Below are 144179 nucleotides of genomic sequence, written 5' to 3'. Positions count from 1 at the left end.
AGGTTAAAAAATAAATACAAAATAATAATAATTAAAATAAATAAATAAATAAATGATTAAATGAATACAGAGAGCAGTTATAAATGGAAAGGAGGGATCAGCCTTTGTCCCTCATTTGATGGCAGGAGGACACATACTGCGCTGCCAGGTGGATACACTTTTCCTTTTCTCCCAGAATATAACAGAGTTTGTCTAAGTTGCTTTTATGGTTAAATTCAGGTGAAACTAGAACTATTTGTTTGAAATAGGCATCTCTGATGTGTTTATATTTGCTGCACTCCGTGAGGAAGTGCAGCTCATCCTCTACGAGTCCCTCAGTGCAGTGAGAACACAGTCGCAGCTCTCTGGCTCTCCAGCTCTGCTTGTGTCGGCCCGTCTCCACACACACACACACACACACACACACACACTCTCTCAGTGCAGTGAGAACACAGTCGCAGCTCTCTGGCTCTCCAGCTCTGCTTGTGTCGGCCCGTCTCCACACACACACACACACACACACACACACACACAGACACGTCTCCACACACAGACTGTGTTCACTCACACACACACACACACACACACACACTCTCTCAGTGCAGTGAGAACACAGTCGCAGCTCTCTGGCTCTCCAGCTCTGCTTGTGTCGGCCCGTCTCCACACACAGACTGTGTTCACTCAGACGATACTTCGTCAGCAGCTTTCTCTGACCATACTCTTTAATACTGCTCAGGTATGGCGCTAATTTATAATCAGATTTTATTCTGTGGAAGTAAGTTAATTTCTTTACTTGAGTTACTTTTCGCTGCCAATCATGAATGTATTCTTCCTGGGTTATTTTTTCAGTTTCTTTAATTTTTGAATTCTTTAACTGAATTGTTGAATTGAGTTGATGTTTTTCCACTAAATAGTGAAAGGGGTCAGTCTCTGGGTGTTTCTGCCGATAAGTGAAAGCACTGTGGTGGCAGCTATCTGTCGGCGCGTCTGAAAGATGGATCCAGAACTTCGCTGCTCTCTTCTGGATCTCAGAGAGCAGAGGGAATCTGCCCAGTTCTGCCCTGCAGCCGAGATTCGGGGCGTTTCTGTGAATTCCCAGGATGTTTTGCAGAATTCAAGGTGGAAAATTTCAACAGGGTTTTGTCCCATGATTCATAGTTTAGTTTAAATTTGGGGCGCCAGATTTCACAGCCATAGAGAAGAATGGGTTTGATGATGCTATCGAAGATTTTCAGCCACAGTTTAATGGGTGGGTTGAACTTGAACAGGGGTCGTCTTATACTGTAAAAAGCCCTGCGTGCCTTATCCGTCAGATCTTTGATTGCAGTATTGAGCTGTCCAGAGGCTGAGATCGTCAGACCCAAATAATTATAACAGGTGACATGATTAAGAATTGTTCCACCGATTGTGAACTCATATTTTTGTCAGCAAGGCGAGGCTTTTCTGAAAGATCATGATTTTGACTTCTCCATGTTTATCGGTAAGGCCCAATCGTTACTGTACTTTTCCAGAATGGAGAGGCTTTGGTGCAGCTCCTCTTCATGAGGAGACAAGAGCAGAAGATCGTCTGCATACAGGAGGCATTTGATTTCTCTGCCCTCGAGGGTCAGACCAGGACCAGAGGACTCATCAAGTGCTGATGCCAGTTCATTAATATAGATATTAAATAGAGTCGGGCTGAGGCTGCAGCCTTGACGGACTCCTTTCGTCTGACTGAAATTATCGGTTCGTTTGTCGTTGATTTTGACACAGCATTTGTTCCCGTTGTATATGTCCTTTATGATGTCATATGTCCTTCCTCCTATTCCACTCTGGATAAGTTTTAGGAAAAGTCCATCGTGCCACACCGAATCGAAGGCTTTTTGGAAATCAATGAAGCAACCAAATATTTTTCGTTGTTTTGTCTGCTGAACGTATTTTTGTATGAGTGTGTGGAGTGTGTAAATGTGATCTGATGTTCTTTGTTTAGGCATAAATCCAATTTGACAGTTGTTTATAATTGTGTGTTCTTGAATGAACTGAACTAATCTGTCATTAATAATCGAGCAGAATAGTTTTCCGAGGTTACTGCTGACTGTGATGCCTCTATAATTGTTTGGGTCGTACTTCTCACCTTGTTTAAATATTGGAGTTATTAGATTTTCTTTCCAGATTTCGGGAAAGTGTCCTGATTTTAGTAGATTGAATAATTTCAGAATAGCATCTTTCAATTTGGAGCTGCTGTGTTTCAGCATCTCTTTAGGTATTCCATCCAAGCCACAGGACTTTTTATTTTTAGGATTTCATTTTGTCTATTAGTTCATTTAATGCTATGGGTTTGTCTAGATGGTTTAGCTGCTCTTTAATGGTGAATTCTAGGTCATTTAGTTCAGAGGTCAGATGTTTTTGGGTAAGGGTCGGTTCATTTTGTGAAAAGAGTTTTCCGAAATGTTCAGTCCAGATGTTTGGGTCGTGGATGGGAATGTGTTTAGCTTCTCTGGATTTATCTAAATTATTCCATAATTCCCAAAAGAATTTTGATCGACTGCCTCCTCGATCTTGTTGAGCTTTATCTTCATGTGATCAGCTTTTTCTGTATTAGCAGTGACTTGTATATCTTAAGGGTTTGTTGATATGTGGCTCGTGTTTGTTGGTTTGCAGGGTCTCTGTGTTTTTATTTGATAATGATCATAATTCTTTTCTTAGTTTTTGGCATTCTTTATCAAACCAACCAGCTTTAGCGATTTCCTTTTACATCTGTAATGTTTTCTTTTCTCAGGGCTTTTCTGACCACTGCAGAGAAAATTGAAGTTAATTGTTCTGTTGCTAAATTGATCATTTTCTTCTCTTCACCAAATGAAGTCAGTAGAAATGAGTCCATCATGTTCTCCACGTGAGTGCTGTGGAGCTCGGCTTCGTACTGGGCAGGACTGTCTTTACTCCATATAAATGTGGAGGAGGGTACAGTTTGACCTTCTGCTCTGAAGATGGCAGAAGATTCACTGGCGTGTTCAGACTGAGGACTATGTGGCTGTGGTCTGATAACGGTAGCTGTGGCATCACTGTGAAATAGTTGATTTTGCTTTGGTGTAGATCTGTAATGGCGTAGTCTACTGTGCTGCTGCCCAGACAGGAGCAGTAGGTGAGTCGACCCAGAGAATCACCCTTTATTCTGCCGTTAACTATGTATAGACCCAGGCTTTTGCAGAGCTGCAGGACCTGTTTTCCATGTCTGTTTACTGTGTTGTCATAATTCTGTCGTGCTTTAGTAAAACGTTTTTGTTGGTACGTATGTGAACTGTTAATATATTTATCTCCATCTGAACTAATGTAGTCCGCTTCTCTCCCTGTTCTAGCGTTCAGATCCTCCATTAACAGAACTGGGCCTAGAGACTGAAAGTATATGATCTCTGACTGTAGAGTTGAGAAGGTGTCTTCATTATAATAAGGCGACTCACGTGGGGGGGATATATGTGGCACATAGGTACAGGTCCTCATCTAAACACAAAATCTCTTTTTTAAGTTTTATCCAAATATGTGTTTTTCCTTTTTTCACAGGCTGAATATACTGCCACAGATGGTCTTTGAACCAAACTATGATTCCTCCTGAATCTCTTCCGTTTTTAACATTAGGCTGTTTGATTGAGGGGATACGCAGCTCTCTGTAGTTTGGAGGGGTGTAGGATTTGGAGTCTAAACGACTCCACGTCTCAAGTAATATAATTATATCTGAACTATATACAATATTAACAAAATCAGAGTTAGTAATTTTCTCCCAAAAGCTGAAGAGAACATCCCTTGAATATTGTAACATGTGATTTTAAACGATGACATTGAGTATTATTGTAATTACCAGAATAATGTATGAGTTCATGACACAATCATATAAATATATAGATTAGTCAATTAAAAAGATAATATAGAGAATATAGAGAAATACAGTGAGTGGATCCATTTTACAAATGTTACATTTAAAAATAAACAAGTAAATAAGCAAAAAAAAATAAAATTAATAAAAATTAATAAATAAATAAGTCATTAAGAAATAATGATCATTCTTGACTATAGACCCATCGTGTGCTTAAGTTAATAGATTATCACATATAATTTTCAGCATGTTTTTGATCTGGATGAGGTCAGTGGAGTCTGATGTACCTCGTCGTGCCGGTACAGCGGCGTAGCTGCCGGGAAGCTGCCCAGCTCTCTCCTCCCGGTCCGGATGTGTCTTCTGAGGGCTGTTCAGGGTCGATGCCTTGATGGTTTTTGCAAACAGTCTCATGCCCTCTCGGTGGATGTGGATATGGTCGTAGAGATGCTGATGTGTGATTTGCTGATGGTTGGCTATGTGGACATTCGGTATTGGGGCACAGATGTTAGCTATCTCCACGTTGATGTTGTTGATGATCCTTTGTGGCACGTCTCTGCGAGGTAGAAGACTCGAGATGATGACTTTGGCTCTGGGGTAGATCCTGCTAGCTGTTCTCACCACGCTGGTCAGGGCTTTTGTGACGTCCACCCTTCTGGTGCTGAGGTCGTTTGTTCCGGTGTGAATAATAATGTGTGACGGGGCACCCAATGCACCCTCTTGCAGCAGTCTTAAAGCAGAGTGTGAGGTGGGACACCAGAACTTCTTCACGGATCTCCCCGGAAACAGTCGTCTGGGGTCAAGATGGTGGCCGTTGGAGTCGCAGAGGATGACGATGTTGTCTTTTCTCTCCTGTTCTCTGCCGTTGCTCGTGAATGATGATGATGTTGTAGTCGGTGGATGAATCTGAGTGCTGCTGAGGTTCTGATGGGCTTGAGGAGACTGACGGGTGGCAGGGGTGAAGGAGCTCCGAGACTGTGTGCTGACACGCTGCTGTTGAGCTGAGTTTGTGGAGGTGCTGTGGGGTCGTGTGCTGACGCACTGCTGCTGTTGAATTGTGTGCAGCTGGGTTCTGGTCTCCTACAGCAGTCTCTCCAGAGTGTGGCCGTGTTGTTCTCTTCTGGTCAGTTCCTCTCTCACCCTCCTCAGCTCCTGCCGCAGCTCTTGATTGTCCTCCTCCAGGTGTCTTACAGCAGAGCAGAGTTGTTGAAGTTGTTGCACACTGGTCAGGTTCAGGAGCTGATGAAGGTTGTTTTTTGTTTCCTCTTTAAACAGGAAGAAGTCCTGTTCCAGCTCAGCAATGTTATCTCTCAAAGCCTTTATCTTGGGAGACGCAGGAGTGCTGGTGTGCCCATGTGTTCTTGAGCTGGGGTCAGTGATGGTAACTGAGGTTGTGCCGGCCTCATCTTCTGCTTGGCTCTTTACTTCAGGATCTTTCTTAATTTTCTGAACCTCCCTTTAAGATTTCTGAAGTTCCTCTGGAATTCATTGAGGCTGGTTTCTAGTCCCTGGACCATGACTGTGCCATTGTGATAAAGGTTCACAGTCAGCTTTGTGTCGTCTCCTTCCAGGGTGAGTTGTCTACCTTTGCTGATGCCTCCTTTCCTCATACATGTCATGGCGGAGCAGAGGACGGTGTGCCAGGATGATGGGTGTTCGGTATAGAAGAGCAGGTTACATCGGACTCTGTTGTTTTCTGGTCCACTGTAGTCAGATAACAGTGTCTCTGGGTTCTCTCTCAGTTTTCAGTTGATATCAATAAAAAAATTACTTTTTTTAGAGGTCTTACCTTAATAATCTTCTGCCTCTATTGTTTACAGTTAGGTATCCAATTATTTAATCAAGATTTGAGTCATTAAAAACATACATTCTCTGGTAAAAATATTGTTAAATCAGGAGCTGATTATTTTGTTGCCAACTCCCATCGTAACCATGGTAACTCTCCCTCTCCCTCTCCCTCTCTCCCTCCCCCTCCCCTGGGATTTGACTCGAAGACTTGCTTGTGACTTGAAAGGAATGACTTGGTTCCTCCTCTGGTGAAATCAGCTGCTGAGTTCATGGGTGGAACAAAAATATGGCAGAACTTTTACTCTTTGGCCCCAGGACTACCCACCTCTGCATATCACTGCAGTTTCCAAAATAAATGAACATTTTCACACAAATTTACAGAGTTGCGATTAATAAAGCGTAATTTTGGCACAATTACTTGAAGAATATGATGGTATGACTTCAAAACAATATTAATATGCTGGGAGATTTGAAAAGTGATGCTTTCGAATGTTAACATCGCACACATCCTGTTTTATATCTATGCTATGGGTTTTCATCGCTGATGAGTTTGTTCGGTAGCTCACGGGGTATGGAGACGAACTTAGGCAACGAGAAGCACTGGTTCGAATCCCGTGAAACTACGGTACCACAAAGCAGTTAAAATCTGCGTAAAAGGAAGTTCAAATGGCACAGTTGCATCAGTTAATATGTTTTCATATCAGTTTTGCATTTGTTAATACTATCGGGTAGGTTTAGGGCTGGATTTGGTGTAGGGCGTGTTGAAAATATTCCCTACACCAAATCCAGCCCTAAGCCTACCCAATAGTCCCCGGATATTTGAATTCTGAACCGCCACAATACGTATCTGAAGCAACATAATAAAAAAACAGCAATACGTACCAATATCTACGTAATAAAAACGTGCCAGTGTTCACATATTGAACCTGTGTTTTAGCGCCACTCAGTGGACATTTCTATTTCAAACTGCGGCGAAACGTGCAGCAAGGTACGTAAAACGGTGTCGCACAAAAAGTGCGCAGAGGTACGTATTTCTATGAGACCAGGTTGTTTATAACTGAGGCACAAGACATGTTCAAACATTCAGAAATGTTTTTTTTTTTTAATGTTTGTTTTTTTAAATGCATTATTATTTTCTGCTCCAGCTTCACCAGATGTTTACGTCTTTGCAAGGAAAGCTTCTGATGATCACAGTAAGCAGGTTCTGAGCTGTCTGGTCACTGGTTTCTACTCCAGAGATATTGAGATGAACATCAGATTGGACAGAATTACCATTGAAAACCAAATATCATCTGGAATCAGACCAAATGGTGATGGATCCTTTCAGATGAGAATCAGTGTGGAGATAGATACTAACCACAAAGGATCTTATGAATGTTTTGTCATTCACAGCAGCCTGACAGAACCAGCTTCAGTAGAATGGGGTAAATATCACCAGAAATACAGTCACTCACATATTTGTAACACAGGAACATGATAATACTAAAATAGATTAATGTTTCTGCATCACAAACAGTTTAAGTGTCACAACTAAGTTTAACAGTTTATGATGTAGATATAAAACATTTATTTTAAAATGTGTGTGTGTGTGTGTGTGTGTGTGTGTGTGTGTGTGTGTGAGAGAGAGAGAGAGAAATCTCAGAAAATTAGAATATCGTTTTTTTGGAAACTTGGAAATTTCAGAAAGTGAAACTTTCATATATTCTAGATTCATTACATGCAAAGTAAAACATTTCAAAAGATTTGTTGTATTAATTTTGATGATTAGAGCTTACAGCTCATGAAAGTCAAAAATCAATATCTCAGAATATTACCCAATGGGCAAAGTTATGTCCAAAAGACGTCTTTTTGTAGTGTGTAGTGTGTGTGTGTGTATATATATATATATATATATATATTTCTGTTGTGCAAATCCTTTTTTTGATTGATCTTAGGAAATATTCTATCCCACTGGGCAAAGTTACGTCCAGTGGACGTCTTTTTATGTCTTTGCAGACTTTGAAAAGACGTCCACTGAGGAGCCAGAATGAACGTTTTTATGACGTCTTTTTTTGACGTGTTCTGAGCGTCCGATATAGACGTTCATGAACCTCCATACAAGGTTAAAAACTAGTTCAAATGTGGTTAGTGGACATATTTTTAACATCATTTAAGGTTCATTTAGACACCATTTATACTGTTTCTGGACCAAATAAACACTCTCAGGATGCATTAGATTTAAACTCATGCTATTTCAATGTAATTTACATTTATAATTGCAAAGCAATTCACAGACATTGTGTTTGTCCAAAAATCAACTTCAATGAAACTGTGTTTAACTAATAACTAATAACTTAATAACTAATGATTAAGCATTTGGTAAAATCAACTGCAAATCAAAGACAATAAATCTCGGAAGATCTCAGCAGAGGAGTTTTAAGTTTTAACACCAGTTTACATTTCCAAACATTCATTTTGCCATTAATTGTAATAATCCAGTGAGATTTTTGTCTGACAGCAGCCAGTGCTGCACACAGAGATCTGATCTGATCATCATCAGTCTGTCTGTAATGACATGAAGAAACAGAACAAACTGAGACAGACTGGATGATGATGAGATCAGATCTCTGTGTGGAGCACTGGCTGTTGTCAGACAGCAAAAGTTAGAAATAACTGACTTTAAATGTTTTTGTGTGTGTGTGTGTGTGTGTGTGTGTGTGTGTGTGTGTGAAAGGTTTGGCCTAATACTAAGTTTGCATTATTTATTTTTTATTCTGCAGATGTAAAATGTTTTAACTGTGAAACAAGAACTCAATGGCCAATACTAGTGGCAATACTAGTAGCAGCTGTAGCTCTAGCTCTCGCTGTGTACATTAACGAAAAGAAAGAGTCAAATGGTGAGTTATAAATGTTCAGCATGATCATTGCAGCTTTAAAGCTCTTTTTAAACACCTTTGTTGTTTAGAGACATTTTAAAATGCATGAACAGTTTGGCAGTATATGATGGTAGAAATAAGTGAACATGATAGAGAATTGTTATGGTTAGATTGTTTTCATTATTTGAGTTTCATTTGACAACACAGACAACAAGGAATGATTATCCATAATATTTATCAAACAAATGTGGTGTAAATAAATATATGTAAATTTAACATTCTAACATTAACAATATAGATATATTTAACATCATATCTGTTTAATATTGTATAATCTTTCCTAGATCTGATGAGAAATCATCGTTGTGGTTATGGTGCAGTGAGTGAGCAGATATCGATGACCGGTGCAGCGTGTGCTGATACGTCTGATGAAGAGCTCAGTGCTGATGGATTTACAGACTATAGGTCACTTAATTATGACCCTGTTTATTATGTTCCTTTATGCTAAGCTGAAATATGACTGCATCAAACTTCACGTTTGAAAGTTTCTTGCAACATTTTGAAGGATCAAGAACACATAGTATTTGTTATTTATGTAACAGTATTGTTCTCTGGCGTTGTTTCGGGGAAATGGAAATGTTGAAAAAGAAATCTGCAAATTATTGTGAAATTTCAGAGGGTTAAAATCTTCTGGCCAAACTGAGTACTGCATAAGTTTATATAAAGTATTTTTCATTTTACATCATTAATGGACCATTTTTACATTTCACTTTTGTATTCTTATTTGCTCCAGTAGCAAAAGTAATAATCCAAGACAGCATTTCATGACTTTCCTAATTAGAACAAAAAGTGGAGAGATTGATTAAAGCCATCAGATAAAAGAAAGATGTCGGACTCTCTCAGTCAATGCATTAGATAAACCCATAGAAACCTGTACTAGTTCTTGTAATGTGGATAATATGACACAAAGCCAAAGCACAAATGTGTAAGGAATAATTGACGACGGGCCGTTGGATTATTAGAAAAATAATGCACACCCGAGCGGAGTGGCCGTTACACCTCGGGTGTGCATTATTTTTCTAATAATCCAACGGACCGAAGTCAATTATTCCGCTTATACTACAGTTGCCACACCTCAAGACATCGATCAGATGATATATTTCAAGGCAGAGTAGCGCTAACAACATTAATGCGATGTATGCTAGTGTGTGTTAACTGTAACTGTTATGTGTGCGGCTGTGAGGGAGAGAGAGCAGGAGAGATAGAGTATGTGCTTTCCGTACATAATAAAAGCAAAATTTTGTGGCAAAAACATGGACATGATCTGTCGTTTTTATCATATTGATTACTATATTTATTTGTTTGGCCAGTGTCGTTGTGGTTCTTGGTTATTTTGCTGTTGTAAGACCTTTGAAATAACAGAAATCATTTGGTGAAGTGATATGGTCATGTGATGCGGTCAAGAGCTGCCTGGAACTACTTTCTCCGTGAGTTTCCCTGAAAATAATTGCACGCCTCAGAACGTTCATCAGCCAATCAGATTCAAGCATTCAACGGCCCCGTAGTATAAAGCACTATAATTGCACATTGGATTTTTAAAAATTTATATTTAAAAAAAACTTGAAGTTTATTGACGTTTACAGTGTTACTGACTGTGTGAAACAAATCCTGACAGTTTGTGCTGGAGCTGTGAAAACAACCGTTACTGTATTTTGTGTTGCTGCTCATGTTCATAAATGAAGTGTGATTTCACCAAAGAAATGTTAAAACCCAGCCAGCACACTTATGTGGGGCCCAGATGGGTGGCACCTAGGCTGTCTAACTGGGCCCCAGCCAGTTTTGTCCTCGGTTTCCATGAGGGCCCCACATGGGTCAGCCCAGATGAAACAATGAAATGAACTCTGCTCAGTATGCATACTACAGAGTGCTAAAAATAAGACTGAAGCAGCACTGCAGTTCATTAATGCTCAATCAGTACTAGATTAATCACTTAATTATCTAGTGACGAACACCTGCTAAAGAAAAAAGAGACGCGCAGAAACACAACAACTACTATTGACTTCCAGCCACAGCCTGCAAAAGAACTGCAAATAAAAGACATTAAATCTCTGAAGATCTCAGCAGAGGAGGATTAAACAACTCCACAAACAGCATTACTAGCATCATTATTACTAACCAGACTGACCTTATTTCTGTCAGATTGTCTGGAGAAGCTCTTATTGAGAAATACCGAGGTTCAGATGTTGGTTTTATTGAAAGTAAGAGTTTGGTTTGAAGTCACCATTATGGTGAATAACGTTTGCTTCAATAGAGCTCTTGACTCTTATGTTACTCTGTATGCTTGTTTTCTTTGCCACAATGTGTTTAGAAAGATGTGTGCAAAGACAGTTAGACTCAAAGGTTATCAGCTGAGAATGATTGTTCATTGATGGTAGTACAGATTTTAACGTTATACAGCAGTCTTTCTCATAGAGCTCATCACTGTTTGGAAGTGGCTTGTTATAATCAAATTAAGTTTTCACATTACTAACCCTGATGAAAAAAAAAAACTGATTTGAAATTCTGAATTTGGGTTTTTAACTGTCAGCTCTTTCAGACACACAGACATCAAGAATCAGTGTACGAATCTCAACAACGGTGACGCAATTCATGCTGTAATGCATGCTGGGAGCCATGGTTGACTTTTGTGTGCTGCACCCAGAATGCATTGCAGCATGAATCATGTCACCGTTGTTGAGATTCATACACTGATTCTGGATGTCTGTGTGTTTGTGAGGCAGGAGCTCAAAACATTTTGTGAAAGATATATTTTAATATTCTTCTGCACTGTTGAATGTATACAGCCACATGTCAAGTGTTATTAATGTGGCGTTATTATCACATCATCCGTGCCATTAGAAATCAGACCATTATTTGATGATTACATTTTCATCATCACAGTTTTTTCTTGCTTGTCTTGCCATAACACACAAAAGCAGCCAGAGAAAAACTAAAGTGAAAACTCTAAGGGCCAACCACCCAACTAAAACAAACGCTATTCTCCATAATGGTGACAAATATACTTTTCAATAAAACCAACATCTGAACCTCTGTATTTCTCAATAAGAGCTTCTCCAGACAATCTGACAGAAATAAAGTCAGTCTGGTTAGTAATAATGATGCTAGTAATGCTGTTTGTGGAGTTGTTTAATCCTCCTCTGCTGAGATCTTCAGAGATTTAATGTCTTTTATTTGCAGTTGTTTTGCAGGCTGTGGCTGGAAGTCAATAGTAGTTGTTGTGTTTCTGCTCGTCTCTTTTTTCTTCAGCAGGTGTTCATCACTAATGCTCAATCAGTACTAGTTTAATCACTTAATTATCTAATGAACTGCAGTGCTGCTTCAGTCTTATTTTTAGCACTCTGTAGAATGCATACTGAGCAGTGTTCATTTCATTGTTTCATCTGGGCTGACCCATGTGGGGCCCTCATGGAAACCGAGGACAAAACTGGCTGGGGCCCAGTTAGATAGCCCAGGAGCCACCCATCTGGGCCCCACATAAGTGTGCTGGCTGGGAAGTTTTTTTTTTTGATGATGATGATCTGGAGAGTTGACGTATTAATTATGCTGCATTTCATACTTTCAGGTGAAGCGGTTTATTAATGTGAAAATACTATCTGAAGATATTGAGCAAAGACTGATATAGGGTCTCGTTGATTCATAGATGAATGTTGATATCATTATTTGTTCACGTGGATGTAATTCTTCAGAATATTAAATATCAGTATCCATGTTCAGCATCTCATTTTGTACATTTTCTTATCATAAACCTGTCATAAAATGATTGTTCTTAAATGTTGTATTTTCATAGACTGCTTACACAATGAATATGGTGTGTAATTCAGTCAACATAAATCAAGTTCACTCAACTTCAATGTGTTGGGTTACTAAATCATACATTGCTATGTTGTTGCTTTTGCTAGGGCTGAAGACAGATTTAGCATGCAGAGTAAACTGTTGCTAGCTAGTAGTTAGCCAGCCCATAGAAACCAATGAGATCACAAAATTAGGAAATTAATCATGGTGGGGATGTGATTTCTCTCCCTCATTTTACACAAGTCTGTAAAAACGATGTTTATTTGAATTTGCAGTATCTGAGCAATTTTTAAATGCAGACAATCACACAATTTCAAAACACTTGGACCAGCAGGAATTAAATGCAATGTGCAATTTCAGACAGGTATAGTTTTAATCTGTAAAAAGAGAATGCTTTTACAAATTTAGTTGTTGTGTCGATCAAAAATAATAATAATGACTTAACAACAGTGAAAGACAACAAACAACATAGCATATTATACAATGTGCAGTTTTTATACATACTGAAGCAGCATTGTTATTGCAAACATTTTAGTGAAAAAAATAACACAAATAACTGCAAATAATAGCAAACATGCATTCCCTGAAATAATTATAAGGTGCATTTAGTTACAAGGAACAACCAAGGAAAAGCCAAATAAATTGCATAGCATATTTTACAGACACGTATAGCTGCAAATGGATAGGAAACAATTACATTAAATACATTTAACACATTACATAATTTATATTATGGGGGGGGGGGGGGTCACAATGGCTGTACATTCTTTTCTAATTTAATTATTTAATTAATTTTAGTGCAGAAGTGCTGAAATATTAAATGGCACAATGTTTTTGGCTACAGAAAATACGCATTAATGCTTTTCACATACAGTATTTGTCGAGATGAGGTGACCCCTCCTGGTTGTGTGATTTATATAGTTTCATTTCTAATCACCCAGACACTGACGCTTTTACTCTGAGAACTGGCAACATGTCAGAAGTGCATGAAATGCACCAAAAAAAGTGCCGATATGCTAAAGACTAAAATATAAAGTGCAGGTACGTACCGGCCCACTTCAAGCACTGTTGTGATTCCCATTTCATTATAATGGCAAGTAGGGTTGCAGAGGGGCAGAAATTTTCTACAGAAAATCTACATATTTTATCCAAAACTGTCAAAAAAAATAAAAATCCAGAAATTTTCCAAAATTCTCGAAACTTTCAGACAATTTACAGGAAATCTTCCACCCCTTTGTAACCCTAATGGCAAGCCATCTGCCAACGTAGCAGACACTAAAACCATTCCATGTCTGATATTTATGGAATTTACATGCATGTCTGATAGATTTCGATTCACTGGGAATCATCTTGTCAGTTTCGATCAACGAGCCATGTGCATTTAGTTGTGTAAATGTTAGACAATTGCACTTATTCATTTGCATATGTGCCAAAACATATGCAATTTGCTTAAATTAATAAGAAATTCAAATCTGATGTGAACAAGAAACTAATTGTTTAGACATCTGAACTTCTTAATTTGAGAGAAAAAATACTAATTTGAGAACTGAGCCAAAGCGATTGAGAAAAATTGTAAGTAGCCTGAGATAATAGAGCTTTGCTGTGTTTTCTGGAAAGGGAACATTTAGTAATTGAGTTATGTGATGACATTTGCAATGAAATTTAAGGATCTGTATATGTATTACTGTTATAATTTCTTGTCGGGCTGTAATTCTAATGAAAAAGCTAATACTGCAAAAAAAAAATAAAAATAAAGTTTTTAATGGTAAAAATGAATGAGCATAATAAACTGTTTTTTTTTTTGTTTTTTCCTGTAGTTCGTGCAGATTGAGTGAGTGACATACTGTGTCGTTAAAACAACGGACATGATGGTATCATAGACGACACATCCAGGATCCTGCCTTTCACTGAAGAACTTGAATATCCATGGATCATCTGCACCAGAGTGTATCTGAATCAGTTGTAGTCAGGGGATAGTGTGGTTCATCTGGCCTAGAGATGATACAATATATTATTAGAAAACTTTAGCATTAGCATTAGCTCATACCTATTCAGATAAACCCCATTCATGAGCATATTAAAAGTTTAATATGATTATTTATATTTAATAAATAAGTTTAATACTATATTTTACAGTATGGTCTCCATATTTAAATGCTGAATAAATATTTCATTAAATAATTAATCTCAGGTTAAAGACAAACCTGAAAAAAAAAGACCACAAAACCAGTCTTAAGTGTCATTTTTTTCAAAATTGAGATTTATACATCTGAAAGCTGGATAAATAAGCTTTCCATTGATGTATGGGTTGTTATGATCGGACAATATTTGGCTGAGATACAACTACTTGAAAATCTAGAATCTGAGGGTGCAAAAAATCGAAATATTGGGAAAATCTCCTTTAAAGTTGTCCAAATGAAGTTCTTAGCAATGCATATTACTAATCAAAAATGAAGTTTTGATACATTTATGGTAAGAAATTTACAAAATATCTTCATGGAACATGATCTTTACTTAATATCCTAACGATTTTTGGCATAAAAGAAAAATCTATAATTTTGACCAACCTGGTCTCATAGAAATACGTACCTCTGCGCACTTTTTGTGCGACACCGTTTTACGTACCTTGCTGCACGTTTCGCCGCAGTTTGAAATAGAAATGTCCACTGAGTGGCGCTAAAACACAGGTTCAATATGTGAACACTGGCACGTTTTTATTACGTAGATATTGGTACGTATTGCTGTTTTTTTATTATGTTGCTTTAGATACGTATTGTGGCGGTTCAGAATTCAAATATCCGGGGACTATCGGGTAGGTTTAGGGCTGGATTTGGTGTAGGGAGTATTTTCAACACGCCCTACACCAAATCCAGCCCTAAACCTACCCGATAGTATTAACAAATGCAAAACTGATATAAAAACAGATTAATTGATACAACTGTGCCAACTTCCTTTTACGCAGATTTTAACTGCTTTGTCGAACCGTAGTTTCACGGGATTTGAACTAGTGCTTCTCGTCTCCTAAGTCCGTCTCCGTACTCCGTGAGCTACCGAACAAACTTGTCAGGTATTAAAACCCATAGATATGAAGCTGGATGTGTGCCATGCTAACGTTCGAAAGCATCACTTTTCAAATCTCCCAGCATATTAATATTGTTTTGAAGTCATAGCATCATATTCTTCAAGTAATTGTGCCAAAATTACACTTTATTAATCGCAACTCTGTAAATTTGTGTGAAAATGTTCACTTATTTTGGAAACTGCAGTGATATGTACTTATTGGTACGTATTTCATGGCACGCTAAAAAGTGCACCCAGGTACGTAAATGCCATGAGACCAGGTTGATTTTGACCCATACACTGTATTTTTGGCTTTTGCTACAAATATACCCCAGCAACTTAAGACTGGTTTTGTGGTCCAGGGTCACAAATGATAATGAGAAAAATGACATTTGAAGCATGCTGTGATAATCTTTATCCTGTTTGCAGTTGTGACTATTCATCAAAAATGTCTATTTTTCTGTATAATTTGAATAATATGGAATAATATGAGGGCGAGTAAATAATGAACATTTTCAGTTCTGGGTCAATTATTCCTTTAATTAATATAAACTCACCACTGAACCTTCTGTTTTTGTAGATTAAAGGCATAATGCATAGAACTGCAATCGCAAAAGCACCTGCAGCTACTGCGGCCCAATCATGACTTCTAGATTCCAGACTTCCATCTGCAGGAAAAAAAATTAAACGTGTAATGATCTATATATTCTACAAATTCATGCAACAAGTAAATACTATAAATACAAATTCTGAGCTGCCAGCTGGAGTAGGAAGCTACTGTACAACAATTTTGCACAAAATATTAACTTCAGACTGTTAATATGGTAATATTTACCCCATGATGTTGTAAATGTCTGGCCGCTGTGAAGGACATGACACTCATAACTCTGTTTCTCATCTCTGTGTATCTTCACGCTGGTTCTCTTCTGAAAGGTTTGGTTATCGCTGGGTCTGACTCCAGTAGAGCTGAAGGGTTGGAGTGTAATGTTGTTTAGTGTGATGTTCATCTCTATGTGTTTGGGGTAGAAGCCAGTGGCCAGACAGCTCAGAATCAGCTCACTTTGGTCTTGAGGAGCTGCAGATGTAAACATGTGAAGAGCTGGAGGAGCTGAAATAAGAAGCACATCACGAATAAAGCATTGATTCTGAACAAAAAGACATAAATGATTGAGTTCAAAACACTGAAGTCATTAGAGCAACACATACTGATTATCGAAGCATTATATATTGAGATACAGTCCATGCAGCTGTTGAGGTACGACTGGAGATGCTGATTGTGAAATCTGTCAGCGTCCCATTTCATTTTGGTTTCTTTTGCCTTTGGATTTTTATCAACCCACTGCATTGTGGAATAATTAAAGGCAATAAAGTCCTCTCCTTCATATCCATACTCGTCAAATGCATTCACATTCATATCCACCTCACAGCCGACTCTCCTCTGTAGTGTATGGAGGCCTAAACATGTAAATTAATAAAACAAACAACAACATAAATTTAAAATATAGGTTGTAAATTAAAAAATACAGCAGCCCATAAAAGCATTTGGACACTTAACACTGTAAAAAATTGTGCCGTAAAATAACAGTAATGTACTGGCAGCAGAGTTGCCAGTAATGTACTGTTATTTTACAGCCCTCTACCATTAATTTACAGCTTTTCATTTTTACAGCCTGTTACTGTTTTTCTACCATGGAAATTAACTCTGCTCCAATTGGTTCAAACAGTTCGAGTTTAAAATATTGGTATTCATATGGCATTAGTAATGTGAACTTATATCATTTGAGTCCAATGAGAAAATATATTTCTTACTATAAAACTGCAAACACTTTAAATAACTAAAAACATGTCTTTAACTCAAATTGTTTCAGTTCATCATCAGCTACAGCACATGCACCGGAGCACTTAACAAAAAGATCATCGCTGCTTAAGCAACTGCAGTTTTTTTAAGTTTTAAAAAAACAACAAAAAAAAAAACAGTAGAACCTCAGTGTTTGTGGCTCATCATTGACTGAAGCACAGGCTCTACTCTCCACCACAACGGTGACCCACAAAACTACATTAAACTAACAGATCTCTCTTGTACAAAAACACATTAATACAGTTCAGATTAATATTTACTCTCCTGATCAGTTCATGACATTGCATTACTGTTTTCTGTGGACCTTCACTAATATTTCAGCAAAAATAACATTTTTAGTTTGGTTAATCTGACTGTTACGTTTTACAGTAAATTGCTGTTTTTCTTTGAATTAACGGTAATCTACTGGCAGCACGGTTGCCAGTAAATTACTGTTTTTCTACAGTTTGTTGCCGTAAATTAATTACAGTTTATTGCTGTTAAATTACATTTCATGCAAGTCCACAACAAAATCCTCAGTTTTAAATGAACACTTGTAATGTGTGCACACCACAGAGTGTTAGAGTAACAATGAATCAGTGAAGTTAATGAGATAATTCTGTGATTACATAAGTGATGATTGAGCATTAGTGATGCACAGCTGCTGTTAACAAGCAGAATCACTGAAGAAAGAGAAACACAACTACAAATAACTTCATCCACAGCCTTAGATCAAATCAACTGAAATAAAGAAGACATTAAATCTCTCAATATCTGATTAAACAACTCCTAAAACAGCGTTACTTCACACATTACTAACCAGACTGATGCTATTTCTGTCAGAAGTTCACAGAAATGCAAGTTGTTTTTTTAACTACCATGATGGAGATCAGTGTTAGCTTTAGTTGGGCTCTTGAACCTTGACTTTTTTAGCATTAATTTGTCTTTGGTTGTTGTAAACATGTTTTAAAACACATGTGTTATGGCAAAAAGAACCAAAGCAAAATCTGTAATATTGTTAGTTATGTTATACTAATGACATAACCGTCATTAAACATTATATTCACTGATTTTTTTTTCTCCAGCGTTTCTTCTGTTACCAGAGTGATGATGTAATTATTTACATGATGATTTTGCTCTAGTTTATGTAAGGTTGTCAAAAACATTACTGACTTTTAAAAAAAAAAAAAAAAGCTCCAAAGTGGTATGAAACACACACCTCAAGAATCAGCGTATGAATCTCAACAGTGGTGACAATCAACCAAAATAAATAAACAGATCAACTCTGAACATCACAAAATGCTACTAAAACTCAACACAAAAACAAAAGCAATAATAAAAGCAAATAGAAAGAATTGGAGAAAATAAGAGGACAATTCAGTGGCATAATTTCTTCATGTCGCAATGCATGCTGGGAGTCATGGGTGAGTTTTGTACTGTGCTGGTACCCAGCATGCATTGCAGCATGAAGATTTTGACTCACCATTGTTGAGATTCATATGCTGATTCTTGATGTCTGTATTTGTCTTAGTTATGCCGTTGTACTGAAGGTGTTGTGCATAGAATATTTTACAGTTCTTCATAATAGATTGCTTTGTTGAATCATAGCACACATCAGAACATGAAACTAATTTAAAAAATCCACACCATTTCATTAAAGACAGAATAAGATCAGAGAGGCAGGCCGCTTCATGATGATTACAATCCAAAACATTTACTTACAGTTTTTATTTTTATTTTTGGTTTTGTTGTTATAATATATGCTTTTTACTAACACAATTATAACCCCCAAAAAAAATCTAACTTTGAAAAGTCAAGGGTCAAGAGCCCAACTAAAGCAAACGCTGATCGCCATAATCTTGAGGTCACATAAAATATTTTCAATAAAGTATCTAAATGTCTATTAATTCTCAAATAATTTTTGTAGATATACGGCAGAAATAAAGTCAGACTGTAATGCGTGAAGCTGGTGATGCTGTTTGTGGAGTTGTTTAATCATCCTCTGCTGTTTTATTTCAGTTGATTTCATCTAAGGCTGTGTCTGAAGTCAGTTTTCTCCAGTGATTCTGCTTGTTCACAGCAGCTGTTCATCATTGGCTGAATTCACTTATTAGTGTTCATTCTCTCTGTCAGGTGGGCTATATTAGTAAACTCATAGGGAATAGTGAATGAGGGTGTAGGGTGTGATTTGAAACACAGCCTCTGAGTGTCGACTCTGGGGCTGTTACTTCACCGGACTGCAGAAGGATACTTTCTCGAAAACAACAAATGTTACCCAGAATTCATTATTTTTCTACGGAATTTTACTGTTGCAATGAAAAAACAGGATGTTACTGTCAGAATATGGCGTTTTTTTTTACAGCAATTTTTTACAGTGTATGTATCATCCCAGACAGCAAGCAGTGTCGGCCCAGATCCGGCCCACATCTGGCCCGCATGGATTTCACACGGGCCAGAAGTGGGCTGGATCTGGGTCAAAACTATGTTGCTGTCTGGGATGTCATTCTAATAAAACCCAAAGGATTCACCGTCACATCTGGAGCTCGTGCAGTTTGCGAGAGTGTTAACCAAATGTAGAAGCCAGTCTCTAGAATCATGAGGTTCTTCGGTGTCTCTCCAGATTTCTGCATCCAAACAGTCTCTTTTCCAGGTTCCTTCTTCATTGCTGTAGGAAGAGATCTGTCTGTCATTACACAGACCCACTGCACTGAACACAGGACCGGAGAACCCATCAGGTTTGGTGAGGATGGTGTAAACAAACTGGAGATAGTGTCTCTCTGAGGAAAGAGATATGCAAGACAATAAAGGTGTTACAGACATGTCAACATTACAGTCAAACTGCCTGAGAGTGATCCAAATAATATATCTATCTGTCTCTTAGATAATTCAAATGCCTCTCTAGATTGTATCAGCTTTGACTTTTCTTCAGTTTTTTTGTGTTGTCCCAATGCAAAAAAAATAATAAATAAAATAAATAAACATGTGAGTACCAAAACATTTGCAATTGCAACAATTTTCTGAGAGAAGGGTTGCATTTTCTGACAGAATTGCAAAGGTGCCGATATTTCTGGTCATGACTGTATGTCACCACAGGCCAGTTCTTCCACCCTAATGTGGTAGTCTTGCAGTTCTACACAAGAATACATTGAAATGACCAATAGGCTATACAATGTATTAAAAAAATCTCTTCCTCTCTTCTTTTGAACTTTCCAACTGAATACAATGGCCACATAGAATCTGCTCAAATTAGGCTGAACTCTTTGTCCTGCCTCTGTCTTTCAATGACAACATGGTCTATCATACACTGTAAAAAAATCTGTTAAATTTACGGAAAAATACCAGCAGCTGTGGTTGCCAGAATTTTACCGTGAAAAATACGGTAGCTAAATTTTAGGATTTACAGAACTGTTTAAATTTACAGTGAAAAACCGTATCTCATTAACTGATACAATGTTAATACACAAACCTTTTAGTTAACTCATTTTATTTGCAGAAACCGACTATGCTTAAATTATCCAACTGCCATTTGTTTATAGACTAATATTTATAATGTTTATGTAATGTGAGTATGAGAGTATTGAGAACTATTTTGTTTAAGTCCATGTAGAAAATCTTACTGATTTATGCAAAGTCATCAATTCAAATCTCTTGCAAATAACAGCAGCACACATACATGATCAAAACTAGCAAAACGTTCTCATTACATCAGTAACTACACAGTTACTGCCTTTAAATAAAGCAACATGCAGCATAACATCAGTGTCTCTCTGTCCGTCCTTGACTTAAGCACAGGCTCTACTCTCCAGCACAATGGTGACCCACAAAACACAACAGGAAGTTGACTGTTAGGTTTTACAGTATTTTGCTGTTTTTGTCTTGATTTTACGGTGAAATACCGGCAGCTGTGGTTGCCAGTAATCTACTGTTTTTCAGTTTGCTTCCGTAAATTAAATTCATGGTATATTTCTGTTAAAATTACGTTTCACAGTATGTTTTGTCATCTCACACATTTAACCCCTTTAATCCCACAGCAAAATCCTCAGTTTTAAAGAGCACTTCTATGTGTCCACACTACAGAGTGTTGAAGTAACACTGAAGCAGTGATGAATTAATGAGAGAATTAAGTGACTAATTAAATTAGGATTGAGTTTATTGATGAACACCTGCTGTTAACAAGTAGAATCATTGAAGGAATGAGAAACAAGAGCAGAGAAACAAAACTTACAGCTAAAGCCAAGATGAAATCAACTGAAATAAAACACATGAAATCTCTCAAGATTTCAGAAGAGGGTGATTAAACAACTCCACACCAGCATCTCCAGCTTCTTATTACTAACCACTTTTACTTTATTTATGTCATATGTGTACAAAAGCTCTTATTGAGATTTTAGTTGTTGTACTTTCATTTGAAGTCACCATATTGGCGATCAGTGGTTGCTTTAGTTGGGATCTTGAATCGTGACTCTTTAACATTGGTTTTGTTTGCTTGCTTTTAATTAGCTGTGTTTATTAAGCACAGTTTTTAAAGCAAACACCAAACAAATCTATCATCATCTGGAGACTGATTTTTGTGATGTCAACACCAACATGATCTAGTTTAATTAATTGATTATCCCGTGTTAAGTCTCTTATTAAACATGTAATATGTTAATTGCTCCACTGATACTACAGCAATCAAATGTTGTGAAACAGCTCTAACCAGAATATGCACAAATGAATGTACTGAACTATGGCAGAACTTAAACACACACAGACATCAACAATCAGCATATGAATCTCAAAATTGGTGACAATCAAAATGATATAAAAATTTTTAAAAACGGTTCAACTCTGAACATCACAAAACAGTCTACTGAAAAGTAACAACAAAAACAACACCAAAATAAAAGCAAATAAAGAAAATATTAAGAACATTCAGCTGCATAATTTATTCATGCTGCAGTGCATGCTGGGAGTTTTGTACTGGCACCCAGCATGCTTTGCTGCATGAATTGTTTTATTATTAATAGTCACCATTGTTGAGGTTCATGTGCTGATTCCTGATGTCTGTGTTTCTAAATGGTGCTGTAACTCTGAAGGTTTTGTGAATAAAAGGTTTTTAAATTTTTTTCATGGTTTGTCAGCTTAATTTGTAGAGTAATATTACTACCATAAACAATGTCAAAATAATTACAAATCACCCATATTGCTTGACACTAACTGACGATGACCACCGCGTTTAAGTTTTAACCAAAACTACTTAACTACAATTTCTCTTGGCTTTTCTTGTCATAATAAATGTGCTCTACAAACACAGTTACAACAGCCAAAAAAAAACTAATTTTAAAGAGTCAAGGGTCAAGAGCATAACTAAAGCAAACACCGATCACCAAGATGGTGAGGTCAAACAAAACATTTGAAATAAAATATAAACCTCTGTTAATTCATAGATATATGACAGAAATGAAGTCAAACTGGTTAGTAATAAGTGGAGCTGGGGATGCTGTTTGTGGAGTTGTTTAATCATCCTCTGCTGTTTTATTTCAGTTTATTTCATTTAAGGCTGTGGCTGTATGTCAGTCGTAGTTTTGTTTCTTGTTCTTTCCTTCAGTGATTGTGTTTTTAACAGCAGGTGTTCATCAGTGTCTGAATTCACTCATATGTTCTCAATCACTCTGTCTAGTGGACTATATAGTGCAGTAATGTAGGACTAGTGATGAGGGTGTAGAGAGTGGTTTCAGACACAGTCTATGAGTGTCGACTCTGAGGCTACTTTCTCGAAAACAAAGGTTAGATCTATTACAGTTATTCACTGTATATAGTAAGGAAACTTACTCTTAATCATTTAACAGGTTATTACTGTGGTATTTTACAGTTTTTTACTGTTAAAATCACAATCATTTTTTACAGTGTAGTATAGCTCTGGGCCTGTATTCACAAAACATCTTAAGGCTAAAAGTAGCACCTAACTCGCCGATTTAGGAGAAATTCTTAAAATAGTGGGCGTTAGTCCTAAATTTAGGACTCCTGAATTTTTGCTCTAAGAGTGCTTCACAAAGTTTTTTAGCGCTAAAACTAGCTCCTAAATCTGTGAAAGGTTAGGAGCAGTGAAGAGGACTCAAAGTCACTAAGACCAAGCCACAAACTATCCTAAAATAGCTGTTGCCTGCAATCTGCCTCGGAATATAAACATTTTAGAAATATTTGACAATAATAAGCTTTTATAAAGGTATCACTTTTAGGGTTTGGAGGTTATCCCAACTCCAAATTTCCCTTTAATTATATCCTTGTTTTTATTAACCAGCTGGGCAAGAAGTAACAAACTATAGCTGTTCTTGCATCCAGTTTGGTTTTCTTTTATGTTTGCATTTCTTACAGTTTTTCTCGATTGCTAAGACACATTTCTTGAAAGCTGCTCTCCTTTTCTCTAAACTGTGAACACAAAACCCAATTTTAAAGCTACATTCACAAAACCTCAGACTCTTCTTGCAAAACCAAACTTTCACCTCAAAACAGTTCAATCTGTGCTCAAAACTGAACCATGTTTTCAAATCGTGCCCCGAGTCAATCAAAATTAAAAACACTACGGAACAGTCACTAAACACTACGTAGAAAAATAGAAAACACAATGCTCAGCACATGAAGCTGGAGAAATAAATGTTTATTGTTCACTGTAGGCTAAATGCATGTTGCAAAACAAACAAAAAAAACCTGTGCATTTAGCACTTGTACAAAAAGACAAAACAGAAATCTTGTGCATTTACACGTAGCACTTGTAAAAACAAACAGAAATCTTATGCGTTTGCCACTTGTGTACAGTACAGTAAGCCCATGTAAAAATATAGTACAAAAATATACATGGAATACTAGGCCTACAAACAGTTAGACCAACCCTCCATTACAATACTACAGTACATTGGTACAGTGATGTACTGAAACATATATTTACTTACAGTATACTGTGGTACAGTATATAGTATGTCATACAGTAATTGCTGTCAACATTTACATACTGTACTATAATGTCAAAAAAAGGTAATTACCTGTTCTCTTCTCTAAATCTTCGGATTATGGTGGACACAGTGAATCTACTGATGTTTGGTTGTACCCTTTGTCCAGCCTCCCTCATGCTCATACCATGGACAAGAACATGGTCAATCACAGTAGCTCTGATTTCATCAGATATTACTGTTCTTTATCTTCGCTGACCACCTCGACCTCCTCTCACACGAACTCTTCCTCTCAGATTTCTATCCATTGTAGGGCCTCACAAACCAGTGCTCTCTGAAGTGGCTTACTGTATATGTTCCCTCACATCATTAGCCACAAGTGTGATCAACTTTGAGTTGTTGTGTTCAAGTGGTGACATCTGTGCTTTAACTGTGTTTGACTTTTGTCACCTGTGCTCACCATTATGCAGCACGGGTGCATCACAATGAAAATGTGTTGGCAAGTTGTGTCTAAACAGGTGAAAAGTGCTTATGGTTTTGCCAAAAGAGTGATTGATTCAATCAGTGGGTTCAGGCAACTGAGCATTTGGTTCAGACAATAGGGTTTAGTGTTTTAGCAATTGAGAAAAACTGTAATATCAGCCATGATTATTCTACTCTGTTAATTAAAAGGCTGCATATTCGCGAATTATGAGAAGCATACATGTAAGAGGCTGACAATTAGCTGAACATATACTTGTTTAATTAGTCACACTTAGTCTGCATTTTAAAATCTTTATTTGAATGTAGCAATTAACATTATTTTTAAACCTTTATTTGGATGTGGCAACATAATATCATGCTCTACAATATTTCTATGAATAAATCTCTGACAGACTATCAGCCAATCACTGTGAGCATAGTTACTAAGCATGCTGACATCATCCAGAGCAACGAGGTAAACCCCGCCCCCTTCCTCTGAGTTTAAGACTTCTCTCTATTCCTTAGTAAAGTTCGTCTCAGCAAAGGTTTTAAGAGAAAACTCTTAGCTAAAAACTTTTACTGCTATTTAGGAGAACTCTTAGCGGTAAGATACAATGTTTTGTGAGTACGGCCCTGATTTAATCTGAAATGACTGTTCTTGGTCTTGCTCTTTCTCTACCTCATATGAACTCTTTCTCTACCTCTCAGATTGTTATCCATTGTTGAAGGATGTACCCGTACAATCTGTTCACTTTGATCTGGCTTATATTTGTACTGTAACATATTTAGAAACAAGTTTGAACAATTTTGAATGATTGTGTGTAATCGATGACAGTTGTGTTGCAGTTGTGCTTAACTTTTGATTTCTTGTGTCTAGGGTTTTGCATCACAAGTTCATCACAGTGCAAATTGTGTTTTAGCGAGTGAGAAAGTGTTTAGAGTTTAGCATAAAAGAGTGCATTAGATCTGCAAACGGTGTCTAAACTGCCTGAACTTGTTTAAGGTTTTGCTATTGAGAATTTGATTCAGAGAGTAGGGTTTGTGTCTTAGCAAATGTGAAAAACTGTAAAAGTCGTTTGCTGCCACCTACTGGTGGTTTGATATCACATTTAAAAGTATCATTACATTTTTCACAACATTTCTTATTTGCAAGTTTTAAAAAAAAACATTTAAAACAGTAATCTTATAACATTATTTATGCATTTGAAATTTTGCAGCTTCTGTGTTTGCTGCAGTGGGAAAGATGGAGTTTGTTGATACTGATTTCATCTGAATGGTAACAACTCTACAGTTTCTTATTACTCTAACTGAATTAATTGAATTGACACAATGTAAGATTTTGATGTGAAAGATGACATTTAATAAGGTTAGGGGGAAAAAACTACCATTTATGGGAAATGAGGGAAATAACATCTGTTTTGTTATACAGTACAGCAACTCATTTTCAGTTAATTGTTATTTCTACCTCTTTGTAGTCAGAGCACTATATTTTGAGAGTCGTTTGAGAGAACATCTGTAACTTAGTCCAGATTTTGGGAATTGTAATGTTTAATAATTTCAATTATGTATATATATATATATGGAAAACCAAATGTATATTTACTGCATTAAACATAACATCAAATAACAAAACATTCATTAAACTACGAAGCCACAGAGTAGCTACGATTACAAACTAAATTTGCTATGACTTATTTCTCAAGTTTTTTCTTATTAGCTTATTTATTACTTATAAGCTAAGCATATTTCTCCCGAGCGCATGCACTACGCACGGGTGTGGTAACGTTACGCCTTCATGTTCACTTTGCAGCAGCGCAGGGTTCGTGCCATCCAGGAAATGAGTTTGAAACGTGTTGCCACTTGCTTACACATGTTAATATATACATTTGTACAGGTGTATATATTCATTTAATATTTTTTTTTTGCGTTGGGATTATATGACAATGTTTGGATTTGAAATCAAAATAATGGTGGTAAACAGCCACGGGTCATCGAGCACTACAAACGCGTCTTATGTGAAAGCACATTGAGCACATGCTGCCTCTGCACCGCATACGAACAGCACTGCAAACGAATCCTCGTTTAATTTCGATCAATCTTATCTGATATACTGCACTCGACTGCCGTGAATTATATACCGATTTGAGAATCAGTGAAGACATCCGCGATTCGGAATTTTCGACTCCGACTGTAGAGCTGTTCAGAACCGAGGAGTCGAGTCCCCATCACTACTTTTAGCCAGTTTATTCATTCTCATACTCAAATCACAGTGGCACCAGTGACCTCTAACAACAACCGCAGTGGAGAGAAAAAAAAAGAATTCACAAAATCTAGTCCACCCGCCAGAGAAAAAAATAAAATAAAATCATACATTAATACATATCCTATTGAATGACTTACCGCAATAAACGCAGCTTATGTATGCAAACTGTACGATGAGAGAGAACTTCAGCTTCATTTCGTGTTTAGAGAGAACTGCGATGAACACGCATAAAAAAAAAAAAAAAAACATGAATAAAAAACCCCACATGAACATCAAAAACTTCAAACAACGCCAGAAAAAGAGAGAAAACGGGGTTCGGAGCCAGCTCCGGTGGGCTGTACAAACCCCCCAGAGGCTTGTGATTGGTTTATTTAATGTTATGGCGGCAATGCACGCTGTGAGAAAGAAATGAGTTGAAGGAGGAGCTGGAGAATAAGGGTGAACAGTTAACATTTAAGATTTTATTAAATCCGGAAAGAAATACTAAATCATTGTTCGAGGAGAAACTGGTTTGAACAAGCGAGTATAAGTGTTTATACATATATTATATATATATATATAATCATTATTATTTCTTTGTTTTGTTTCTTTTCTTTTCTCCTTCAAATCCTGCTTGAGAGGATGCGGGTGGAAGGAGCTGAACATTCAGCGCCGAATGAAGCTCTATGAAGACTCTGAATATTTCTGCAATCCATTTCTAGAATCTAAGCTGCAGATGATGGACACTGAAGACCATAAGCAGGTATTGTGACTATGTAAAATATGTATGTATTATAACTGTACTGATATTTAAACGATAAGTTCAAACTATTTATTAATAGATTTGGTACAGTTTTCCCCAAGAATGAAGTCAATTTTCTAAAGTCTTAGTTAAAACTCTTAACTGATTATGCTTGACTGTAACAAAGCTGGTCATTGTTTCAAAACCTGCTCTTATATTTTAAAAATGTTATCCATTTTTATTTTTTTATGCGTAATCCAAATAATGTAATGCAATTGAAACATTTGGTTTAATTACCAAATTATTTTTTTTATTTAATAATCATAACAATCAGTAAAGGAAGGCTTGGTTTCACAGACAGGGCTTAGACGAAATAGTTCTTGAAACTTTTGTATGTGTTTAACATGAGAAATAAAGTCATGTACATCTAGGATGGAATGAGGGAAGTAAATGAAGAGACAATTAAATTTTCTGGGTCAGCTATTACTGTAACGGCAGAAGTACAGATATACTTAATGTGCATCTTGTGTATCTACCAGGTAATGCTGGGAAGGGCAGACGAGGCAAGCTACGTGGCATTTACTCAGAAGCCTTCTATCCAGGATTTTACAGTGTCTCATGCATGCATGCAAGCCAAATGTGCTAATGAGTAGTTAAAATATACATAGAGAACACATTGCACCATTCATCAGTATGGACTACAGAAATGTTGAATAATTTTTTTCCTGAGTGACTTGTACATGATTTAATTATTGCGTGCGGCGTAGAGTGTTACCTGTGATTGAGTTGGAGATAAAAACAAAGGAGATGGAGAAAGGAGTGTCTGAGTTGGACCGTGGTACCATTAATCTTTCCCTCTTCAGTCTTGGATTTTTTTTTTTTTGAATGCTTGTATTACTATTTGGATTTATTTCTGATTAAATGTTTATTTGTTAAATTTACTTCCATGTGTGTCCTCCCCTTTGTTACAACCACCTGGCTCTAGGTGAAGCAACATTACAATCTAAACATAAAATAATCCACTCTCAGATTTCAAACTTGCATTAATTTGTGTAACATGTAAGGAAGAATGTTTATTCTGTCATTCACCTTCATTAAAAGACTATGCAAAGGGCGAAAAAATATACAATAAAGGTGGGTGGTGATTACATTTATTTTTACATTACAGCAAACATTTTATTGATCTAATTACACATTCCTTTTCTTGATACTGATTTAATTATAAAAGTAATATCTAGTAATATGCTTGAGTGTTAACAGTTGTCACAAAATTATATTACAACCTCTTGGTAATAAAAGAAATTGAAACTACAATGAAAAACATTAAATCTGTGTTTTGAGAATTCAGCTTAAGCCCCGCCCATTTGTGAAGTCCAGCCCACTTGGAGGTGAGGTCCTCCCACTTGGAGGTCCCCAGGCTGCAGCGATACCTACTTAGAAAAAGAGGCGCTCAGAGACACGTGGTTACGGGTAGATGGGGGTTATGAAGGGATACAGCTGCGGCTACTGGGCATGCGCACATCAATATAGCGTCATTTTTGTGTAGATGTTAATAAAACACAATCTAATAGGTAGAAAATTCAATTTCATTGATCGCTTCCGGTCAGAGCTGTATCCCTTCTTGCCACAATACAGCTACAGTCACCTATTGCTTTCAGATAATTTATAATTGCATAGAATACGTTAAACTGTGCTGAGGCATTCTTTAGTACTGTCTTAAGTGTCACATTTTCTTTTCAAAAGAATTTCTGTATTATTTGAATTCGTTCTTTCATATGCTACACAACTGAATAGCACATGTCCCACAGTCTCTGGTTAATTCCAATGACCTGAGCACTGAATGATTACGAGCTTTATGACCAATAGAAAGACTGGATATTCCTGCTTCCAAAGCTTTTCCTTCCATTTCCAACATGTTTTTGAATGTTGTACAGATGATGACCTTTAACCTCCCCATCCCACATCTCTTGTCATTTCCTAATAATAATACCTGAACATGCTTTGTAGAATATCATATAATATGTCTTGTCTGGATGTAGTTTATTACCACTTAATAAACTTGTTAAAACAGAATATGAGTCTGAGCAAATGACTGTTCTTAATGGCTGAATTTCCTCCATCTGATGAAGAGCCATTAGGATGGCTATCATTCCTGCTGAGTAAACAGAAACGTGGTTGCTTGTCTTTTAGCAGTTCTAGTTTTAAAAAGGGGAAATGCAAACGGAAGCTGCTGTGTCCTGAATCAGGGCGAGGTGCTTTGCGTCGGTCGGTTGTGAAACACTTTGCGACGCAGCACTTTCCCTCACTTTCACCAGAAGTATCCATATCAGATTGAAAAGAAAATAAGTGGTAGGCCTATATCACCTATCCCTATTTGCTGTGACCTTTTTCACAGTCACATCTGGCTTCGATCAATAATGTCAAAGAATTTCTGCCTGCATTATTATCAATGGGCTGTAGCAGGGCTGCACTGGGCCCTTTTTATGGAGGCTTCAATAGATTAAACATAAACATGTAAGAAGCATGTAATGTTACATAAATCTTTTATTGACATTTGCTTTTGAACATTATTGTAAAAATGCAGGTTATAGAAAAGACGTGTGTGGTTTCTATAGCAAAGACTGTAAATATATTGCTTTGAATCTCTGTCTTTTTTTAACATTAAGTCTTATATTCAGAGCATATCTATATTTACATTTGCAGATTACAACAACACCCCAAAACATCAGTCTTCTTCTCAGTGGCTTTCTGTGCTCCTGATGACAACGGCAGGTCAGATCAGCTTCATCCATAAAGAAAATAATCTGTTCACGTTTACAGCACAAGACCAGCCGAAACCCACCAGGACCCTCTGTGAGCAAGCCTCAAAATAACTCACTGAACTCAGTGAATCTCACAAAAACTGTCCAAAAAGGTATATATTCACATAAATATAATTCAGACTACATTTTCACATAAAATATTTTGTCACATTATGACATCACTTTCATGACAGTTAATCACATAAAAAACCCTCCTAAATTGCAAAAAATAATAATTTTTAGAATTGTGAAACATGTCATGTAATTTTGATAATAATAATAATAATTAAAGAAAAAATATAAAATTTATATACATAAATTTAAAAATGTCTAGCTCATATTTCACCCCAAATAAATAAATTAAAAATAATAATAAAATTAATAATAATAATACAATTAATAAAAATATTTAAATTGTGATCCTTACATTTGCTGTACTGAATTTAATTTTACAAAAAAAAAAATCAAGATCAAACTTATTAAAAAGTATTTAAACTGTAAACCATATACGTAGTAGTACTGAATTAAATTTGATTAAATAGAATTAAAAAATTAAAGAAATAAACATTTTGTGGATGGACATTTTTCATTACTTATTTGCTTCTCACTCTTTGGGGTAAAATGTGTGACCCAAACATTTGTTGTGCTGAATTTAATTTTTATAAAATAAAATAACAATAAAAGATAAAAAAATAAATTTCCTAAAATATAATAATAATAAAAAAAAAAATAAAAAAAAAATGTGTTGGGACAGAATGTTTCTCATTATTTATTTACTTATTACTCTTTGAGGTGAAATGTGTGACTAAACATATTTTTTGTGAGATTCACCAAAGCATCAGACAGCTAAACTTTGATCCCCATCTCTATCAGTGAACGGCACACAGTCTGTCACAAAATAACACAAGTGCCATAGATATATATATATATATAAGAAAAGCAGTGTGTGTTCAGTCACAGCACATTCTGTGTCTGTGAATGAAGGTGGCAGTGAAGAAACTGATGAAGTTCAGTATTTCACAAATACTGTCAAATCCTGCGGCCTAAAACTCACGCTTTCCTGAGCTGATCGTTTACAAACCCACAATTCCCATTAAATCAGGTATCAGAACGGATGTAATCAACTCAGATCCCATGGGTTCATAGCTGCAGCTAAAGGCTTTTACAAAACATTGGACAATATTAAAATCTCCTCGTATTGCATTGCTCTCCCAGAATAGTGCTTGGCACAGAAACCCACGTTTCTTTACAGATATAAACGTATCTATATTCTACAACAGAGATGTAAGTGCAAATACAGATGCATGCATGAGCTTCAGCGCTGCGAGCGAGTGAAGGGCAAAAACTCCACGAAACGAATATCTTCAAGAGCCTCGGCTCCGAGGAAATAATACTGTCAGCTCACAGGAACGATCACGCCACTGCATGTCACTGGCTGGAGGAGCTCCAATATCAAACATCAAAGAAAATCACGCAGCGTGATCTCAGAGGAACAGGATTCAGTGGCTCTATATGACGACATCATGACCTTTGACACCGGTGTGTTTGTTCCTTCACTCTCAGTTCATACTGTAGGGCCAGGCGATATATATATATATTCTGTTAAGAAAATTTCATACATTTATAAAATGAAGCAATGTTATTTTACCTTTAAGTCTGTAATTTTAACAAACACGTAAGTTTGATTCATTTCCATCAGTTCAAACTTTCAGTTTCAGTGAATTGATTCAAATGATTCAATGATTTGTTTGCACGTTATATTTGTTTATGCGTTTGCAATATATCATATATTCATAAACTGAAGCAAAACTGCGATGGTTTTATTTGGCCGTTAAGTTTATTTGAACCTCAATAGCAGCGAAAAGCAAATAAGTTTGATTCATTCCCATGAATCAGTTCAAACTGTCCATATCAATGAATCGATTCAGATGATTCAGATTTGTTTGTGTGTGTTATATTTGCTCTTGTGTTTACAAAATATTGTATATTTAAAGACTGAAGGAATGTTGGCCACTATGTTTCTGATTTGAACTTTGGTTGTTCAAGTCAAGTTAAGTCACCTTTATTTATATAGCGCTTTTACAATACAGATTGTGTCAAAGCACTTAACAGTATCAAATTGGAGGATAGAGTGTCAGTAATGTATAATAAGATTAAACACTCAATTTTCAGTTAAAGGCATTTCATTATTGAATTCAGAGATGTCATTGTCTAGCTCAGTTTAGTTTAAATAGTATCTGTGCAATCAAATCGGCGATAATCGCTAGAAATTAAGTGTCCCCAACTGAGCAAGCCAGAGGCGACAGCGGCAAGGAACCAAAACTCCTCCGAGACAGAATGGAGAAAAACCTTGGGAGAAACCAGGCTCAGTCGGGGGCCAGTTCTCCTCTGACCAGACGAAACCAGCAGTTCAAAAGTTTATATTTCTATTTTAATTTTGTTGCAATTTCTAACAATAGTAGTATTATGTAGTTAGGTATTTTATTATATTTTAGTTATTTTGTTATTTTGGTTGATATATCTGGGGATATATCTCTGGGGTCATCCGGGCGTCCTGGTCTCCGCCGACGATCAGGGCCGCGAGACATCACCTCCCGGCGCCGACCCACCATCTGATCGGACACGGACCGAGAAACAGACTAGGAAAGAAACAGACAAACATTAGCGCAGATGCCATTCAACTTACGATGTAACGGTACATCGTGTGTTATGGGGAGTGTTCCCGGTTCCGGTTGATCTAATTAATGCAGCCTAACAATCCTTTAACGGATTTGAATAATAGAAGCGTATTAATGTGTTATGTGTAAGCCAGGCTAAAGAGATGGGTCTTTAATCTAGATTTAAACTGACAGAGTGTGTCTGCCTCCCGAACAGTGTTAGGTAGACTGTTCCAGAGTTTGGGTGCTAAATAGGAAAAGGATCTGCCGCCCGCAGTCGATTTTGATATTCTAGGTATTATCAAACGGCCAGAGTTTTGAGAACGCAGCGGACGTGGAGGACTATAATGCGATAAGAGCTCGCTCAAGTACTGAGGAGCTAAACCATTCAGGGCTTTATAAGTAATTAACAAGATTTTAAAATCTATCCGATGCTTGATAGGGAGCCAGTGCAGTGTTGACAGAACCGGCTAATATGGTCATATTTCCTGGTTCTAGTAAGAACTCTAGCTGCTGCATTTTGGACTAACTGTAGTTTGTTGATCAAGCGTGCAGAACAACCACCCAATAAAGCATTACAATAGTCTAACCTTGAGGTCATAAACGCATGAATTAACATTTCTGCACTTAGATATGCTTTTGAGATGAAAAATGCAGTTTTACAGATGCTAGAAACATGGCTTTCAAATGACAGATTGCTATCGAACAGCACACCTAGGTTCCTGACTGATGAAGAAGAATTGACAGAGCAGCCGTCAAGTGTTAGATAATGTTCTAGGTTATTACATGTGGGGTTTTAGGTCCGATAATTAACACCTCTGTTTTTCAGAATTTAGCAGTAAAAATTACTCGTCATCCAGTTTTTATATCGACTATGCATTCCGTTAGTTTCTCAATTTGGTGTGTTTCACCGGGCCGCAAGAAATATAGAGCTGAGTATCATCAGCATAACAGTGAAAGCTAACACCATGTCTCCTGATAATATCTCCCAAGGGTAACATATAGAGCGTGAAAAGTAACGGCCCTAGTACTGAGCCTTGAGGTACTCCATACTGCACTTGTGATCGATATGATACCTCTTCATTCACTGCTACGAACTGATGGCGGTCAGATAAGTACGATTTGAACCATGCTAAGGCACTTCCACTAATGCCAACAAAGTTTTCTAGTCTATTCAAAAGAATGTTGTGGTCGATAGTGTCGAACGCAGCGCTAAGATCCAGTAGAACTAATAAAGAGATACAACCACGATCAGATGATAGAAGCAGGTCATTTGTAACTCTAATGAGAGCAGCCTCAGTACTATGATACGATCTAAATCCTGACTGGAATTCCTCACAGATATCATTTTTCTCTAGGAAGGAATATAATTGTGAGGATACTACCTTTTCTAGTATCTTTGACAGAAAAGGGAGATTTGAGATCGGTCTGTAATTAACTAGATCTTTTGGGTCAAGTTGTGTTTTTTTAATGAGAGGCTTAATAACAGCCAATTTGAAGGTTTTAGGGACATATCCTAATGACAATGATGAATTAATAATAGCCAAAAGAGGATCTATGACTTCTGGAAGCAGCTCTTTTAGTAGTTTAGATGGAATAAGGTCTAACATACATGTTGTTGGTTTAGATGATTTAACAAGTTTATACAATTCTTCCTCTCCTACAGTAGAGAATGAATGGAATTGTTCCTCAGGGGGTCTATAGTGCGCTATCTGATGCGATACTGTAGCTGAAGGCTGCAGGGATACAATTTTATCTCTGATAGTATCGATCTTGTTCAGACAATCTGTTACAATGAATCGATTCAAGGATTTGTTTGCGTGTTATATTTGTTTTTGTGTTTACAAAATAGCATATATTCATAAACTGAAACAACAGTGTGATGATATTATTTGGCCAGTAAGTTTCTGATTTGAACTTCAGACCTCAAAAAGCAAGATTGAAATGAATCAGTTCAAATGATTAAATGTGTTTTTGTTTTTTGTATGTTAATATTGCTGTTTATGTTTTGTTATATCAGTTCTTGTGTTCACATGATTTTTACTGTATTTTCAATGGAGGTCTTGTAAAAGAAAGGGTCAAATAATTTTGAGTCTTTGCATAAACATGTAATTGTCAATAAAAGCCTTTGACACTTATGAAATACATAATTATACTTCAGTATACCATAGTAACATCTGACATAAATATAAAAGATAAAATATTTGTGTCATTCTCAAAACTTCTGGCCACGGCAGTACAGGCCTGACAGAAATATGAGCTAGTAGAGATTTGATTATGATTTTGTTGTTTGAAATTGATTTGTATTTTATTTGATGCACTATAACTAAGATTATAACAATTATACATAACAAATGAATGAGGAGTGTGAAAGCTTGACAAACATATTTACATGATACTGGTATGTACTTCCCTAGTAAAAAAAAAAGTAATATATTTAAAATACATTTATTTCGTATTAAGTACTGTTCAAATCTATTAACATATTTACTGACAGATAACTCAAGACTTACTGATATAAAAATTATAATTAAACTTTATTTGGAGTACTGCTTGTGCACAATACACATTTCTTAATATTAAGTCTAAAATGTGTTTTAGTGTCACTATTGATGAGGATTGTACAATCTTTTAATAATATCGATCTTTAAATGCAAAATGTTTAAAGTGTACCTGAATTATACTTGTAATAATTCCACTTTAGCACAATTAAATATACTAAGTATATCTTTAATTGGACTTCAGCACTACTTCCGCACACTTAAAATGCATTAAGTACTAAATTAGTTCCAATTTAGCAGATTATGTATACCAGTTTAGTGTATTAAAATTACAATTGCAGTGTATTTTATCAAGTACATAAATATTAAAATTGATTTTTTAGTATACAGTGGGTACGGAAAGTATTCAGACCCCCTTTAATTTTTCACTCTTTGTTATATTGCAGCCATTTTCTGAAATCATTTAAGTTCATTTTTTTTCCCTCATTAATATACACACACAGCACCCCATATTGACAGAAAAACACAGAATTGTTGACATTTTTGCAGATTTATTAAAAAAGAAAAACTGAAATATCACATGGTCCTAAGTATTCAGACCCTTTGCTCAGTATTTAGTAGAAGCACCCTTTTGATCTAATACAGCCATGAGTCTTTTTGGGAAAGATGCAACAAGTTTTTCACACCTGGATTTGGGGATCCTCTGCCATTCCTCCTTGCAGATCCTCTCCAGTTCTGTCAGGTTGGATGGTAAACGTTGGTGGACAGCCATTTTTAGGTCTCTCCAGAGATGCTCAATTGGGTTTAAGTCAGGGCTCTGGCTGGGCCATTCAAGAACAGTCACGGAGTTGTTGTGAATCCACTCCTTCGTTATTTTAGCTGTGTGCTTAGGGTCATTGTCTTGTTGGAAGGTAAACCTTCAGCCCAGTCTGAGGTCCTGAGCACTCTGGAGAAGGTTTTCGTCCAGGATATCCCTGTACTTGGCCGCATCCATCTTTCCCTCGATTGCAACCAGTCGTCCTGTCCCTGCAGCTGAAAAACACCCCCACAGCATGATGCTGCCACCACCATGCTTCACTGTTGGGACTGTATTGGACAGGTGACGAGCAGTGCCTGGTTTTCTCCACACATACCGCTATGTCCCAAACGTCTTCCATTTAAGGATTATGGAGGCCACTGTGCTCTTAGGAACCTTAAGTGCAGCATAATTTTTTTGTAACCTTGGCCAGATCTGTGCCTTGCCACAATTCTGTCTCTGAGCTCTTCAGGCAGTTCCTTTGACCTCATGATTCTCATTTGCTCTGACATGCACTGTGAGCTGTAAGGTCTTATATAGACAGGTGTGTGGCTTTCCTAATCAAGTCCAATCAGTATAATCAAACACAGCTGGACTGAATGAAGGTGTAGAACCATCTCAAGGATGATCAGAAGAAATGGACAGCACCTGAGTTAAATATATGAGTGTCACAGCAAAGGGTCTGAATACTTAGGACCATGTGATATTTCAATTTTTCTTTTTTAATAAATCTTCAAAAATGTCAACAATTCTGTGTTTTTCTGTCAATATGGGGTGCTGTGTGTACATTAATGAGGACAAAAACTGAACTTAAATGATTTTAGCAAATGGCTGCAATATAACAAAGAGTGAAAAATTTAAGGGGGTCTGAATACTTTCCGTTCCCACTGTACTTAGTATGAAATAAATGTATTTCAAATACATTTAAGTATATTTATTTTTCACTTTAGGGTTGACAAGACATTTTATATTATCTGCTTTTTTTATGGTTGGATGATGAATGTGAAGTGAAAATCAGCGATGACTGTAATAGTGGAGAATGGTATTATAAGAATATAAATCATTGTCTCCACACACTGTATCTGTCCGTATCACAGTCATGTTCTGTACAGGTTTAGTCCAGTATCTGAAGATGTGTTTTGATCAGGAGTTCAGTGCTGATGGATTTACAGCCTGGATTGAGATGCGAACGGTTTGTGGTTTATAGGTACTGATTAGAAATGCCATTTATTTTCTTGGACAGTATACTGAATAACATTGCTGGACACCTTGAGCAGCAGGTGCTCTGGTTTTACGCTTCTGTAACTGTAGCATGTGATGCAGTTAAGCTTTTTTATTCACATTTCTCACGTAAATGTTTGTCATTTTGGATCATTTTAACAAAATGAACTCCATTCTTCAGTTGCGCTCCATTCTGCAGAGAATTAAGGCTTTTTTTTTCATTCAGTCATCAGTGATATCTGCTTCAGTGTTTCTTGCCCTCAGCTGTTTCTAATGTGTGTTTATAGGTCACTTAATTATGACCCTATTTATTATGTTCCTTTATGCTAAGCTGAAATATGACTGCATTAAACTTCAAGTTTGAAAGTTTCTTGCAACATTTTGAAGGATCAAGAACACATAGTATTTGTTATTTATGTAACAGTATTGTTCTCTGTTGTTGTTTCGGGGAAATGGAAATGTTGAAAAAGAAATCTGCAAATTATTGTGAAATTTCAGAGGGTTAAAATCTTCAGGCCAAACTGAGTACTGCATAAGTTTATATGAAGTATTTTTCATTTTACATCATTAATGGACCATTTTTACATTTCACTTTTGTATTCTTATTTGCTCCAGTAAAAATATTTCATTAAATAATTAATCTCAGGTTAAAGACAAATGATAATGAGAAAAATTACATTTGAAACATGCTGTTATAATGTTTGTCCTGTTTGCAGTTGTGACTGTTCATCAAAAATATCTATTTTTGTGTATAATATGAATAATATGGAATAATATGAGGGCGAGTAAATAATGACAATTTTCAGTTCTGGGTCAATTATTCCTTTAATTAATATAAACTCACCACTGAACCTTCTGTTTTTGTAGATTAAAGGCATAATGCATAGAACTGCAATCGCAAAAGCACCTGCAGCTACAGCGGCCCAATCATGACTTCTAGATTCCAGACTTCCATCTGCAGGAAAAAAAATAAAAAAATTAAACGTGTAATGTTCTATAAATTCATGCAACAAAGTAAATACTATAAATACAAATTCTGAGCTGCCAGCTGGAGTAGGAAGCTACAGTACAACAATTTTGCACAAAATATTAACTTCAGACTGTTAATATGGTAATATTTACCCCATGATGTTGTAAATGTCTGGCCGCTGTGAAGGACACGACACTCATAACTCTGTTTCTCATCTCTGTGTATCTTCACGCTGGTTCTCTTCTGAAAGGTTTGGTTATCGCTGGGTCTGACTCCAGTAGAGCTGAAGGGTTGGAGTGTAATGTTGTTTAGTGTGATGTTCATCTCTATGTGTTTGGGGTAGAAGCCAGTGGCCAGACAGCTCAGAATCAGCTCGCTTTGGTCTTGAGGAGCTGCAGATGTAAACATGTGAAGAACTGGAGGAGCTGCAATAAGAAGCACATCATGAATAAAGGATATTGGAACCACTCAACTGATTCTGAACAAAAAGACATAAATGATTGAGTTTAAAACACTGAAGTCATTAGAGCAACACATACTGCTTATCGAAGCATTATATATTGAGATCCAGTCCATGCAGCTGTTGAGGTACGACTGGAGATGCTGATTGTGAAATCTGTCAGCGACCCATTTCATTTTGGTTTCTTTTGCCTTTGGACTTTTATCAACCCACTGCAATGTGGAATAATTAAAGGCAATAAAGTCCTCTCCTTCATATCCATACTCGTCAAATGCATTCACATTCATATCCACCTCACAGCCGACTCTCCTCTGGAGTGTATGGAGGCCTAAACATGTAAATTAATAAAACAAACAACAACAAATTACTACAAGTTAAAATATTGTAATTTAAAAAATACAGCGGCCCATAAAAGCATTTGGACACTTAAATATGTATCGTGTTATTCCAATAAAACCCAAAGGATTCACCATCACATCTGGAGCTTGTGCAGTTTGTCAGAGTGTTAACCAGATTCATGAACCAGTCTCTAGAATCATGAGGTTCTTCGGTGTCTCTCCAGATTTCTGCATCCAAACAGTCTCTTTTCCAGGTTCCTTCTTCATTGCTGTAGGAAGAGATCTGTCTGTCATCATACAGACCCACTGCACTGAACACAGGACCGGAGAACCCATCAGGTTTGGTGAGGATGGTGTAAACAAACTGGAGATAGTGTCTCTCTGAGGAAAGAGATATGCAAGACAATAAAGGTGTTACAGACATGTCAACATTACAGTCAAACTGCCTGAGAGTGATCCAAATACCAAACCAAACCTAAGTTTGGTGAATATACCAAAAACAAAAATGGTTACTCTCAAAAAGAAAGAAAGAAAAAAAAAAAAACATTTTTGTGTGTGCGCATTTTTGTAACAAATTAGGATTTTGTATAATGACAAGGGTATGACAGGTATTACAAGGAGAAGGTGACTTTTCAGGACATTACTCCATGTCCCCACTTTTCAAAACGCTTATAAATCACACAGAATGGAGTGTATTGAAAATCTGAAATAGCAGAAAGTCTCCTGTAAGGGGTAGGTTTAGGTGTAGGGTTGGTGTAGGACAATAGCACATACAGTAAGTACAGTATAAAACCATTACGCCTATGGGATGTCACAAAAACAAACGTGTGTGTGTGTAAAAAAAATAAATAAAAAAGAATTAGGAGGAATCTACGTCACAGGCAGGCAACAGGAAAAAAAAAAAAGAAAAGAAAACCCAGCGGATCCAGCCTTGACAAGACAGCACATCTATGTCACCACAGGCCAGTTCTTCCACCCTAATGTGGTAGTCTTGCAGTTCTACACAAGAATACACTGAAATGACCAATAGGCTATACAGTGTATATATATATATATATATATATATATATATATATATATATATCTCTTCCTCTCTTCTTTTGAACTTTCCAACTGATTATGGAGGCCACAGATAATCTGCTCAAATTAGGCTGAACTCTTTGTCCTGCCTCTGTCTTTGAATGACAACATTGTAAGGATCCACCCGGTCAAAGGTTTAATGTGCATTCGGGCCTTTACATGCGCTTCTGAATTTATCAGGATTTAGTTTCAATTTTAGTCTAGCTCTGTGTTCAATCTGACTCCAATTTCAAGTGATCATTAAATTTAGACTGTACTTCTAATTAAAAACTGATCACAAATATCTATTAATTGAGATATTTGATTATCCTAGACATCTCATACGTTCAATTATCCGTTCACTGGGGACCTAATGTTACATAGAGTCTCACGCCCGGGTTTTGCGTAGATCTCACGGACACAAACTCGCCAATCCAATGTTAGTCAGAGGATGTAGGTAGACTGCTTGCTTAGCACCAGTGACAGACAGAAAGCTTTGTGAATAGATTTTAAGAGAAAACTCTTAGCTAAAAACTTTTACTGCTATTTAGGAGAACTCTTAGCGGTAAGATACAATGTTTTGTGAGTACGGCCCTGATTATCATCTGAAATGACTGTTCTTGGTCTTGCTCTTCCTGTACCTCAAAAAAACAAACAAAAAAAACACATGAACATCCAAAAGCTACAAACAATACCAGAAAAAGAGGCGCTCATGCACGTGGTTACGGGTAGATGGGGGTTATGAAGGGATACAGCTGCGGCTACTGGGCATGCGCACATCAGTATAGCGTATATATCTCTTTCATATGCTACACAGTTTAATAGCAAATGTCCCACAGTCTCTTGTTAATTCTAATGACCTGAGTACTGAATGATTAAGAGCCTTATGACCAATAGGAAGACTAGATATTCCTACTTCCAAATCTTTTCTTTACATTTCCAACATGTTTTTGAATGTTGTATAGATGATGACCTTTAACCTCCCCATCCCACATCTCTTGTCATTTACTAATCATAATGAAAAATCATAATATCTGAACATGCTTTGTAGAATATAATGTCTTGTCTAGATGTAGTGTATTACCACTTAATATTTTTATTTATTCGTTTTATTATTATGATTTCATTTACATTTTAGATACCATACAAGTAATATGAAGAATTAAAATTATTTCAGAAAATATTTAAATTAAACATTTGTCATATGCAATTCATTAGTCTTTTATTACATCATACGGATATTTGTACTGGTATTAAATTGGACATTTTAATGGGTAAGTAATTAATTTATCAGAAACAGAAATGCAGCAAACACAAACACTTGTTAGGCTTTTATTTGTGCACGTAACTTGAATCTATGGAATGTGTGGTAGATGCTTCGTCCTACGGAGTATCTTTCATAGGCTTTTGGCTGCTATATTTTTTATTAACCACCAGATGGCGCTGTTTTCGACACACCCGAAACTTTGAATATTTTTCCGAAACAGTCAGAAGAAAGCCTCAGTGCTTCATGAGGCTTCATTTGCCCCTCACTGGCCGGTTCACTAATGCAAAGCTCACACGGTATCTTACACCAGTGATCAATACAAAACATGCAATGACCAAAATGCATTTCATAACACACGTTTAGTAGATATATATTAGATATAACATACAATGAATCATTTTACATTTACTTAAACATAATTAATACGTATTTGGTTGCTTACCGCACTGAACATGGAGTATATACTCCAAGAAAATCAAAATGAGTGTACAAAAAAAGTCCATTTCGACGTTTTTACGGGCCGCGCCCGCACGTGTGCTACAGCGCCATTACAACACATCTGGCGAAAGGTGAGAATCTTCTTCTTTGGGATTGGCAAACCAGCTCGGTGCACTACCGCCTCTAACTGGATTGGAGTGTGAAGCGGTTAATGGACGAAGGAGAGTGGATATAGCATAATAATAACAACAACAACAACAACAACAATTCCTTATCAATCATTTCGATATCAATCAGTATACTTTTGTCTGTCCAGAATCACTTTTTCAAGAACGTTAATCTGTCTATTCCTAACTGTAACTTTTTTTCTTTTTTTTTTTTAAATGATTAATTTCTTGCTGTTTGAAACAAACACTTTAGTGATTAGGCAACACTGCCCTATACAAAGATGGTGGTATACTAATTTCTATTCATAGCCCTTACACCAAACTGCTTTTGAATGGTGTGTAGCTGTCTCCCTCTTAATCTCTTCGTCACATATCTCTTGAAATGTAATATTTATGAATTCCTTTGCTTTTCCTTGGAATTGTTTTTTCCTCATGCTTATCCACCAGGACTGTCTACCCCAACTTGATGTTTAAGTTTTAGGATCATCATCAATCATAGGTGAGATGTTTGCAGTTGTGTCCAGGAATAAAATGTGGAACAGATGAAGTTCAGAGGGCACAGCCAGATTACACCTAACCATCTGTTAACAAATTAGAAAATCTTGGTACCTGTATATCTGTATCCTAGAAACTGAAGCTTAGAGAGAAAACTTTGTTTAGAGAGAGAAAAAAAAAACTAACAAATTCATAAAATTCAAATGATGAAATTGCCAGTTTTTCTGACATCAAATATAAAATGCAATGTATTTGAATACAATGCATTTTTTTTCTTCTGAAAATATGACCATTATCTAGGGGTGTGCGATATTGAAAAAAAAATTGATATCTCGATTAATCTTTTCATATAATTTTAAATTGATTTTTACCTTTTATGGGCAGTTTTACCTTTAATAAAGCCTTTCTTTTTTTTAAAAAAAAGTGTGCATCTTTTGAGTCAAATCATTACATTTAATCAGTCAATTAGAATAATAAGACATTTATGCTGTTACCAAACAACTGAAACCAGTATCAACAAAATTCATCTTTGCAGAAGTTGCATCTGAATGGCATTTAGATGTATTTCCACACTGTTTAGGACATGGAGTGCTTTAACCTGCAGTTACAAATGGTGTCTAAAATGTAAGTCTCTTAATATCAATTTATTGTTATCCCAACTCCAAATTTCCCTTTAATTATATCCTTGTTTTTATTAACCAGCTGGGCAAGAAGTAACAAACTATAGCTGTTCTTGCATCCAGTTTGGTTTTCTTTTATGTTTACATGTCTTAATATCAGCCATGATTATTCTACTCTGTTAATGAAAAGGAGGTTTATATGCATATCCGCTACGAGAAGCATACATGTAAGAGGCTGACAATTAGCTGAACATATACTTGTTTAATTAGTCACACTTAGTCTGCATTTTAAAATCTTTATTTGAACGTGGCAATTAATATTATTTTTAAACCTTTATTTGGATGTGGCAACATAATATCACGCTCTACAATATTTCTTTGAATAAATCTCTGACAGACTATCAGCCAATCACTGTGAGCATAGTTACTAAGCATGCTGACATCGTCCATAGCAACCAGGTAAACCCCGCCCCCTTCCTCTGAGTTTAAGGCTTCTCTCTATTCCTTAGTAAATTTTGTCTCAGCAGCTTTGTGAATAGGTTTTAAGAGAAAACTCTTAGCTAAAAACTTGTAGTGCTATTTAGGATAACTCTTAGCGGTAAAATACAATGTTTTGTGAGTACGGCCCTGATTATCATCTGAAATGACTGTTCTTGGTCTTGCTCTTCCTCTACCTCTCAGATTGTTATCCATTGTTGAAGGATGTACCCGTACAATCTGTTCACTTTGAACTGGCTTATGCATATTTAGAAACAAGTTTGAACAATTTTGAATGATTGTGTGTAATCGATGACAGTTGTGTTGCAGTTGTGCTTAACTTTTGATTTCTTGTGTCTAGGGTTTTGCATCACAAGTTCATCACAGTGCAAATTGTGTTTTAGCGAGTAAGAAAGTGTTTAGAGTTTTACTAAAAAGAGTGCATGACATCCGCAAACGGTGTCTAAACTGCCTGAACTTGTTTAAGGTTTTGCTATTGAGAATTTGATTCAGAGAGTAGGGTTTGTGTCTTAGCAAATGTGAAAAACTGTAAAAGTCATTTGCCGCCACCTACTGGTGGTTTGATATCACATTTAAAAGTATCATTACATTTTTCACAACATTTCTTATTTGCAAGTTTAAAAAAAATATTTAAAACAGTAATCTTATAACATTATTTATGCATTTGAAATTTTGCAGAGTAAATGCACTTATGGCACCTCAGCTTCATCAAACAGTCTGTAAATACATCTAATGCCACTTCAGATGCAGCTTCTGTGTTTGCTGCAGTGGAAAAGATGGAGTTTGTTGATACTGATTTCATCTGAATGGTAACAACTCTACAGTTTCTTATTACTCTGAATTAATTGACACAATGTAAGATTTTGATGCGAAAGATGACATTTAATAAGGTTAGAGGAAAAAAAACAACCATTTATAAAAAGAGGGAAATTACATCTGTTTTGTTATACAGTACAGCAACTCATTTTCAGTTAATTGTTATTTCCACCTCTTTGTAGTCAGAGCACTATATTTTGAGAGTCGTTTGAGAGAACATCTGTAACTTAGTCCAGATTTTGGGAATTGTAATGTCTAATAATTTCTTTAATGTTTTTATTAAAAAAAAAAAAAAAAAGTATAGATTTGTGTTTGTATATGCTGTCAATTATAGTTCTTGGAAAGAAAATTGGAATCGGCACGAATGGGTATCTGCAGGTCACACTTACAAAAAAAAATCGGAATCGGCCAAGAAAATTGCAATCGTTGCATCTCTAGTTAAAACATGGAAAACCAAATGTAGCCTATTACTGCATTAAACATAACAAATAACAAAACATCCATTAAACTACGAAACCACAAAGTAAGATTACAAACTATTCACTATGACTTATTTCTCAAGTTTTTTCTTATTAGCTTATTATTTATTACTTAGGCCTATTTCTCATGAGGGCATGCACCGTGACCATACACACATCACATCACTTCAGAACAAAACAGACCAGGGTTTGCAGTGTAGCTGCAATATTAAAAGCGGGAGGGGGGTGGGGGGATGGGGGTGTTACACATGTAATGTGACATAAATCTTTTATTGACTTTTTTGAACATATGAATATGAAAGCATATTTGCTTTTGAACATTAGTGTAAAAATCCAGGTTATAGAAAAGACGTGTGTGGTTTCTATAGCAACAGACTGTAACTCATTACTTCACATTGTAGCAAAGTGTCATTTCTTCAGTGTTGTCACATGAAAAGATATGATAAAATATTTACAAAAATGTGAGGGGTGTACTCACTTCTGTGAGATACCGTATTTTCACGTAAATATAATTCAGACTACATTTTCACATAAATTAAATATTTTGTCACATTAAGACATCACTTTCATGACAGTTAATCACATAAAAAACCTCCTAATTTGCAAATAATAATGCAAAATATTATTATTAAAATTGTGAACCATACGTCATGATACTATATGTGGTATGTAATTTTGTAAAAAAAAAAAAAAGAAAGAAAGAAAAAAGAAAATATAACTATTTAAATATAAAAGGTCCAGCTCGTATTTCACCCCAAATATATTTTTAAATAAATAAATAATGAAAACAAAATAATAATATTTAAATTGTGAACTTTACATCTTGATAGTATTTGCTGTACTGAATTTAATTTTACAAAATCAAATCAAAATCAAAATGAAAAAATACAAATAAAATCAAAATTATTAAAAAATTATTTAAATTGTAAACCATACATGTAGTAGTACTTAATTAAATGTTATAAAATAGAATAACAAAAATTAAATAAAAAATATGATGAATGAAAATTAAATTAAATTAAATAAAGAAATATTTTGTGTCTGGATGGACATTTCTCATTATTTATTTACATATTACTCTTTGGGGCAAAATGTGTGACCCAAACATTTGTTGTATTGAATTTAATTTTATCAAATAAAATAACAAAAAAAAGGATTTTGTTTTTTTAGAAAAGAAAAAAATTATTGTATCAGGAACAGGATGTTTTTCATTATTTATTTACTTATGATGACTCAGAAAATTGTTGTACTGAGCCTAATTTCCTAAAATATAATAATAATAAAAAGAAAAGAAAAAAGATATTGTGTTGGGACAGGATGTTTTTCATAATTTTTTGTGATATTCACATCAGCTAACTTTGATCCCCATCTCGGTCTGTGAACGGCACACAGTCTGTCACAAAATAACACAAGTGCAATAGATATATATATAAGAAAAGCTGTGTGTGTTCAGTCACAGCACATTCAGGCGAGCCGCTCGCTCTTCTGTGTCTGTGAATGAATGTGGCAGTGAAGAAACTGATCCTGCGGCCTAAAACTCACGCATTCCTGAGCTGATCGTTTACAAACCCACAATTCCCATTAAATCAGGTATCAGAACGGATGTAATCAACTCAGATCCCATGGGTTCATAGCTGCAGCTAAAGGCTTTTACAAAACAGTTTATAAGTATTTTTCATTTTACATCATTAATGGACCATTTTTACATTTCACTTTTGTATTCTTATTTGCTCCAGTAAAAAAAGTAATAATCCAAGATAGCATTTCATGACTTTCCTAATTAGAACAAAAAAGTGGAGAGATTGATTAAAGCCATCAGATAAAAGAAAGATGTTGAATGTATAACTCTCTCAGTCGATGCATTAGATAAACCCATACAAACCTGTACTAGTTCTTGTAATGTAGATAATATGACACAAAGCCAAAGCACCAATATAGCACTATAATTGTACATTGGATTTTTTTAAATGTATATTTTAAAAAAACTTAAAAGTTTATTGACGTTTACAGTGTTACTGACTGTGAAACAAATCCTGACAGTATGTGCTGGAGCTGTGAAAACAACCGTTACTGTATTTTGTGTTGCTGCTCATGTTCATCAAAGACGTCGTTATTTCACCAAAAAAAAAGTTAATGTTTTTTTTTTGGTTTTTTTGATTATCTGAAGAGTTGACGTATTAATTATGCTGCATTTCATACTTTCAGGTGAAGCGGTTTATTAATGTGAAAATACTATCTGAAGATATTGAGCAAAGACTGCAGGGTTTCATTGATTCATAGATGAATGTTGATATCATTATTTGTTCATGTGGATGTAATTCTTCAGAACATTAAATATCAATATCTATGTTCAGCATCTCATTTTGTAAATACTCTTATTATAAACCTGTCATAAAATGTATTTCCATAGACTGCTTACACAATGAATATGGTGTGTAATTCAGTCAACATGAATCAAGTTCACTCAACTTCGATGCACTCAAAAAAATGATTCGGTCTAAATTGACATTTTATGTAATTCAATTGCATTACAATTTTCCATCCATTTAGATTACATAGTTTTAACATAAACAAATCAATAAACTTAATGCGATTCATATGCATCAGTCATACGTGAATGAAACAGGTAAGATTTATGTAATAATTCACAGTAAAGTCTCCACACTGCTCAGTGTTCATGTGTTCCCACACTACAGAGTGTTCAAGTAGAATTGAAGCAGTGCTGGAGTTAAGAAGATAATTATGTGATGATTGATCATTAATGATGAACAGCTGCTGTTATCAAGAAGAATCACCGAAGGAAAGAGAAACACAAGAACTACAACTGACTTCAGCCACAGACGAAGATGAAATCAACTGAAAAAAAAGACATTAAATCTCTCAAGATCTGATTAAACAGCTTCACAAACAGCATCAGACTGACCAGATTGACTTTATTTCTGTCAGACTTCTAGAGAAGCTCTTATTGAGAATTAACAGAGGTTTAGATGCTTTATTGTTTTGTTTGAAATCACCATCAAAGAGACCAGTGTTTCCTTTTGTTGGGCTCTGGGCTCTTGACCCCTTGACACTTTGGTGTTGCTATTACACTGGTTGCTTTAATTGTGTGTTTATATAAAACACACTTAGTTTAGCCAGTGAAACTAAGAAAAAAGAAAAAATGGAGTTGGGGACAGATGGTCTACCGATCTAGTTTCAAGTCCAATGTCTTACGAATATGTGTGGATTTGTTTTATAGCTTCAGGTCTAGTAGCACTGTAAAAGATCATTTGAATAATTTACAAATCACTTTGTGCACAAAAAGTTTTCATCTGCAGCAGTACAAAGACCACAGACATCAAGAATCAGCGTATGAATCTCAACAATGGTGACAGTCAAGAAAATGCTTCATGTTGCAATGCATGCTGGGCAACACCATAGTACAAGACTCTCCCATGTATCCCAGCATGCATTGCAGCATGAATAAACAATGCAGCTGAATTGTCTGATTATTTTCTTTTATTCTTACTATTTTATTTTACGTTTGCTGTTTTAGTTGTGACTTTTAGTAGCTTGTTTTGTGATGTTCAGAGTTTTATCTGAATATTTAGTTGACTGTCACCATTGTTGAGATTCATACACTGATTCTTGATGTCTGTGGTCTTTGAATTGTTAGAGATGAAAACATTGTGTGCACAAAGTGATTTTTAAATTATTCAAATGATCTGATATTTACAATACTGCAAGATCTAAAGCTACAAAAAAAAAACTAATCAGAAATTGGACTTGAAATGAGATCGGTGGATCATCTACCCACAACTCTTTTTTTCCTTGGCTTTGCTGGCTAAGCTAAGTGTGTCTTATAGAAACACAGTTAAAGCAACCAACACAATAGTAACACCAAAGTATCAAGGGTCAAGAGCCCAACAAAAGGAAACACTGGTCTCTTTGATGGTGATTTCAAACAAAACAATAAAGCATCTAAACCTCTGTTAATTCTCAATAAGAGCTTCTCTAGAAGTCTGACAGAAATAAAGTCAATCTGGTCAGTCTGATGCTGTTTAATCAGATCTTGAGAGATTTAATGTCTTCTTTTTTTTCAGTTGATTTCATCTTCGTCTGTGGCTGAAGTCAGTTGTAGTTCTTGTGTTTCTCTTTCCTTCGGTGATTCTTCTTGATAACAGCAGCTGTTCATCATTAAAGATCAATCATCACATAATTATCTTCTTAACTCAACACTGCTTCAATGTTACTTGAACACTCTGTAGTGTGGAAGCACATGAACACTGAGCAGTGTGGGGACTTTGCTGTGAATTATTACATAAATCTTACCTGTTTCATTCACGTATGACTGATGCATATGAATCACATTAAGTTTATTGATTTGTTTATGTTAAAACTATGTAATTTAAATGAATGGAAAATTGTAATGCAATTGAATTACATAAAATGTCAATTTAGACCGAATCATTTTTTTGAGTGTGTGTTGGGTTACTAAATCACACATTGTTATGTTGTTGCTTTTGTTTGGGTTGAAGACAGATTTAGCATGCAAAGTAAACTGTTGTAGCTAGTAGTTAACCAGCCAACCTGTTCTCATCAATCTACGTATAAATAACATGGCTTTACACTTTCCAATTGCGTATAATGCGGGGTTGCTACATCAGATGAAGACTCTGTCAAACTGTGCATACTCAGAGTGTTCTGGTGAGTTTAATGGTTTATCTTGTTAATTAATTCACACACGTTATGAAACTGTATATATTCATCTACAATGGAGAGAGTTAAGTTGTTCATACTAGAAATTCCCATTTATTCATATCTAAGTTTCTCATAAATGTTGTTCTGTGATTGTAGAGCTTCATGTTCTTCAGAGACTAATTGGTTGTGAGCTGGAGAAATTTAATGGAACAGTGACTAATCTGACTGCCTTTGATGAATATGGATTTGATGGAGAGGATATTATTGCCTTTAATTCTGACACTCTGCAGTGGATTGATAAAAACCCCAAAGCTAAAGAAACCAAAATGAAATGGGATCAGCAAACAGAACGAAACCAATTCCTGCAGCATCACCTCAAGACCTGCACGAACTGGATCTCCACATTTAATAACACAAAAAAAGAGTATGTTCTAATTGCATAATTTTAATTAAAGCACTCTTATTATGCTCATTTACAGGTTCATAATCTTGTTTAGGTCTAATAGAACACGTTTACCTCATTTAATGTTCAAGAATCTACATAATGCCAGTCAAGAAGAACAAACTGATTGACTTGAACCACCTTCACAAGCACGACTTGTGCAGGACGTTTTTCAGTAGTAATTCTTTATTTTATACCTCAGTTACATTTCAGATGATGTTATAACTGTGTCATTTATAACTTCTGACCTGCATATAACTTCTGGTTCAGTAAGCAGTCGTTAGAAAAATGCTGAAAGGGACAACAAAACCTTGTGGTTACAAACACATTCTTATGTGAGTGTGTTGTGCCTGTGGATGCTGTGTGTCTGTTTTTCTTCTCCATGTGCAGTCTAGTCTAGTCATCTTTTATTCATCTTTATTTTGGTAACTTTATTTCTTCTGTGCAACATGAAGATAAATAGTATGTTTTTCACAGAACACAGAACCAAATTATTTTGAAATATTTGTTTTTTTCATTATGATTTTATGCTTTCTTTTCCAGCTCCACCAGATGTTCATGTCTTTGCAGTGGAATCCTCCTGATGATCACAGTAGGCTGAATCTGAGCTGTCTGGCCACTGGTTTCTACCCCAGAGATATTGAGATGAACATTAGGTTGAATAGAATTAACATTGTGAACCAAATATCATCTGGAATCAGACCAAATGCTGATGGATCCTTTCAGATGAGAACCAGTGTGGAGATCGACAGAAACCATAAAGGATCTTATGACTGTCTGGTCAATCACAGCAGTCTGACAGAACCAGCTTCAGTAGAATGGGGTAAAATCCCATTTCAGTCTTGACTGAATGTGTGCAGGGCATAATGTGTTTGAAACGACGTAAGAGTGAGTAATTAATGACAGAATTTTCATTTTTGGGTGAACTATCCCTTTAATGCATTAACATGTATTGAATTCTACATTTACTAAAACAGGCTACCTGTGTGTACTCAAGCTGAAGTGTTTATAAACTTCTGCTGTATCTTCTGTTTTTTAGGTTATAGGTACTGCTATTGCAGTATCATCAACTAGGTTTACTTGTCCATAACCATTTCGATGAACAAAATGAACTGTGATTGATCTGTGAAACAGTGATAGAGGAGTCACACTTCTGAGTGTTTGAGCAAAGTGAGAGGAGCAATAGCAGTTTCTACTCCCCTTTCATATGTTTTGTAGCCCCCTGATCTTTACAGTGTTTACAGTTGGCTACCAGTAGTACCAACAACAACTGAAATATTTTACTTCCAACTAATGTATTATGAGATTGAGTTTTGTAAAAGAGAGGGACCTTTGTGTTCATGATTACTAGAGATGTTCAATTTGAAATTGTGTATAACACAGTCTCAGTAACTGTAAAATGTATATTTTAGGTATGAATTTGGCATATGTTGAGTTTTGATATTTGGAAAGGGTCTTTAGGCTTGTTTTGTGCTATGATTTGGCCTTTGGGCTGGTTTTCTTACACGGACCTGGCAACCCTGTCCAGGCATGAGTTTTGGGCCATATTTAATTTTTAGTGGTCTTAACATTCCACGAATAGAAGGCAACAAATTGTGGTGTAAATTATTATATGCGACCCTGGACGAAAAAAACAGTCTTAAGTGTCAATTTTTCGAAAATTGAGATTTATACATCATCTGAAAGCTGAATAAATAAGCTGTCCATTGATGTATGGTTTGTTAGGATCGGACAATATTTGGCTGAGATACAACTATATGAAAATCTCAAATCTGAGGGTGCAAAAAAATCTAAATATTGAGAAAATCACCTTTAAAGTTGCCTAAATGAAGTTCTTAGCAATGCATATTACTAATCAAAAATTAAGTTTTGATACATTTGCGGTAAGAAATTCACAAAATATCTTCATGGAACATGATCTTTACTTAATATCCTAATGATTTTTGGCATAAAAGAAAATATGGATAATTTTGACCCATACAATGTATTGTTGGCTATTGCTACAAATATACCCCAGCGACTTAAGACTGGTTTTGTGGTCCAGGGTCACATATGTAAATGTAATTTGTTACTGTACTTTCTGATTACTTTATTCATTTTACTGCATATCAAAGATATTAGCAAATTTTACACTCTACTCCAAAATATTTGTGATGAGCAATGCAGTTACTCCTTACATTTTGCATGGCACCCAACTTTTTCTGCCACACACAAAGTTATATCATCATCTACAGGGCATTAAATGTACTATATGTTGTACTTTTGCCCTGTCTCGCCAAAACCTGACAATCTGGATACTTTACACAAATGCGAGTGCATTAGCTGGTAGTTGTGAATCACAGGTGTTTTATATATGAGATGAAGACATGGGTGCATGAGGCTGAAACCAGCACATCCAATGCAAGTATGACTATTTCATTTTGCTTTATATTTTATTTATTCGTTACATTGAAGAGACATTTTTGGATATTCGTTCATCAATTTAAATTAATGTATTTAAAGGCATTACAAAGAGAGTGGTAATGGAGGCTTGTGATTGTTTTTGTTGAGAAGATATTATGTAGTAATATTGTTCTATTGTTCTATTAAAATATCTTACTGCTACCTTGGCTTAATAGAGATTTTAATCTCAATGAGACGTCCTGGTAAAATAAAGGTAAATAAATAAAAATTGATGAGTGTTTGTAGATGTTTAATAGGTTGTTGTGACAACCTTGATTTACTGTAATTTTGAGGTGTTCAGTTTTATTTTGATTTTAGAAAATAAATGTTATTGCTCTCCTCTCATGTCAACTCTTTATTTTGGGCGGACCAGACGGGACTTGAGCCCACCAGGGCGGACCAGACGGGACTTGAGCCCACCAGGGCGGACCAGACGGGACTTGAGCCCACCAGGGCGGACCAGACGGGACTTGAGCCCACCAGGGCGGACCAGACGGGACTTGAGCCCACCAGAGCCAGATAGTGGACCACCACAGCGGAGCAGACGAAACAAGGGGAGCAGAAGACCACCACGGTGGAGCAGATAGAGCAGGAGCCCACAACGACGGATCAGGAACCCACAGCAGAGCCTGGGACCTAGGGAGAATGGAGACAAAGAGGAGAGAGAACATGCACGGACCCAAGGGCCGAGGCAGGGAACACAGAAAGTTCATTGACGGCCTCCATAGATGTGACAGGACAGAACGGGAGTTCATTGACGGTCTCCATAGCAGTGACAGGACAGCACGAGAGTTCATTGACGGCCTCCATAGCCGTGACAGGACAGAACGAGAGTTCAGGGACAGCCCTTCTGGCTGCGACAGGACGAGGAGTTGTAGACGGCCTCCATAGCTGTGACAGGACAGGATGAGAGTTCATTGACGGCCTCCATAGCCGTGACAGGACAGAACGTGAGTTCAGGGACAGCCCTTCTGGCTGCGACAGGACAGGACGAGGAATCAAGGATGGCCTCTGTGGACGTGGCAGAGCAAGACAAGAGTTGGTGAGTGGATACCACCGACACCTCCGGAGGTTCTGCAGCGGTTGCCGCCACCTCTGGAGGTTCTACAGCGGTGGTGTACGCAGCCCAAACGCAACAAAGCGATTCCCATCAGGGGAAGTGCCTCGGACAGGGGAATATGCATAAGAACAGGAGGGTTAGTGTGAGTTGGTTTGGGGATACCAGCAGTCCGTGCAGACACCAGCGGTACATCCCTCAAACTAGATATCAAATTGGGATAGTGGAAGACTGACCTTGATGATCTGGGTGTGTCAGCCCGGACGTGACGTGACTCTGGACGAACAGCTGAGACGTGAACAGCCGTGACGTGCTGCTGTGCCTCTGGACGAGCAGCCGTGACGTGCTGCTGTGCCTCTGGACGAGCAGCCGTGACGTGTTGCTGTGCCTCTGGACGAGCAGCCGTGACGCGTGCTGCTGTGCCTCTGGACGAGCAGCCGTGACGCGTTGCTGTGCCTCTGGACGAGCAGCCGTGACGTGCTGCTGTGCCTCTGGACGAGCAGCCGTGACGTGCTGCTGTGACTCTGGACGAGCAGCCGTGACGTGCTGCTGTGACTCTGGACGAGCAGCCGTGACGTGCTGCTGTGACTCTGGACGAGCAGCCGTGACGTGCTGCTGTGCCTCTGGACGAGCAGCTGAGACATGACTCGATTGATGACGACCAACTGTGACTTGATTTGATTCTCTGACATCAACTTTGACCTGACTTGGCTCATGAATAGCAGCAATGACATGACGGGGTGTTGTTGTGACAATATTGGTAAGCTTTAATATATATAAAATCATAATTTATTTCATCATTCCCTAAATTCATGATAAGATTTTTTGTATTTTAGTATGTTTTAGTATGCAAGTTTTGTAAATTCTGTAATGTGACCAAAGCATTACCAAAGTATTACTGTCATTACCGAAAATGTGCAGTCACGACCGAAACATGGGATGTTTTGACAAAAATAAAGTATACTGAATTATCAACTAAGATGTTATGATAGTTTTGGCTTCAGTGTATATTCAAACTAATGAATCCTTAACTTTGAAATCAGTATGATACATTTTTTTGCCTTTTACAAAGAAAAATCGGATTCAAAGTACAACAAATTTCATAAATTACACTTAAAATATTGTTAAAAATGTAATTGTTATTGATTTACCTCTGAAAAGATTTTAATAAAATAGCAACACACACAAAAAAATTATATTGTAGATGTTAGCAAAATATTAAAAGGTTAATATAACCCTTCTAATTAAATTATCATTACTGTGTTTTGGTATAGTGATCAGTTTGGGGAGAGGACAAATATTCCAAATTTTACAATATCACAATTACTAGAAATGTGTACCTTACCTTGGATATTATACAATTTGCATACATTCCATTTTTTTTAAAAATATATATATATATATAATATTTCATATATGTACATTGATTTCTATTTACAGAACAAAGCAGGATATCTGTATGTACTCAAGGTCAGGAGGAGAACGCTATTATGATGACAGAAACATGTAATTATTTTCTCCAAACACAGGTATCATCACATTTATTGTGTCTTTCTTTGTGCTGAGAATCACAATCAAATCCAAAGCAGCACACAGTAAACTCTGCAGATGCCAGTCCATACACTGTAAAAAAACAAACAAATAAAAAAACTCAAAAATCTGCTGAAGATAGTTGCCTTAAAATTAAAAAAAAATAAAATAAATTTACAGTGTAGATATGTGATAGATACATGATGACATTTATAAAAGTGTGATTTCTAGACCTGGAAAAATCATGGAAATTAAAATGGAAAAAGTTATGGAAAAAGTGTAGACCTTAAAGAACATTCAGTTATTGAAGCTGGATTAATTATATCATGGAATTATTTTAATTATTTGATTTTAATATATTACCACGCTTAGGTTCTGTACTGTACACAAAAAGTGCTTCAAATATAAAAACATTAAAGAGAAACAGCATTCCTTGGTTTTGACTGTTTTCAGGTTGTTGTTTTTTCCCCCAGCTGTTTCTAATGTCTATTTATGGTTCACTTCTAATTTGATAAGAATATTTTCTCATGACAGACCCTGTCTATTTTCTTCATGCTCAGTTGAAATATGACTGCTTTAAACTTTACATATTTGACAGATTCTTCTTTGAACATTTCAAAGGATCAAGAGCACTTAAAATTTGTTATATATGTAACAATATTGTTCTCTTCTTTCAGGCAAATGGAAATGAATTAGGAAATGGCCAATTATTGCAGTGAAACATCAGGTTTATGTGCTTCTGGCCAAACTGACTACTGTAAAATCACACACTGAAAGGAAAAATAATTATCCACAGCAGCATTTATGACTTTCTAAATGAGAAAAAAATATCTAGAGATTGAAAACAGCCGTCAGAAGAGAGAAAGATTTCAAATTTTCCGTCACTTACTCACTTCCTGTTCTTAAAAGTGTCATAAATTACCAAACTGGATATTTCTAGAGATTTGCTCATGAATTGATATTCATATTTAGAGGTTTTTAAAAACTCATTCTCATATAATGTATGAAAGAAAAAAAAAAAAATTGTGTAAAACATGAACTGTGTAAAAATGGCTGTAATGTTTATAGGAATGTGTTTGAGGAAAATGAACATTGTTATTTTACTCCATAAACTACTGACAACATTTCTCCCAAATTACAATAAAAAAGTGATTTAGAGCATTTATATGCCGAAAAAAGACATCTAAAAAAAAAAAAGAGTAATGCACAGAAAAGGTAATGCAAAGACAAGTTCATGTTTATTTGAATTTTGAACAAAGATCAACAAAATTAATGTTTGTAGTTTACAGAATAGAGCTGTAGGTCATGAGAGGATCAGTAAATTAATTCTATACGATAGTGAATCATACCTCAACTCTGCCGTTTTTCCCGGGATTCTCCCGTATTTTACCATTCTATCCTGCTATCGTTTAAATATGTTCCCGTGTTTCTCCCATATTTTTAATCTTTCTATAAAAAAGATTCCACTGGGCAATGACTGCAGTTACAGTGATAATTGTGATGGAGAATGGGGAAGGCAGCTACATTAGTTAGTGCTCCTCCACACACATCTCTACATCACATTGTGCAGAAAGAGTTTAAAAATTCAACCCAAAGCAATATACAGTAAACCCTGCAGAATCAGATACAGACAATGTGTGTTATGATGTTTAATGCTCAGTTGAAGTATGACACCGCTTCAAATGTTTCACATTTGACGATTTAAATGTTTCAAAAGACCAAGAACACAGTATGTTACATGTAATGCAGTTCTCATGTCGTTTAAGGCAAATGGTAATTGGTCATTTTTGAAATGGTGTCTAATAAAAGTAAAACAAAGTTTCTTACTACTTACTAAATGCTGAACTTTACACTAAAATCATTAATGCATGTTCTTTCCAGAAGAAATGATGAAAAAAAAAATGTGTTCCCGCCTCTTGTTTCCTTATTTGGTTTGCTTCCTGTCCTTGTTGAGTGTGATTGTCTGTTATTCAGTTCAGGTGTCTAATTATCAGTGATTGTCAGGTGTATTTAGTTCCTGCCTGTTTAGTTAGTTTTCGTCTGGTCTACTCGTTGTTCCTGTGAGTCTGCGCTGCCTTGGTGTGCCCTGTCTGTTTTGGATTCATTAAAGACTGTATTTTGAGTTATCCTTGTTCCTCCCTGCTGTGTGCACTGTGACAAGGGTTAGTCACTTCAGTTTTTTTTTTTTTTTTTGTCTTAACACTTGACGTGCATTTCCTGATAAATTTCCTGTTTAAGGTCTTCAGGAAGGGGGAAAAAAATACACTTTTGATTAAGTTTGAAAATGCTTTAGTGTTTCATCATCTGGGATGTTTGTATGAACCTGCATCAAACAAATATAGAAAAAGTACAATCAAAATATGGGAAAAAAAAAAATCTAATATTCAAAAAAGCAAAAGATAAAACACACAATTACTATTTTTTTTGTATTTTTTTTATTAAAGGTATTTGTTTTTTATTCAAGGCACACACATTTTTAGAATGCGTATCTTGGTGTTTCCATCCAGCAGTTTTTATGTGCCACTCCAAAATGCACATATGCGGAATAGATGTGGAAACATAGATTACCAAGCAGTCCATGTTAATCACATATGTGACCTTGGAGCACAAGAACAGTCATAAGTAGTGGGTATATTATAGCCAAAAATTGTATGGGTCAAAATTATTGATTTCTTTTATGCCAAAAATCATTAGGATATTAAGTAAATATCATGTTCCATGATTTTTTTTTTTTATTAGTAATATGTATTGCTAAGGACTTCATTTGAACAACTTTAAAGACGATTTTCTCAATATTTAAATTTTTTCACCCTCAGATTGCAGACTTTAGTTGTATCTCGAATCAAAAATTGGCCCTTATGACTGGTTTTGTGGTCCAGACTCCAGGGTCACATATATTAGTGTAAAGCAGGACATTAACTCTAATACTCTGTTTACAGGCTGTCAAAGTCAAGAAAAGACAGTAAAAGTACAGTTGAAAGTGCAGGATAGATTAGCTCCAATCCTGCTCCTGGATAGCTACAGTCCTGCAGATTTCAGCTCCAACCCCAATCAAACACAGCTAATTAAGGCGTTCAGGGCTACTTGATAATTACAGACAAGTGTGTTTGGGGTTGGAACTGAAATCTACAGGACAGTAGCTATCCAGGAGCAGGGTTGGAGATCCCTGGGATTGACAGATAGCTTTAATCAAGTCTGGTCCTGAAGTACCCATAAATACAAATGTGCAATGATGATCCTCCAGGACTAGAGTTAAAGTGCATGGTACAGATCAAGATAGGGTTGCACCAGCTGTTCATATATTTTGTGTCAAACTCAATCTTACTTGTTTGCATGTAATCAAATCTCCATTAAAGCGTACTGTAATGTAATGTACAGTCACTCATACTATGTGCAATTATTACACGGCTTAAGTAGTTCCAGGCAGGTCTCAACCTCATTACATGTCCATATCACTTCACCAAATGATTGTTATTTCAAAGGTCCTTACAGCCTACAACAGCAAAACAACCAAAACCCACAAAACACTGACCAAGCAAATAAATATCATAAACAATATAATTTAAAAAAAATGACAAATGCACAGTAATTCACAAACGCTTAAGGTCTCTCATAATTTAATTAATAACTGCATTAAATGATGTTTTGGTATTAGCAACAGTGAGACGAGATGGGAGGAGTATGAAATTAGTCCTATACACAAGAACATTTTAGGGACAAAAACCTGCCTAAAGTCTTAAAATACATCATCTGAACAATGTCTTGAGGTGTGTTAACTGCAGTATAAGCGTCTTGGCTGCATCACCACCTTGGGTGTGCATTATTCTCTAATACATTTACATTTACATTTATGCATTTGGCAGACGCTTTTATCCAAAGCGACTTACATTGCATTCAAGTTACAGTTTCAAGGAAACGGAGTCAGTTATTGCACTGTTATAGCATTGGTTCTCAACTCTGGCCCGTAAGATCTATATTCCTGTAGAGTTCAGCTCCATCCCTAATCAAACACACCTGACCAAGCCAATCAAGGTCTTTAGGATCACTAGAAAGTTACAGGCAGGTGAGTTGGAGCTAAACACTGCAGGGAAATGGATCTCGCGGACCAGAGTTGAGAACCCAAGTTTTAAATAATCCAGTGTTTACCTTTATTGATCTAATAAGCAGCCTTCAAATATGTAAACAGTAGTAGCTTTGAGTCAAGTCGAGTCGAGCTTTATTCTCATTCTGCTACATGTGTGGTCACACAGGGGTGGGTAGTCCAGGGGCCAAAGAGTAAAAGTCCTGCCATATTTGTGTTCCACCCATGAACTCAGCAGCTGATTTCACCAGAGGAGGAACCAAGACATTCCTTTCAAGTCACAAGCAAGTCTCAAGTCAAATCCCAAGTCCTCAAAGAGTTAAAGTTAATGAGATAATTAAAGTGACTAATTAAATGATGATTGAGCATTAGTGATGAACACCTGATGTTAACAATCAACATCACTGAAGAAAAGAGAAACACAAGAACTACAACTGACTTCAGCCACAGCTTTGGATGAAATTAACTGGAGGAAAAAAGCAAAAAAAATTGCCACCATAATTGCATAACAAAAATATGGCAGGACTTTTACTCTTTGGCCCCTAGACTACCCACCTCTACAGAGTGTTCAAGCAGCATTGAAGCAGTGCTGGAGTTAAGAAGATAATTATGTGATGATTGATCATTAATGATGAACAGCTGCTGTTATCAAGAAGAATCACCGAAGGAAAGAGAAACACAAGCTGGTGATGCTGTTTGTGGAGTTGTTTAATCAGATTTTGAGAGATTTAATGTATTTTATTTCAGTTGATTTCATCTAAGGCTGTGGCTGAAGTCAGTTGTAGTTCTTGTGTTTCTCTTTTCTTCAGTGATCATGTTTGTTAACAGCAGGTGTTCATCACTGATGCTCAATCAGCACTTAATTAATCACTTAATTACTTTACACTTAAAGCCAAGGGGAATTGTTTTACTCAAACGGTTTGAGTTACCCTAACTTGTTGGGTTTTACAGTGTAGGTTGCATTAGTGGCATAAGGTATTGTATGTATACAACAATGCGACAATAAAACAATGCATTTACTTTTAATTAAGTAAATATCTGTCTTTACAACTTTCACTTGTAGTGGAGTAGTATTTGAACAGTGGTATCTGTACTTTCACTCAAGTAAGGAAGTTGTGTACTTTGTCCGCCTCTGCCCGCTTCATGCATTCTGCCTTCTTGTTTCATATTTTGGTTTAATGAATCAATCCATGTGATCAGTCACCTGTTAAAAGTGACATCAGGAACAAAATAAAAGTTATCTAATTTAAAAAATAATAATAATAATGTTGTACTATCTAATGACCAAAGATGAATTTTGAAATATCAGAAGATATATTTCTGATGTATTTTATGACATGTTCATGTTTTGTTTTTAGTTTTTTTTATGAATGCAGATATCTTTGAGTTTAATACGCAACAGTAAAGGGTTGTTTTTTTTTTAAGTATATGGCGCTCCCCAGTGTTTATCACAGAAATAACATTTCAGAAGTGTTTGTGGCTGTGATGGAATAAGAACATGATTAATATTGTCCATTTATTTTGGAGGATATTTGTCAGACGGATGAAATATGCTTTTTATTTCAGTATTCAAATGTCAGTCTTTGAACTGTGACATTATCTTGACAGATTTTGATGGAAAGTTGAATTTCAGATTTTTATTTTTATTTTTTAAACTGAACTGATCAAAGAGTAGTGCTTTCTGCTTCAAAAGGAGCAAGAAAAATAATCAGACACCTGGAGTCTGTTATCTGCTTCAGTACTGGCTTAATCAGAAAAAAAAAAAAAGAATTACTTTTTTCAAATATATATATATATATTTTTATTTTTGGGGGATCTTGTGCATTTTAATTTGATGTGATTTGATAAGTAAGTAACAGCTAAAATTGTTGCACTCATTTAAATTCCCATTCTTAATTCCTGATCAAACAGGTTTTATTTGAATCTGTTGTTCGTTCGTTCATTCATTCAATCATTCAGTAAATGACAGCACTCTGAATAGGGCAGTGAGTTGGAGTTAATTTTATTAGTGTTATACTGAGTAAAGCTGCTCAAAATGAAGGTTTTAGAAGCATAATGCAAACACTCTACTCCTTTAGAGTCATTTTCAGTCTATTAAAACGACCGTGACATTCAAATCGACTGACTATGTTAAAGAAAAATAAGAAAATATAATTGACAGTACATTTAGGCACACCGCTGACAGATACTATACACCAATATGCACAGTTCATGTTCATAGATTCATACGTACGGGGATTCAGAAAACAAAATCAAATCAGAAACATCTGTATGGAACATTTGGTGGATCTAAAGGGGAAGTTGCTCCTGTTTGACTCGACCAATCACAGCAGAGTTTAGCTTCTCAGTGCCAGCCAATCACAGTAGAGAAAGACCACGAACAGGCAAATCACACGAGTAACACTGCTGGTCAATCACAGCAAACAGCCACAAAACAAGAGCAACTCAAAGAATCTTCAAAACCCTTCAATCAAGAGTTCAAGTGCTATTTTTATTTTTATTAAAACACAAAATGAGTTCTCATCTATTTCTGCTGATCTGAACCAGGTCAAGCATCAATCTCATGAAACCTGAGACCAAAGAACATTTACAGGTCATATTTTGCTCCAAAATCAAAATAAATCAATTATATGTTTGCATAGACAATTAAATGAAAACACTTTCTTTCCCATGATTTTTCTTCCCAATTCTCATTACTAAAATCAAAGAACCTAATTATTACATAGCAAGCATCATTTATTTGTATTTCAGTTTACATTATAATAATGATTAAATGATTTGTAATCATTTAAATTACATTATTTTTATGCATAAAAATAAAAAAATAATATAATCATATAAAATATTAAATACATTTTTATAATTATAATAATTTTTTATTTTATAATTTATTATATAATAATTTATTTAAATTGTTATATATATTTGAGATTTGTTTTCCACATTACAGTAATTTAAAAAAAAAAGGTTCTTAATCATTTTTAAAAAGCATGTAAATGCAACAAACAAAAAAAAAGACCTTTGGGGTGAAATATGACCCGTGCATGTTCTTGTGAAGTGTAGATATATCACAAATGTGACTGGAGAGTGTTTAACAGTAATAAAGAGTGTTTAAGATCTGTGCTCAAACGCCAGACGACCTCTGACCTCGGCAGCATCTTTCGTGTCTTCACTTACAATGTGCTTTCACTCGTTTCCTAAAAGCAAAACGCGCCAAAATCCATCAAGAAAGCAGCAGGAGCGACGAAACATTAAAAACAAACAAAAAAAACATCCCCAACACAAGTGTTAAAAAGCCAGACTTATAAAACAAGTCCTTTAAAATAAGCCATTTACAACAACGGAATGTTTCGGTGGTTTTGAAGAGTTTCCTGTGGTTTTGGATTGGCTTCTGAAATTCTTCACTCTAATATACTTGAAAACTATCCCATATACGATTATTATATAACATGCATTAAAGAAATATATTGCACAAAAACGAATGACATATTCTCTGATTGAAAACGGGATTGGGACAGTCGATGTCTCCTTAGAGTGTGTGCGTACGAGGGTGCGTCCGTGTGAAAGCTACGTCTAAACACACGTCTCTTGGTCTTGTGTTTAAGGCTGAATCTATATCTCACGCTGAAACAGTCTTCGGCATCAGACAGTTGCAGTTTAGTGCTACACTTGCTATTCTAAAATAAAGTCATTAAAAAAAAAAAAAAAAACACAAACACGACCCTCCACTGGATTGAGTTATAAAAACAGGACACACACAAACATCGACACGTACATTCGTTAAAGCATATCTCCGTATGCAATGAGCTCCACGTAGCCGTCTGAGACGGTCATGCAAATATACCCTTAAATTCCATCATCTCTGTCCACTTTGATATGTTCGAGGGCTTTAGATAATCATTAAAGGAATAGTTCAACCAAAAATGAAAATTTGCTGAAAATCCACTCATCCTCAGGCCGTCTATGAGTTTGTATCATCACAAATTTGTAGAAATGTAGCATCGCATCACTTGCTCACCAGTGGATGCTCTGCAGTGAATGGGTGCCGTCAGAACTAGAGTCCAAACAGCTGAGAAAAACATCACAATAATCCACAAGTAACCCACACCACTCCAGTCCTTCAGTTAATGTCTTAAGAAGAGAAAAGCTGCATGTTTATATTAAACAGATCTATCATTTTAAGACGTTTTCAACTTCAAACCATAGCTTCCGACTAAAACACGAGTCCATAGACCAGACCACTTTTTCACTGAAGGAAGCGTTATAATGGATTGAATCAGCAGAGCAATATGCACAGATCAAGGACCGTTTAACAACACAATCCAAAGCAAATCATGAGCTCTAAACAAATATGTGGGTGAATTTTGATGTGAGAGACAACAGGAGATGAACTTTTTCACTGGAGGAAGTGTTATTATGGACGTAAGCAATGGTTTGAAGTTAAAAACGTCTTGATGGATTTGTTTCTTACAAACAAGACATTAACTGATGGACTGGAGTGGTGAGGATTATTGTGATGTTTTTATCAGCTGTTTGGAATCTCATTCTGACGGCACCCATTCACTGCAGAGGATCCATTGCTGAGCAAGAGATGCAATGCTACATTTCTCCAAATCTGATGAAGAAACTCATCTACATCATGGATGGCCTGAGGTCGAGGACATCTTCAGCAAATTTTCATTTTTGCATTAACTATTCCTTTAAGTCATTTTTAGATCAGCTTAATTGTTACATATAAGCAAAAGGCAGGGGGGCGTGTCCTGTTTTAATCCCCACTCACTTCATGCAACCGATTGGTTGGCAGGAAACATTACGCCTATTTCAGTTTCAGTGCCACAAAACGATCATGACCCTCCTCATATGGTTCTCCTTGTAATGAGTGTTAAGGTGCATAGGTTGCTTCGGTCGGATTTCCTTCACCATACAGTACTGACGATGAGGCGACCAATGCCAAATACAAAACAAACCCAAATAAACCAAACAAATCGTATATATCTACACAGTGTCATTCAAAACATCAGATCAGAAATGCACGGCAAACGGAAAGAGCGATGGCTCGGTGCTCGGGATCTGCAGTCTTTCGTAGTGGTTCAGACGTGACCGAACGCTTCACGGTGATAAGATGCGTCCTCTATGCTACGGCCGTGTCAATACAGTGCTTTAAACGAGAACAGCCACGAGGCACTAAGAGGGAGGTGTGTGTTCGAGCGTTTGCCGCCGGGATGTGCGCCACCGTCGGGGCGGCTCTGTCGCGGCGAGCGGCCACTGGCTCCTCCTCCCCCTCTGCGTCGGCGGGAGAAGCGTCCGTCTGTCACCTCTTGTGCAAGCTACGCAATTTCTGTGAATATCTGAGCACGCGCGGCGAGCGTGAGTGGAGCTTGACGAACAGCTCGGGGAACTTGTACTGAGGAAACAAGGTCTCCAGGAAGCCCTCCAGAAAGACGCAGGCCAGCCGGCGGTTCAGGGGTTGGTGCTGGAACATGTCAAAGACGCGCAGGATGCCCTTGCGTGTGGTTTCCGCCCCGATGATGTGCTTCAACTCATCTGATGGGAGTCAAAATTTCAAGTCATGTTAAATTTATTTGTATAGCGCTCTTCAGAATAGATTCAAAGCAGCTTCAAAGTAAATCATGATGTTAATATTTATGTCCATGTAGTTATTTTAGTACATCGAGTTAAACTAAATAAATCAGAAATGTTTCCTTGGCCATTAGCTGTAATAAATTAAATTTAAATATTTTTATTATTTTATTTAATTTAACGTTTATTTCAACTAAAAATATATATTTTTCGGTTTTAGTTAACAATAACCGTGGTACTATATATATATATATATATATATATATATATATATATATATATATATATATATATATATATATATATATATATGTATATATATATATATATATATATGTATATATGTATATATATATATATATATATATATATATATATATATATAGACACACAATATCATTAAAAAGTTTGGGGTCTTTAGGCTTTTTTTTTACATAAATTAAGACCTTTATTCTACAAGGACACATTAAATTGGTCAAAAGTGATAGCAAAGACATTTATAATGTTACATAAGACAATACTTTCTATTTATCAAAGAAAATGAAAATAAAACATTTGAAAGTTTCCATAAAAATATTTGGGAGTACAACTGTTTTCAACATTGATAATAATTAGAAATGTTGAAATTCTTGATCAGCGCATATTAATGAAGAGTGGAGTAATGATGCTGAAAATACAGCTGCACATCACAGGAATAAATTACATTTTAAAATATATTCACATAGAAAACTGCTACTTTAAATTGTAATAATATTTCACAATGTTTTTTTTACTGTATTTTTATTCAAATAAATGCAGCTTTGGCGGGCAGAGGAGATTTTTCAAAAGCATTTAAAAATGTTATCGACATTTTGACTTATTTGATAATACATATAGCTAACAATAAGAGTGCCATCTGCAGAATAACTACAGATTTTCCACTGTAGTCTGTGCTGTGAGTGCACATAAATGTCTGTATATTCAGTGTTATAAGATTCAGGCTGTAATGTGTGTGTACCTGGCATGATGCCCAGGAGTGTGGTCTTGGCGGCGACTCGCGTCCTCATGCGCAAGCTTTTGTCTCTGCGGGGCGGCGTCTCGGCGAGGATCCCGTTTGGCCAGTAAGAGTCTCTGCAAGGGTCAAAACATCCAGTCAGAAGACAAACCAGAATCACATACATGCAAAAAACAGTCAGTAAGCATAAAATCATCACCTGAATCTCTTCACATAATCAGACACTTGCTCAGGCGAGGTCATGTAGTCGACGTGATCCACAATTTTCCTGCAATGAAGCAAAAACATAAGTTCAGCTTTGAACAGACAGCAGAAATGCAACCGCATGCGTGCGTGTCTGTCGCACCTGTTAATGGTGTCTCCATACGTGGCTTTGATGAGCTGCTGTAGGAGGTTTTTGATGTTTCTGCGCAGCCACTGATTTCTCTCCTTCAGATCAAACACCTCGTCCATCAGCAGCAACATCACCCTCAGTGGAATATTATCATCCACCTGTTCATCGACACAACATTATTAAACTGACAGCTCCAGCTCTAAAATCGCATTGAATTATCACTCAGAACCACTGAAAAAAAAAAGCAAGTTAATTAGATAAATTATTTCAAGCAAATTATTATATATTATAATATAATATAATTATTATTTTCTTAAATTATACAAAACTAAAATGAATAAAGAAATAAATTAGGGTAAAATACTATTTTACTGTAAAAAAATCTGTATTTCATAATAATGATGAAAATAAATATTATTTTTATAAAATTATTAAATGAAAATCAATAAAAAATTACTATGGTAATAACACTATTACAATAAATATTAAATAAATTGTATAATTTTATTAAAGTATAATTTTTTAATAATAATAATAATAATAATAATAATAATAATAAATATTATTTTATTAAATTATAAAATGAAAACAAAAAGAAATACATTGGTATTTTATAATACTGTACTGTAAAATAAACAAAAACAATAATAATAATTTGCAGAGTAAAAGAAAAATTACAACACTAATACTTATGCATGTTTTTAAACATTATACCATAAAGCTTGTACTAGAATTGCTTATTACAATTATTAAAATAACATTATTTATCAGCACCTTTACACATACTAAAAGCAACAAGCCGCTGTGTTAGAGCGATTTGGCCAAGTTTGATTTGATGTTGACTCACATTGTCGTCCAGCTGGGCCGAGACGCGGCAGTGTTCGGGATCGATGTCAGACTTTGCGATTAAAGGAGGCACCTGTGGATCAGACATGCATTAATAAAAATCGGCATTTGAGTGCAAATATTTCACCTACATGTCTGCACATGCATGTGAAATGATTGACAAACGGCACAGACTAAGATTCCTAGTTACATAAAAAGAGGCAACACAAACAGCCAACATGCAAAGAGTCCAGGTCTGTGGTCTGTTGCGCATTTCTCTCTGTGCTCTGAGATTCTCCAGACGTGCTCTACCTTAAATATGGACTGTTTAATATCCTGGCCAAGTTTCTCAGACATGCGGCCCATGTCCGCCGAGACTTTGGACACTCCCTCGGCCAGGCTGTCCGGCAGTGACTTCACGGCATTGGACACATTCCGCATGGAGCTCCGGAGAGGATTCACAAACGTGTCCATCTGTCCGAGTCCAGAGAACAGGACAAGTTTACAAAAACGGCGATTCCAAGCAGACAACAACTCTACGCCGCTGCCCCTCTGGAGTAATACATGGAGGTGCGTTCACGCTCACAGCGATTCATTTTTTTGCACCACCGGTGGTTTCTATTCCTCAGGTTGTCCTGAAATGCCAACTCTCGTTGAAAATGAATAACTTTCACTGACTTCGCCACTGCAAATCGCTGTTTGTGTGAACGCCCCTTCAGTCTGTCGGTCTCTCTATCTATCCATCTGTCTACCTAAAGGGTGTCCCGCAGTTGCACAGTTTGTTAGATAATATCAATGGGGTTTCATATAATTTTATTAGTGATTTTTGTTTCAGTGCATAGATTTAATGATTAGATTGCATTATTGCTTTAAAAAAAAAAAAAAAAAAAAAAAGTTTAGAGAAGTCTCCATGTTTTATTTTACAAGTATTAAAAAAGTTTTGCAAAAATATACACTGTTTCAGAAGTTTGGGGTCAATATGATTTTTTGAAGGATGCATTAAACTGATCAAAAACAACAGAAAGACATTCATAAAGTTACAAAAGATTCTATTCCAAATAAAAGCTGTTCTATTGAAGTTTCTATTCATCAAAGAATACAGAAAAAAATTATCACAGTTTCTACAAAAATATTGGGCAGCACAATTGTTTTCAACATTGATAATAATCAGAAATGTTTCTTGAGCAGCAAATCAGCATATTAGAATGATTTCTGAAGGATCATGTGACACTGAAGGCTGAGTAATGATGCTGAAAATTCAGCTTTGATCACAGAAATAAATTACATTTTAACAGATTCACATATAAAACAGCTATTTGAAACTAATATTTCACAATTTTACTGTTTTTACTGTATTTCTGCTCAAATAAATACAGAAGAGACTTCTTTTAAACATTAATCTTTATTTGTATTTTTTTTAATGTTTACAGCATATAAATAAAAATGATTAAATGTCATTTATTGAAAATTTAGTGAATGCCTTGATTGTTTTATACCAAGATAACATTTTATTAGCTGAATCTCCCACCCTGCTGTACATTAAACACACTGATCATTTGAAGCATTTTCTGTATGCTGTGCTTCTCACCTTGCGTGCAAAGTCTCCTTTGCCCTTGCTGTAGGCTTTGTTCTCCAGGAAGTCATAGACGTAGGGGATCAGCACGGGACAGGCCTTCACCATCTCAGGATTCAACAGCAGCTGTAAGACAAATTCAGCTCTCAGCACACCTGAGCCAGCAGAACCCAAAATAAACACCCGTCCTGATCTGACCCACCTGCAAATAAGCGTTCAGGTCCTTCTTCCTCTTCTCCAAAAACTCCCTGTCCATGTTGTTAAAGGTCTTTTTGCCAGGAAGCTTGAGAATCGGACCAAGGCTCTCAAACTAAAGATGGGACATATGGGTTAGAAAACATCACATCTATCAAACCCAATTAGATCAGAGTATGTTCAGCCAAAATATTTAGGCACATCCAGGACTCGGTTCACATCCAGGACAAGTTCAACAAGTCTCTTTGCATGTTTGCTTAATAAAAATGTTATACTAATTTGGCTAATAATTAATGGTGATTCAACTACCAATAATGCTGAACACCCAGAAATTAAATAATACTACTAATGTCACGGTTATGTTTAGTTAGTTTCATCATCATGGACTATCAGTTTTGTTTTCATGGACTTGTCATTGGTTTTCTTCAGTCACATGTTTTCCCGCCACTCTTTAGTTGTCATGGTAATTAATTTAATCATCTCAGGTGTTAATCATGTCATTCGTTTGGTTTGTACTAAAGTTCCTGTCTGCATACAATTGGGTTGTCTGGTATTGTTTGTGTGCAACCACACTGTTTCGCTATTTTGAATAGTTTGGAGTTCTTCAATAAACCCCGTTTGATTTTTTTTTTTTTTTAATTCATCATTGTCTTCATCTTGGACTACACGTGACAACTAATGATAATTAAAATACCTATTTTGCTTATAGAAACGAAGACACTGAAATTTCTCATAACCATAATATTAAAAAAGCATTTAACCTATATATATATTAGGGGTGTTACAGTACACTAATATGATGGTTCGGTATGATTTCCGTACAGCAGGGGGAAAAACTAAATTTTTTTTTTTTTTTTTTTAATAAACAGCGGTTTACTGAACAAGTTGCTCTTTCTTTAAATACATTCAGTTATAGTTTAAATTCTCTTAGTGATAAAAATCTACCTCAGCTTATGCTTAAAACTATAGGGAGCCCTTTTACATCATGAAGTTACAACAACTTAACCCAAACTGAAATTTAATTACTATTTATTTTTAAATAGATAATCAATACTCAACTTTAAAAAAATAAAAAATAAAATAAAAAAATTGTATGCAAACATGTAAATTGCCCATAATGCAGTTTTTAAATTAACTTATAAATAATAAAACTTCTAGGCTATTTGTTAAAACATATTCAATTACACACTGGCTGTCATAGCATGCTTCATAACATTAATTTAAACATGCATTAAATAATTATGACTAACAGGTTTGGTAAAGTATAATGAGTAGGCCTATATAGTGTAATATTTGGCGAAATGCTCCTTCATTTCTCTAGTGAACTAACGAGCTATGGACACTGATGACTTGCTGAGGTAAATTAAATGCTGCTTGACATTTTATTTCCACGCTGTTTTGTTGATGTCTTTCCGTGGTTGAAACACTGATTGAGCAATTACATAAGGCATGAGATGCTCAGTCATGTTTATTCGCGTTAAAACTCGTAGTACAGAGTAGAGGTCGACCGATAGTGGATTGTACCGATAGCTAGGTTGGACCACACTGGCCGATACCGATTAATCAACCGATAGTTTTCAAAATAGATACTGAAAGAGAGCTAGTGCTTTACTATTTAAAAAAAAAAAAAAAAGCAGCAACAGTACTGAACCATACTTTGTAAATGAATAAAAAAATATTAATATTATTTACTATATTGATCATTAAAGTTATTTCATAGTTTGCTAATGTTAAAAGAAGAAACTTTAACATTTAAAAATGTAGCCTATTAGTAGCTAATAGTGAATGTTGAAATGAACACACTCTAACAAGGAACAATACTTCTACAGTTTTCATTAATGCTACGAATGGACTCTTATTGTTAAGTGTTACCATTTAATTTGGCCATCTTTAAATATCTACACAAGGCCATAGCATTAAAATTACATACATATGGATATTGTATGTGTACTCACACACTTTATTTGCTTTTATTTTTTAACACTTGATAATTATCTAATAAAATTTTTTTTTTTTAAAGTTAGTCATACCGGGCAAAAGCGCAGCGCTGTGTCTAGGAGAACTCAGACGTAACACACACACACAAACACCAGACGCTTTGCGTTCAAATCAAGTAGCGGTCTAAAACAATTTATTTAATCACCAAACGGACATCGGTTGCTTCAAGAATGAACAATGTGGCATAAATGAGTTTGAAGTTCGGTGTTTAAAAAAACAGAGCAAGCGGAAAGAGAGAGCGCGATCTAATACAGCTCTCTATATGAAGCATACCGACTGTATTAGAGCCACAGAAAGACAAACGTTTTGCTGAAAAATGCACAATACATAATTTATAGCCTAGGGTGAAGTTATTATGTACATTCACAACGATTTGAGACAAATATAATGTAATTTAATAGAAAACTATGTGAATGGCGTTCTGTTCCGTGGCAGGCATTTCTGTCGGCTGTATTTAAATGCGAGTCTGGAGTTTCCCGCTCTGTGCAGCGCGCAGTGTCACGTGTCAAAATAAACAACACGTGCTGTCAGTGATTTCCGCCTCTAGAGGCCGCTCTCGTACTGTATAATGGCAGCGGACCCTTCTCAGCCACTCCAGCAACGGTTGCAAACCGGAAAACTATCGGCATGGATTTTTGCCGATAACCGATAGTTGTGGCAATCAACTATGAATGAATCGGTCGACCTCTAGTACAGAGGAAGGAATGATCGCGTTCAGTCGCGCTCCGCTCTGCACAAGTTTGCGGCGCGTCACGGCTCAGACATGGGAACCGGAGCTGATCGCGGCCGCTCGAGTCAATGCTTGTGTTGGGTTTATACCAGCACGTCTCTGAACCGTCCCAGAAGCGGCTCTCCAATGGATGTGGTATATATATATATATATATATATACATATATACAACAAACTGATCTGATGGTTGACGTGTGATGTTCTTTAAAGGGTAAATCTGTCTCACCTGCTCTGTAATGCGCATGTGGAAGTCGTGGAAATCGCTGTAGCGGCGGTACGTCTTCCAGATGTCCTCGCTGCCGTCCGAGTTCTTGCGTATGACGGTGATGGTATAGAGAGCATACGTCTTCCCGTGATCATTACACACGCCTGCCACAGGAAGTTGGTTTAGAAAAGCATCAGCTACAGCACACCGGGAGAGAGGCGGGAGCGATGGAAACGATGGCGGGGGAAAGAGAACGAGAACCACACGAAAGACACACAGCAGAGAGAGGACAACAAGACAAAGCAACAGAGGGACAGAGGGAAAAAAAGATGAACGTAAGAAAATAGAGAAATAAAGCTGATGAAATGATAGTATCACAATAAGAACAAACACAAAGTGGCAGGAAAAGTGTTGCTCCTTCAAATAAATGAAGCTTGAAAATGAGAAGAAGTGATGACAAGGAAGAGAGGAAGGTTCACCAGCACACACACTGAACAGCTCTTTAATTCACACTCAGACTATTACCATTTACACGAGTCATTGCTAACATTCAATTAAACAGCTCAACATTTGAAAGAATCTAAATGAATAAAATAGAACTTAGGCACTTTTTAGTTTGTAACTGACGGTTTTATTTATATTTATATATGAAGAGTTTATTTGCAAAAAAAAGATAACTCGGTTTCTATCAATTTTCATAAATCATGTTTTTATCGTGTTTTATTGTTAGTTACCTGTATTTTTTTAGTTATTATTATTATTTCATCAAAACAACCCAACTGCAGTTTGATTGATATTAATTGGAATGCAGGATAAAATTAAAAAAAAAAAACATGATTTTTGAACATTTTAGAGTGTTATCTGTTTTTGCAAATGAACTCTTCATATATATATATATAAAATCTCATGTAGTATTTGATGTACTTTAATTTATTATATATTTTTTTTAAATATATGTCTTTGCATAACAGTATATGTGTGTATCTAAAATTGGCTTAAAGGGGTCATCGGATGCAAAATTCACTTTTACATGTTTGAACATGAATGTGTGTTGGCAGTGTGTGTACACAACCACCCTATAATGATAAAAATCCACCCAGTGTTTTTTTTTTTTTTAACTCCCAATAAATCATGAGCACTCTCTCAGACCTGGCTGTTCTGAGATTCTTGGCAGAGTGACGTAGATCTGCACAGGCCCCTCCCACGATTGTTGATTGACAGTGGTGTTTTATCACAGCCCTGAGTGAGCCGTCATCAGTTTCGACGCCAGAGCGGTTGTAGATAAGAATGTCTCCTAAGCGATTGAAGTATTTTGTTGTTGGATGCAATAATGAACACAGCATCTGAGCCACTGAAGACACAGTGGATTACATTTGTTTTTGAAGGGAATGCGCCCCAAATCTGCCTAAATGCGTCTATGCTCGTGCAAATCATTCGTGACCCAGCTTCACCTCCAGAAGTAGTGAGTATAAGATTTGTTTTATCTTTAATCTTTGCAAATCGCCTTTCCTAATAACGTGATAGTTAGCAAGTTCCACGGCTAAAGTAAACAGCATCATGAGAATGGCTCGTCACCCCACGGAAGAGAGGGGCGGGGTGAGAAGAGCTCATTAACATATAAAGCAACATGCACTAAAACGGGTAGCTGAAAACAGAGCTGATTTTGACAGGGTAAAAAGGGTGTTTTTTCACACTACCATTGAGAAAATTTAACCCAAGTATGTTATAGACTTCTCATTAAGACCCTAAAGAATCATATTAACTTGTTAATTTTGTTTCTTCTTTTGATATTAAGGTGAAATGTTTTTTTGGGGGGGGTTTTTTAGATATTATTACACCATGTTATAACCAGGTATAATGCAATAAAGACACAAGCAATTAACCACATTTCTACCATGTTGATCTAATCTATTGTCTAATCATTATAAGCAGGTCATTTTCATTGAGGACAGAAAATACTGTGCCTAGTAAGGACACAGTGCTGGACTTTAAAACTGTACAGTATTTATCTGCTGAAATGGTTAACAGCAGGTAAAACTCTCACCCGTATCAGAGATAAAGGCATGAAGCTGAGCAGACTCATCCACGCTCCCGCTGCTGAGATCATCTAATGACTACAAAACACAATCATTAGAAACAATCATACACACTCAAACACGCCTGATGTGTGTCAATATTACATATGAACAGCTTTATTTGACATACTAAATTAATGCTTCCTGTTGGAGACCCGTTGAACGACTCTGGAGAAAGAGAAATATTAATGAATTTTAGGAGATAATGTGTAAACAGGCTCACTGATGGCAGATCTGGTAGTGTGTGTGTGTGTGTGTTTGTCACCTCCATCCCCGTCCTCTGACCCCCTGAAACTGGGCTCTTTCAGCATGTCCAGCTCGGCCAGCATCCGCACGTACAGCGGGTGCTGCTTAAACGACGGGTAAAACCTCTCATCCCGCAACATCATATCATACACCTGAGGAACACAGAGAGCTTTTTAATGGTTATATTGGTCAAAACAGGCCTGCACGATAAACCATCAAAAATCTCAAATTACACTTCTATACACTACTGTTCAAAAGCTTTAGATTGGTCTCTTTTGCTCACCAAGGCTGCATTTATTTGATCAAAAATATTTTACCATTTAAAATAACTGTTTTCTATGTGAATGTGTGTTAAATTGTAATTTATTGCCGTGATCAAATCTGAATTTTCAGCATCATTGCTCCAGTCTTCAGCTGCTCAAGAAACATTTCTGATTATTATCAGTGTTAAAGTGACTTGAGGAAATTTACAGTCCATGAATATTTTTACTGGCCATTAAACTCTATGTGAATTATTTCATTAAAAAAAAACAGGCAGAACAAATTGGGGAAACACATCTAATTGTAATTTTTATTTTGTATTGATATTATTATTTGTATTTAATTACTATTATTATTATTTAATCAAACCATAAAAATAATCTGATGTACTTAATAATCTTTTCTTTATAATACTACTGATCTGCAAAGAAGTTAATAATAATAGTAATTGAATAAAAATTATAATAATAATTATTATTATTATTATTGCTGTTATTGTAATTAATATTATTATTTTATATAACAACAGTAAAATTACAATACTAATATTTATTGTTGCTTTTTTCGTTACTTTCAAATATTAAACCACTGAGCTTTTATTTTAGCGGAAAACCGCAGGGAAACTTCTCTGTTTTGAAATGCTTCACTTTTGTTGACAACAGATTTATAAACGCTTCTCATCACAAACTTGGGAAGATGTTTGGCGCATGTTGCATTTTCAAATGCTCGTTATAAACGATTCAAACTCACAGCACTTGCAGAGATGGAGTTTGACTCTGAAAACACTGCTAGCATGAGCGGCTCACGTGAAAAGATCACAGCACTTCACTCTGATATATAATTACAATGCAGTCTTTGCGATTTGATAATTGCGCTAAACCATATCACATTCAAATGTGACCATGGAGCACAAAACCAGTCATAAGTAGCCCAGGTATATTTGTAGCAATAGCCAACAATACATTGTATGGGTAAAAATTATAAATTTTTCCTTTTATGCCAAAAATCATTAGGATATTAAATAAAGATCATGTTCCATGAAGATATTTCATAAATTTCCTACCGTAAATATAACAAAACGTACTTTTTCATTAGTAATATGAATTGCCAAGAACTTCATTTGGACAATTTTAAAAGTGATTTTCTCAATAATTTGGCTTCTTTGCACCCTCAGATTCTAGATTTTCAAATAGTTGTATCTCAGCTAAATATTGTCCTATCCTAACAAAAAAAAAAAAAACAGCTTTCAGATGATGTATAAATCGCAATATCCAAAAATTGACCCTTATGACTGGTTTTGTGGTCCAGGGTTACATATATGCTTAATGAAACATCAGTCATTACCTTTTTCTGGATTTCATCAAATATCTCAGGTGTGGGATCCTCTTTGTTGAGTTTCTGAGCCAGTCTGGTTACAGACCCTTCGTCCACCTCCACCCTAGGAGAGGCCTGAGTGGAAATAAACCTGTCAAACATCACTTCATGGACCCTTTACTCATTCTTACCAGTAAGTCTCAATCCTCTCACCTTCTCGGACAGGTACTGGTCGTAGATGCCGAGCGCGGCGGCTCTCAGCAGGCCTTTGGTGGTCTGGCTGCTCTGCCTCTTCCCGTCTCTCTGGCTGCTCTGTAAGACCTCCAGCTGCTGCTGGGCCGTGACCCGATAGCCCTCCACCGTCAGCCAGAAGAACAGGATCGCCTGACCGCCCATGGGCTGCATGTAGTCTAGAGACAGAGAGAGATTAAAGGTATTGAGGAAAGATATCTAAAGAGAGGACAGTTTGTGTGCATCCGCCTCGACTCACCCATGAAGAACTGCAGCGCGATGTTGTGCACTAATATATGTTCCAACGGAATCACACACAGCTTCCCAAAATTAGCTGCAAGTTTCAATGCGTCAACTTCCTGTTCAGAAAAAATAAAAATTAAAAAAAAACAACCCAAGCGTGTTAAAAAGACATATTGGCAGGTGAAATGTTAATTGTTAGACAACTGATTAATTGCTGTTAAAACCTGAAATTATTTTATTAAAAGTACAATAAGTAAATTTTTTTTAAATGTATTTTATAATGTTTTCTTTCTGTATTTCTGTAACAAAAATCATTATTAATAACAGTAATTAATTATATTGGAACATACAGAAATAACTGTTTGCAATACTATAATACTGTTATTAATAATAATTTTGGAAAATAGTAATTTCTGTATCTTTAAAAATATTCTTATTAATAATAGTAAGTAATTAATTATATTAATTGTCTGTATAATTGTCTGTAATAATTAACTGATAATTAATATAATACAATTAATATTTTATTTCTATTAATTACTACTATATATTTATAATTTAATTATAAATTTGTTATACATTCTTATTTAGACACTATTACAGCTTTTATTAATATTTTGAATTACTTTTTATTTTTTAAACTTTCCATTTTCCTTTTAATTTTAAAGTGTTAGTAATTTTTGTTGTGCATTTTGTTCATTTTATTAGATTATAAAAAAAATAATAATTAGATACTGTATTGCTTTTATTTAGATTTCAGTTTTAGTTATTAAAGTTCATCAAGTCAAATAAAATTAAAATGAGAAATGCTGCCTCGGCAACCAGCTAAAATATAGTTGTTGTTTTTTTCAGTTCAGTTTTATTTCAAGAAATGAAAATGTTTATAATGGTTTTAGTTTCAGTTAACTATAATAATCTTGATTAAGAGGAATTATTTCATGTTTAATTTACACTACTGTTAATGCTAAATTGATCATTATTGAAAAGAAAGTTAAATTCCTAGCAATATAAATGTTTTTAATGAATATCCATGTATTATAATAAAGCAAATGTGAACGAAACAGGAGAGATTTGTTTACCTTCCCTGATTGTAGCCGTTGTATCCGTGTTTCACAGACTTTCTTCACAAAGAGCAAACTATTGATTTGATTCTTTATGAAGTTGATATCTGTGAGTATGGAGAGACAGAAAATGAAGAGTAAACAGTGTTTGTTATTATAAAGCCCTGAACTTGCTCTCAAATTTTCCAAAACAAACCCAGAATTCATTGTTTATTTTCCAACCAAATGAAAAAACAACACTTAAGCGTATGTGTGTAAACATGAGTGAGCACGTGTACCGTCTGCTCCCGTGTCCAGAGATCGGAGGTACTGAAGCTCCTCCAGGACTTTGTCTTTGACGGCCTCCAGCTCGGCCACTTTGTCTGTCAGCTTCAAGATGTTCAAGAAGGCCTCGTAGTTACAGCTGGAGTCACGAATCTAAACACACAGACGAAACGTCTTAGGTAAAAGGAAATTTACGACACGCTCTTGGACTGTAAGAACCGAGCAGGTCTCACCATCCAGATGATGAACTGGTTGATGTAATCAGGGTCACTCAGCTGGTTAATTAAGGGCAGCAGAACTCCTCTGGCCAAAACTTCCTGCAGGACATCAAAGAGTCAATCAGTTAATCAACATCAAGTTTGTTCTTGTGCAAGACACCGAGACTGGAGCTCTAATCTTGTAGTCTCAACATCAAGACCTGTCAGAACCACATAAACCAAAAGTCCTGATCTTAGAACAAAACCCACTTGTCTGCTTTTCGTAAATCCCAGATCAAGTGTCTTAAAGGACTGTCCTGTATTACATACAACTTAAGCTCTATCAACATCTTTTGTGGAATAATGTCAATATCCACAGAGAATAATTTTGACATTCTCCAAATTGCATTTTATAAAATTATGTTGCAGTAGTTTAAATTATAATATATATATATATATATATATATATAAAAAAATAATAGTATTAATTCATATTTTACTTTTCCATTTTTTAAAATTATTTTATTTTATTGATTATTGTATTTATTTTTATTAATATTATTTTGTTTTAGTAATTTTGCTGTGTTTGTCATTTTTTTTTTTTTTTCTATTTAGCTTTATTTTTTTATTTTAGTATGAGTATTTAGTATTTTAGTACTTGAACTTTTTTTATTTAAATTAGTTGCCAAGGCAAAATTTCCTTTTTTTAAGTTCCTTAAGTTTTTCATCTTATTTTTTCTTTTAGCTTTAGAAGGCATTAAAATTCTGCAGAATGTATTGAATTATAGTTTTTATTAATATTTTGAATCAGTGTTATTTTTATATTTTCCATTTTCATTTCAATTTCAGTTTTTCATCTTATATTTTATTTTAGCTTTGTTTCAAATAACAAAAACTATTTTTTAACAGTTTTAATTTTGCTCTCACTACAAGAGAAGGCAGAGAAGAAGTTTATAGGTCTTTAAAAATCAGACTTAAAAATGTATGGTTTTCTCCACAAATTGTGCTTTACAGTTTTCATCCCTTTTTTAGTTGACCAAAGATAAAATGTTATTTGAATGAATTTGGGACTGATTTAGCATGTGTGAGTGTCTCACCCTGAGGAAGTATCTCATATTCTTGTTGTGGAAATCTCCAGGAGGTAGTAACAGGTACAGCAGCACTTCACAGAGATCCCGCAGGTAACCTGCACCAAAAACACACGGCAGTCAAACAAACATACAGCACAAAGACAACATACACATACAAATACACATGAAATCTGTTTGCGTACCAACATATAAATACATATGAATGCAGCCCAAACAAAAGCTACAAGAGTGTACTTTGAAATAAATGCCAGATGCAGTTTACTGTACCAGTAATAACCAGAAAGAAAAAAAAAAGACACTATGCATGATGTGGCACTTTTAATTATAAACAAACCTGAAATACATCAGGACTTTTATTTTGAAATGTCTATGATTATGACCATGTCTATGATTACTTCCAGCTGCTCATTCAAAAAGCTTAGATCCATCTACAACATATTACAATATAAACACCATGAAGTAAAAATTGTCATAATTTATCAACAAAGGATCATTAATAATCTCCTGGCATAAATGTGCGATATTAAACACAAGGCTGTAAAACACAGCGTTTTGTCTTTGAAATGTGCAGCGCTCACATTCATTTAATTCAATCAGCGCCTTTTGAAGTTTATCAATCACATTTGGCCTGACTCGGGCTTTTCCATACAAATTTCAAAATTTAAGACATCTAAAATTGATAATTAATTTTTTTTATACCATTTTTACACCTTAAATTTCATAAGACTTTTTAAAGGATTCGCAGAAACCATTTTACGGTGTTTTTTGTGTATTTTTGAAACTCAACAGCTACTGTTCCACTGTACTGTGTGGAAAACAGCAGCGTAAACATTCATCAAAACATCCGCAGAAGAAAGAAAGCTGGTTTTGGAAAGACATGAGGGTGAGTAAATGATTTGTGATCAATCATCAGATGATAGAACAAAGATGTGATCACATGACAACTTTTATATTCACAGGGCACATTTATACACACTCCTCCACCCAAAAATCTTGTTTGAAAGATTTCTCAAAGCTCAAAGCATTTCCCTGCATTCATGACTGGGTGTGTGTTTATATGTGTTATATCTTGCAGCTGGTCTGGCAAATAAGATCTGCCCTAGAGAAGCATGTTCAACTTATTCATGACTATTGTTGACACAAACCCACACCACGCCTTGAATCACTGGGCTGGAGTGTCTGAACTGTCTATAGACACAAATCCTACGTGTTTGTCTTACCTTCTTCATCCTTGCGTGACGTGCAAACGACATCTCTACAAATCTTCCTCTCCATTTCCACCTCCGCCTCAAAAAACGAGTCCAGCAACTCGTCCGGCGCGTCACCTGCCACAAACACACCGGTGGCGTCATGCACAAGCTCACACTATGAGTCAATACAATCAAGTTTCCATTAAAGATGCTCTGTACTCAGTAAACGGGAAGTGGCATTAGTAAATCAACTGGTTTTTTACACGCTACAGGTTTTGTCCTGATATTGAGAACTTTGCATCACCTCCTAATCAGCTGTGATGCAATAAAAAGCCCTAGGTTGCTCTACTCACTCACCTGACTCTATTTTACGAGGTTAGTTAACCCAAAAATAAAATGGCACCATTCTCATTCCTCAAAACACTCCTGCATTCCTCAGAAGAAATAAAGTTAAATGGGTTCGAAAAGACATGAGAGTGAGCAAATGACGACATTTTAACTTTTTGCTTCATTACAGTAAAACTTTACAATCTGGTTTCATTTAGTCATTTCATCAGTCAACATGAACTAACAATCAGGGTTATTTCAGTATAATTGAGATACTGTTATAGTAATGTATATTACTATTTTGATTTAGCTTTTATTTTAATATTTTACAGTTTTGATTTTAATGGTAATTCATTTTTAATTAAATAATTTTAGTTCAAATTAGTACTTAATTGTGTGTTTGTCATTTTTATTATTAATTTATTCATTTTTGTACATATAGTTATTTATTTATTTTTATTGCAGTTTTAGTTTAGTTATATTAATTCACCAAGATTGGCAACCAGTTGAAATAAAATAAGTTTTTATATTTTATTTCAGGTTTTTTTTTTGGTTTTAGTTTTAGTTATAAAAAGCAACCCTGCAAACAAAGAAAAATATTTCTGAAGCATTTATTAATCTTAGTTAAACTTATTTTAACATTTAAAAATACATTATTAAAATAAAAAACTGTTCATGTTATTTAATGAGCTAACAATGAGTTAATATGAACAGTGAAATGAACAGTTAAATAAAGATGGATACATTTTATAAATCATGTATACTCATTGTTCAAGTTAATTAATGCATTAGCTAACATTAACTAATGGGACCTTAGTGTGAAGTGTTACCAGTGTTGCAGTCTTGCCACTGATAAACTGTTTGATTTGGTTTTGCTGAGAGAAGAGAAGAGAACAATCCTTACGTTGTTTTGGATCTTCTCTCTCGTTCAGCCTCTCCTGAGCTTTCCTGAAAACACGCAGATGAGTCGCAAAGTCATCCACTAGTCTGGTGGTGAAATACGGCTGCCAGTCCACCTCTTTAGACCTGAGGAAAGGAAAGATTGAGCACTTAATGAATCACAGGATAAACGGTCTCCATTTCAACACTGCGTTTAGCAGGGAAAATGTGTCAGAACATTTGAATGCAGTGTTTGGGTTTGTGGTCAGGTGTTGCATCATCCCTGCGTCACTCACATGCTGATACAGCAGTGATTTTAAAGCAGATCTGTGTCAAGACAGGTGTCTTACCTGGTGGAGAACTCAACGAGTGCGTTCTGGACCGTCTGACGGATCTCCAAGAGGAACGTTTCATCATCACTTAGTGTGTAATACCAATACTGGATATAGTCCCTCAAGGCGAACTGGATGACCTGATGAATGACATGAGAAGAGGATCAGATAGATGATCATTTCCTGAAACAAACAGGACACCATTTGTAGGGTCCTATGAAATCCCATTTATTTTTTCCCAAATTCCATTTTATTTTTTTTCCCAAATTCCGTTCTTTTGGTTGTTGCTGTTGTTGTTTTTTTCAATTTATCTGAATTTTTCTTGGTAACACTTTATTTTAAGGTCTCTTAACTAATTAAACTAAAGTGTTCCCTATTATAAAGTGTTACCTTTTTCTTTTTGTCCATTTTATTTTTTAGACTCAATTTTAATGGTTAAATTCAAAACAAATCTCATTTAAATCATTAGTCTATTAAGTTTTTTTTAATTCACTTTTGAAATAGGCATTTAGAAATGCTTTTTATTTTTTTCTCATATTCCAATTTATTTTTACCAAATTCAGTGTTCTTCGTTTTAATTTTTCTGGATTCCATTTCAATAGTAATCAAATTTGAATAATCAATTTTAGTATTACTACTTTTATTATTATTAAACTGAGATATACTTTTTTCTGTGCAATAGTAATTTATTTCTGTCACAATTTCTTCAAGTTAAACTGAATTTTTATTTCCCATGAAGACCTTTGAGTTTCTGTATGTATATTATATGATAATAGTTTTTCTCAAATGAAATTGCAAAATGCTCATGAAGACTCTCAGAAATCTAAGAAAAAAATTACACAATTTCCAAAAAATAAACCATTTTATATGGCCTTACTACTGTAAAAATTGTTTAAGTTTTATTTGTTAAATTAATTAATTCAACCATTAAAAGGGAAAGTAGAAAAACATGAATTGAAACCACAGAATTTAGGAAAAACAAAAAATAATTTTGGAAACAAAAAATAATCCGGATTTCATAGCCTCACAAGGAAATGTATTTTTCTGGATCATGTGGTCTTGGTTCCTTTTGGCACAGACACAATGACCCATCACTGCTACTGCAAAGGACTCTGGGTAGACATTCCAGAGCAGATGTGAAGCTCAGCAGAACAAACAGAGCTGAAGCTGCTGACACACTCTCATAACTGTCTTTAACTTAACGCAATTTCCTCAAAACCTCAGATTTACATAGGATGAGTTACACAACGATTTCACTCACAAAGAGGTCTTATACTATGGGACTTTTTTATGAGATTTTAATGCGGTCACATCATGGAAAAACCGGATACTTATCTGTCTTTTCTCACATCTACAAGTCTCTCCAGTCCACCCAGACCAGTTACTGAAACTAAACCACAAAAAACAGGAACCGTTTTTGAACACGTCAGCCTTGTTCCAAAAACCTAGACTGCTGCCTACCAAGACAACATTTTTAGGCAACACTCCCCACTTGGAGGCTGTTCTCCAAGTAGGTAAAACCATGCTGTCTTTTTCCAAGGCAGCACCAAATGCATTCTTGCAGATTATGCTATTACAAAATGCACTGCAAAGGTTTCAACGGAAATGAATGAATTATGAATTTGTTAAATTTAAATGGAAATTAACAACAAATTATACAACTACTACAAGTATATCCAAGTTTACCCAGATATGCTCTTTATCTGCCTGCTCTTTATGTAAAGTAGGATATATAAGTATGTCCAAATTTATCCGCATACATACAGTGCACTTGGCTGTCGTTCAACACTTTGATCCACAATTTTCAAAAATTGTTAGGAAATTGTTAAATTAATATTTGATTACATTGTAAAAGATTAATTCAATTGTTAGTGATTTATGCCTTATTTGATTACCACCGCTACATATAACTGAGAATTCTGAAAAATATTTATATAAAATATTTCATAGGGCTCCAATATTTGTAAAAATGTTAATAAATTATTATTAATTATAAATTAATTAAATGTAATTATTAAATAATTTAATGTAATTATTAAATTATGAAATTGAATTAAAACATGCATTACATTAAACATTTATTAATCATTAAATTATTAAATTCAATTATTAAGTTTAATGCAAGATGTAGGGGTGTGCGATATGACTGTTTTTGATCGTGGATGATAAAAATGTCTCCACGATCTGCTTTTGAAGAAATATCGTAGTATGGTGCTACAGCGCACATTCTATCAGCTGCGGTTCTTATTCCTCCGTCTCAATATACTGTACATTATTCGGATCTGCTTTAAAGCTTTGCCGGTTAAATGTTTTATTCACGCGTTGGTCTGACGTGCGCTTTTTCTGAGCCTGTACACCCAAAGCGTGCTAAAGCCTGTCAAAAAGCGTCTGATTACTGAACTAAGTTATCTTGTGCACTAATACTGTCAAAACACACAGGGTTTATGTATAGACTCCGTTGCTTACGTCTAAAATGAGTAAGTAAACAGCTGAGAGAAAACGGATGCGTGCCTCTGTATATTAGATGCGTGCATGTCTTAAAGGGGCAGTACTGAACATGCAGCCAACTGTCATTAAAGGGATAGTTCACCTTAAAATTTAATTTCTGTCATTATTTACTAACTCGCATGTTGTCCCAAACCTGTATTAATTTCTTTCTTGTGCTGAACACAAAAGAAGATATTTTGAAGAATGTGGGTAACCAAATAGTATCTGGTCCACATTGACTTTTCATAGAAGGAAAAAAAAATACTATGGAATAAGTCACTGGGGACCAGCAACTGTTTGGTTTTCCACGTTCCTCAAAATAGCATTTATGTTTAGCAGAAGAAACTCATTGAGATTTAAAGAAACTTTTGAGTGAGTAAATGATGGTATAAATATAAAACACTTTTTATTTTGGGGTTAATTATTCCTTCAATGTTAATAAAACACAAAGAGAAAAATCACTCACTACTCTTGACTGAAAAACGTTAATACAGTTGATTTAATAGGAATCAATCTATATAGTGTTTTATTTTTATATTTGTTGATTCAATTTCTCGAATGCTCCTGCTAAATACACTTATTGTAGCTGAAAATAAAACACTGTTTTATTTGTATAGTATGTGTATCTTTGTTCTCATTTTTTAATAACAAAGATAAAATAATGACAAAGATTTTTATCTTTGTCCACTTTGGCCTAAATATAATATTATTTTGTGTACGGTACATTTTTATGCTTCTTAGACTAACAAATCATTAATTTAGACAGGCCTCTCGTATATTTAGTGGTATGTGTGCATAATGACAGCATAGGTCACTGTCTAGATAGCCAGTAACATAAAACAAACATATATTTACATCATAATACCTATTCAATATCCTGCAACTTGAACAACAGTTTGAATGACACTGGTATGTCATTTACATATCTAAGGTACAACAGTAAAACAACCTGTTTTCTAAATGTCACAGAGAGGGTGTAAATGGTTGTGCAACATCAATATGGTGGTTTTATAGTGCAAGAAACCTCTCTGACTAACAATAAACGCAAATAAAAGCTAAAGTGTAGGATTAAAAATGTGACCCCAGCAGAAAATATGCACTGTAAGCAGACTTAAAGCCGATTCAGTACAGCATGTGAGGACACTGACTGAAAATGAGTGTCATGTGCTCATCTGCTTTATCAAAACAGCAGTTGAGCCTAAACTCTCAAACGAGCTGATCCAGCATCTGACGCATGTCATGGGTGGAAACAAACGGCATTTGTGAAGTGAAAGCTTGACAGTCTGAGAGAAGCTCATCATTGGAGAAACCACAGGTTCCTCAAACGCATGAATGTGCGCTTTAAGCTGGCGCATTCATCCGTCCGTTTGGTTTTGTTGATGGTACCTGCTGCAGTGGCTCATCTATGATACTGGATCCTGTCAGACGGCGATCGATCTTTATGGGTTTGGACTCTGATTTCATCTCCTCCAAAACCTGACGAAGAAACAAAGAATTTAAACTCAATTGAACACGAGCACAATCCAAAGTCATTATAAAATAAAAAACAGCAATTTACTTTCTTAATAAATGTTTCTGGTATTAATGGGCATGATTTATCAGTAAATGTTATTGTAAATAAAAATGCAGAAAACACCTGTTCACTTGTTTAATTATAAACCTTAGTTTACATGTCAGTGACTATATATATTCTATCTAGCAGAAGAATGTTTCTTATTGAATTAGATTAATAAAACCAATTTTAATTTGATTAAAAAAAAAAAAAAAAAAAACACAGAACCTCAAAGGTCTTCACAAAAGCTATCAAAATAAAAGTTTGGTTTAACTTCTAGAAACTTGACAGAAATATATTACTTTTTTACAGTGAAATCTACATCTCAAAGTAAAAATAACAACAAAAATAAAATTATTAAAACTTATCACAAATGTTTTTTTCCATATTTTAATATTATCAAAAAAAAATAAAAATAAAAAAACTGTTGTGCAGCACTTTGGTTGAAAATTTCCCCCAAAATCTTTGTTTGATTACATTTTAAAAGATTAATTAAATTGTTAATGGTTTATGCCTTTATTTGATTACCACCACTTTTGATAATGAATTTGTATTAAATCAGAACAAAATTCAGAACAACTAAAACAGATAACACAGAATAAATAATAAAAAACAAATAAATAAACAATTTCATTAAATATAATTCAAACGTTTTAAGAAAAAAAAGCAGAAAGCTGCATTTCATACTTTTAGTATTAGTATTTTTTATTAAAAATATATTTTTTAAATGTTTATTATTAATTATTAATATTACAATTATTATTAAATTATTTTCACTTATTAAAATATTTAACTTCATCATTCAATTTAATGCAAATGTTTTTAAAACATCAAAGTCGTACTTTATTGACCAAATGCATTACAAATGCTTGTATACGTTTTGGTAAATATAATAAATAAGTCGCTTTGGATAAAAGCGTCTGCAAATGTAACTGTAAATGTAAATAAAAGGGAAGACAGACATGCAAGAGTTTGCACACCTTCAGTATGGCCGGCTGTGTTGATGGCAGGTAGGAGTGTTCACACCTTTCCAGGTGTTTCTCTGAGTTTATCTTTCCAAATAAAAGAAGCACTACAAAACCCCTAGAAAGAGAGAAGAGAGAGACTGCATCATCATACAGGAGCATCGACAGGTCTCACAGAGCTTAAAGCGCACTGATGCAGCCTGAAATGAGACGTATGTGTGATCCACTTACCCGCCAATGAAACAGAGGATGTAGAAGGCCAGATAAAAGATGGCAAAGGGTCCAAATGTGATGAGGAAGAGGACGACTCCTAGACCCCCCCATCCCCAGATGGACAGACTGGCCTGAAACACACAAACACAGATAAGAGAGAGTTAATGACATTATTTCTTATCCTTGGCTGACTGAGTGCTCATGCTAAAGAGCATTAATTGATCGGAATGAAAGCAGCATGAATATAGTGTAGTTGAACATACAGAAGAAAACCATGAGATGATTGCAGCAACTGAACAACTGAAACCGAACATCATCAGGGTCGAAAATGTTCAAAACAGTGTGTGAATTGAGGAAATTTACAGCCATGAAAATATATTTTCCACTATTTCGTTAAAATAATGTTTTATCTCTAAGACAAAGGCATTGCTTTGCTATTAGCATCATCATTTCAGCAGCATCAGCCACTGCTTTAATGTTCACATAGGTAAAAGTCCTTGAGATTTCTGCTCTTTGATTTGATTCTCACTCATGTCAGATATAATCAGTAAGAGTCAGACTATCGTTCTTGCATTGCAATTAAAGTAGTGAAATTAATTTCACCAAGCTGCATTTTGCCCCAGATCATCATCATCATAACAGAGACCCAGAAGAACTGAAAGCACAATGCAGGAGCTTTCAGCAGACAGGTAAAGGATTTCAAAAGAACTGAAAGGAGGAAATAAACTAGAGATGACACAGATGAGAGGAGCGAGTGTGACTGTGAATGCGTCCAATGGCCAGGTTTCCTGTTTTTGCCAGGACAGGAAACTCAGTGACCCAATCTGTGCCCTTCCCTTCCTTCTCCTGAGCCGATCACACACACACACACGGGTCTGAAGGGTCGGACCTGGAGTGTGTTCTGCTCAGCTGAAGTGTGTTAAATAAACATCAGCCAAAAATATGTTGAAAGGAAGAAAGAAAGAAAAAGAAAGAAAGAATGACCAAAGTGCAAGACTGCAAAAGAGTAAAAGAAAGAAATTAAGATATTTTAGAGAGCTATTATTCCACATAAACTTACCCTAAACATAGGGCCCTATGATTTCTGCAATGCAGAAAATGAGGACGGAATCGAAGGATCCATTAATAAAAATGGAATTTACTGTATAACGTGGAATATCATGGAATTTGCCAAATTTAGAATGAGTAAAATAAAAATAGGTCAGTACATTTAAATAAAATTGCAATATGGATTAGTGTCTGTGAATATGAAACCGCAAAAAGACTATTTAAATATGAAACCTGCATGTTCTGTGTGTCTCTGTGTGAATAATGGAAATAATGGAAAACAAAGATTTTGGTTAAAAATAAAACACATTTTATAGGGCCTAGGGGTGTGCGATATTAACTGAAAAAGATATCTAGATATTTTATTTTAATTTTATTTTTTTTATTAAACCTTTATTCAACCAGGAATTAAAAACTCTTACAAGAGGGTCCTGGCCAAGATAGGCAGCACATTTAGTTACGCATAAAACAAAATACATTAGTTTACATACACAGAAACATACACAAATCACTTTGGGATTTTATTGATAACTATAATTAGACGATATTTTGCTGAATGTGTTATTATACCTTAAGGACTACCATGGACAGCTGACTCCTAAAGTTTTGATATTCTTCATATTCTGTGTGGCCAGTTCACATCAGTGATAGAAATTAATCTTTTCCAATAAGTTTAAATTGGATTTTTACCTTTATAAAGCCATTTGTTTTCTAAAAGTGTGCATCTTTTGAGTCAAATTCTTGCATTTAATCAGTCAACCAGAATAATAAGACATTTAGGCTGTTACCAAACAAATGAAATCAGTATCAAAGTCTTTGCAGAAGCTGCATCTGAAGTGGCATTTAGATGTGTTTACACACTGTTTAATGCTTTAACCTGCAGTTACAAATGCATAAATATTGTTTTGATATTTTAAACATAAAACATTGAATACTGATATTTGAAATTATTTTTAAAAAGAAAAGACCACGAGTAGGTGGCAGCAATTCACTGTTAATAAGTGAGTCATTGCGATTGAACCGAATCATTTAAACGATTGATTCATTCAGGAACGTAACACCGTCATGTTGCTCAGAGATGCAAAACAGTGCTGTGGCTTTGTTTGGAATTTTTTTTTTTTTTTTTGGCGAAAGAGAGCAAAAACATCCAATATGGTGTCTAAAACGTAAGTCTCTTAATATTAACTTACTGTTTATTGAACTGTTGTATAAAATCAATATCACATTTGTAATCATGCTGATTTTTGGAGAAATAAAAAAAGTCACTCTTTGTGTGATACTGATTAACTATATGAAATTATACATTTTGGTCTGGCTACATGAGACCTTTAGAGCACATGAAAGCACTGATTTCACCTCTGTGATTCATTTCAGGACGACAAACCCTAGTCCTGACCCTCTGACCTCTGTAACCTGTTGAGTCCTCTGCCTACAGCAGGCCATTCAAGACTCGTGCTGCTGACATCCTGTGGATTTGGTGAAACAGCGTAACAAACCCGCTGCTGTAGCTTTCTATAGATTGTTTTATGCCACACAATGCATGTATGTGTTATTAGAAGGCTGAACAAACAGGCTTTCACACGGGTGGAGCGTCACCGGACCACAAAGCAGCTGTCGGCAAACTATTCGAGCAGAAACATCAGCAAACAACACAACACTATTAGAGCAAAACAAATGACATTTTTATGTTTTCTTTCTGCGTGTTCTGGATCAGTTTTAACATCATCATCATCAGGGTGTAAAACAATTTGCTACACCTTCCAATGGCAGGTGAATTGAGAAAATTTGCCACCCATTAAACCACAGTATTTCTTTAAAATAATGTCATTAAATTTGTCTTTAAGACTCAGTCTCTGTGATTAAGTGTAAGTCTGTGGGATTTTATCACCCGTTTTATTGTCCAGCATGTGAAAATTATGGCTATTTATCTCAAATAAAGGAATAATTCACCTGAAAATGAAACTTCTGTGATAGTTTATTCACCCTCATGTCATCCTAAACCTGTACAAGCTTTTTATTTCATTGGAACACGAATTAATTTCTTAAGAATATCCTGGCATAAAATGACAAAAAAATAAATAAAAACACCATAAACTGTGCCAAGTTAATCTGAAGTTGTTTTGATCTGTGTGATGAACAGGCATAAATTTAAGTTACTATCAATAATCTGTTTACTACACGAGGGGAGGATAATCAGTGAATAATGACTTAAATTTGGACCGGTTTGTCACACAAAACTACCGTACGAAAACAAAAAAAACTGGTTATACGTCACTTTTGTTCTTGTTGATGCATGAAAGTTAGCAAGCAGCACGCGATTCAAAATTTCTCCTGTGGAATAAAGTCAATCACAGAAATATGAAAGTAAATACTAAATATTGACAATCTTAATTTATTAAATAGCCAGTTTAACTTCTGATTTTTGTTCACACTTGTTAGAGGAGGACAGAAATACTGACATTCCATATAATGATGAACAAGGTCACTGCAAATGAGAAATATCTGAGATGAATGAACTGAGAGATGAGTCCTCAGAATGATAAAGTGCAATGAGCTTGTCTGATTTGCATTGGTCTGACTGTGTGCGAGTAAACGTCATCAAAACGTTATCAAGTACAAGGGAAAGCAAACATAAAGTTAACCACTACATCAATCCAAAAAAAAAAAAAAAAAAAGTAGGGAAGAAAAAGCTGTTTTGAATCAAACGGTCTCCTTTAGTCATAAAAAGGCTACTTATGCAGTAGTTAATATTGTATTAGCAGTTTGTGCATCGTGTTTATTAGATAAAGAGACTTGCTCAAATGCACATACAATCTAACTGATTGAAAAATGTCCTTGTCTGTGGGAAGTTTTCCGTGTGCTCTGAAAAACATGTTTCCGCCCTTATCACCACCAAACTAACCTCTAAAGAAGATAAACGCAGATTACTAGAAGACTAAAGCTGCTCTCTTTGTCATCAAGCACACAATAATCCAACAGCTGTTTTACCTTTACCATGTTTTCACATCAGTACACATCACATGAGGTGGCATAATCTCCATCCAGTAAGTAGACAGACGAGCTGTGCGCTTTCGAGGACAGACAGGAGGGGACGTTAATACAATCTAATAGATAAACCAATGAATCATCCATTTGTCAATGGAAAGGTGTAAAGCTGTAGAGTTAATAGGTCTCTTAACAGCGATGATCTCATTCTGTCCTGCTGCGTCCTCACAGGACGGGTCAGCAAAGACTTTAGCAAGGTTAAGATTATTATCCACCGACTGCCATTCAATCACCTGCTGCAAACAAGCTCCTCCTTCTTAAACTGCAAAATTCATTAACATTACGCTGCACGTCGGCCTGAATATCCTCAGCTGAGACGAGGCCTTTATACACAGCCTGACCTGATAAAGTTAGACGGTGAATCTGCACTGAGAAGAGCTCATTAAATAAAATGATCATTGTAAGTGCCAAAAAGTTCCCAAAGGTTTTAAGTGTGATCTTGCACAAAACTCATCAGGCTTCGCCATTAATTCAGGATGGTCACCGAGGTCTATTTTAAGAGCGGTGTAAATACCCAAGGCTCGAGTGCCGCTATCCTGAGATCAAACGCTGTGTATATAATCCAGATATAAGCTTTCAGCACTAACAGAGAAAAGAGTACAAGCTCTCTACAGACCACATTATACTTACACTTTTCATTAAAGTGAAATAAAATAATGCTCTTAAAAATGTAACACTTTTTAGTCTCTAAGAAAACAAGTTGTGTTTGCTCATGGAGTATTATTACTCTTCTATTTTTAGCATTTAGATTTTTGCCTGGCAGAAAAAAAATAAATAAATCTTATATCTAATTATATATAACTATAACAAAACTACGACGGCGTTTTAGTGCAACGTTAAAAAATAAAAAAAAATCTAAAATTACGAGATTAAAGTCGAAATCCTACGAGAATAAAGTCGAAATGTTGCGAGAATAAAGTCAAAATGTTTCGAGAATAAAGTCAAAATGTTTCGAGAATAAAGTCAAAATGTTTCGAGAATAAAGTCGAAATCCTACGAGAATAAAGTCGAAATCCTACGAGAATAAAGTCGAAATGTTATGAGAATAAAGTCGAAATGTTATGAGAATAAAGTCGAAATGTTATGAAAATAAAGTCGAAATGTTTCGAGCATTGAGAGCACCGGGAGAAGTTGCCAGGCCACCGGAATTGATTTGAATATTGTTGCGACCGCATCATCTTGCTGGGATGTCAATTTTAAGGACTCGCAGAAACAGCTTAATATCAAGAATATGATATTTATTAACAGACTGAACAGGAACAACTGTTTATCTTAACATCAGCTCACACACTCAATGGACATTCCTTTGGGGGGCGCTGTAGTTTTCTTATTTAACCCTTTTTTAATACACTACAAATATAGCTATGTGGGATTATTAGCAGAAATCATACCATGTGTCATACTCGGGGGGACAGTATGCTTGGAAATAATATTTCATATCTTCCATTGCATTCGTTATTTGTAGTGCGCCAGCCACACAATAGCAATAGCTTAAGCTTTGTGCTTTTAATATAAAACAAAGTCTCAGCTTTCAAAATCAGTTTTATAATGAAACACAATTATGTGTCTTACAATAATGTGATTTTCAAGTTCTTTAATGTGGCGTGACAGATCGCTGTATTTATGTGAATCAATTCATTAAATTATTGTGAAAAGTTTTAATGAAATATTTTTGATGAAATCCGAGATCTCTCAGACCCTCCCATACCACGATAAAGGTCCAGAAACATAGCAAGGGCATTGGTAAAATAGTCCATGTGACATCAGGGATACAAACGTAATTTTTAAAAACTACAAGAATACTTTTTGTGTGTAAAGAAAACAAAAATAATGACTTTATATGAAGCAGAAGCAAGTGTATGCATCGTGATACTCTCCACAATGGCAGCACACCATAGCATACGGAATGAGGAGGAGAAGAATTGTTGAATGAAGTCGTTATTTTTGTTTTCTTTGTGCATAAAAAGTATTCTTGTAGCTTCATAAAATTAAGGCTAAACCCCTAATTAATGACAGAATTTTCTTTTTTGGTGAACTATTCCTTACTAAAATACTAAAATAACTAAAACAAAATAAACACGTTTTTAAAAATATTAATAATAATAAAACAAAAATACTGTATAAATATTCATAAAATAAAATAAAATAAAATGTACAATTTCTAATTGTGGCACCATTTCTAATTTTCATTTAGTTTAAGTTAAAGTACTAAACTAAAAACTATATAGACATATTTGAAAAACAAGACAATTTATTTATTTTTTTCTAAAACTTAAATAAAATAAAATGAATTATAATATAAAAGTCATAAAAACAATAATATTATAATATTACTGATATTAAAATAACACTGGTTCTCTTCCACCTTGTTCTACAAAAGTTAATTCATTATTACATTTGATGAAATATATAAACTAAATACAAATTTATATTGGTGAAAAATTGAAACCTCTATCCATCTTGAAGGCTTTGTAAAATAATTTTTTTTTTTTTTTAAAAACACTTCCTTCATTTCACAGGTTACATGGTGTAACTGTGAAATAACAGCCTGTCAGTATTAGATAATACCAGCTAATTAACACCCCATAACCAAGAGCTTCCCAAAGCTTTGATAATGAGCGGATGATAAGATTTACATGAGCATATATCTGACAAATCTGATGGGTATAAACAAGGCACATGCAGAGAGCACATAGAGTACGCTGGAACAGATTCAGCGCACAGGTGAACTGAGCTACTCATGTGGTAATACGAGCCTGACTCTTAGTCAAGTGCTGCCCATTTACAGTTTTGCATTCCTCTGTTGACACACAACCCAGCAGTGTACCGTGCAAGCATGCATACTTCTTAATATTTACTCGTGGAGCGCTGAGGAAACAACAGAAACAAACATGATAAGACCCTGTTATGCATGACATTGCTATAGATCTATATGTTCTTCTTTACTGCAAAAAAAAAATCAAATATAACGTCACATGAATCACAGCAGGCTGGCCTGAAATGCTTTGGTTCAGTGAAACATTTGCAGTAATGCATTAACTTCGAGGTCCAGCCCTAAAATGCAAAGACAGAGCGACTGCACTCAAGTCCTGATACGCCAGCAGAGACACGTGTGGACGCTTTTACAGCAGGTCATGTAACTAAAGAGGATTCACTTCATCCACCTGTCATCAGGTGACGAAATACAGACACAGATTTCAATGCACTGAAACTTCTGACAAATGCATGAGTTTCAGTGATGAAACATGGCATGCAACCAACTGTCAGGCTTGTCTTCATAACAAAACAAGTGGTTAACCTGTAGATTATTTTATCTTTAGATCATTAACCTGAAATAACCCCAACACAGAACAAGTATAACAGACACTATTCAGGTATGTCATCATAACTATACTACAATATTTGCATGAGTTTCAACAATGCCTTACAGCTAAAACAAAAGGTAACACACCCATTCACAAAATCATCAGGTTCCCACACTTCTCACTAATTTATTTCTATGACTTTTCCTGTTCATGATTACTGGATCAGATGCTGAAATACTAAGATACAGTATCCACCAATATGCAACTGAAAAAAATAAAAAAATAAAAAAACTTGAACAACAGCATTTGCATGGTCTTAAAGGAGTAGTTCACCAAAAGTGAAAATTTTCTGAAAATGTACTCACATGCACTGCAAACGCTTGCTCACCAATGGATGATCTGCAGTGAATGGGTGCCATCAGTCCAAAACAGCTCTAAACAAATATGTGGGTGGATTTTGATGTGAGAGACAACAGGGGATGGACTTTATCACTGGAGGAAGCGTTATTATGGATTATTGACCATTGCAATGGTTTGAAGACAAAAATGTCTTGCTTATGGATTTGTTTCTTACAAACATGCAGCTTTTGGCTTCTCAAGACATTAGTTGATGGACTGGAGTGGTGTGGATTATTGTGGTGTTTTTATCAGCTGTTTGGACTCTCATTCTGACGGCACCCATTCATTGCAGAGGATCCATTGCTGAGCAAGTGATGCAATGCTGCATTTCTCCAAATCTGATGAAGAAACAAACTCATCTACATCTCGGATGGCATGAGGAGTAGTACATTTTCAGCAAATTTTCATTTTTAGGGTGAACTATTCCTTTAAATGTCACTTACAGCCAAAACAGGAGCTTACTTTAAAACTAGAATTAGAGGCTGAAATTAAGTGCCATGCAACCAGACTGTTATCTTGCCATCATAACCAACTATATCACAACATTTGCATAGGTTTAAACACTGCATAGAGCCCAAACAAGTTTGTCACTTTAAAATTACATTCTCAGAAACTGCAATAACATTCACACACAAGACCAGTCTCATAAAGCCAGGCTTATCTTGACCAACTTCATCATCTAACTGGAATGGAAAGATTTCTGGCTTCTTTGACAAAAAAATAAAGAAAGAAAGAAAGAAAGAAAGAAAGAAAGATAACAAGTGCAACACAAACAAATCCAGGCTTCTCATCATATAAACAAATCCATGATCTGAACTACAAAATATACAGCTAAAACAAGCGTTTTTACTTTTGTAAACGCTAAGTTTTTAATATAAACATATGATCAGATACTGAAACAACGTAGTGACAGACACACAAAACAAGTGTTTGTTATCGGGTATGCCATAATAAACAACTTCGTGACCTGGACTACAACACTTTTATTGTCCCATACACACATAACTGACATTTTCCTTCAGTGTTTGTGTAAATACATGATCAGAGGCTCGAATGACACAAACACACATACATGACAGTAGCAAGAGTTTCACACACATGCCACGACGCATCTGTCATTTTCCACCAATTCTCAACATCAACAAGCCGAAGCACGCAGAAAACACACAAAAGCCCCTCATCTCCACCCGCGACCGCTATACACACAGCTGTCACACACACATTGCTCATGTAAGCACACATATATGATGAAAATACACACAGACAGCTGATGTTAGCTGAGCTAGCTGCAGACTTACTGTCAGCGCTCAGAAACATCTAATCTCATCGCATTAATACGTGTAATCCAGCACACAAGTCGTGTGTGCGTTCAAGTGTGTAGCCGTGTGTGTACTTCAACGTGTGTGTGTGTTTATTTACCTGTTCAGGTAACCCACGGCTAAGCTAACAGCAGCGGGAAATACAGCGAAAACAGCACACTGACCAAGCAGTGAGAGAAAAGCGTGACTTACCTCTGCAAACATTATTTAAAATGCAAAACCGGAGGTCGTTCAGTTTATCCCCGCCACATTTTTAACGTTTTCCTTTCTTCTCACGTTCATAAACTGAAGCGCTTCAGGACTGCGCGCGCCCTGCCTGCAGCCGCCATGAGCGCGAGCTCGACAAGCCAACGAGTCTCAACGTAAAAACTAGAGCGCACACTCCGGCTCGCTTCTGAGGGAAGGTCACGTGATGGGAAACGCAGGCTCCGATTGGTTCGCGGGATTCTATCACCCCATGAAGCTAGCGATTATTATGACTATAATTTATGGATAAAAGTGCATCTTGTGAAGTCAGCCTAAATTAAACTTCATTATCAAATAATGTGAGAATGTATGAGTACATATTTTTTTAATATAGTGCCTCATATAAACATATATTTATCATATTAGCCGCCGAGCCCTATGGTATTCTATTCCCTAGCATTTACTATTAGGAATCCGCCTACGCTGTTGCTGTAGAGTGGGCACACTAGTCAAAAAGTTTACCTGTAGCGTAACCCGTGATTGGTCAGCGTGTGACGACACACCTTTATCTTTAGTTATCTTTGGTAAATTTAAATAGCACAGACCCCGTTAAGCATCGACGATCTAAACATAGTAACGTGCCTCTGCTTGTGGAAAAAATATTTCACATCGAAGTAGTTCACAAACCGTGCGTCATTTGAACGCGTTATGCTGACCCAGCACTGATCCAGCAGTTTTGACCTCCTCTCAGTACACTACTCTCAACACGTGACACAACGAAACACTGAACGTGTTCTAGCGCACAGCTGGAATAAATGCATTTATTTTCTTTTCTTTCCTTTTTGTCTCATAACGTCTAAAGTAGGCTATTCCACAACATGTCACACAGTGTAATCAGTGTAAAAGCTTCATTTTTAATTCTAATGCATCATGAATTTGCATTTACCTGTTTCCAGTTGCGCAAAGCCTTGGTCGGGTCACACTGCATATTTCCAGTCCATTTCAAAATCCAGGTGAGCTTATTCATCATAAGACTTGATCTTATCAGTCCAAGGCAGAAATAAGTATCATGTACTGTATTTCCTCCATGCCAGTCCCACAGCAGGATAAAGACAGGTTGACGCCATGACGTCACACTGAATGATCCCAAACAAACTTTGGACCTTATATAGGTTTATGACCGTAAGTGAGTAAAAACAGATCAGGATGATCAAAATACCATAAGTAATGCACATTTAATTGTTTTTGTTTTTTCTTGATGAAAGTGATACTGATAAAAGGCTGTTCTGTGGATATGAGCCTACAGACTTGTTTTATAACTTAAACGGTATAAATGATTTAACGAAAACGGAATGCATTAGAATGGTAAAATGTAGCCTACATAAATGCTTTGAGACTAGAGACTAAGTTTGTGAACTGTACAAAATATTTATTTTATATTTTTATACCCGCTTTATTGCTTTCCTTTCCTTGATTTATGGATTAGGCTACACTTTTTTACCAGCTTCAGCAGATTTTTGAGTTTGCTCAATTTATTTTTGTGGGAGATTCTCACATTTTTGTTGTATTAACTTAAAACGACAAGTTGAGAAAACTCAAAAATCTGCTGAAGCTGGTTGCTTTAAAATTTTAAGTTGGCTCAACTTTGTTTGTTTTTTACAGTGTATACAAGCTAACTTGTGTATTGTTTTTGCATTTGAATGAATATGATAACGATAAAGTTCCTGTATAATAATAAAAAAAAAAAAAAAACATTTTTACCCTGACAGCAATATTTTATAACATTTATGTTAATATTTATAAAAGTCATAATTTCTTTAACATTCTAATTCAATATTAATATTTATTTTTAAATGCATGTTTTAAAAAATGTAATTTCAAAACAAAACAAAACAAAACAAAAATCTACAGGCCTATCTACCTATCTCTATATTTTCCCCAACAATTAAACTTTAGGTGATCCTGATAGTCTTAATGAAATTACAATAAAGCCAAATAAAATGTGATATGTATTTTATATATAGTAGGCTATCTGTATCAGAATGCTGGATATGATGTATAAGATCATGTCATAGTCATTGCGTTATGTTCTTTACCCTGTCAGCATGTCTTGAGTAATATAAGGCAGTATAGTGATGTGAAGAACAGTCAGTGTGGGTTATTCTGCTGCATCTCTTCTGTCGCGCTATTTTTAGATCTCGAGTCTGGCTGCTGTGCTCGCGAGCGCGCGCGCGCGCGCGCGCTGAAGATCCGCGGTGCGTTTTTATGAATGAGTGTGTGATCGCCGTCCTTTCTATCGCAGCATCCTACAAACGAAGAGGAACAGAGAGACAATCCTTCAGGTGAGTGCATGTCTCATTTTAGCATCCTCAAAGATAGATAGATAGATAGATAGATAGATAGATAGATAGAGAGAGAGAGAGAGAGCAAGTGAGCGAGTGCACTGTTAAATAATTATTAAATATAATAATTATTGCACTGACTTGAATCAGAGAATTGCTTTTGTGTAAAATAAGGGTCATGTATTTTATGTGACATTGCACTGCACTATGGTATTAATTAGAACAGTTCTTGATTTTTTTATCTGTTTTTTTTTTTCTTTTCATTTTAGCCTATATAATGGCTTGTAATACAGGTTAGTCAGTTATAATAGTAAAACCTAACACTATTTATAATGCAAGCCTACATTAGAATATTTTTTGTGGTTTTCTTCCTTAAATAAAGGGGGCTTGGAGCTCTTGGTAACAGGTAGAGAATATATCCAGCATCGTTTGCTCATAGGACGCATGGGGGACACATCACTGAGCTATAAATAGACCTGACAGCAGCTACACACACACACACACACACACACACACACACACACCACAGAACCTGTTTCTCCAGTGCATCTCAATTGATTGCTGTGCATATAACATATATCGCATGCATTTCTGAACTGCATGGCAACGGGAATCAACAGGTTACATCAACAGGTCTGCTATAAATAAGGGTGTGAATGTGCCACTGTCTGGCGCTATTACTGAACTGCCATTAAACAGCATATTATAGATTTTTTAGTAAAATATAAAGTGTAAAACAATTATAAAAATAACTGCTAAAATATCAAAATATCAGTAAGAATTGCAAACATTTTTGTTTTTCTGAAATGTCAGGTATAAGTATGAAAATTATGCATAATCTAATTAAATATGCACAAATTTGCATACATTTCTAGAACAGAAATCTGAACATTGGATCAAAATTCTTGTTTCATTTTGTTTCATTTAAAGGTTTTTACAGAGGGGATTTTGTATATCTCCTTTTATCACTCTGTAAATCAGAAAATACTGTCAAAAAAATGTTTTTAGAAATAAAATGTTTTATAAAATCAGGTGAATGAATCCCTCTGTAAAAACCTTTAGTATTTTGGAGTATGTAACAGCTGCTGAAAAGGATATTTGAACATTACATAACATTAGTAAATAACGTTAAATAAATATAACATTATTACATAAATAAATGATATTAAATTGTTAAATCTACAGGCGCAAATAAATAGTGTAATAAAATAAACATTTAAATGAGTATTTTGGAAGTCTTTCCACCAGCCTGAAACAACATTATAAAAAGCCAAATAGCCCAAAAGATGTTTTTGCCTGTAGTGTCTTGTCTTAAAGGAGTAGTTCACCCAAAAATTTTAATTTGCTGAAACTCACTCTCAGACCGTTCAAGATATAAAAGAGTTTGTTTCTTCATCAGATTTGGAGAAATGTAGCATTCCATCACTTGCTCACCAATGGATGCTCTGCAGTGAATGGGTGCCGTCAGAATGAGAGTCCAAACAGCTGATAAAAACATCTCAATAATCCACACCACTCCAGTCCATCAGTTAACGTCTTGTGAAGTGAAAAGCTGTGTGTTTGTGAGAAACAAATCCATCATTAACACGTTTTGACAAAATTGGCTGTATCAGGAGCGAAATCTGCACAGATCACGCACCGTTTACAAGCCAAAACAGCTCTAAACACATATGTGGGAGGATTTTGATGTGAGAGACAACAGGAGATGGACTTTTTCACTGGAGGAAGTGTACAAGATGTTAATTACTGGATTGGAGTGGTGTGGATACTTATGGATTATTGTGATGTTTTTAATCAGCTGTTTGGACTCTGTAGTTTATTGTGCATCTCTAAGTGATTATAACAGTCAGTGTGTTTTGTGCTTATGTCGCTGTTAAGGATGCTGTACACTCTTCATCATCGGCTGGCTTCATGACGAGCTCACCGCTGGATGCAGGTACTGACCTTTTGACCTCTCACACACAAACCTGGTCTGAAGGTAGATGCCTCAATGATAGCTTCTTGGCTCACTTTAGACATGCTTTGGCTGCTTCAGGGAGACCCAAACTGACAGATTCTCTCTGACATGGTGGACATCTGATCATATAATGATAAATTAGATTAAAGCTGATTAACAACTGATTAAAGTTGTTATTTCATCTTTTTAACTACTTTTTAAAATGTATTATTATTCTACAATGTGAGAAACATAAAGAATGCAATGTGAATCAGTGTAGCTGATATTGTAGTCAGTGTTTTGTGTGACAGTCTCGTCTGAGAGGTTCTGAAACGAGTTCAAGAGTGTGTGTTGAGTGACGCAGATGGTGTGATTGTTTGAGTGATGTCAGCACTGAAAACTTCAGCTTCATATTGGCTCATCCATCCTCGACGCTCTGAGGGTGGAGACCAGCAACATTCCTCACACACTGACATATGTATTTAGTTCCCCTTACAATCTATTACACAGTGAAGCACACAGACACACACACACACACATAAACAAGCAAACTTCACATTCTAATACATATACAGTATGTACACACTACAGTTTAAAAGTTTGTGGCTGGCAAGATTTGTGTCTCCTTCTGCTAATTGAAAATACAGTAAAATCAGAGATACTGTGAAATATTATTACAATTTAATATAATTGTTTTCTATATGAATATATGTTAAAATATAATTTATTCTTATCTCATAAAGCTGAATTTTCAGCATCATTACTCCAGTCTTCAGTGTCACATGATCCTTCAGAAATCATTCTAATGTGCTGATTTGCTGCTCAAGAAACATTTCTGATTATTATCAATGTTGAAAACAGTTGTGCTGCACAATATTTTTGTGGAAACCGTGATGCATTTTATTTTTCAGGATTCTTTGACGAATAGAAAGTTCAAAAGAACAGCATTTATTTGAAATAGATTTTTTGTAACATAATAAATGTCACTTTTGATCAATTTAATGCATTCCTGATGAACAAAAGTATTAATTATTTTTTTTAAAATGACCCCTTTTGAGTAGTAGCTCAAACACACATCTGGTTTGCATCATGTCTTCACCTGCTCTATATAAAAGTCGCATGCACTTGTGTATTTTAGCCTCAAGGAGGCGCTGTTGCAAATGAACCAGCATGTGTTTATGAGCATGTGTGTATTTTTTGTGTGTAATGCCTGTCTTGTCTGATTCCTTGTATGTGTGTCACGAGGCGTGATATGTAGATGGACTGCATCCAGTGTGTCTGAATTGGTTAGACTGCCAAAATGTAATAATAAAAAGGCATTTTTTTTTTTTTTTTATATTCGAGATAGTTATGTGCTACCAATCCTTGGATTAAACAAGTAATCCAGTAACATCATGTGACAACAATGTAGCTGCTGTTTGACATGTTTATCATTACATAATGCATAGTTCCATATATTTTAGGTCTGAAATATACTCATATCTACACAAATAGAATAGATAATGCCAAAGTAACACATCAAGCATCCAAACTGATTATAGTGCATACTGTACATAATGCAGTTTTCAGTACACTTGTATTCTGCTCCAAACACACTCTGGTCTTTATAGATAGGACAGGCTGTTTTGCTGGCTTGGTTATTTTTATCTGTCCCCTTTTACCTTGGGAGTGTCTGTTTCTCTGTCACCGACCTGTTCAGATGACCTATTTTACAACACTGCCATTGTTTTGTCTGGAGAGGAAGAGCAGGAAAGCTATAGGTCTGTGTGTGTGTGTGTGTGTGTGTTCAAGAGTTAAGCAATCAGTACAAGTAACAATGACGTACTCTATTTTTAAGAGCATGCACTTATTAACTAGAAAGTCAATAAATGCATTTATTTTAACAAGAAAGCAGTGTTTGCCCGTGCAAAATTCACAGGCGCAATGCTAAAGTGTTGCATGTTTTGACATGCGGTTGCTAGGGTGTGCTGGTTGGTTGCTAAGGTGCCGGGTGATGCATGCTTTAGCAAACTGCACTAAAACTGCTTGGGAAAACAGAGCTGCGATGGCATTTGCGGCCACAGAGGAACTTCATCTCTGTCACACATTAGGAATGTCTCGCTCCTGGGAATTGGGCTTTTTCTGGATTACAAAAAGATTTCCTCCGTTTCCTAATTCATTCGGCAGGCCTGAGGGTATTCCACGTCATTAACCGGTGTTTTACGTGCTATTTTTCTTCTGGACTGGCTGATTGTCAGGTGTTTTCCCCACAGGGTGCTTTAACGGTGTTTTCATGATGTTGTTTAAAGAATCCATGAAATCAGATTTGGAGTTTTATGAAGAGGGAGAAACTGAAGGGTCATCAGGAGAGGAAAAAAATATAAAAATAATATATATATACATATACACACACACACACACACACACACACACACACACACACATATATACTGTGGAACATATTGCATGTTACACCACAATTTCATGTTTTAATAGGAAATACATCAAATACATCAGATTTTAATCTGACTGTCCTGTTGCAGATGGAAAATCAAAGAGTTGTTTGTTTGTTTACCGAGGAAGCTTTGGGAAACAGGAAGTGCACTGCTTAATGTCAACAGATCGTGTCCAAATCTGCCTTTGAAACGGGTCTGTGTGCTGCTAATGCTTTTACTGAGATTAAACCGCCCAGAGAAACAGGTGAAGATGAGACGAGACAGAGCGTCTGAAAGCAGATAACAGCAAAGATCAAACAGAAGAAAAACACACAGCGACAGAAAGACTGTCCACACCAACAACACAGAGAAACTCAGAGACAGATAGAGAGAGAGATTCAAAGGGGCAGACGAGAAACACGTCTGGATTGTATTTTACCCAAAGATCAAAGGAAAGAAATTAATATATTTGAAAAAATGTCATTTACAAAAAAAAAGAAAGAACTATATTTTAAGACCCAATTTATATTAGAAAAAAAAAAATGTAATTTTACTGTTTGCATTGCAATTTTATTTCATTAAATTAAAATTATACTTTAAATCGAAGCAGTATATGTATATATTTTGCTTTGCAGCAATGACAAATCTCTTTCACTTAATGGTAATTTATTTTAAAATGACAAAAAAAAAAAAAAAAAAATGAAAATTTGAATAAATGTAAAATATCAATAAATAAATGTAACTATACTTTTTGTTTATTGACATTACTGTCGCAATGCAAAATGCACCACACACACACATTTCTTCACAAATTATCATTTTCATTAATTCATTGCGATAAACTTTGATATATTGCTAACAATTTAATTCACTTTGATTTTTTTTAATTACAATTAAATTAAATACAATGCAAAAAGTAAAATTATATTAATATTTATATTGTAATTTGAGTAATTTTACAATAATGAAAATAATCACAATAATGAGATTTTATTCTTGTTGAAGTAAATGAAAATGCTATTTTTAGCATTAAAATTACATTCGTATTTTTCATTAAAAAATTTAATTTAATGTAGTTTAAGTAATTGTACAATAATGTTAAAAATACGATTTTTTTTCTTTTTGAATAGAATTAAAATATTTTCAGCACTAAAGTTGCATTAATATTTTTGATTTTAAAATGATTTTAATTTCATTTCATTTGAGTAAGTTTAAAATAAACTACAATAATGAGAATGAGAATTTGCTGCAATGTGAAAGATGTTGATATATCACTTTAATTATCACTTCAAAAAATTTAACTCAATTTATTTAATTTTGATAAAGTAAATGATAAAAATCGTCAATTGTTAAAACTGTTAATTAAACATTACAAAAAGTAAAATTACTTTAATATTTTCATTTTAATTTTCAATAATTTTACAATAATGATTTAATGAGGAGGTTTTTTGTTGTTGTTTTGTGCAACAGAAATGAAACAATAAGAATGATTCTTTTGTGTCACAGTCTTGAGAATTTAGTGTTAAATGTGCTTAATTGTCATGAAAACAATATCCCAACGCCTTTCAGGCTTCATTTTCTTTCCCTATAAGACCTAGATTGGTATTTCTTTCCTCTGGTTTTGTGGTGAAACTGGAGCTGGTGGTTTGTTCGGGCGATTCACCCATGCAGAGATAAATGAAAGGAGAAAGAGAGAGCGCAGGGAAGAGATGAAGGCAGACAGCTGTGTTTTTGTGTTGCTATTTTGAGCGTCTGGCCACTGCTCTACTCCCCTGGTCTGGCCCGGCCTATTTCTGTCCTGGGCTGGTCCTGCTGCTATTCTTGGCACCTGAGAGAGAGAGAGAGAGAGAGAGAGAGAGAGAAAGAGACAGCGCGGTTAGGAAGAGTAACACAGAGAGAAAGCGTGAGACAGAGCTGCTTCAGTTTCCTGTGCAGAGGTTGAGAGGCAGGAACAGAGAGTTGTGACGTCTCCTCGTTCATCTACCTGATGAAACCCAGCAGGGACGGCTAGAGGAACAGACAGAGAAACCCCAAGGACTCGGCACAGGACAGGACCGGAGCAGAGGACGCTGGGCCGCTGAAGCTCCAGTTATGCTGCAGACCATTTATGAATCTGACTCCAGCATCAGTGCAGAGTGGAGGAGGAGACGCCTGGACTCTCACAGCGCGGCCATCGCTTCAGGTACAGCGGCAGAACTCCACACAGTCTGTCAGGTGCTCCGAGAGAAACTTCTGATTCAGTGCTGCAGTGTTTAACAAACCAGTTGTTGATGATCAGTATAGAGTCTCCATTTGCTCTCAACTACAAACTGCAAAAAATGAAGTATTTTTGTATTGTAATCAATGTATCAACATTCTTAAATCAAGATACATTTACTTGAGAAGCAAAGTTTAGCTTAAAAAACGGCAATGGGGTAAGAAAGATAAAACTGATTTTCCCTTTGAATCAAGTTAAACATTCTTACCCCATTGGCACATTTTTTGTCTTGTTTTAAGTATAAACTTTTTTGTTTTTAGGAGAAACATCAAGGCTAATTTGTAACTGAAACAAATGTTTAAATGATAAAAATTAATGTCATTTTATGTTTTGTATGGTATTTTATTTTATTATTGTAACTAAAATACAAATCAAAATAAATTGAATTCATTACACATTTTTGTATTTTATAATTTAAGTGCTGAATTATGAAAGTATGAAGTGATGAAAATTCTCATTTTTGTGATTTATCAAAGAAAGTCAATCACATACAGTGTAAGACAAACAACTGAGCCATCGAGGAGGTCTCCTTCATACGGGCAGGTGTCACATGTGAGGAAGAGCTCAAAAGTTGCTCAGGAGACTAAACTGAGTTTCATTTACATCTCAGTCTCTTCTCAGATGTATCTTTTAAAAATGTAAAAAAGATTCAAATAAATGTTATAGCAAGAGTATGAGAGTTATAAAATGAACACGGAGCAGCTCACGTCATTTGATGAGAAAGTTCAGTTATAAAGTACAAAAAGTTGCATCAAATTTAATACGATAATAAAATAAGATAAAGTACAATACAAAAAGTGCATTTAGTTCAAAAATATGATTTTTCACTTTAAAATGACTCAAATGCAATTACAAGTAATGAGAATGACAATGGTGATTATTGCAATGTAAAAAAACTTTGATATACTGCAATATAAAAGTCAAATTATATTAATATTAATCATTTTAAAATGAATTTTATCTGCATCATTTACAAATCAGCCTCGTCTCGGATGTTTCTCCCAAAATTCCCTAGGAGAAATGAAAAAAGGACAAATAGTCGTCATGTAGTAAGAGAACAGAGCTATAAAACGAGTGTGGACGTGATGAGAAGAGTTTGAGTTGGTATGGAGAGCTCTGCTGTATTTGTGATGTGAGTTATGGGGAACGTGTGTGGATGATTCAACAGCTCTTAACCAGGTCAAATCTATATCCGGACGTCACAGAGAGTTTCATCATTTGTTTCATCTCACATTCATTGTTTGCGTTTACAAAAGCAAGTGACTCACATCAGATGAATGGCGGCAGGTGTTTTCATCAGCTCAACCTCTCTAACATCCAGCTGCAGGTTTCTGATCTCAGATCAACATATCCTCGTAAAGCGTGATTCATTTAATGAAGCTGGACTCAAAACAAACTCCCTTTTGCAATGTTTTGGCATGTTAGCTCACTTACTGAATACTCCGAAGTACTGCATACTAACTATTAAAAACGCATATAGTAGTCTGAATTGTGCAGTGATAATCAGTAGCTTGCCAAATTGTCACATTACCTCAATAGTTTGTGAATTTCATTAAAAGAGCGCCTGCTATTTTTTAATGCAAAACCATCTTAACTTTTGGCGGTCTGGTTAAAAGTGAGTCAAGCAGGAGATATTAATAGGCTGGTGTTACTTTTGGTTCATTCATCACACTGGAAACGGAAGGTCAAGCTGAGCGCATTGCATTGTGGGATACTGTACCTTTGTGCTCTGTTGTATACTACAGGTTTTTGCAAACGTTTATGCTTAAAACAAGAAAAAATATCTGCCAATGAGGTCAGAAAAATAAACTGAATTCAAAGGGAAAACAAGATTATTACTTTTCTTTTCTAAGCATAAACTCACTTCATTTAGATATTTTTTAAAGGAGAAAAAAAAAAGTCTTGATGCCATTTTCCTTGTCAAAAAAATGTATATCTTGATTTAAGAATTTTAGATACTTGTAAAGGAAAACAAGACAAAAATACTTCTTGCGCTGCAGTAAGAGTAATACGGTATTATGCTTCCAAAAATAGCTATTGATTATTGAGTCTAGCAGCTTGTCACTCATCTGATAACAGTGCAGTGATGTGATCTTTACTCTGTTTTTAGCATGTGTTGTCTACGAGGAGTTGTTTCTCTCGAGACGTTCCTCTAAGTGTGTGTCTGTGTCCCATTTAGCATATTTCTACTATGCACTGAAAGTATGGCTGCTGATGCGATGCAAGTAAGGTAAAAAAAGACCTCTTTGTCACAATCAATTAGCCTACTTTTTAACCAGTTGTCTTCAACTAAAAAGGTCAAAAGTGATGAAAAGTGATCTGGAGGCACAAATTCTTGCACACTATTTAGCATGGATAGTATGCAAATTGGGACACAACCAATAAATTAAGCACAATAAATGATTTTTACCTTTCTTTGAAAGAAGTCTCTTCTGCTCACCAAGGCTGTACAGTAAAAACAGCAAAACTGTGAAATAATATTGCAATTGAAAATAGCTTGTTCAAATGTAATTTATTGTTGTGATTTTCAGCATCATTGCTCCAGTCTTCAGTGTCACATGATCTTCAGAAATCATTCTAATATGCTGATTTGCTGCTCAAGAAACATTTCTGATTATTATCAATGTTGAAAACAGTTGTGCTGCTGAATATTTTTGTGGAAACTGTGATGCATTTTATTTTTCAGGATTCTTTGATGAACAGAAAGTAAAAAAAACAGCATTTATTTGAAATAGAAATCATTTGTAATGTTCTAAATGTCTCAACTGTCACTTTTAATGAATAAAAGCATTCATTTTGAACCTCTGAATGGTAGTGTATTGTCAGGTCTAATCAGCGTTTAGCGGGTGGATGTGTGTTTACTTCATACTTGATTTGTCGTTTCTAAGAAAGCTCTTTTGACAAGTGCTGTGTTGTGCTCAGGTGTGCTTGTGCGCGGCGTCCCGCTTTAGGAATGGCGTGAGAGGGCAGTTATTTACCCCTCTGTGCCTCTGCGCTCCGTTACTGCCCGCGGCTGCATGTTGAACGTTCTGGCCTCTTGACTTCAAGCTCGACTATTCTTAGCCGCCGTATTTTAGGCTTAAGGCATTAGGATGCTAAGATTAGCCCCGGTTATCATTCCGTCTGAGTTAACTCCTCACATAACTACATACCGGAAGGCTTTATTTATAATGCACACTCTTTTCTCTGTTTTTGAATAACAGCAGGAGAAAAAAACACGAGCTTTTGAAAGTATTATTGCGTTCAGAGCACAGGCTGCAGTATTTTTGGTGTCGATTGACACCTTTGGCCAGTGTTGTGGTTCTGTTTTGGTGGTCTGTGCTTTTTGCGGCCTGTGTATTCTGGGCTGGGGGCCCGATGGAGTCTCTGCGGCGAGAGATGGTTTCACAACGCCACGGTTTTTATTTCAACGCCTGAACGTGGACGTGATGCCGATATTCTGAGTCAAATGCAACTGTCGCCTCTTACATACTTACCCTCATAACCTACCATCAAAGAATAACTGTGTGCGACCAGAGGAAGGATTTTCTTTCATAGCTCAGGAGACTTCACGGAGAGCTCGGTCATGTTTTATTTAAGAATCAACTTTGTCTCAGATGTTTCACCTAAAATCCTTGAGGACAAATAAAAACGAGAGAATTATTGATGTACCGTATACAGTATGAAATGAATGAGTTCATATTGAGATTTCTGATGTTTGATTTCCGGTCTCTTCTGTACGGAAGCCCAATTCCCTCCACATAAAACGTCCAAAATGTTTTGAAAGTTAGTTTTCTCTCATTTTTTAGAAAAATATGACTATAGGTTATAATTTTGAGACAGAAAATTAGAATTTATGACATACTAAGTCTTAATTATAAGATAAAAAGTCACAATTATGAGATACAAAGTAGAAATTATGACATACTAATTCATAATTATGAGATAAAAGTTGAAATTATGACATATAGAGTCTTATAACTCTGATAAAAAGTTTAAATTATGACATTAGGTCATAATTATGAGATGAAAAATCATTATGAAATAAAAAGTCAAAATTATGACATACTAAGTCATGATTATGAAATACAAAGTTGAAATTATGACTACTAAGAAGTCATACTATAAGATAAATATGACATAAAAGTCACAATTATGAGATAAAAAGTCATAATTACGGCAGTCATAGTAATAATTATCAGATAAAATGTAAAAATTATGATATACTAAGTCGTATTATGATAAAAAAAAGTCAAAATTATGACATACTGTCTTGAATGGTCAAAATAATGTCATAATTATGACTTTTTATCATCATTTTTTGTCATTCTCCACTTTAAATCATAATTTTTTACTTTTTCTTGTAATGTTATGTCATATTCTCAACTTTTGAGATTACGTCTGTCTTTTCTTAGCAAGAAACATCTAAGAAACAATTGAGAATCTGATACTGAATACTGATATGTTGACATATTGATACTAAAAGAGATGAAATATGAAAATATATCTCATTGTTGTTGTTTTTTTCGTTCTTCTGGTTGTGTTTGTGGGCCTGAGGAAAGCAGCACATGCACTAATAGTTTTATTAGCGAGGAGTTTGTTTCGGGCAGCAGATTAAGGGCATGTTTACGAGTGAGTTTTTACAGCGCAGCTTTTTTAGGGCACGAGGCCAGATCATTCTCTCTACACACACACACACACACACACACATACACACGCACACTTACTTACTACACACATACACACCAAACGCCTTTCCTTTTCTTGCCGTTTCGTTCACATGAGTAAAAATACATTGAGTGCAGCTCAAACTTGACAAGTCACATGCTGTCTCGCTTTAGATTGAGCTCAAATAAGATTTGGGCCTCGAACGGGAGGTTGTTGAAGTACCTCCGTGTTTATGCTCGAGGCATTTGAAATAGACCCCATAAAAAGACCCTCCCTGTAGATTATGCATCTAATTGCCCTTGGGTTTATTTAAAGACCTAAAGAAGGGTTTAATTGGTCTTCTGATGCAGCTAACACTGCCATCCTTCATTTCTGACACAATCAGTTTGCAATCTGTATGAGCATTAAACCGGGGTATTTATACAGCATTTGTGGTGAATGCAAACTTACGAGCTCAGTTTCGCACATCGCACACTGAAATGTGTCTGAACACAATTCATAATGCAGTGCAAGTTTGTGTATGTGATTGTAAACTGTCTCTTTCAGGTCAGCAGCTGTCATGTTGGAGCAACAGTTTGAAGAGAAGCTTGATGAGCAATTTAGTTAAAGTTAGTTAAACTGCTGACAATATTTACCAGAAGGTTGTTTTAGATGAAAATATTTGAGAAGCTAATTTAAACTGTGAAGTAGCCTGGGAAGATACAGTTTCAAACTAGTTTTAAAGTACTAATCTACAGTCAAAAGTACCTATAGCTACATTAATAGGAACTCTTTAAGTGGGCAATATATATATTTTTTAATTAAATGTACACTACTGTTCAAATGTTTGGGGTTAGTAAAATCTTTTGAAAGAAATTAACACTTTTATTCAGTAAGGATGCATTAAATTTATCAAAAGTGACAGTAAAGGCATTTATAATGTTTCTGATAAATGCTGTTCTTTTGAACTTTCTGTTTATCAAAGAATCGTTAAAAATAAAACATATCAGTTTCCACAAAAATATGAAGCAGCACAATTGTTTTCAACATTGATAATTATCAGAAATGTTTCTTGAGCAGCAAATCAGCATATTAGAATGATTTCTGAAGATCATGTGACTCTGAAGAGTAATGATGCTGAAAATTCAGCTGCGCATCACAGAAATAAATGACATTTTACTATATATTCACATAGAATTATTTTATAATAATATTATTGATTTTACTGTATTTTGGATCAAATAAATACAGCAGATACATCAAAAAATCTTACTGACCACAAACTTTTGAACGGTAGTATAAATGATTTTCTTTTTACAGTATTTGTCAGGATCTATGTAAAATCAAACAAATCAGAGAATCTGTTCTTAATCTGAACAAACCAGTTGACTAAAATGAATCAAAAGTCTGACTGGAAAAGAAAACAATCTAATCATGAAATCTTGTCTTTCTCTCACAGATTCAGAGGTGTTGTCGACGGTGGGCGGTACGTCGGAGGTCGGTATGTTGGACTGGGACCGTGATTCAGACGAATGGGAGAAGCAGTTACAGCGCGAGCTGCTTCTGATCCAGAGACAGCAGCAGATCCAGAAACAGCTGCTCATCTCTGAGTTCCAGAAACAGCATCAGAACCTGCTGAGACAACATCAGGCCCAGCTCGAGGAGCACATCAAGGTACAAGCCTTCATTCACCGTGACCCCAGACGGAAAAACATGTAAATACACAAGCAAATGCAGCACCAGCTGCAAAGAAATGTTAAGTATGCAATTATCTTATGTTTAGAAAGTATCACCAAGCCAGACTCGTAAAATCAGTAAGCTAGACTGTCAAACTCAAATCAAGACGTTGTTTGTGTCAGATATTTGTAGATCGGATGAAGCTGATCCTCCTATATGAAGCAGGTCAGTGTGGTTTAAGGTCACTTGGCTGACCTGCAGGAAAGAGCTGCTCTGTCAACAATTACTGTGCTTAATCGCATTACTCCAGCGTGTGTGTGTGTGTGTGACGCAGTGCGAAGTGAGTTAATGAGTGTGTACGTGCACAGTTGTTTTTTGAGATTCTAAAAAATTGCAAGTAAATTTCACAAATAATTAAAAAGAAATAGCAAGTATAGCACACTTAATTAAACATGACATGAAAGACTGAAATAGTATTTTTTTTTTTTTTTTATTTGTTTAATTTACAAATTCAGTGTGGATGCTGATGGTCACTCTAAAGATGTAAAGTAATGGTCATCTGGACTTAAATGCTGCAGTATTTCTCTTTATTTTTAATGACTTTTTAATGAAGATTTGCTGGATATGTCCTCACGCTCAAGCCATCCAGGATGTAGATGAGTTTGTTTCTTCATCAGATTTGGAGACATGTAGCAATGCATCACTTGCCCAGCAATGGATGCTCTGCAGTGAATGGGTGCCGTCAGAACGAGAGTCCAAACAGCTGATAAAAACATCACAATAATCCACACCACTCCAGTCCATCAACTAATGTCTTGTGAAGTGAAAAGGTGCATGTTTGTAAGAAACAAATCCATCATTTGGATGTTTTAACTTCAAACCATTGCTTTTGGCTAAAATATGAGTCCATAATAAGTTAAACGTCTTAATGATGGATTAATTTCTTTTGGTTCAGAAGATGTTAACTGATGGACTGGAGTGGTGTGGATTACTTGTGATGTTTTTATCAGCTGTTTGGACTCTCGTTCTGACGGCACCCATTCACTGCAGAGCATGCATTGCTCTAAATCTGATGAAAAACAAACTCATCTACATCTTGGATGGGCTGAGGGTGCAAATGTTTCCTTTAAACTTTTTTTTTTTTTAAATAAATGCCACTTGCTGTCAATATGTGTTATTTAATACTTGACATTCATACATAAAGTGTGCTATAAATGCCCAAATAGCTACTTCTTGGCACCGCTGTCTATCATCATTATATCAGTCAAAGGCCACTTTGATCTTTGAATATCAACATCGAACATTTATTTTATTTTTTATTTTTTATCTAGACTGTACGTTTATGGTTATTTTCTCTGTGTGTTTCAGCTCCAGCAGGCTCTGTTAACTCTCCGGCAGCAGCAGGAGGTGTTCGCTGAGGAGCGTCGGCTGGTGGCTGAGGAGGAGAGAGAGGAGGTGCGGGAGGACGAGAAGGAGCTTCACAGGAGGGAGACACAGAAACACCAGCACCACAGACGGAAGGAGCGATCTAAAGAGAGTGAGAAAACACGAGGCCTCTGCCACAGTCGTTTCTACTTCCATTTTAGAGATATTTCCTGTAGTATTTGTCTTTATGATATACCTCTGACATGTATAAGTTTATAAAAATAATGACAATGCTTCTGTTTTTGCTTGTCTTTTTAAATGTCCAGTAACATTTCACATCTATGACTTAATCCTGCAAACTGTTTAATTCACCACTAGGTGACGCTGTTTCTGCACACGTCTCTCCTTTCTGAGCTGCACATGTAACTCGAGCAGAGCCAGAATATCACATAATCAAAATGCATTGAATTCATTACATTCAAATATTATTGCCTTTAAGTTATATTAACGTTTTCAAACAATTAAATTAAATTAAATTAAGCATGCTTAGAAAGGAGATAGCATACAGCAAATTAGATATTTTAAATCACTAATTACAAATAAGTATTATTTGGCTTTAAAATAAATTAAACAATGAAATACATAAACAAGAACAAATAGTAAAATGTATGAGATAGACATTTAATTTTATATTCAATATTTAAATATAAAATTATACTTAAGTATTTAAGATAATAATTATATTTAAGTTTAAATAATAATATGCTTGAGATAATGTCAAAGATAGCATACAGAGGTTTTAAAACAAACAAAAATAATGAAATACATAAATATGAATGAATATAAAAATATGTGAAGTAAATATTTAATTTATACTTAATATTTAAATAAAAACTACTTAAATATTATAATTATATTTAAATTAAATTCTATTTGAATAATTAAATACAAAATTAGATAATGCTTGAAATAATGTCATAAAGATAGCACACAATACAGCATACAGATTGAAAATATATTAAATAAATATGTAGCTTTATATTTAATATTTCAAATGTATATTTACACAATATATATATATATATATATATATATATATATATATATATACAATATTTATTTCCATTACATATTAACTCTGTAAAAGAATCACACATAGGCTGATATCTGATGCTTTGATCTGTCATAAAGTCTAACTCTGTTGGTAACTTGTTTTGTGCAGGTGCGATGGCGAGCACTGAAGTTCGTCAGAAGCTGCATGACTTTCTGATGAGTAAATCAGCTAAAGACCTGTCAGCGTCCGGCGCCGGTTACCCTCTCACCCACAGCAAACTGTGGTACAGGTACATCAGCCTCCCGCACCTCCATTCAAGAGCATTACACCGCAGATTTGTGCATTTCAGACTTCTTTTCCGTGTGATGTTTGATAAAATAATAGGATTTGTGTTGAATCTAAAGTGTCCACAGTGTACGGTGATGTGATGATGTCCTCTCTCACAGCTCCGCCCACCCGGGTCCTGCAGAGCAGAGCTCGCCTCCTCTAGGAGAGACTCCGCCCACCTTCAAATACCCTCTGACCTCCGGCCTGGACTACAGAGAGGACTTCCCTCTCAGGAAGACTGGTAGGTCAGAGTTCAGAGGTCACGCCATCCTATGATCCTTACAAAATCACTCTAATCTGAGACATGTTTGGAAGTCTTCAGGTTTGGGTCTTTGAGAAGGGCAGTGCAAGGGCAATCTGAATATTCATAGAGGTCTTACACTGTAAGTCCAGATTAAACTGCTTTGTTTCAAAACCTAGTGAGCTGCCTAGCTGTTTACTTATTTTTTGCCTATTCGCAAAAAAAAATCAAATAAAAAAATAAAAAAGTGTTTTTTCCAGTACAAATATCTAAAAATTCTTAAATCAAGATACTTTTAATTGAGCAGCAAAATAATATAAGATACTGTGTCTTGTTTTCAAAAAAAAAAATAAATAAAATAATTACTTTTTTTTTTGTTTTGTGCTTAAAACAAGACAAAAATATCTGCCAATAAGGTCAGAAAATGAAGGTCAAAGGTGAAATGAGATTATTTTTCATACCCCGCTGGCACATATTTTTTTCCTCATAAACTCATATAATTTAGAAACATTTTAGAGAAAACAGGACTTAATATCTTATGTCATTTTTACTTAATAGCTTATGTAAATTTCAGTACAAATATACAAACATTTATAAATGAAGATACATTTACTTAAAATAGAAACAGAAAGACATAAAATATTATATAAATATTAAAATATTATAAAATATTGTTATTCAGTTTATGCTTAATACAACAAGAACAAATATCTGCCAAATGGGGCCAGAAATATAAACTTAATTCAGAGGGAAAACAAGATTTCTATCCACACAACAGGTGTTTTTCTCTTTTTAAGCATAAACTCACTTCATTGTGATACATTTTTCAGAAAACAGGACTTAATATCTTACGTAATTTTCTTTATATATGTATCTTGAATTAAGAATTCTTAGATATTTGTAATAAAAATAAATAAATATGAAGAAAATATTTTTTCCAGTGCAAATATTGGAACAACAGTCCAATAGTCATTAATTAAATATGGGTTTAATCAATAATTCTCTAAACTTCTTATATGTTTAGTTTTGTTTGACCAAAAGAAGTATCTGTTCTGATGCCGTCTATTTAGGGTGCTCACTAGGTTTTGGAACAGAGCCCAGTGAGCTGATGTGTGCTCCTGTGGCTCGTGCAGAATATAACAGTGTTACAGGAGCGTCACGGGGCCCGGCGGAGGTGACACTGCCTAAATGTTTGCAGATGAATCTGGCCGATATTTAATCACCGGGGTCAGGAGTCAACTGAGCTTGTCACTGGGAGCAGTGGCCTGTGGGCACAGCTGTGAGTGACCCTGTTTAGCTTTGGGGTCAGCGCGCTGAGAATGACCACGCTTGTGCCCGCTGAACGCCCCGGGGCGGCCCGGGCAGAGGTTTGCAAACAATTAGCAAGCGGAGGGGTTGCAGAGATGGACCGGTCCGGCTCTCTGGCCCCTAATCAGAGCACAGAGGTTAACAGGAAGTAGGTGGCTTTGGGTCGCACGGGGACGAATCACCTCAGAGGAGCGTTCAGGATGGTCATTGTGGGTGTTTGACCTTTGACCTCGTGTCTTTGGGATTGTTTTGCATGTTTGATTGTGTCCTAGGTTAAAAAGTCTGAGCGTTTAGTGATGGTGATGTTCAATAGTTTGTGGTCGGTATGATTTTATAATGTTTTTGAACAGTATGCTCATCAAAGCTGCATTTATGTGATCAAAAATATAGCTTAAGTGATTTCTTTGAATCCCTGCAGTGTTTTACATAAACACTGACAAATATTGCAAAAAGTAACATAAGTTCAAAAGTTTTTAGTCTCTTCTGCTCACCAAGGCAGACATTTTTTAGTAAAAGCAGTAATATTGTGAAATATTATTACAATTTAAAACCGCTGATTTCTATGGAAACTTGTTTTTGCCACAGGATAAAAAAAGGTAATTACAACTCTTACTTTTTTCTTGTAATTCTGAAAAAAAACAAAATAACAATTACAAGATATAAACTCAGAAATGTAAGAAAAAAAGTTAGAATTCTGAGTTAAATCAGTTTTTATTTTTTTCTCAGAATTGCACAATTACCTTTTTATTTTTTATTCATTTTGAATTTTTTTAAAGAGGCTTCCATAGATTTCTATTGTAATATATAGTCAAATGTAATTTATTGTTGTGACACAAAGCTGAATTTTCAAAAAAAAACTTTTGTAACATTATGAAATGTCTTTACTCTCACTTTTGATCAATTAAAAGTATTAATTTCTTTCAAAAAAAGAAAAATATCTTTCTGACCTCAAACTTTTGAAAGTTAGTGATAGTACAAGTGATTTTGCAAACACCGTGAAAAAGTACATATGAAAACACGCTTGCTTTTCCAGGAACCGGTACTTGAGTCAACATGATCAGATATTTTCTGCATATTTCGGCGTCTCGTTGCGAGGCTGATTTCGAGATGAGTTTGCAGAGGAAGGTGATACGCCTGACTCGATGATAAGACTGAAAACCCTTTCAAAGGAAACATAAAAATAGACCTGGTTTTCATCCAGGCACTGTTTTCACGGAATTTCCAGCATGGCCAAAAAACCGGGAGGCTCAGCGGGCCGGAATACCGCAAACCTCCGGGGAGATTTTTCCTGAGCGCCGCCTCGGGCCGCATCGGAGATCAGCGCAAAACCCCAGGACGGCTTTTCATCCCCTCTCAATAACTCAGGTAACAGCTTTTAAAAAGAGGTCCGTCCGGTACATTAGGGGGGATACAAAAACAACAGGAACGACGCAAAGACGGGGGGGAAGAAATGAGAAGAAAAACAGCCTGCTTTTTTGTCAATGGAATAATTTGTCTACGCTGACAAGACGGTCTGCAGGGCCACTTCCTGCGGCTCCGGTTTCAGACCGTAGATCAGAACGAGCAAAGATAGAGCAGAGGCGGCCAATTAAAACACAAAACACCTCTCTGTGCCTGAAGGGAAGGATTTTAGGCTGTTTTTATGAATGTAATCATTCCCACAGTTTCATACCTTAAGTTTCAAGATGTTTAAGCACCGCTCGCAAAACATGGAAATACTATGTTTTTATGTATCAAACATCCTGTACGTAGACCTCAGGGTTGCCAGGTCTGCGTAACAAAACCAGGCCAATCATGGTCAAATCTAACCCAATCGCAGCAACACTATAAAATGGTAGACTGTCCTGTTTTGAATGACATTTTGAGGTAGCATTGCCAGGTCTGCTTAACAAAACCAGCCCAATTGCTACTCAAAACTAACATTAAATGTCATTAAAAACAGGAGAGTCTACCAATTTATACTGTTGCTGCGATTGGGTTAGATTTGACAATGATTTGGCTGATTTAGATACACAGACCTGGCAACCCTGAGGTCTATATATATATATATATATATATATATATATACATATATATTACTACAGTAAAACTGCTAACTTGGTATTAGACACCACTGACTTAAAAATGATAAATTATAAACACAGTTTGATGTCTGCATAACAAAACCAGCAATCATGGTCAAATCTAACCCAATCGTCGACAACAGTATAAAACGGTAGATTATCTTCTTTAAAATGACATTTTGAGGTAGGGTTGCCAGGTCTACATAACAAAACCACTCAAATTGCTAATCAAAACTAACATTAAAAAAAAATATATAGGCCTATTTTGTTGTTTTTTTACTACAATAAAACCGTTAACTTGGTATTAGACACCACTGACTTACAAATTATAAATTAGAAACAGTTTGATGTCTGCGTAACAAAAGCAGCCCAATCTTGGTCAAATCTAACCCAACAGTATAAAATGGTAGACGCTCCTGTTTTGAATGATGTTTTGAGGTAGGGTTGCCAGGTCTACGTAACAAAACCAGCCCAAATGCTACTCAAAACTAACCCAATCACAGCCTAAACTAGCCCAATCGCATTTCGTGGCAAATTGGCAAATTTATCAAAATCGCTCCAAAATCGTGTTTCACTTCAACCCCCAACAACAGTATAAAAGAAGCCCAGTTCCACGGGAAAACAGCGGACTTGGCAACACTGTTTCGAGACCTCATTGCCAGTAGATTCCCGCTCAGTTTGGGGGTGGTGGGTGATCATGAAGGTAGCGTTTGTTCTTTGCCCTGGTCAGGACCTTCACGCCGAATGATTGACAGGTGTGAAGGGGGCGGGACGCTGAGTGCTCGTGATGTGCAGGCGACAGGTCTGTTTGTGTAAGGAAAGAGAACAGCGGGAGAGACGCTCCAATACTGCTAGTGCAAGCACTACTGTTACTAGTGATCTGAACAAAACCGTATTGTTAGTTTTATGTATCAATGTTGAGCGTGTGTGTCGTTTGTGCTCTAGACAATGTGTGCTGCATTTTTACACCTGCTGGACCATAAAACAGGTGAAAAATCACACAAACACACACGGCAAAAAATACATATTTAAAAAGATTTTTAAAAATGTATATATTATATTTATATTTTATATTATAAGTGCTGTCAAACGATTAATCACATCCAAAATAAAAGTTTTGGTTTACATAATATGTGTGTGTACTGTGTATATTTATTATGTATATATAAATACACACACATACAGCATATATTTTGAAAATATATTTATATTCATGTAATTTATATTATATATATTTAATATATAAACATAACATATTTTGCTTAAATATATACATGCATGTGTGTGTATTTATATAGCCTATACATAACAAATATGCACAGTACACACACATATTACATGTAAACAAAGATGTTATATTCATATTTTTTGTTGTTGTTGTTTAAATATGTTACTTTCTCCAAAATGTATTTTAAATGAATACAATGTATTTTTAAGATTGGAATATATTTTGGTATTTTAAAGAAATATATCTAGCTGTTTACAACATATATTTTGTCCATAAAAATGTAAAAGTGTTTTCTTGGACACCACTGACTTCTAAATTCTGAAAAACACAGTTTGACACAGCTCCCGTATTGATTTGGCAGTCTGTTGTGTGGTTAATAATCAGCACCTCGAGGAGCTGAAGCTGTAAGTGACCTCAGATAAGAAGCATGTGGTAATGTCGGCGGTGTGGAGGTACATATGGAAGCGGTCAGCAGCAGCTAAAAAAGCCTGGCAGGTGTACCTCCGTCCCACAGGTGTTTGTGTAAGGAAGTTAGAGTCGGGCTGCGCTGAAAATGCCCTTTAATGACGTTACCCAACGTAAACATGCCGACCGCTCGGCGTATTTTCCCTACAAATTAAAAACGTGTAAATCCTTCCCGCTAATTGCTTGGCAAATATTTTTGCGGTATTTTTCTAATAGCTCTTATTCATCATGTGTCAGAGAGACTAAATTACAGTATTTGAGCATCGCTGTAATCTGGTCCAAGTGCTCCTGAAACTCAAAGCATCCTTTTCATTACGATCGGCCTTTTTTGTCAGCCGTCTTCAATTTTATTAATTAATCAATTAATCAACTATGTGGGGTTCTTTAATTGCTTGTAACATTTTTTCTGGCTTAACAGCCAAAAAATTGCATGTTGGTTTTTTCCCGAACGAGAGCCGTAGGACTGAAGGGTTACAGAGGTGGTAGAAACTTCAGGAGCATAAAACGTCCTCATCCTTGAACTATATGCGTGATTGAGAAGTCAAACACATTCAAAAATATTCACATTCATGTTTTTGTTTTATTATGAATAAAATAATATTACATTTTAATTAAATTTTACCTTATTTTTTTATTTTAAAGTTATCTTTTAGGGCTGAATTTTATTTTTTAATTATTCATAAACTTTCTCATCGACCCATCTTTTAGGGGTAGGATGTAGTCATTTATTTTATTTTAATTATAAATACATTTATAATTAATTAAATATTTTATTTCATTAGATTTTTTATTTTATTTTATATAATTATTATTATTATTTTATATATACAATTATATAACATTTACATTTTTATTTTGTTATATTTATCTTATTTTCTTATCTTTTTGAGGTAGGTTGTTGTTGTTTTGTTTTTCAATTTTTAATAATTAATTAAAAAAATATTATTATTATTTTTTTTAATAAATACAATTATATTTAATTTCCTTTATTATTTTCTTATACATTTTATTTAATTTTATTTAATCTTTTAGGGTTCATTTTAGTTTTTTGTAAACTTGTTCTGTAAACTTTGTTCTTTTAAGGGTAGTCAATTTCATTTTATTTTATTTTTATTATAAATGCATTTACATTTCATTTCAGTTATATTTATTTATTTATTTAAAGTTATAAATGTTTTTATTTATTTATTTATTATTTTTTAACACTGTAGTATATTCTCATGAATCAGTCTTGCCAATAGGAAGTGTGTGTGTGTTTGTGTGTATCTCGTTTCATCTCTGCTCTCAGCCCACAGTGTGTTGTAATCACTTCGGGCTCCTGATGTGTGTATGTTTGATGCCCACTCAGCGGTCAGACCGGCGGTAGGTGGCGTCAATCGGGCGGCTGGCTTTCTATCCCAGCCTGAGTAAAATCCAGGGAATTTTGGGACTCCACAGGTCACAGTGGGACAAAAAAAAAAGAGGATTTCCCCTTTTTTAAAGCCAAATCTCTCTCTCTCTCGCTCTTGCTCTCTCTGTCGGTGCCGATATCTCAGTGTTGGTTTAAACACGGCTACCGTGGAGGTTTGTGGTTGGCAGGCTGGCAGGTACTGGACTCCTACAGCCAGTGGAGACGCTTTTAATGTCCTCCAGATGAACAGTGGAATTGATCTTCCACTTCTTACCTCATTACAGCTGCTAGATATCCCAGAATTCCTCAGTGTGGCTGGACCGCGGCCACACATTCACTCTCCGTGAGCTGCCTGTCAGAACACTTGTATATGTGTGCTGAGATCTCTAGTAATTTTTTTTTTTTTTTTTTATATATAATTTTATATCTGTATTTGACAGGTCATAAAATAAATTGAATTGTCTTATGTGTCATTTTTTTAACAATGTCCAGAGAGCAGTTTTATTTTATTTAAAGTTTTTATTATTGTTTACCAATACAAATATCTAAATATTCCAAGAAGTCTCATTCACTGAAAAAAAAAAAAAACATTTAAATGAAAATGAAGTGAGTTTAATTATTTGAAATATTGACTAGCCTAATCAGTTTCGTCTCTCCTCTCAGCGTCTGAGCCCAATCTGAAGGTGCGCTCCAGACTCAAGCAGAAGGTTTCTGAGAGACGAAGCGGACCGATACGCCGCAGAGACGGCAGCGTCCTCGTTACGCCGCTGAGAAAACGAAATCTCGAACTAACAGGTGAGCGAACAACCATCTACCTGATACCTGAAACACAGATAAACAGCCCTTATATCAGAAAACACTGATCTGGAGCAAACTAGTGTATGTGAAGAGATAGAATCTCAGCCAATCAGGACACACATCTGATGTCTGATAGACAGACCAATGAGCTTCAGCTGGGGGTGGAGCTCACAGTCAGTATCAAAGCTGACTGCTGTTTTTAATATTTCCTGTTCTCCTCCCCTCTAGATTCATCAGCCAATGAAAGCCCTGCAGGTTCTGGACCGAGCTCACCCATTGGCTTGTGCAACAATGAGAACGGAGCGTCATACCAGTCCAGCACTACTCAAATCGAGGTACCAAATATGCTCAACTCTCTTCTACATTTAAATTTCTGTTTATAAACTCAATTTAAGAGGTCACATATATATATATATATATTAATTATTAATAATATTTAATAAATAAATGATATTTTAACAAATGTCATATTTGCATAAATATATCTGTTGTAATGAATGACAATGGAACATTATTTTACCCATATTTTGACATTTTATTTTCACAAAAGTTATTTGAAACATTAAAGCAGACACTTTACTTGCATTATATGTGTTTTGTATCTTTTATCTTTTGTAAATTTAATTTGATTCGGTCTCCAAAATATATACAGTATATATAATTCCCCATATACACCAAAATTAAACAGGCGATTTTGCCACTGTACAAAACCTCTATATAGCTTCTGTTATTATGACAAACCTCGTCACATGAGAAATTACTAAACTGTGGGCTGCAAGTGTTAATAAAAATTTCTGAATGTCATGACATTGGTTAACAAAATATCAAAGCAAGTGGCAAATCTGCAAACAAATATTGCATAAGCATTTCTCTGAGCCATTTTTGCAATGTCTTTTAATGATCTGCTGTTTTTGTGAAATATTTTGCTTGTAAAGTCAGAATAAATCCTCTCTTAACAAACAGGTTAGTAGTCTTCAGCACAGCGGCAGCTGTGGATCAGAGTTTCATGCACTTGCGTGCAGTTTTGTTCCTTTGATTGCATTCTTGAGAACTGAAGCATACAGCCCACAAAACTGAAACTAAATAAAACGGTCATGGTCCCACGTCTCATTACTCTTATCAGACTATGGGGTGAAGGAGTGGGGCCCCCAATGATCTGTTGTTTGGAGCTGAGAGTACACAGACCCCGTCCCGGGGCGCTCGTACCATCAGCCTGACAAACAAACATCGCCTTTAAAATCACATCAGAACATCAGTGCAGCATGTGGTAGAGTTTGATTGAGGTGTGTGTGTGTGTGTGTGTACGGCGGTGCTGTGCTGAACTAACTGTGACAGCTCTTTTCCGCTGTGGTTTTGGCTGTGCTGGAGGCAGGGGAAGGGGGTGAGGGGCTCTGGGATGGTGAGCTTTGTTTCTCCTGTGAAGTTCTGCCCAAGCATTTCCTCATAGGCTGCGGGCCAGAACGCTCCTCTCCTCTCCTCCTGTAGGCACAAAGCCGACTGAGTTCATCCTCACAGCCCTACAGCGGGAGACTTCACTGCTTCATGAGCTTCAAAACTATGACCTAAAGATGACATCATATGATTAACACTCACACCGTTAACTGATGTTGACTGACATGGTGCAGAACAGCTACCCAAAACACTCTAGAAATCACCTGACAGCTAGTGGAGAACATTCAGAACACCCTAGGAACCATACAGAACTGCATAGCACGAAAACCATTCACAATACCCTAGAAACCACAGAGCAACTACTATGAGACAGAACAGCAACACAATAGAAAACCACTGACAACACTTTAGCAGCCACATAACAACCACCTGGCAACACCCTAGCAACCCCTAGAGAACATTCAGAGCACACTAGCAACCACCCAGAACTACATAGCAACACAAAAAAATTATTCACAGCATCCTAACAGCCAGTAAAACACAATAATAACCACCTGGCAATAACCTAGTAACGACTGGCAAGCATTCAGTATACCCTAGCAACCACCCAGAACTACACAGAAGAACCAGTCACAACCATAGATATGTAGATGCCTCATTAACGACTGTTTCTATGGGCCGCTATACGTAAGCCGTCTGCCATATTGTAATGGTCAACTTGACGTCATTCACCATAGTAACCAATGAATATTTGAATTTGCCACAATCCTGCATAGCCGATGGTCTGCAAACTCATAGTATAGTGAATGACGTCAAATTGACCGTTCCAAGATGGCGGTCAAATGGGGCGTCTATACATGTCTATGGTCACAACATCCTAGCAGCCAATAGAACACTATAACAACCACCTGGTAACACCTTAGCAACCAAATAAAACACTATAACATTCACCTGGCAACACCCTACCAACCACCCAGAACTACACAGCAACGCAAAAAAAACATTTACATCCTAACAACCAAATAGAAGACTATAGCAACCACCTGGCAACACCCTAACAACCACTGGCAAACATTCATAACACCCTAGCAACCACCCAGCAACACACAAAATCTCTCACAGTTCTCTAGCAGCCACATATAACACTATAACAACCACCTAGCAACACACTAGCAACACTATAAAAACTATCTGGTAACACCCTAGCAAAAACCAGAGAACATTCAGAACACCCAAGCACTAAAAATTGTTCGCAACACCCTAGCAACCACCTACCAACCACTAGAGAACTTTCAGAACACCCTAGCAACTATCCTAACTGCATAGCAACACACTAAAACATTTACAATATGCTAGCCAACCTAGAACATCCTTGCAACTGCATAGAAATACTCTAGAAACCATCAAGCACTAAAGGGCTAAAGTGAAAATCTCATTGGTTCAAAATTCCATTCCTTATAATTTTACACTTTAATAAATTCTAAAATGCATTCTGGCTGTGATTTTGTCACATCACGCCTAGATAAAGCATGCACACACACACACACACACACACACACACAGAGATACACGAATTGACTGCTGCAGTGTGTAAGTTCATATGTCAATATCTAAATCTGTCCCTCCGAATGCTTACGTGAGGTTACGTCATTGATATAGGAGATCTGCTGGTTCTCCTTCTTCAGATGTTCTCGATCTCATGCTGTAATGTTGGTGCTGTGTTTGTGTTCGGCTGCGTTATGTAAGAGCTGATGTAATGTTTTCTGTCTGTCTGTCCTCCAGCGCTGTCTGTCTCAGGGGGGCATCCTACAGACGGATGGGTCCATGTCCCTGTTGAATCTCTACACGTCCCCCTCTCTGCCAAACCTCACGCTGGCTCTGCACCCTGCTCATGCACACATCTGCGTAAGTTCCTGTCCATCACAGACACATCAAACTCTACATGGACGCAAAAACAAAGACCTTGAAATGCTTGTCTTATATAATGTGGTTCTGAACTACATCACGGCTGGGACACACCAAGGCAGGATCAAACAACTAGCGGCGACGAATGCCGACTGTTTTGTCGTCTAATGTCGCCTACAACTGGGCCAACCCCAGCTAACCCCTTCGATTCTATGTGACCCGCAGTGAGCGGCATTTTAACCGGCATTTATAGCATGGGAGGCGGGCATGCTAATGAGGACACTAAAGACCGCGGCACAGCTCCTACTAGCTGGCTTCCTACACTCACCCCCCTAAACCTCACTCCCATCTGGGTCACGGCACCAATGTAACCCCTCCGATTCTACTCAACCCGCTATGAGTGGAATTCGAACATAAACTGTATAAAACATGGACGTCGCGTCGGTGACGTCACCCGTAGGTTTCTGAAGAGCATTTTTCTAGACCCTTACTGTCTCATTCAGTTTGGAGAAAAATCGGAGACAAGCTTGATACTTGAGTTCTTGTTGGAAATTTCAGTGTGAACACACTAATCACTATTTATAATACAAAATGGCACAGAATAGTGCATAAGTACGCAAATGATGCATCTAATATCTCAAACTGCACTCTGAGTTCACAAGATACACAAGTATGCAATGAAAAGTCAGAGATCTCACTTTGAGCGCAGACATTTTTCATCAAATACTGTACCCTGTTGCTTTCCGCGTTCAGTATATAACTCTATAGTCTTACTGTGTGACAACTTTCAGCTCGTTCAAGAGGAGAAAAATCTGAAACAAGGTCTCATGAGCTTTGAAAGAGCAACCTCTGAGAAATACGAGGCCTAAAGACAAAAGCAGCATCGCCGGTACTCCTTCTGCTGCGCAACAGATATGAATAGATCCTGCAGAAAAAGCATGGTATTTTTAGGAGACAGTGAGACACGGAGTCGCATCTATTTGTGGTGAAAGCACAAAATACTGTATGAGGAATGTGCTGTGCGTGTTAGGAGACAGCGCTGAGACGATTCTCTTTATAGAGAGCAGAGATGAGCCGTGTTTTCACAGAGATGAGCTGCTGTTTGCGGAGGGTTTAGGAGCACGTCTCATTTTCTGCTTTCACTGAGTGCTTGTGTGGATTAATAGGGCTCGTGACCTCTGACCCGCGGGATCTTTAGCCCTTAGATAAACAGGCCCTCGGTTTAGGGTTTCAAGGCGTGAGTTTAGCATCTCGTTCATCACGGGCTGTTAAAATCTTAAAGAAATGCTGTCAGGAAAGCGCGTAACATGCCAGAAAATCAAAACACGGATCACTCTTACCGAATACTTTCAACACTTTCACATTTTAAAATAGCTGAATGACTCACTAGGGAGCTCTAAACGCGGCTCGATAATAATGTGCAAATTATGGACGATGCCGGACGCAAACGCTGACTGGATGTGTTTTAAAAAAGCACAGTTATTAATATTTCATATGCTGGTGTTATGCAAGTCTCGCTCATGCTTGAGTGGAAATTTGTGTCTAAATGCAAAAATAGGAAAACGTTGAATATTAATAGTGTTTGTGTGATCTGTCTCTTTCAGACGGGGACGGCGCTGAAGGATCGGAGTTCAGAAGGTCTCGCGGCCGCCGCGTCTCCCGTCTCGATGGAGGCTAAAGTGAGCAACGGACAGCAGGCGCTCCTGCAACACCTCCTGCTGAAGGAGCAGAGACAGCAGAGGATCATGTCACCTGGTGAGCAGAGCGCACAGGAAGTGCACGCTCTCTTAAAGTGACAGAGATCAGCGAAACAGACGCAACATCAGACCAGAGTTGCTATTGTTAACTAAAACTAAAATCATAAAAAACATTCTTTATTTGAAATAAAATAAACATTAAATGAAGTAACAATATATGAATAATAATTCTGAATATATTATTTAATTAATAATAGATTTATGATTTATATTATTGTTATATAATTATACTGAATATTATTATTTATTATACTGCAGCAGACCTGCTGGTCTTTCCAAATCAATGAACAATAATTAACAATAAATAAATTAACTTTCCTTTTCATAACATATTCTTTCACAGACTGGATCTAAATTTCAGTTTAGTGTGCTGTATGATTTTATATAGATTTGTAATTTAAATGATTAGCATCTTAACTGCATTTAATGAAAATAAAACAAATAATCAGTACACGGTAAAACTGAAATGGTGGAGTGAATTGCTAACAATGAAATAAAAATAAAATAAAATAAAGATTTGACAGACAGAAGTAGCATTACTGTAATAGTAACATTAAAATACAATAAAGCAAACCATAATTAGGAAACATGAAATATAATATTATTAATAATATATTATTATTAATAATTATGATTTATTATTATAATATTATATATATAATTATATATATATATATATTCATATTCTAAAATAACATAATGTGCTTTTAACACATTTAACATTTGGACTAAAATAAAAAATATATATTTAATGTACTTTTTAAATTTAATTTAATTTAAATTTAATTTCTTTCTTTTAATTTTATTTTTACGCATCTCTGATATGTAATTCATATGTCTCTCTCTCTCTCAGTCACAGGTAGTGTTCCTGTGCTCTCCTCATCTCCTCTGCTGATGAAGGAGCGTCCGTCAGTGAGTTCCCGCACCAGGTTACCACGGCACCGACCCCTGAACCGGACGCAGTCGGCGCCGCTGCCGCAAAGCACTCTGGCTCAGCTCGTGCTGCAGCAACAGCACCACAACTTCATGGAGAAACAGAAACAGCTTCACCAGCACATCCACATCAGCCAGGTAACCTCACCTCACTCATCTAACACACAGCTCCACCAAGCATTCTGTGATGCAACCCCCGAATGAGAAGAGAAAACAAAAGATTGGGTCTTTATTTAAAGGGGTCATCGGATGCTTATTTTTCACAAGTTGATATGATTCTTTAGGGTCTTAATGAAAAGTCTATGACATTCTTTGGTTAAAATTTCTCAATGGTAGTGTAAAACAACACCCTTTTTACCTTCTCAAAAACAGCTCTGTTCACAGCAAGCCGTTTCGGTGCATGTTCCTTTAAATGTTAATGAGCTCTGCTCACCCCACCGTGATGAGCAGTTCTCTGAGGCTGTTTACTTTAGCCGCGGAACTTGCTAACTAGCACGTTATTAGGAAAGGCAATTTGCAAAGATTCATAAAAAACCTTATACTCACTTCTTCTGTAGGTGAAGCTGGATCACGAATGATTCTTGTTTAGGTCGATCGGGGGATGCATTCCCTTCAAAAACAAAACGTTAATCCACTGCGTCTTCAGCGGCTCAGATGTCAGGAGTAAATGATGACTGCTATGTTCATTATTACATCCAACAACAAAACACCTCAGTCACTTAGGAGCCATTCTTATCTACAGCTGCTCCGCCGTCGAAACACTGGCAGACTGATGACAGCTCACTTCTGCCTTTGCAGAACTACGTCACTCTGCCAAGAATCTGAGAACAGCCTGATCTGAGATAGTGATCATTATTATTGGGGATTTAAAAAAGCATTGGGTGGATTTTATCATTATAGGGTGGTCGTGTACACACACTGCCAACACACATTTATGTTCAAACAACATGTAAAAGTGAATTTTGCATCCGATGACCCCTTAAAGAAGGATCTCATTACACTTGAGGTCAAAAATGTACAGGAAATATAAAATAAAATAAAATACTATAGTAATTCCCTTCCAGTTTCTTAGTATTGTAATGAGTATGAACATTTTGTTTTTTAAGTTTTTTAAAAATTTGAATTAAGAATCATGAAAAAAATCTTAAGGCTTTATTTTCTTTAAGCCAAAATTTATTTTATTTTATTTCATTTAATTTCATTCCATTCCCAGCAGGATGTTTTACTGGGGCTTTTAAAAGAGTTTGGGTCTTAAAAAGCACTAAAACATCACATATTACATGAGAAACTGCATTTTCAAAAACAATGAAAGCATAGAGCGTTAGGATCATTTAATGGATGGTATGTCATCAAAACAAAAGGACCATCCTGATTTAACATTGTGTTATAGATTTACTGTACGTATCTGAAATATACCATAAAAAGACTTTAGCCTTTTGTTTCTAATGTTTTTAAGAGAGTTTCTTAACCGCCACAAAATACAATTTAGGTCACATGAGCCAACTTCAACAGACTGTGTCTAAAAATTACAAATAGAAATTTTTAAAACATGAAGACTGGATATATTCGTATAATTCACACTGGACGCAGGGAAGGAGAGTGTCAGAGCGATGATATGATGATCGATGGATTGAAGCACATAGATGTGCCTTTCAGAAGTGCTGAAGAACTGCAGTGTTTTCACCAGATTCCACAGTGTGTGTGTGTGTGTGTGTGTGTGTGTGCTGTGTGTAACCTGTGTATCCTGCAGTGTGTCTGTGGTCCTCATAGGAGTTTTTAAGGGGTTTTCTCTTAAATGATGGTGTAAACTGATCTGACTGATGCCTCGTTGAGACAGGAAGTGATTTAATACAAGGAGAGGAAGTGAGTAAATCCCAGCAGGATGTTTTACTGCAGCTGCTTTTAACTCGTTTAACATTTAGACATATTTGAAATTTTACAATTTAATTTAGGAAAATTGTCGTTTTCATTACTAAATCAAAACTGGGCAGTAACTTTATTTTTCATTCAATGCCCCATACACCCAGTTTTTTCCTCCTAATAACACTTTGTTTTCTTCCACTATTCAGTATTACTTTTCCCTCTCTCTTTTTCATTCATTTCATCTCTCTTTTTCATTTCCTGAAGGTCTAGTAAAGGATTTTGCAGGCTGACGCTGGCGGCACTTTAACACACACATGTATCCGCATATATAAATGTACCCACTCTTTATTTCACGCAGACCTTTTACAGCTGCTGTTTTTTGGGCTTGGTATTATTTGACCCGTTTACTGGAGGACTGAGGCCAGAGCGGCAGCGTGTTCAGGAGAGAGACAGATTTAATGAGCCACTTTTACAAGAAGATCCCAAAAACAATGAAAGACCATGTTAATGTGTCACTTCTAATTAATAACGACACATAACTGAACTCTGAAATAAAAATAGAGCGCAATAGTGAAACATACTGTTTATAGCTCCAGAAGTACTTTCCCAAACAAATACATCAAATTTTAAATAAATAAATCAAATCAAATAAGTTTAACAAACTTTATAAATAATTGACAGAATTACTTATGTGTCCATATATGTTCATTCATTCATAAATGTTTGCTTTTCTTAAAAAATAATATAGCTTTAAAACTTTTTTTGCATTGTGATAATTATTTTTAATCCTTCATTAAAATTATTACTAAATAATATAATTATAATGAAATAATATAATAATTATTCATATTTAAAATAATTAGTTGGGAGACAGTTACTTACTGTAATACAGTGAAAAATGAATGAATTTGTTTTTTAAGCATAAATTAAAGGCAGATATTTAGAAAAAATTTAATTAAATAAGTAAATTTAACAAACTTTATAAATAAATGACAAAAGTAGAATTACAGTAATAGTATCATTAAAATAAATAATAATTAAGGATAAAATAATATGATTAATATTAATAATAATTATTCACATATATATATACATGTTTGTGTGTGTGTGTGTGTGTGTGTGTGTGTGTGTGTTATTATTGTTATTGTTATTATTATCAATTCCGAAGGATCATGTTAATGTGTCACTTTTATTTAATTTTGACATTTATTAATGCAGTCAATGCTGGAATAACAATACAGCGCAATTGTGATGGCCAAAATTACTTTTCAAAATCATTTTCTCCATATGAACCAAACAAACAAACCAATTAGGTTTCAAAAAGTCCGAAAATCTAAAAGATAAATTAATTAATAAAGTCATATGTGTATTTAATGCACTGAACTACCTGTCCCATGGAGCTTTGCGAGTGATGTATCAAATCAGCCATGATGATACAAATGATATAACAGCTTACTTTTCTCTCTGGTGTTTGTTCTGTAGGTCCTGTCTCAGTCCATCGAGCAGCTGAGGAATCCCAGCACCCATCTGGAGGAGGAGGAGGAGGAAGAGGGAGCGTCTGCGGAGATCACGTCGCCCCCTGCTGGAGTCATACGCAGCCGCAGCTTCAGAAACTCTCCGAGCGAACCCGCGGCCGCCCTCGCCAGAGTCATCTGCCTCAAAACTGAGCCTGAGGATGGAGAGAGAGAGCGAGAGAGCTGGGACGTGAGAGAGCAGGACACATGGAGACATACAGGTGAAGAACAGGAGCAGAGTTCAGCGCAGATGAAGCCAAGCAACGCCGAACACTGTCTGGAAAGCATGACGGAAACTGATGTTTGAAAAAGAGAAAGAAATGAGGAAAGCAAAGAAGGAAGGGCTGAATCTCACAAAATATGTCAAAAAATGTTCAGGTCATATTTTATTTATTTAAATAAATGAATAAATAAATTTATTTTGTTTTTAATAAAATATTATAAAAAAAATGTATAAAACATTACAAAATATTTTTGCTTAAAGAAAATATAGCTTTACAGTTTTTTGCATTGGGAATTTTTTTTTTTTAATATTCTTAATTAAAATGATTATTATACAGTTTTTAACTTGAAAGCAAAATGCTCAGATTCATTACAATACTGAGACATTACTGTAATACAGTAAAAATAAATACAAAATTTTATTTTATTTAAGCATAAATTAATCATGGTGCAAAAATGCCACACAGAATATAATATTAATTTTGCATTACGAATTTAAAAAAGAAAATGAAATCAAAGTGGTAAGACTGTAATTTACTGTAATACAGTAAAAAAAAAATACTGAATTTGTTTAAGCATTAATCAAAGTCAAATATTTAGAACAAATGCTGCCATTGTACAATAAATCCTACAAATAATATAACATTAAAAAACTTGAAAGAAAAATGTTCAGATCCATTACAATGCTTAAAAATGTGGTCAAGAATTACTGTAATACAGTGTAAAAAAAAAAAAAGAAAAAAAAAGAAACTAAATTTTCATTACTTTTTTAATTTTATTTAATAAATTCACGTCAGATATTTAGAACAAATATTGCCACTGTGCAAAAATCCTACAAATAATATAACATTAAGATTTGGAGGGAAAGGCATGTGTGATTGTCATCGCAATGCAAAACTAATCTTAAATCTTACCTAAGAAGTTCCATTTACTTTAAGCAAAATAAAGTCAAACGTGAGTGAAATGTGACCTGGACATTTATTTGAGGTTCAACCGAAGAAAGCGAGACAGCGAGTGGTAAGAAAGGATGAAAGTTAAGTGAAATGCTGAAAGGAAAGAGAAAGTGGGCAGGTATGAGAGCGGACATGTGCTTGTCTGTATTGTGTCCGTCCTCAGCCCTGTTAGTGTGACACTGTCTGTGACCTCTGACCTCTGTCTCTTCTGCGATCTCCCCTCTCGGTTGTTGTTGTTGTTGTGTGTGAAGCTAAATAAAGAAAAGCGATGACCACAGAGCTTCATTTTACCCCCCACATTACACCAACAGTAGCGCAGCAGCTGCTTTTCATGTGACCAGAGGAAATGATGCTAGCGAGCTTTTCTGCTGTCTGTCGGAAATGATGCTAAACAACGCCCTTGTCGTGAAACTATTGCTGTTATTTGTCTTGTTTCTGGTGGTCAACCAATGACCAATGTCAATGTAAACACAATGCAATTTAGTGACGTACCTACAATTGCTGAAAACACTTGTTGTTTCAATGAAAACTGTTAGGTCACTCATTTCTATTTACGATCACAGACAAAAACTCACATTAACATAGAAGAGATGGGATTTATCACTAAAAGGCAATGATTGCTATGCCCTGCTGTCATCCAGAGGCCGGATTCACCAAAATCTTCTTAAGAAATAAGTCAAGAAATTCCTTAAGATGAACTCTAAAAGTTTGTAAGAATGTTCCTAAGTGCAGTTCTTGAAAGGTTCTCTGATATATGTACGAGAACTCAAATAAATCAAATATATATGTCTCATACTCTATGTGATGAAGCTGCTGAAAATTATAAATTAAATTGCCGTAATTATAAAATTAAAAATGATTTCCCTTTTAACTCGATTTGAGGGGTTGTAACTCAATTTCAAATTAAGCAAAAATTAACTTCATGTATAATTATAATAACCAACCACTGTTTATCAATCATTGGTGTTATTTTAGTAGCACTAAAATTTTATTTAAATTTTTTGTTAATATTTAGTTATTTTGTTGTTATTTTTGTATTTTGTTGTTATTTTAATTTTAATTGAAGTTTTAGTAATTTTGTTTGTGTTTTATTTTGTCATTTTTATTCGTTTTCGGATTTGTTAAAGTGTCTTTCATTAATCTTTTATTAAGTTTTTATTAATTTTTATTTCAGTTTACCAGAAATGTTGCCTTGGAAACTTGCTGAAAAAAAGTTTGAGTTTATTTTATATTTTATTTTATTTCAGTTAACGTATTCATCATTTCAAGTACCGTTTTTTATTTTATTTTATTTATTACTCTTTTTGCAGTTTTAGTTATATTTATCTATAATACCTCTGATCTCTAGTAATAGTAGCGAGTTTATATATATATATATATATATATATATATATATATATATATATATATATATATTTGGAGGAAGCCAATAAATGAATTAATCGTGTTACGTTTTTTAATTTAAGACAAGTTATCGTGACGTTATGAAGTTGTGATGATTTTTAAGGACATTCTTTCCAGGAAATCAAATTCTTCTAAGTTTTGTCTTTAGCAAAAACTTGAGTAAAAAGATAAGAATAAAGTTATGAATATTTTGTATTCCCAAAACATTTCTTCAGAATGTTCTTAAGTTTGAAAATAAGAAGAAAATAGTAGTTACAGAGATTTTTTTTTCTTAAGACTCTTTCATGAATCCGGCCTTGGGTTTTCAGTGTTTGTTTACAAGATGGGGTCTGTGTTTGTGCTGTGTGCAGTCCGGACAGTCAGTGATTCACATGATTCAGTGATTCAGTCAATGTTTGATTCACATGGTTCAGTGATTCAATCAATGTTGGATTCACATGATTCAGTGATTCACTCATTGTTAGATTCACACGATTCAGTCAATCAGTCAATGTCGGATTCACGATTCAGTGATTCAGATCAGTCAGTGTTGTGGTTTAGATGTGTTTTATGTCTCATTAGTTAGTGAACAGAATCAGTACAATTGCTGTGAATCGCCAATGGTGTCAATGCTGAAACATTTTCTCCATGTGATCTCTGTAGAAAAAAAACACTGATATTTCATGTTTATAACATCTAAAGTTGAAGATTTTCACAGTTCACGATGAGGCCAGCACAGAGATGTATAAAGTTTTGTGAATTTGCAATATCATTTTGTGATCATACACTGTGTTGAAGGCCTGTGAGATGTACAGATGCACAGATGAATGAATCGCCGTCACTAATCACACTAATGAAACGGATGATTGACGGATTCTTAATCATATGGCCATAAAAGTACAACAAGAGCCTGTTTTTACTTCACTGCTCTGTAAATAACGTTTATTATCCACTGTTATGCTAGATTGAAACAATAACTGCATGAAAAACCTTGGGTCAAAGGTCATGTTTACGTTGACATTATAGTTTTAAAATAAAAGTTGTTTGTAAAACTTCTCTAAACCTCCTCAGACTCGTCTCATTATTGAAGGTAATTCCGAGCGAACAGGACTGCGATCTCTCGCTTTGACCTCGCTGTCTTTATCTCGCATTTTTTCCCACAGCTCCTCACGTCTCAGGCTGATGTTGAGGGAGCGTTACGTTAACCTCTTGTGCTCGGGCAGAGCTGTGGGATCAGGTTAACCCTTTGAAGTGTGCTTAAGAGAACCTGTGATCTTCTGGCTGCTATCAAGGGAATGTGTCTGATGCAGATATACGGCCATCACATCACAGACCTCTATGGAGACTCGGCATTTCTAACGGATCAATACATGTTCAGCTCTACTGACAGCATTTATGGCATAATATACAATACCTTGCTTACGGAAATTAATACTTTCATTCAGCAAGGATGCATTAAATTGATTAAAAGTGACAGTTATAAAACATTTATATTATTACTAAAGATTTATATTTCAATGAAGTCTGTTCTTTTGAACTGTGAATCCTGACAAATAAAATGTATCCCAGTTTTCAAAATACGAAGCAGCAAATCTGTTTTCAACATTGATAATAAGCAGAAATGTTTCTTGAGCAGCAAATCAGCATATTAGCATGATTACTGAAGGATCATGTGACACTGAAGACTGGAGTAATGATGCTGAAAATCCAGCTGCGCATCACAGAAATAAATTACATTTTAACATAGAAAATGAATACTTTACATGGTAAAAATATTTTGCAATTTTACCGTTTTTTTTTTTTTTTTTTTTACTGTATTTTTGATCAAATAAATGCAGCCTACAAATTGTTTTCAAACATTCTGCATTTATTATTGCTTAGTAACCAGAAAATTGCATTCAAAATATGTGCTTAAAACTAGAACTCATTCATCTAGAATGGTATTTGGACCAGGGAATAGCAAATTTTTTTCATGTGCTTTAACAAAAATATGAGCTTCACGTGCACGGTCCCGTTTGCTATTGTTGTACACTCTCAAAAAGAATTTTTCAAAGTTGTAAATATGAAAAAAGTATGTTTTACAAGAAAATACTACTTCAGTCTTTCTACCTCAAAATTTCACATTTAATTCAATGTGCTACTTGCCATTTCTATGTAATTATTTGTAAAATTTCTGAGTGAAAATGGTTTCAAAGCCAGTTTTCATTCAGTGTAAGTGCATTACTGTAATAGTTGTATTTTTACTGAAACTAAACAGCACTTGTTACTTTTTCCCTTTTTAAAAATATTTTCTGATTAATCAATCGATTATGCTGTTGATAGCACTTAGCTTGCAAAGCCAAAACACGGTTTATCAGAATACAGTGGGGCAAAAAAGTATTTAGTCAGCCACCAATTGTGCAAGTTCTCCCACTTAAAAAGATGAGAGAGGCCTGTAATTTTCATCATAGGTATACCTCAACTATGAGAGACAAAATGAGAAAAAAAAATCCAGAAAATCACATTGTAGGATTTTTAAAGAATTAATTGGTAAATTCCTCGGTAAAATAAGTATTTGGTCACCTACAAACAAGCAAGATTTTTGGCTCTCACAGACCTGTAACTTCTTCTTTAAGAGGCTCCTCTGTCCTCCACTCGTTACCTGTATTAATGGCATCTGTTTGAACTCGTTATCAGTATAAAAGACACCTGTCCACAACCTCAAACAGTCCAACTCCAAACTCCACCATGGCCAAGACCAAAGAGCTGTCAAAGGACACCAGAAACAAAATTGTAGACCTGCACCAGGCTGGGAAGACTGAATCTGCAATAGGTAAGCAGCTTGGTGTGAAGAAATCAACTGTGGGAGCAATTATTAGAAAATGGAAGACATACAAGACCACTGATAATCTCCCTCGATCTGGGGCTCCACGCAAGATCTCACCCCGTGGGGTCAAAATGATCACAAGAACTGTGAGCAAAAATCCCAGAACCACACGGGGGGACCTAGTGAATGACCTGCAGAGAGCTGGGACCAAAGTAACAAAGGCCTCAAATCCTGCAGTGCCAGACGTGTCCCCCTGCTTACGCCAGTACATGTCCGGCCCGTCTGAAGTTTGCTAGAGAGCATTTGGATGATCCAGAAGAGGATTGGGAGAATGTCATATGGTCAGATGAAACCAAAATAGACCTTTTTGGTAAAAACTCAACTTGTTGTGTTTGGAGGAGAAAGAATGCTGAGTTGCATCCAAAGAACACCATACCTACTGTGAAGCATGGGGGTGGAAACATCATGCTTTGGGGCTGTTTTTCTGCAAAAGGACCAGGACGGGCAACGAAGGAGTGGCTTCGTAAGAAGCATTTCAAGGTCCTGGAGTGGCCTAGCCAGTCTCCAGATCTCAACCCCATCGAAAATCTTTGGAGGGAGTTGAAAGTGTTGCCCAGCGACAGCCCCAAAACATTACTGCTCTAGAGGAGATCTGCATGGAGGAATGGACCAAAATACCAGCAACAGTGTGTGAAAACCTTGTGAAGACTTACAGAAAACGTTTGACCTCTGTCATTGCCAACAAAGGGTATATAACAAAGTATTGAGATGAAATTTTGTTATTGACCAAATCTTATTTTCCACCATAATTTGCAAATAAATTCTTTAAAAATCCTACAATGTGATTTTCTGGATTTTTTTTTCTCATATTGTCTCTCATAGTTGAGGTATACCTATGATGAAAATTACAGGCCTCTCTCATCTTTTTAAGTGGGAGAACTTGCACAATTGGTGGCTGACTAAATACTTTTTTGCCCCAATGTATATGCTCATATATCATCAAATCTACGACCTTGTTAAACTATCTAACATCTAGAAAAGGAAAGATTTAAATGCACCGTACATCAAATTAATATTTATTTCCCAAGCAGTTAGCAAGCAGCTCTTCCAGCGGCTATAAAGCGACTCCTTCCTTTGGTTTGCTTTCAGACCTGCTCGACTCAGAAAGCGTCCCGTTTTCTGTCATGTGGCTCTTGTACACTTATTTTCTGGAAAACGCTGCGGTCAGACCTCAATTTGACATCGGCTCTCTATTTTCAGCAAGGGGCCGTTTGGTTCTCCATAAGTGCAAACATCATTCAAATATAGATTAGGAAATTCCTCAAAATAGAGGAATTATTCCACCCACCCCCAATTAGACAGCCTTCCACCTTCCTGCAGAGGTATGCCATTCATCTTGAGGCTCAGCAGGGTTTCCCACCGGCAGAAAACAGGCCCACCTGCATCCGCAGCCAGCTGTGAAAGCAAACTCCAGCGCTGCAGATTAAATGCTACATGGGCTACTTCAGTTTGCAGCTATTCTAACAGGTACAGGTAACATGTTAGCCTTGCAAAACCTATTTATGTTCACTTCAGTGCCAAATTTGAGTAGCAGACGCAGCAGTGAAACTGAATTTTGGCAGTAAAGGTTTCAAAAGAGGGTTTTTGCAGTGATGCAATAGAAGAACCGTTTTGGGTTTCCTACAGAAGCCTTCGCTGAAAACCGGGGGTCAAATATGTAAGAAATCGAATAATTTCCTTTATTTCTATTGTTAGGGGTTAATTTGACACTTTTTATGTTCAAAATTAGTTGCACAAACAAAAGACAACTTTTTTTTGGTCATGGTTACTTGTAATGACTATTTGTGCAGTGAGGTGCAAATAACTAAGTATAAATATCTTGATTTGTAGTTAGTGTAAGTAGTATCTATCGTTTTACATCTATAACTCAAACCCTTGTGAGGGTAAAATGGGTTTCTCACACTTCTTTTCGGCTCTGCAACGGTCTAGAAATTGAGATCCAAAAAACTAACAACACAACAATAACTTTTGGCAGACATTTTTGACTGTGAAACTGGTCTAGATAAAGAAAAAGTGAGTTTTCCTTGAATGATTCAGAAGACAAGTCTCAATTTCAAGTAAATGGAGTCTTAAATTTAATACATTCTCATGTATTTCATATTTTAGTGTTGATTTTTGGCAAATTGCAGTGAAACCAGTGAGGGACAATTTCACCCGAACACAAACATTATTACAAACTTTTTACAGCTTTTCCAAAAAACATCTATCTGATGAAACTTTGCATGCACATTCATGACCCTAAACAAGAAATATTCACCAAATCTCATGAAGAAATAGATAGTTTAACCAGTATTTCAAGCAACTTGAAAATCGAGTCTCCATCAAATTGACCCCAACACAACAGGAGGGTTCACTCTTAAAAATCTTAAAAGTGGTTCTTTTAAGAACTGTTCACTGAAAATGAACACTGGTTCTTCCATGGCATCAAAAACCTCTTTCTGAACCTTTATGTTTAAGAGTGTAACTTTTTTTTTTTTTTTTCTGATTGCAAAGAGTATTTAATTAATCTGAAACTTTCTCTATAAAGAAGATTTTGTTCATTGGAAAGTTACCATGGATGTTAAAAATTCTTCATATAACCATCAAAAATGCTTATCATTTATTTATATATCCATGAACTGCAGAGGCCCAAATGTATGCACAATATTTACCATGTGCAAAAGTGACATTTTATAAATGCATAAACAACAGCTGAAGTGCTTGCAGTGTTTGGTTTCTAAACATCAGTTGAGCTTTTGGTTTTCAGCAGTCAATAATTCACCTCACATCACAATCAACACAAGCCATGTTTATTGTATTTAAAGGGATAGTTCACCCCAAAATGAAACTTCTGTCATTAATTACTCACCCTCATGTCGTTCCAAACCCTTAAGACCTTCGTTCAACAATTTATTCAACAATTCTTCTCGCCGAGTTACCGTCTTCCGCCATTTTGGAGAGTACCACGACGCATGTGCGTGCTTTCCCCAGAACGCATGCTAATCAACGTAATCAGCGTTGTTTACATTTAGCAAGAATTGTTGAATAAAATATGTTATGCGAACAAAAAGTATTCTTGTAGCTTCGCAAAACTGAGGTTGAGCCACGGATGTCACTGTTTTACCGATGTCCTTACTATGTTTCTGGACCTGGGAACATTACAGTTGTGTTGCTGTCTACGGAGGGTCAGACAGCGCTCAGATTTCATCAAAATATCTTAATTTGTGTTCCCGAAGATGAACGAAGGTCTTACGGGTTTGGAATGATGTGAGCTGCTAAAAGAGCTGCTTCCAGAAGTCATAGATCCTCTTTTGGCTATTATTAATTCATCATTGTCATTAGGATATGTCCCCAAAACCTTCAAATTGGCTGTTATTAAGCCTCTCATTAAAAAACCACAACTTGACCCCAAAGATCTAGTTAATTACAGACCGATCTCAAATCTCCCTTTTCTGTCAAAGATACTAGAAAAGGTAGTATCCTCACAATTATATTCCTTCCTAGAGAAAAATGATATCTGTGAGGAATTCCAGTCAGGATTTAGATCGTATCATAGTACTGAGACTGCTCTCATTAGAGTTACAAATGACCTGCTTCTATCATCTGATCGTGGTTGTAACTCTTTATTAGTTCTACTGGATCTTAGCGCTGCGTTCAACACTATCGACCACAACATTATTTTGAATAGACTACAAAACTTTGTTGGCATTAGTGGAAGTGCCTTAGCATGGTTCAAATCGTACTTATCTGACCGCCATCAGTTCGTAGCAGTGAATGAAGAGGTATCATATCGATCACAAGTGCAGTATGGAGTACCTCAAGCCTCAGTACTAGGGCCGTTACTTTTCACGCTCTATATGTTACCCTTGGGAGATATTATCAGGAGACATGGTGTTAGCTTTCACTGTTATGCTGATGATACTCAGCTCTATATTTCTTCGCGGCCCGGTGAAACACACCAAATTGAGAAACTAACGGAATGCATAGTCGATATAAAAAACTGGATGACGAGTAATTTTTACTGCTAAATTCTGAAAAACAGAGGTGTTAATTATCGGACCTAAAACCCCACATGTAATAACCTAGAACATTATCTAACACTTGACGGCTGCTCTGTCAATTCTTCTTCATCAGTCAGGAACCTAGGTGTGCTGTTCGATAGCAATCTGTCATTTGAAAGCCATGTTTCTAGCATCTGTAAAACTGCATTTTTCATCTCAAAAGCATATCTAAATTGCGACCAATGCTCTCAACGTCAAATGCAGAAATGTTAATTCATGCGTTTATGACCTCAAGGTTAGACTATTGTAATGCTTTATTGGGTGGTTGTTCTGCACGCTTGATCAACAAACTACAGTTAGTCCAAAATGCAGCAGCTAGAGTCCTTACTAGAACCAGGAAATATGACCATATTAGCCCGGTTCTGTCAACACTGCACTGGCTCCCTATCAAGCATCGGATAGATTTTAAAATCTTGTTAATTACTTATAAAGCCCTGAATGGTTTAGCTCCTCAGTACTTGAGCGAGCTCTTATCGCATTATAGTCCTCCACGTCCGCTGCGTTCTCAAAACTCCGGCCGTTTGATAATACCTAGAATATCAAAATCGACTGCGGGCGGCAGATCCTATTCCTATTTAGCACCCAAACTCTGGAACAGTCTACCTAACACTGTTCGGGAGGCAGACACACTGTCAGTTTAAATCTAGATTAAAGACCCATCTCTTTAGCCTGGCTTACACATAACACATTAATACGCTTCTATTATTCAAATCCGTTAAAGGATTGTTAGGCTGCATTAATTAGATCAACCGGAACCGGGAACACTCCCCATAACACACGATGTACTCGTTACATCGTAAGTTGAATGGCATCTACGCTAATATTTGTCTGTTTCTTTCCTAGTCTGTTTCTCAGTCCGTATCCGATCAGATGGTGGATCAGCACCAAGAGATGATGTCTACAGCCCTGATCGTCAGCGGAGACCAGGACACCCAGATGACCCCAGAGATATATCCCCAGATATATCAACCAAAAATAACAAAATAACTAAAATATAATAAAATACCTAACTACATAATACTACTATTGTTAGAAATTGCAACAAAATTAAAATAGAAATATAAACTTTTGAACTGCGGGTTTGGTCTGGTCAGAGGAGAACTGGCCCCCCGACTGAGCCTGGTTTCTCCCAAGGTTTTTTTCTCCATTCTGTCTCAGAGGGAGTTTTGGTTCCTTGCCGCTGTCGCCTCTGGCTTGCTCAGTTGGGGACACTTAATTTCTAGCGATTTGATTGCACAGATACTATTTAAACTAAACCGAGCTAGAAAATGACATCTCTGAATTCAATAATGAAATGCCTTTAACTGAAAATTGAGTGTTTAATCTTATCATTATACATTACTGACACTCTATCCTCCAATTTGATACTGTTAAGTGCTTTGACACAATCTGTATTGTAAAAGCGCTATATAAATAAAGGTGACTTGACTTGACTTGAGGGTGAGTAATTAATGACAGAATTTTCATTTTGGGGTGAACTAACCCTTTGATGTTGTCTGGGTCAGAAACTATTTTCACTCAGAAATGGCAAGTACACATTGAATTAAACCTGAAATTTTGAAGTAACACATACTCCAGTAATCTTTTCAGAAAAAAATACTTTTTGGTTTAGAACATCAACAATGTACATTTAGAAGCATTTTCTTTGCTAAATGGTATTTGAGAAGAAAACTCAAGCTCAAGACTGCACTGGATCAAACAAAAACTGGACTGGATCACATGCATGGACTGGACAGAGTCCAAACAAACTGCCAATAATTTTTTCTTTCCGGAGCATTTTGGGCTATTTTAACCCCTCGTGATGTGTGTGGTCGAGGTTACTGAAGAGAAGCTTCCTGTCATTTAGTTTAATGATGTTGCACGGATCGACTCTGGCGGAGAAACAAAAACAATGTCACTCACCACCGAGAGACTCCAGAGTCTGAGTTTATTTGAAAAGATTAATAGAGAAAGAAAATATCAAAAAATGACACACTTGAGTAGCGGCATCTGATCCAGATAAATGATGTAACTAAGGATTTTTCAATTACTCAGAAGGAGTGCTAAAATGAAAGAAGGCAGACTGATCGTCAAGCAACTGATAAACCAGAATATATCCGTGTTTTTGGAGAACAGGGAGGCACATGAACCATAAACACAGGTTTATGGAGACCGTACCCCCTTCCACCAGCAGGCAAATAATCAAGACAAACTGCTTGTGTTCAGTTTACGTGTGCCTCGCAATTATCCCGGTTAGTCTTGAAATGCAGCGGAGCTGATCATTAAACAAACAAAACATTCATCCCTGTTACTGCATTGATACTGAGGTCCCACGAGAAGTTTATTATTCCCTTCTTTTGCTCAAGACGGCGGGGAGAGAAGAAAAAACACAAAGGAAAGCACATTCTTGCAGCATGACCTGTGCTGCAGAGGAACCCTGGTGTGAAAGGTAATAAATTTGTGTTGTGTATAAAATATGTGACATCAACACGTTCAGAAAGCTCAAAGACTCACCTTGCGGAGCGGCGAGATGCTGCGTTAAGAATTATGCTGCCATAAAATAGTGTAAAATGCATAAAACAGTTTGTTTTTATGCTTTGAAATGGGGCTCACATGACGTCATCCAAAACCCATGTAGAGAATTATGTGCCCCTGAAGATTCATAACGCAAGAAAGAAGTCCTGCATCGCGGGCCGTGGGGAAATATATTTAAAACTGATGTGCACCACCGCTGATTCACTGAATGTTTAAAAAGATTTTAAACTCTTTTATAACAAAAAACAAGTGGAGAGCAGCGGTTCTCACCTGGTGGATCGCAGGTTTGTTGTCGGTAAGAAAAAAACGCTGCAGCTGTACTATAAGTGATATACTGTACTTATAAGATGCTATACTTACAAGTGCAAATAATAAACTACAAATAAATGAAACTAACTATAAATGTGCATAGTAAGGACAGAGAAATCAGTAGTCTTCAAGTTGCATTTTCTAAATCCATATTATAGATGTTGAACAATTCATGCATACTTTTTGCCTATGTTTAATCCAATTCAAATGTCATAACTGGACCTTTCAGTGAAAACGATACAGAACAAAAGATTTGTCACTACTTTCGTTTCATCGCAAATGTATACATTTTTCAGTCTTGATTAACATTAGGACAAAAAGGCACCATTAAAGTAGATTTGTGGGTTGTTTCCCATATAATATATTGCATATTTGTTCCTATGCAATAGTTTATGAAGAACGGACCAAAATTTTTGAAGCTCTCAAAACGCATTCAAGACATATGAACTATTTTTGATTTGATTTATGTTTTGTTTTTTCTTGTCTTGTTAGGAATGTGACAGACTGTGACAGACTTAAACTTTTTAATCACAAAATTCTCATTTTTTTTAAAACTCGGACTTTTTTCCTCAAAATTTTGAATTTACACATTGCAATTCAGAGTTTATATCTCAAAATTCAGATTTTTGTCTCAATTTTTTCTTCATTTCGCAACTATTTTCTTTCTTTTTTTTTTCCTGCAATGGAATTAAAAAATTACAAAAGTTAATAGCAACTTTTGTTTTGTCTTGTGCCTGTTCCTTTATGTATCTTTTGTTGGATCCCCAACTGAAGTCCAATGTAAGCAAAACCAGTTGCAACTTTTGTTAGTGAAAAATGATTTGGTGGCAACTTTACGTTGTCCACCTGTCAGCAGGAATATTGCACAGAGTAGACTTGTGAACGCTGGAGAGATGATGAGCCGTGTACATGTGGAATCTGGTTTATTATTCTTCTTTCAGCGTTCCTGCGTGCGCAGGCGTTCAGCTA

General features: G+C 35.8%; 5 protein-coding genes and 1 pseudogene across 13 annotated transcripts; 3 read left to right on the top strand and 3 right to left on the bottom strand.

The window, feature by feature from the left end:
• Positions 1 to 6552: 6552 nt before the first annotated feature.
• LOC131525958 (DLA class II histocompatibility antigen, DR-1 beta chain-like) lies at positions 6553 to 9332 on the top strand. Its single transcript, XM_058753977.1, has 4 exons — positions 6553 to 6599; positions 6757 to 7035; positions 8371 to 8487; positions 8811 to 9332. Exons 2-4 carry the CDS (start codon positions 6858 to 6860, stop codon positions 8972 to 8974), a joined length of 459 nt encoding a protein of 152 aa, XP_058609960.1. The 5' UTR covers positions 6553 to 6599; positions 6757 to 6857; the 3' UTR covers positions 8975 to 9332.
• A 3556-nt stretch (positions 9333 to 12888) lies between these two features.
• LOC131525870 (zinc-alpha-2-glycoprotein-like) lies at positions 12889 to 27102 on the bottom strand. Its single transcript, XM_058753847.1, has 6 exons — positions 27007 to 27102; positions 19744 to 19992; positions 16585 to 16833; positions 16214 to 16486; positions 15936 to 16046; positions 12889 to 14310 (listed from the first exon to the last, which is right to left on the bottom strand). The coding sequence occupies exons 1-6, from the start codon at positions 27062 to 27064 to the stop codon at positions 14285 to 14287; spliced, it is 966 nt and encodes a 321-aa protein (XP_058609830.1). The 5' UTR covers positions 27065 to 27102; the 3' UTR covers positions 12889 to 14284.
• A 5827-nt stretch (positions 27103 to 32929) lies between these two features.
• Positions 32930 to 42276, bottom strand: LOC131526289 (zinc-alpha-2-glycoprotein-like). Of its 2 annotated transcripts, XM_058754511.1 has the most exons (6): positions 42103 to 42276; positions 39467 to 39715; positions 39076 to 39324; positions 38689 to 38961; positions 38411 to 38521; positions 32930 to 33030 (listed from the first exon to the last, which is right to left on the bottom strand). In XM_058754511.1, the coding sequence occupies exons 1-6, from the start codon at positions 42161 to 42163 to the stop codon at positions 32963 to 32965; spliced, it is 1011 nt and encodes a 336-aa protein (XP_058610494.1). In that variant the 5' UTR covers positions 42164 to 42276; the 3' UTR covers positions 32930 to 32962. The 2 variants fall into 2 exon arrangements, with proteins under 2 accessions (XP_058610494.1, XP_058610493.1); XM_058754510.1 differs by lacking the exon at positions 32930 to 33030 and having other exon boundaries at positions 38244 to 38521.
• Positions 42277 to 49771: 7495 nt separating this feature from the next.
• LOC131525178 (major histocompatibility complex class I-related gene protein-like) lies at positions 49772 to 51369 on the top strand (annotated as a pseudogene).
• Positions 51370 to 61391: 10022 nt separating this feature from the next.
• snx13 (sorting nexin 13) lies at positions 61392 to 97139 on the bottom strand. Of its 6 annotated transcripts, none has more exons than XM_058754502.1 (26): positions 97015 to 97139; positions 86786 to 86898; positions 86570 to 86672; positions 85424 to 85513; positions 81569 to 81690; positions 81244 to 81365; positions 80043 to 80147; positions 78829 to 78917; positions 77768 to 77851; positions 77549 to 77687; positions 77289 to 77377; positions 76226 to 76325; positions 75949 to 76145; positions 75766 to 75870; positions 74180 to 74312; positions 74045 to 74082; positions 73884 to 73953; positions 71861 to 72036; positions 68914 to 69021; positions 68727 to 68837; positions 67451 to 67612; positions 67161 to 67232; positions 66326 to 66471; positions 66179 to 66247; positions 65983 to 66095; positions 61392 to 64949 (listed from the first exon to the last, which is right to left on the bottom strand). In XM_058754502.1, the coding sequence occupies exons 1-26, from the start codon at positions 97096 to 97098 to the stop codon at positions 64717 to 64719; spliced, it is 2973 nt and encodes a 990-aa protein (XP_058610485.1). In that variant the 5' UTR covers positions 97099 to 97139; the 3' UTR covers positions 61392 to 64716. The 6 variants fall into 6 exon arrangements, with proteins under 6 accessions (XP_058610485.1, XP_058610487.1, XP_058610488.1 ...); XM_058754504.1 differs by having other exon boundaries at positions 71861 to 72003; XM_058754505.1 differs by lacking the exon at positions 97015 to 97139 and adding an exon at positions 96075 to 96233.
• Positions 97140 to 98318: 1179 nt separating this feature from the next.
• On the top strand, positions 98319 to 134537 carry LOC131526287 (histone deacetylase 9-B). 3 transcript variants are annotated; one of them, XM_058754508.1, is made up of 12 exons: positions 98319 to 98410; positions 100289 to 100346; positions 111103 to 111317; positions 112689 to 112857; positions 113908 to 114028; positions 114186 to 114307; positions 121425 to 121556; positions 121788 to 121894; positions 124734 to 124856; positions 126461 to 126611; positions 127467 to 127684; positions 130892 to 134537. In XM_058754508.1, exons 2-12 carry the CDS (start codon positions 100322 to 100324, stop codon positions 131228 to 131230), a joined length of 1722 nt encoding a protein of 573 aa, XP_058610491.1. In that variant the 5' UTR covers positions 98319 to 98410; positions 100289 to 100321; the 3' UTR covers positions 131231 to 134537. The 3 variants fall into 3 exon arrangements, with proteins under 3 accessions (XP_058610491.1, XP_058610490.1, XP_058610492.1); XM_058754509.1 differs by lacking the exons at positions 98319 to 98410; positions 100289 to 100346 and adding exons at positions 104350 to 104942; positions 110211 to 110272; XM_058754507.1 differs by lacking the exons at positions 98319 to 98410; positions 100289 to 100346 and adding an exon at positions 104347 to 104942.
• Positions 134538 to 144179: the final 9642 nt, after the last annotated feature.

This window comes from Onychostoma macrolepis, chromosome 19 (assembly GCF_012432095.1).
Source record: "Onychostoma macrolepis isolate SWU-2019 chromosome 19, ASM1243209v1, whole genome shotgun sequence".
NCBI lineage: Eukaryota > Metazoa > Chordata > Actinopteri > Cypriniformes > Cyprinidae > Onychostoma > Onychostoma macrolepis.
This window is presented reverse-complemented; position numbering and strand designations above follow the sequence as displayed.

Bases quoted from the DNA above. Each gene is read 5' to 3' on its own strand.
- LOC131526287 (XM_058754507.1), top strand. From the start codon at position 104,852: ATGCTGCAGACCATTTATGAATCTGACTCCAGCATCAGTGCAGAGTGG. The intron at 112,858-113,907 runs GTGAGAAAACAC...TGTTTTGTGCAG, and splicing joins GAAGGAGCGATCTAAAGAGA to GTGCGATGGCGAGCACTGAA. The intron at 114,308-121,424 runs GTAGGTCAGAGT...CTCTCCTCTCAG, and splicing joins CTTCCCTCTCAGGAAGACTG to CGTCTGAGCCCAATCTGAAG.
- snx13 (XM_058754501.1), bottom strand. From the start codon at position 97,098: ATGATGAATAAGCTCACCTGGATTTTGAAATGGACTGGAAATATGCAG. The intron at 77,852-78,828 runs GTGAGACACTCA...GATGTCCTGCAG, and splicing joins ATATGAGATACTTCCTCAGG to GAAGTTTTGGCCAGAGGAGT. The intron at 76,326-77,288 runs GTAAACAAATCT...TTTTCTGAACAG, and splicing joins AACGGCTACAATCAGGGAAG to GAAGTTGACGCATTGAAACT.
- LOC131525870 (XM_058753847.1), bottom strand. From the start codon at position 27,064: ATGAAGCTGAAGTTCTCTCTCATCGTACAGTTTGCATACATAAGCTGC. The intron at 16,487-16,584 runs GTATGTGTTGCT...TTCTTATTTCAG, and splicing joins ATATAATGCTTCGATAATCA to CTCCTCCAGCTCTTCACATG. The intron at 16,047-16,213 runs GTAAATATTACC...TTTTTCCTGCAG, and splicing joins GACATTTACAACATCATGGG to ATGGAAGTCTGGAATCTAGA.
- LOC131526289 (XM_058754510.1), bottom strand. From the start codon at position 42,163: ATGGACTTTTTTTGTACACTCATTTTGATTTTCTTGGAGTATATACTC. The intron at 39,716-42,102 runs GTAAGCAACCAA...CTCTTTCCTCAG, and splicing joins TATACTCCATGTTCAGTGCG to AGAGACACTATCTCCAGTTT. The intron at 38,522-38,688 runs GTAAATATTACC...TTTTTCCTGCAG, and splicing joins GACATTTACAACATCATGGG to ATGGAAGTCTGGAATCTAGA.
- LOC131525958 (XM_058753977.1), top strand. From the start codon at position 6,858: ATGAACATCAGATTGGACAGAATTACCATTGAAAACCAAATATCATCT. The intron at 7,036-8,370 runs GTAAATATCACC...TTTATTCTGCAG, and splicing joins ACCAGCTTCAGTAGAATGGG to ATGTAAAATGTTTTAACTGT. The intron at 8,488-8,810 runs GTGAGTTATAAA...AATCTTTCCTAG, and splicing joins CGAAAAGAAAGAGTCAAATG to ATCTGATGAGAAATCATCGT.